Genomic DNA, 144,179 nt, shown 5'->3' on the forward strand with positions numbered 1-144,179 from the left:
CCTCCCCTCCACACCCCCACTATTATTAGGGATTTCTGGACCCAAGGGTAGGTAGGACGACAACCATGTCCAGCTTGAAGCAGCTAGAGGAGCTTGAGACCTTCGCCCATTGTCCTTTACAAGATTACAAAGGGTCTTAATATCTGAGAGGGAGGGATAGTTATTTTTTACGAACCATGGGTATGGACTTGGGGGGGGATGCTGGGGGAGGGAGATACTGGGTCGAGGGGAGTAAAGGGGAAAAAATTGGAACTACTGTAACAACATAATCAATAATATATACTTTAAAAAAATAATAATAATTAGATTCTCATATGCAGTTATATAAGCGTTGATGTCATATTTTGGCAAGTAGCCAGCTTTGTCTATGCATAATATATAAGGGGCAGGAACCCCCTTGGGAGTGAGGCGGTGAGTGGTGAGCAGCAAGGGTTGTGCAGCGAGTGGGGGGAGCATAGTTGGTGGTCCAGCACATAGTCACTGGGGTACACACGTGAATGCTGTAATAATATCTTCAATAAAGGAATGTCAGAGATTCCAACTTTAGTTTGCATATTCTTCCAATTGCCAAACAAAAAGAACCTGCCTTGGTTTCACAACAATACCATTTCCACCGTTAATGGATTTTTGCTTAGCCCTCCTGACTTCAAAATTTGGTAGGTTTTATAGGACTCAATTCATGCTGAGAAATTCTGGGTGCATGTCACTTAATTTCATATGGTTAAGACTACTGTGGCCAAAAAGTATGCCAGAAGCTGTTTTTCAAAAGCATATGATGCTCGGGGACCTAAGTTTTAATTTTCCTCCTGGTGATATCTACAAACTTCACACTACATCTTTTTCTGCCACTGACCTTTTCCAAAATTGTAGGATCTATGGAATTATATCACCTCATCAGTAAGTTTCCTGAACTTCCTACAGAACCCTTTCCTTTGTGTCCTACACAAAATTGACATCTTTTTATGTCAGTTTTGGCATATGATATGGGCCAGGAAATATACTTAGGTATGGAATAAATATGTTCCCTCCAGAATCAAAAGATGCCTACCAAGAACTATGTTCCCTTTTTGGGTCAAGGGATGAAAAATAGATCAATCTGCCTTTTCCTTTGGAAGAAATATCTCAATGTTTACGGTCATTTGACATTTACTGAAATGGCACTTCCTTTAATCCTCAGAAATTTTATATTACACTCATTGTAGCATGTGTATTTTAACAAGTTGCCCAGGTTCTGGTCAACTATTGCTGTTTGCCCAATTAGCATGTCCAAATTATCAATATGATGATTTGTGAGATGGTCCAGATCTCCTGAGATTATAAAAAGAAAGTGGGATTGTTAACCTAGCACTGCAGTAAAACTCTAAATGTTAATTTTTGTCTGTTTTAAGTCAATTCTGTTTATGGTCCTTTTTCCTGGCTTGATGGAAAAAGATTCCATTTTCCATATCAATCCCTACATTTATATACCTGAAACCAAATTAACCTATTCTAGTAAGATTGCCTTCTGACATAACTTCTGTGATTGGGATACTATTTGGTTGAACTTGAGATGTTCAAAGCCATCCTTTGGGACCAAGCTAGCTATTGTGGGAGACATATTGGTTAATTAAGTGATATACAATAGAACCACCACCTTTGCATAATTAATGATTTTAAAAGCAGCACCAATATCCATAATTCACTCCCAAAATGTTGAACTATTTTTTATTTACTATCTCGACCAGGGGTTTGGGGGTTGTGTCAGAGACATCTGTTTGGCTGTACCATTGATGATGTCTCATTTATTTTGTTCCTGGAGACACCATGTTCTATTAATCATCTTTAAAAGTTTCTACTGGTTGGGTCCTCTTGGCTGCCACTCTCATTTTGTTGCTAATTAAAATTATTATAATCTCCTGAATTCTGGCACATACAACACAACACCTGGCCTTTATTTCATTAGGGGGCTTTGCTATCAGCAAGCTAGCTTCTGTGATAACCTTTACCATCAGCCCTGATCCATGGAGAAGAGCAGTCACTAAACATTTTGTGATGCTAGTTATGCTCACACCCAAACACTTCTTAGAGACTTGGAAAAGTGTATTCTTTAGACCTTCTCAAGGAACATAGTCCTCTTTGGTTCTTGTGGCCTCACATAAGTGTTACTGCAGACCAAAATTCCTAGACTACTTAATCCCGTTCTCTATTATGTGCCATAGCAATTCAGGTATTTCGACCTCACTCTGGGGGACTTTTTCCTGGATTTTGCTAGAAATCCTAGCAGAAATTTATATCATCTCTTGGCTTTTTACCAGAATGTTAAATCCTGTCTCCAAGTCAACAACTTCTTCCTGATCCAGTTTTATGGTCCAGCACCTTTGATTGCTACAAGAAGTCAGGGAAGATGCTGAGAGGGCATCTGTTACTTTATGGGAGAGAAAGCTTTGTATTATCTTTCCACAATGGAGGTGTGTAGTTCTCAATAGGAACAAATGAAGAGTCAAAATCTTTAGAGTTACCCACCTAGATTGCCTACACCATGTGACAGCATCCAATTATTATTACTTATCTAGGGCCCTGAATTTGGCATGAGAGCCCTGACTTAACTAAACATTCAACTACCTTTGAAGATTAGCAACTCTGGCTATTAAATACTGGCCTTGATTTTTATCATTTTCTGCTTTTTCACTGCATGAGAAGAAGGTTGCTTCTTTGCCACCAAAGCCACTCTTTTATTCTCACACTTAGCTTTTAATTGTCTGTTAATTTTTCTAGCTTTTTATTATCTACACTTAGGGTAGCAATGAACTTAGTAAAAAAATATTTAATTCCATTATTTTTATATTTATTAACAACTCAGATGACTGAATACTTACACTATTCAGCACACAGCCCTCCACTAGACATGTTCCCAGGTGGCCACAGGTAAAAGTTTTAACAATTGACATATTTGCTTTTGCCAGAAGCTGTCCATGCTCTTCTTGGAACTCAGGATGGGATCTATGGTGCCAGTTGAGGAGTAAGTGACAGTCATTCTATCTGAACCTATGGCCTGCCTTCTCAGATTATTCCTGGTACCAACTGTGCCCATTGAGTTATCTGGAAATAAGATGCTGAGACAAAATTTTTACTGGAGGGTAATACCTATTACAGAAAAAGGGAGTAGGAAAGAAGCAATCAGTCTACCATGTAGAACTGAGAATGTCTCTGTAAGTCGAGTAGAGTGTAGGGCTTTGCTTAGCTTTAATCATTTTGGGCCTGTAAGCCAATGTAAAAACTTGACTTTGGATCAAAGCTAAGGCAGACCTTAAAGGAGCTAATAGCTAGAGGTTATCATATCACCACATTCCTCGCAGCTGAGCAATAACTCTCTTCTTGGAGGATGATCTTCAGACGACATCAACATGTTTGCCAGAATTGTCATAAAATATCTGCTTCTTTATTTTGATTTTTGAATATGTTTATGATTATAACAATAAATTTAGGAATTGGAAGGTTGAAATGTTGTCCTTGTTAGAGATGTTAATCACCCCTCGAGAGGGAAAGGTAGACACATTTATACTGATTAAGTCATTATCTTATTGATTTAGGTATGTGCCTGCTATTACCTTTTCATGTACTATTAAATTCTTGATATCAGTGAGAATGCAGATTTTGAAATGAAAGGATTGAATCCTACAAAGACATCTTACATAAGAGACGTTAATCAAACAGTTTTGGTATTAAAACTAAAAGAAAGGTTTGAAAATGTTTAAATTAGATATATATTACTTTTTTTGAAGAAACCCACAGAAAGAAATAATAATAATTAGACATTTAGAAAAAGTTTTTTTTTGTCTTGACCACTGTAGTTTAGGAAATGTGATAATTTAAGGCTGGACTATTTAAATCTCAACTTTGAATTCTCTGTGAAAAATAGATTTACCCACTAAATGAGTAGTTTATCTTATTTATCTAACTCTTTTAAAGCCTTCTACAATGGTCAACTAATATTTGACAAAGAGGGAAAGAACATCAAATGGAGTGAAAAGAGCCTCTTCAACAAATGGTGTTGGGAGAACTGGACAGGGACATGCAAAAAAATGAAACTAGACCACCAACTTACACCATACACCAGAATAAACTCAAAATGGATCAAAGACTTAAATGTAAGCCGTGATACCATAAAAGTCCTAGAGGAAAACATAGGTAGGAAAATTTCAGATATCTCACGTAGCAACATTTTCACTGATATATCTCCTAAGGCAAGGGAAATAAAGGAAAGAATAAACAAATGGGACTACATCAAACTAAAAAGTTTCTGCTCAGCTAAAGAAAACATCAGCAAGATGAAAAGAAAACCAACCATATGGGAAAATATATTCGCCAATGACATCTCAGACAAGGGATTGACCTCCAAAATATATAAAGAACTCATACGACTCAACACCAAGAAGACAGACAACTCAATTAAAAAATGGGCAAAGGACCTGAACAAACACTTCTCCAAAGAAGACATACAGAGGGCCCATAGACATATGAAAATATGCTCAACATCACTAGCCATCAGAGAGATGCAAATAAAAACCACAATGAGATACCACCTCACACCAGTCAGAAGGGCCATCATCAATAAATCAACAAACAACTTGTGCTGGCGAGGATGTGGAGAAATGGGAACCCTAGTGCACTGCTGGTGGGAATGCAGACTGGTGCAGCCACTATGGAAAACAGTTTGGAATTTCCTCAAAAAACCAAAAATGGAACTGCCTTTTGAACCAGCAATTCCATTGCTAAGATTATATCCGAAAAATCCTGAAACACCAATTCAAAAGAACCTATGCACTCCAATGTTCATAGCAGCACTATTTACAATAGCCAAGTGCTGGAAACAACCTAAATGCCATCTGTAGATGAGTGGATCAAAAAACTGTGGTACATTTACACAATGGAGTTCTATGTAGCAGAAAGAAAGAAGGAACTTCTATCATTTGCAACAACATGGATGGAACTAGAGAGAATTATGCTTAGCGAAATAAGCCAGGCAACGAAAGAAAAATACCTTATGCTGTCACCTATTACACGAAACTAATGAACAACACAAACAAATGAGCAAAATTGAACCAGAGCTACGTAAACAAGAAGTAGACTAACAGTAACAAGGGGGGAGGGGGGAGGGAGAGAAGGGGGTAAGAAGGAGAAGTGTCAAGTCAAAGAAATGTATAAATGACCCACGGACATGGGCAACTAAGTAGGGACTGAATGTGGGGGAAGGGAGGGACAGGGTACAGGGAAGCTAGAGGGGAAAAAAAGTGAGACAACTGTAATGGAAAAACAAACAAAAAATTTTTTTAGTGGGGGAAAATGAAAATATGAAGAATGGAAATGCCAGTTCAGTGAATATTAGGTCAAAGATTTTCCTTCACGTTGTATATTTTTCTCCCTATTTGATCTCTCCAGAGTTTGGCATTCTAAACAAGTAAGTAATGACTTAAGTTTCTTTGCATAGAACTAATAAGACCAGTTGTTAATAGAGGTTCCTTTTTTTTTTTTACCAAGTCTTGGACTGGAATGTCAAGCCTAAAGGAGACATACTTGGGCTCAAGTTGTTACCAAAAAGCCCTGAGGAACTGGGAATGACTTTCAAAGGTAATAAAAGCCCGTGAGATAAAAGGCCTGCTACCATGGTTGGTTGTGCGGTCCACAGCAATCTCTCCAGGGAAGGAACGAAGGTTGTTTTCCTGAAAGATGGCTAGAAGGGACCTTAAGGCACAATGGGAAACCAGAAAGACTTGGAAAGGACAGGTGTGTACAGGCAAGGATGAATGCCAGGTATGTGGCCCAGCTTCTGTGCCCTGAAGAGCAGACTGAGGGTCACCCTAAATGTTCCTTGGGTAAGTTCCAGCAAAGCAGAACTAAAGTTCATCAGTGATCATTTGCTGCTCTTGTTATATTTATGCAAATGAACAGGATAAATTAAAAATGTACTTAATGTAGTCCCTTTAAAGACAAGGAGGGTAATCTTAGGGAGAAAAATCATTATTCAAGGAAAATCACAATGATCAGTAGTAGACTGTAAAGTAGGTCAGCTAACTGTCTTAAAAGTTTCTTCTCATTTAAAATATGGTTTCACTTGAAAATTTTTTTCAAAAAGCCTTCTACAGACACATGATTAATTATGTCACTTGTATTTTCTTCAATATTTATTATACTTGTTAATTAAAGCACGTCCCCAAAGACCTCTGTTTGTCAACCATGTATCATCCTGGCTAGAAGTGACCTACATATATGAAGATAAAGATTTTAATAAAAGTATTGCATGACAGTCATTTTACCAAACTGAATGGGCCATCTCCCTCAAGGCAAGAACATGTACTTGAAGGTGAATGGTTTCACTTAAATGTTGTATAAATAATAGATGTTAATAATATGTATTGATCTTTGTGAGTCTTGTAACTTTAACATAGCACAAAAAAAAGACAATTTTATTATAGGGGTGTTGGGGAAAGTGCTATTTAAGACAAAATCTATTTGAAGAAGGTAGACACTGTAAAATTAACTTCATTTCTACTGAGTCTTTTGATGACTTTGAATATGAAAATCTTGGCTTTGAGTTAAATTTCATAAAAGTGATCTGAGGATAATTTGTAGCTTTCCTGGAAAGAAACTGAGAAGGAAAAGTTGGAGTAGATAAAGAAAAGAATTGTTACTGAACAAAATGGGGTTTAGCGCCTGCCATAGTACACAAGTATAACACAATAATTGGTGGGAGAAGATAAAGGTCTTTATTAAAAGGTTGCCCAATACGAAGGAGCTGAGATCTCCCCAGCTTCAAACAATTCTTTTCTGCAAAACACATAAAGAAACCAGCCACTCCCAGGATCAGAATCAGTGTCCAGACCCTCCATTCCATTCTTATCTGTCCTCCTGGAGCCTCTTTGGGTTTACCTTCATTGGGAACCTCTATGCTTCTTGGACTTGTGTGACTTTTTCTCTACTCAAGCCAGGGAAGTTTTCTGTCATTACTTTTTCAATAAGGTTTTCTATTCCTTGTTTCCCTTCTCCCTCTAGTCTCCCTATTATACAGATATTGTTACATTTCATGTTGTCCTGCTGCTCTCTTAAACTCTCTTCATTCTTTTCAAGTCATTTTTTATTTTGTTGCACTATCTGGGAATTCTTTTCTAGGTTGTCCTCCAGCTCACTAATCTTATCCTCTGTTTCCTCTAGCCTGCTTTTTATTTCTTCTATTCTGTTTTTAAGTTCAGAAATTGTATTCTTCATTTCCTTCTGGTTATTACTGATAATTTCTATATTTTTTTCAGTGCTGGGGTAGTTTGAAGTAAGTTCCTTGTAGCTTCCCTGAAGTTCTTTGTAGTTTCCCTGGAGTTCTCTGTAATTCCCCTGGAGTTAATTGTAGCTTTCTCTGAGTTTGTCTCGTTCATTGAGCTTCCTTATAACCATTCTTTTGACTTCTATGTCTAATAGTATGCTTGCCTGCTTCATTTAGCACTCTTTCTGGAGATCCGTCCTTTCCTTTTTTTAGGGGGAGTTGTTTCTTTGTCTTCCCATTTTAGGTGGCTCTTCTTGTTTGTTTTTGTTTCTTAGATTTGTCTACTTTAATTCCTGCCTTAGTGGTGTGACCTTCTGTAATAGGAGACCTGGGGAATTCAGTGGTGCAGTCTCTTTGAGCTCCTGAACTTGATGTTCTTGGGATGTCCTTTGTGCCATTTGTTTAGGCTGTCTTGTTGTATTTTGGTTTTGGTGGTTGTTGTGCAGCTCTTTTTTTTTTTTTTCTTGTTTAATTTTAATTTTTATTGTTTATGTTATTATAATTGTTTCTGTTTTTTCTCCATTTCTTCATCTCCGCCCAAACCCACACTCTCCCCCTCCCTAAGTCAATTCCCATATTGTTATTCCTGTCCATGGGTTATGCATAAATGTTTATTGATTAATGCCTTCACCATCTTTAATCTCACTCCCTCCCCTCCAGCAGCTGTCAGTCTGTTCCATGAATTTATGCTCTTTTTCTATTTTGTTCATTAGTTTATTGTATTCATTAGAGTCCACATATAATTGAGAACATGTAGTATTTGTCTTTCATTTACTGACTTAATTCACTTAGCATGATATTTTTCAGATCTATTCATGCTGTCACAAAATATAAAGGCCTTTATTTTTGCTGCTGCATAAAATTCTATTGTGTAAATGTACCACAGCTTCTTTATTCACTCATCTACTGGTAAGTACTTAGGCGGTTTCCAGATCTTGACTACTGTAAATAGCATTGCTATGATTATAGCAGTAGTAGACATATTTTTGTGTGTTGGTGTTTCAGGATACTTAGGATATATTCCTAGAAGTGGAATTACTAGGTCAAAAAGGAGTTTCATTTTTAATTTTTTGAAGACATCCCGTATTATTTTCCACAGTGGCTGCACCAGATTGCATTGCCATTAACAGGGCATTAGGGTTCCATTTTCTTCACACCCTTGCTAACACTTGTTTATAGACTTATTGACGATAGCCATTCTAACAGTTGTAATGTGATAGCTAATTGTGGACTTAATTAGCATTTCTCCGATGATCAGTGATGTTGAACACTTTTTCACTGTCTATGAGTCATCTGTGTTCTTTGGAGAAATGTCTATTCAGGTATCTTGCACATTTTTTTTTTATTTTATTAAAGATTTTATTTATTTATTTTTAGAGAAAGGAGAATGGAGGGAGAAACAGAGGGAGAGAAACATCGATCTGTGGTTGCCTCCCACATATCCCCAACTGGGGACCTGGCCTGCAACCCAAGCATGTGCCCTGACTGGGAATGAAACTGGCGACCTTTGGTTCACAGGATGGCAATCAATCCACGGAGCCACATCAGCTAGGGCTGACCTTTTTGATGTATTGCTGCATATTATGTTGAGGATTTTAGCATCTATGTTCATCAGGGATATTAGCCTATAATTTTCTTTCTTTGTTGTGGCTTTATCTGATTTTGTAGTTAGGAAAATACTGACCTCATAAAAATTTCTGGAAGTCTTTCTTCCTCTTGATATTTTTGGAATGGCTTGAAAGGGATCGGTGTTTGTTCTTCCTTGAGTGACAGGTTAAAATTTGCTATGAAGCCATCTGCTCCTGGACTTTGTGTGCTGGGAGTTGTATGATTACTGCTTCAATTTCATTCATTGTTATTGGTCTATTAAGGTTTTTTGCCTCTTCCTGATTCAGTTTCAGAAGATTTTTTAAGTATATTTTATTGATTCTGTTGATACAGTAGTCCCAATTTTTCCCCTTTGCTCCCCTCTGCCCAGTACCTCCCTCCCCCCAGCAATTGCACCCCCATTAGTTTATGTCCATGGGTCATGCATATAAGTTCTTTGGCTTCCCCCTTTCTTATATTATTCTTAACTTCCCCCTGTCTATTTTGTACCAACCAATTATGCTTCTTAATTCAGGCACCATTTCCCCATTTCTCCCCCTTCCCCCTCCCAACTGGTAATCCTCCAAATGATCCCTATACCTATGATTCTGTTCCTATTCTGGTTTGCTTAGTTGGATTTTGTTTTTATTTTTTAGACTCAGTTGTTGATAGTTGTGAGTTTGTTGTCATTTGTGTTGCTCTTTGTTGGAGCCTTCTCTCTGGCTAGTTGTTTGAGAGTCACTCTGCCCAACACATCTTAAAATCTTTTGTGGAGGTGAATTTTCTTCTCTTTATGAATCTGCCCCTTGTTAAAGTTCCATGGGTTTATGTCTCCTTTTCTGGCTGGCTGTCTATGAAGAGATCTAGCTAGATTCTGAGGCTGCTATTCTCTTACTCGTGGGTCTGCCAACCTTTCCCCTTACCGCAGCTATCCACTGTGAGCTGCACTGAGTTGGGTCCCCGCAACTGGTCCTATGGTCCCCTCTAGCCTTCTTTGTTTTTGTTTAGCAGCATTACTATGCTAGCGCACTAGTGTGCACTCCCATAGTCTTTGCCAAGTCTTGAGTCTTGTTTCAGCTCTTCTTCTAAAAAAGTATTGTCATGACTTGCACACTGCAGCACTGGTCTGCATTTTTGTTTAGCAGAGCTTTGTGCACACGCAGACTTGCCAGCCCAAAGGTCCCTTCCAAGTCTCAGCTTCCACCTCAGCTTTCCCCTGTGTGGGCCCCCTCTCTGTGGCTCTGTTGTGCATTTTTTGTTTAGCAGAGCCCTTTTGCGTGCATGCAGGCTTGCTGGCCCGGGGGTCCCTACCAAGTCTTGGTCCCACCTCAGCTTTTTTTCTTAAAGAATCTCAGTTTGGCCCACATGCTTCAGCACCAGTCCCTGGGGGCCCCCTACTCCAAAATTTACACAGTCTCTCACAGTAAGGACTGGCCTCTGTCTTCCCGTGCCTCCAACTGTTTCACCAAACCTTCTCATTGACTCCCTCTCAGATGTCACTGGACAGTGTGCCTATGGCAGGAGCACAGTTTCCGGGCAGATCCCAGCTAATGAGCCAGTCAGCAGCTGCCTCTGTATGGTGCAGCAGAGGCGCTGGGCTGGGCAGCACTGCGACTCTGCTTAGAGAGTGCAGACCATGATTTTTTTACCTCTCCCACTCTATTCCCAAGCTCCTGTCCCTATTTGCCCTATCTGAAGGTCACTCTCACTCACTCTCCACTCTGTGTTTGTACTCCAAGTCCCTCCACAATGGGAACAAGCAGACAAGACTGCTACTCACTCCATCACCATCTTTCTTCCCCACTTAGTTTTAATTCAATTAAACAAGTGTATATGAAGACTGTTCTGGGCACAGTTTCACAGAGTCATGAGGAGGAATGGACAAAGTCAGTCCTCAAAACTAATCTCAGTACTGTAGTCCTCAAAACTAATCTCAGTACTGTAGTGTAATTTAGGACAAATTCTATACACATCAAATGTTAAATGTAAAAAATGGTGGTTCTAATAAACTCTCATTGAAGATCAAAGTAGCTTTTCTAAAGAAATGTAAAATTAGAATTGTGCCAAGTTTCAACTAGAAATAATATGACTAAGCTGTTAAGAAAAGGGACCAAAATCAGAAATGTGTGAACATACTTGATAAATTCTGAGGAAATGGAGGCTGTTAATTCAGATTGGTGATATGTAGCCTACATACTTGAGAGTGTACTGGAAACTGAAAGCTGGGCCCTTTTTGTTGCCAAGTGGAGAAATTTCTACCTAATAACAATAAGAGCTTTTATAAATTTTGAACTCGAGGATAACTTTGTCAGCAAAATAAGTAATACATGGTGGTGAGCATAAAATAAAGAATAAGAGAATTGGGGCATTAATGAATATATAAGAGACATTGGAAAACAGAAAAATTAGAACTAAGCAAAGGTTTTTATTATTTTTTTTCTATTATAATTGCCCCACTTTTCCCCCCATTGCTACTCCCCACCCAGCCCACCCTTTCCCCCACAGTCAATCCCCATCCCGCTGTCCGTGTTCATGGGTCATTTATAGTAGTTCCTTTACTAAACCCTTCCACTACTTACCCCCTTCTCTATCTCTCCCTCCCCCCTGGTAACTGTTACTCTGTTCCTTGTTCAATTTCACTTACTTGTTTGTGTTGTTCATTAGTCTCCTGTATCAGGTGATGTCATATGGTATTTTTCTTTCATTGCTTGGTTTATTTCTCTCTAGTTCCATCCATGTTGTTGCAAATGGCAGGAGTTCCTTCTTCCTTTCTGCTACATAGTATTCCATTTTGTAAATGTACCACAGTTTTTTGATCCACTCATCTACAGATGGGCATTTAGGCTGTTTCCAGCACTTGGCTATTGTAAACAGCGCTGCTTTAAACATAGGGTGCATGGATTTTTTGAATTAGTGTTTCAGGGTTCTTCAGATATAATCCAAGCAGTGGATATAATATTTTATTTACTGTGCTGTTTTCAAAGGTAAAATTCTAAGATAAAAGAATCAGCATCAACTGAAGAGGGAGACATGAAGGAAAAGTAAGTGACAGCTGGGCTCTAAAATGCTCCTAGTAATGTCTAACAAACTTGAAAACTGCTGCATTTCAGCACACTTGAAAACTGCTAAATTTCAGAAACAAATACAGACATAATGTCATTTTCATTTTTAAAATTGTCAAATGAAAAAAAATGACAAGACCCTAAAATTTTACAGATGCCTTTGGATGATGCATACCAGAAAGTTTAAACAATTTAAATATATTGTCCTACTAATTCTCCTTCAAGGACTCTATTTCAATGCAAAAACTCAGAAAAAAATTTCATGCAAAGAGAATAAACACACTGTTAGTTTCAGTCTTAAAGCATTAAAAATAGTTTTAGATGTTTAATAAAAGTAAATCAGTACTTTGAACCCTGAATAATGTTTTCTCTAACCCTTCTTCACCCCAGGGTTTTTCTTTACAATCCCATCTATCTAACCATATTTCAATAAATTCTATTCTATACCACTCTCATACTATAATGGGGGCATATTCTTTTCCCATAAGATTACATGATATGACACTTGAAGACTTTCTAGCATCACAGGTCACAACACAACTACATATATAAGAATACAGGAGAGAAAGTGACAAAGAAAAAAGAAATGAGTATAAAAATAGGATTATGAGGACTTCCGGTCAAGCTGGAGGCATAGGTAAACACGCTTCACCTCGTCACACAACTACAGAAAAAAGTTACAACTAGACTACAAAACATATTACCCATATTCATCCAAAAGTCTACGGAAATTCAACAACAAATGATTTTAAGCCACATTATCCAGATGCGTAGGAGGAGCAGAGACACAGAGGCATGAAGAGGTGGAGAGGTGTGGAGAGGTGGTGAAACAGGCAGTCCCACATTCAAGTGTGATGGATAAAAGTTAGGAGGGATACCTTGGGAGCAAGCAATCCCAGCCCCAGGCCAAATAACCCAGTCCCAGGTTCCAGCATCAAGACTATAAGTCCCCATGACTTCTGGCTATAAGAACCAGTTGAGGTTGGGGCAGCAGAAGTAACTGCAGGATTCACAGGAGACTCCTCTTAAAAGGCCCTCAAAGGTCTCAGGACTTATATAGACCCACCTCCTCTGTGATTTAGCACCAAAGCAACAGCTGAAAGGGCACAAGCAGCATTATGGGAGAAAGTGAAATGACAAGCAAAGTGTGTGCCCAGAGACAGCTTCTCCCCAAGAAAATCTCCAAAGAATAGACAATAGTGTTGTTTCCTCCTGAACCCTCCTCAATACAAATCCACAAAGCAGTGAACTGGTTGTCCCACCCTGGTGATTACCTAGGGCTCCACCCCATATAATTTACAGGTGCCTTTTCTACAATAGACCATGCTACTAAAACAGGGAGTAAATCAGCTCTACATAATACACAGAAACAAACACAGGGAGGCTGCCAAATTGCAGAGACAAAGAAATATGGCCCAAATGAAAGAATAGAACAAAACTCCAGAAAAAGAATTAAACAAAATGGAGATAATGTATCAGATGCAGAGTACAGAACAGTGGTTATCAAGATGCTCAAAGAACTCATTGGGTACTGCAACAGCATAAAAAAGACTGAGGCAGAAATGAAGGTTGTATTAAGTTTAATAAAAAAAAATCTACAGGTAACTAACAGTGGAGGGGATAAAGCTGAGATCATATCAATGATTTGAAAAATACAGAAGAGAAAAACATTCAATCAGAACAGCAAAAAGAAAAAATAATTTTAAAAAAATGAAGATAGAATAAGGAGCCTCTAGGACACCTCCAAATGTAGCAATATCCAAATCTTAAGGATGCCGGAAGGAAAAGAGGAAGACCAAGAAATTGAAAACTTATATGAAAACATAATGAAAGAAAACTTCCTTAATTTGTTGAAGAAAATAGACATACAAGTCCAGGAAGAACAGAGCCCCAAACAAGATGGACCCAAAGAGGACCACATCAAGGCACATCATAATTGAAATGCCAAAGGTTAAACATGAAGAATTTTAAAAGCTGAAAAAAAAAAGATAGTTACCTACAAAGGAGTTTCATAAGACTGCCAGCTGACTTCTCAAAAGAAAGTTTGCAGTATACAAGAGACTGGCAAAAAATATTCAAAGTGATGAAAAGCAAGGACCTACAGCCTAGTTTAATCTATCCAACAAAGCTATCATTTGGTATGAAAGGGCAGATAAAGTGCTTCCCAGAGAAGGTAAGACTAAAGGAGTTCATCATCACCAAGATATTATTATATGAAATGTTAAAGCAAACTATTTAAGTAAAAGAAAATCTAAACTATGAACATTAAAATTGCAACAAATTGACAACTATCAACAACCGAATCTAAAAAGCAAACTAAGAAAACAAGCAAAACAGGAAGAGACACATAAATATGAAAATCATTTGGAGGGTTATATGCTGGGATGGGAAAGGAAAGAATGGGAGAAAAGGTGCAGGAATTAAGTACAGATTGGTAGATACAAGACAGATAGGGAAATGTTAAGAACAGTATAGGAAATGGAGTAGCCAATGAACTTATACACATTACCCAAGGACATGAGCTAAGGGGTGGGAGATTGCTGGAGGGAATGGGGATATTGGGCAGAGGAGGGCAAAGGGAGGAAATTGGGACAACTGTAATAGCATAATCAATACGATATATTTTAAAATATGATTATGATGTATGTGTCTTTCATAATAATTTGAAAACAAACCCCTGCAATTTAAGATCTGCTAATGTGATTTAGGCATTCTTCTGTTTTAAGAAAGGTAATACAAATATTAAATTAAATTATATTATCTATGATCTATTTTCAGAAAGTTCACTGTTTAGTGGACACACAACAAGGTAGGGGATTTCCTGTGGGAGTGGAGTTGGAGGGTGAGGGGAGCAATGGGGAAAAAGGTAGGGCAACTGTAATAGAAAAACAACAAATAAAGTTTTAAAAAGGAAAGCTATAGTATGACAAATCTGTTCCTTTAAACAACAGCTAAAATTTAAATGGAGGATGAAGTTAAACCATAAAATAAGTGATTGTTTAGAATTATGTTTCCCTCCCAAATTTTAACATTGTGCCTCTTTTGTATTAGAAAGATAATAAAAATTGATAATTAAAAAAAAAACATGAGCAGGAACTTAAAAGACAAGTACTTTTCTTAATTGAAGATGGAAACATATTTGCAAGGGGACAAAAACTGGAAAGAGCATTTCATTTAAAGTATTAACAAATAGGTTGGTAAAATCCCATCCCCGGGCCCTTCATGTAGGCTTTGCAGAAGAGGAGGTTGGAGAGGTGAAATATGCCACTATTAGGGATCTATGCCAGGGTAAGGAGTTTAAACTTGATTCTTTTGTCTGAACCAATGCTCTTCACACCGGGTAATATATGTCCTGAAGTACACATCAAGTTACTGGTACAATAATTTGTCTCTAATTTAATATGTACCTATTTACATCTAAATTATCTGACAAATAACTTGCTTTACAATATGCTGTCTATAAAATCATACTATGTAATAATATAAACTGGTGGCAGTGTGAAACTGGAACAGAGTGTGTGTGTGTATATATATATATATGTATATATATATACTAATAATTTGCATATATGACTAATTTAGGAAATATATAGTGGAATTGTCTATATTTCAAATATTTATAGGTTGTAACACAATTCTTATTTTATTATTCTGTTTTGTGGAGAAGTTTTCAAAACAGGTTGTTAATCATGATATAAATTCAGGTCCATTTGAAAAAAAGTTACGCTTAAATTATCATAAACTTGGAGAGGCCAAGTAAAATTAAAATATTAGCTAAAATTTGCATGTCTGAGCATCTTATCATAAGTTAAACCTATTGATATAAATTATTATTTTGGGGCATGACAGGGTCACTAGACATAATTTAATTCACATAGAAAAGGGAAGAAAGATCCACTACAAGGTAAACTACACACACAAAATGATAGCAGCTGTAGATGATGGACTCTAAATTGATTTTCTGATACATATACTTTTCTTTGGGCCAGGTACTCTCTCAGTAATCTCAGCTTCTCAATAAATATCAGTTAACTTAAATTTTCAGTGAAGCTACAACCACATGCAATTGTTATAAGGCACTCTCACTCTCATCACTGATGCCATTGATGAATATCAGGACCATGTGTTACACAAGTTGGGATTGTCACAGTGTAAGTCCATAGCAACAATCCTTTCTCCTTGACTGAAATTAAGTAGAAGAATGTCCAACTTAAAACTCATGATCCCCAAGTCCAAACCAATAAACCATATTAACCTCACTGAAGCATCTAACTCAAATCATAAATGAATTTGTTGTAGGAAAATAACTACTTTAAGTATTTAAATAATAGTCCTAGCTTTAAATACCTTCACATCTTTTCTGTTATGATTCAGAAGATTTTAAAGCACAATCATAATTCCTATACAAGCATCGACACCCACCCTCAATCCATTCACCCTCCATTCTCCAGTCATAAGCAAACAAAATCAATTTGTATTCATTGAGGACCTACTCTGTGCCAGGCTCTATGTTAGCTCATGGACACTCAGTGACCAGTCATAATTCCTACTGTCTTGACATTTACATCATAGCCCCCCAAGCAGATGATAATTAAATAATTAGTTATTTTAGTCACAATTACTACTACTGTGTAATTCAGTGATAATGGGTCTATTTGAAAAATTATAAAAATAAATTTTAGGCATTTTTGGAACTAATGTTTAAGTTTATGTCTAATGGATGAGGAGTTGGCAAGGCAGAAGATAGAAATGGAAAAAAGCTGTGCACTGAGCACTCCAAGCAGAGAATGAACCACCTGTAGTAAAATTGTCCCACATTATAGTTTCCAGGACCAAAGGGCAATTTGAAAATAGGTAAAAGAACATATAAGTAGGGAAGAAGATGGCGGAGGAGTGAGGGGAGGCTGCGCTCTTGGGCTCCCGAAACTCATCTGTGGTTTAGACTAATTGCAGACAGAACATCTCAGTGAGCGGCTAGACACTGGCAAGAGTCGAGCCTTGGCACTGCTGGATTAGAGAAAAACGATGTGGGAGCGACCTGTTTGGTGAGGATAGCAGAGGAAAAGGGGACGAAACAGGATTCCTGACTGGGGCGGCTGCCCGAGCTGAGGCTGGAAGTACACAAAGGCTTTTTGGCAACCACAGGCTACCCCAGAGAGGAGTCGGGAGGAAAACGGATCTCTGCCCGCTGGCAGAGACAGGACTCGACCAGGTGACATTGATGCTGGAAGACGGGGGATAGCGTGCTACTGTACAAGTGAAAACGTAATTTTTCCTCTGTATTTTTCTCTTGTGAACTGAGGAGAGGGGGGAAAAGTTTGTGGGTGATAGGACATCCTTAAGGAGCTCAGGTGCAGAAGTGTCCTTTCCCACTCCCCAACCCTCCCCTTGGGTCACGGGGGCACGCATAGGGAAGTGCCCTCATTCACTGGCCCAGGTGTGCAGGGCTGCGCATCCAGGTGCCCCTCGGACACACGCCAACAGACATAAAATCAGTGACCCAACGGGCGCAGGGAGGGCCCACTGGACATGCAGAAGACTGTGCGCAGTCACCCCTGGCCAGCCCAGTGGGCGCCAGGCCGAAGTACCAGGCCGGAATCCGGAGCACAGAGCACTTGCCCAGGCTCTGTGCGTGTCCGCTCAGGAGGTGCGGGAACGGTGGGTGGCTGCGGCGTGGGAACAGCGGGCAGCAGCGACTCACAGATACTCACATCTACTGAGCACAAGTGTCTGCGGCCCTGCCCTAAGAGGCGAAAGACCAACTCCCAGAACATGGCGCTGCAGGCCTGAGGCTAGCTCCCCAGCCGCTAGGGTGCACACCGGCACGCGAGCTAAAAACAAACAAACAAACAAACAAACAAAAACACCTCGCCGGCTTTCTCAGAGCGTGGCGCGGCAGGCCTGAGCTTAGTTCCCCAACCATCTTGGGCGCGCACCGGTGCTCAAGCCAAAAAAACACCTTGCCAGCTTCCCCAGAGCGCAGCGTGGCCTGCTTTCCCAGAGCGCTGCGTGGCAGACCTGAGGTGGGCTCTTGGCTGCCTTGCATTGTGCCCTGCCGGCCACCTTGCGCACACCGCTGCTGCAAGGAATAGGAATCTCTGACCCATCACATTAGACCAGCTGTGGACGCAGAAAAAGAAGACGACACAAGAAGGCTGAACTGAGTAAAAACATTCCTTTCTTTTGTTTTTTTCTTTTTCCCTTTTTCCTTTTTCTTTTCTTCCTGAAAGAGGAGGGGAGAAGGGAGGAGGGGAAGGAAGGAGGAAAAAACAAACTATATCTCTAATCTGTTTTATATAATCTTTCCTTCTTATCCTTCTTCTTCAATTGTTGCTTATTTGTTTGTGGGCCTAGTTTAGCCTCCCTTTCACTCTAAATAAATAGAATATAACTACTATATAAATCCAATACTATCTAATTCCACTTTCCTATTATATTCTGCACTCTTCCCCCTTTTTTTTCTTCTATAGTTATTAACATACAATGTAAATATTACCTACTGTCTTGCACAGTCTCAACTATTATTAACCTATTATCCTCTCTCTCAAAAATTATATTTTTTCCTTCACTAAAACAACTCTTATCTATTCTTCCTATAGTGTAAAAGCTCTAATCTCTCTACTTTTATATTAATACTGGCTCTTTGGCTGACGATAGCAGGATAGACGGTGGGGGATATTTTTGAGTGTGCGGGTCTCCTGCTGGGGCTGTGTGTTTATGTTTTTAACAGCATCTCCACAAAAGAATTCGAGACAAAGTGGATAGAGTGACTCTCAATCAACAACCCAGAAGGAAGATCCTAACAAAAAAATCTGAACTATAACCAGACAGCACAAACAAACAATATAAAAGGTACCCCAAGAACATCAGACTCAGGAGATCAAAGAGACTGCACCACTGAAACCCCCAGATCTACCATAAAAAATCTCATACCACAAAGGTGGGAAGGCAAAGCACACAAATCCAAATAACAAAAACATACAAGAAGAATCCAACATGGTAAGACGCAGAAACAACCTCTCAATGAAAAGAAAAGAGGAATCCCCAGAAAGAGAGGTAGATGGAATAGACATAGCCCAAATGTCAGACATGGAATTCAAAACTATGGTGGTGAAGAAGCTCAATATGCTCGAAAACCTCAAAAACAACTATGACAACCTCCAAGAAGTTACCAACAGCTCCAAGAAAATTACAGGGAACTTGCAGAGAACTACACCAGCATAAAAAAAGACATAGAAACTATCAACAAGAACCAGGAAGAACTTAAGAATACAATCTCTGAACTGAAAAACACAGTAGAATCAGTCAAAAGCAGACTAAATGAAGCAGAGGATCAGATTAGTGAGTTAGAGGATAAAGTAGGTAATAATTCTCAAATGATACAGCAAAATGAAAAAAGATTGAAAAAATATGAACAGGATGTAAGGGAATTACAGGATAGCATTAAAAAAAATAATATCAAGATCATAGGAATAAGAGAGGGAGAAGAAAAGGAGCATGGAATTGAAAAACTGATAGGAGAAATAGTGACAGAAAATTTTCCGAACCTGATGAGAGAAAAAGTTATGCAGGTCCAAGAAGCACTGAGAGTTCCAATAAAGAGGAAACCCCAAAAACCCACTCCAAGGCACATCATAGTTAAAATGGCAACATTCCAAGACAAAAAGAGAGTCCTAAAAGCAGCAAGAGAAAAACAGCAAATAACTTACAAGGAAGCTCCAATAAGGCTATCGACCGATTTCTCAACAGAAACATTACAAGCCAGAAGGGAATGGTCAAAAATATTTCAAGCAATGAAAAACAAAGGCCTACAACCAAGAATATACTCTACCCAGCAAGGCTCTCATTCAAAATAGAAGGTGAAATAAGGAGTTTCTCAGACAAAGGAAGACTAAAAGAATACATCTCCACCAAACCAGCATTGCAAGAGGTGCTAAAGGGAATATTCTAAGAAAAAGGAAGAGAAAAAAACAAAAAAAAGAGTAGAGGAACAGAGATACAAAAGGGAAATGAATAAATACATGTCAATAATAACCTTAAATGTAAATGGTTTAAATGCTCCAATTAAAAGACATAGGGTAACGGAACGGATAAGAAAACAGGACCCACATATTTGCTGTCTACAAGAAACACACCTCAAAACAAAAGATTTACACAGACTGAAAGCAAAGGGATATAAAAAAAATATTCCAAGCAAATGGACCTGAAAAAAAAGCTGGGGTAGCAGTTCTCATATCAGACAAAAAGGATCTCAAAGCAAGGGCAATTAAAAGAGACAAAGAAGGACATTTCATAATACTTAAAGGAACGATCCATCAAGGAGATATAACACTGATAAACATATATGCACTGAACACAGGAGCACCCAAATACATAAAGCAAATACTAGAAGACCACAAGAAGGATATTAAAAACAACACACTCATAGTAGGGAACTTCAACACTCCATTATCAACAATAGACAGATCATCCAAGCAAAGAAACACCAAAGATATACAGGCATTGAACAACACACTAAACCACATGTACTTAACTGATATATATAGAACTTTTCACCCAAAAGAAGCAAAATATACATTCTTTTCAAAGGCACATGGGACATTTTCAAAGATAGACCACATAATAGGACACAAAACAAGCCTCAACAAACTCAAGAAAATTGAAATTATATCAAGCAACTTTTCAGACCACAATGCCTTGAAACTAAAAATCAACCTCAGGGAAAATAATCAAAGACATCCAAACTCATGGAGAATGAATAACACACTATTAAATAACGAATGAGTTAACAATGACATCAAAGAGGAAATCAAGAAATTTCTAGAAACTAATGACAATGAACACACAACAGCCCAAAACCTATGGGACACAGCAAAAGCAGTCCTAAGAAGGACGTTCATAGCAATACAGGCATATCTGAAAAGACTAGAAGAATCTCAAATAAAAAACCTAAACATAAAGCTACAAGAACTAGAACAACAACAAAGAAAGCCTAGGGCAAAAAGAAGAAAGGAAATCATCAAGAACAAAGCAGAATTAAACGCCATAGAAACTAAATGAACAATCCAAAAAATCAACAAAACTAGGAGCTGGTTCTTTGAAAAAATAAACAAAATTGACAAGCCTCTAGCCAGGCTCATTAAGAAAAAAAGAGAGAAGACCCAACTAAACAAAATCAGAAATGAAAGAGGAGAAATCACGACTGATACCTCAGAAATACAAACAATTATAAGAAATTACTACAAACAACTATATGGCAAGAAATTTGACAACCTAGTAGAAATGGACAGATTTCTAGAAACATATAACCTTCCAAAACTGAATCAAGAAGAAGTAGAAAGTCTCAACAGACCAATAACAAAGAAGGAAATTGAAACAGTAATCAAAAATCTCCCTGCACACAAAAGCCCTGGACCAGATGGCTTCACAGGAGAATTTTACAAAACATTTAGGGAAGAACTAACTCTTATCCTCCTCAAATTATTCCAAAAAATCCAAAAAGAGGGAAAATTCCCAAACTCTTTCTATGAAGCCAGTATTACCCTAATCCCAAAACCAGGTCAAGACACAGCAAAGAAAGAAAACTACAGGCCAATATCACTGATGAACATAGATGCTAAAATCCTCAATAAAATTTTGGCAAACAGGATCCAACAATACATCAAAAAGATCATACACCATGATCAAGTGGGATTTATCCCAGGGATGCAAGGATGGTTTAATATTCGCAGATCAATAAATATAATACATCACCTAAACAAAATGAAAGACAAAAATCACATGATCATATCTATAGATGCAGAAAAAGCATTTGATAAAGTACAACACCCATTTATGTTGAAAACACTCAGCAAAATGGGAATAGAGGGAACATACCTTAACATAATTAAGGCTATATATGAGAAGCCTGAAGCCAAAACCATACTCAATGGACAAAAACTGAAAGCATTCCACCTGAAATCAGGAAGTAGACAAGGCTGTCCACTCTCTCCACTCCTTTTCAACATAGTGTTGGAAGTCCTAGCCACAGCAATCAGACAAGAAAAAGAAATAAAAGGCATCCAAATTGTGAAAGAAGAAGTAAAACTATCACTATTTGCAGATGACATGATAGTATTCCTAGAAAACCCTATAAACTCCACTAAAAGACTACTTGATATAATAAGTGAATACGGCAAAATAGCAGGGTACAAAATAAATATACAGAAATCTAAGGCATTTCTGTACACCAACAATAAAATATCAGAGACAGAGGCAAAAAAGAAAATACCATTTACTATAGCAACAAGAAAAATAAAGTACCTAGGAATAAACTTAACCAAAGAGATAAAAGACCTGTACACTGAAAATTATGCAACATTGAAGAAAGAAATTAAGGAAGATACAAATAAATGGAAGCAAATACCATGTTCTTGGATGGGAAGAATCAACATCATCAAAATGGCCATACTACCCAAAGCAATTTACAGATTCAATGCAATCCCTATTAAAATACCAATGACATATTTCACTGACCTAGAACAAATACTCCAAAAATTCATATGGAACCAAAAAAGACCCCGAATAGCAAAAGCAATCTTGAAACAGAAGAACACAGCAGGAGGAATCACAATACCAGACATCAAACAATACTACAAAGCCACTGTGATCAAAACAATCTGGTACTGGCATAAGAACAGACATATGGATCAGTGGAACAGAATTGAAAGCCCAGAAATAAACCCAGGCCTCTATGGTCAACTAATATTTGATAAAGGAGGAAGGAACATAAAATGGAATGAGAAGAGTCTCTTTAACAAATGGTGCTGGGAGAACTGGACAGGGATGTGCAAAAATATGAAACTAGACCACCAACTTACACCGTACAGGAGAATAAACTCAAGATGGATTAAAAACTTAAATGTAAGCCATGACACCATAAAAGTCCTAGTGGAAAACATAGACAGGAAAACTTCAGATATCCCACGTAACAATATCTTCACGGATACATCTCCTAAGGCAAGAGAAATAAAGGAAAAAATAAATAAATGGAACTACATCAAACTAAAGAGTTTCTGCTCAGCAAAAGAAAACATTAGCAAGATGAAAAGGAAACCAACCATATGGGAAAACATATTTGCCAATGATACCTCAGACAGGGGACTGATCTCCAAAATATATAAAGAGCTTATACAACTCAACATCAAGAAAACAAACAACCCAATTAAAAAATGGGCAAAGGACCTGAACAAACACTTCTCCGAAGAGGACATACAGAAGGTCCATAGGCACATGAAAAAATGCTCAACATCTTTGGCCATCAGAGAGATGCAAGTAAAAACCACAATGAGATACCACCTTACACCTGTCAGAATGGCCATCGTCAACAAATCAACAAACAACAAATGCTGGCAAGGATGTGGAGAAACAGGAACCCTACTGCACTGTTGGTGGGAATGCAGACTGATGCAGCCACTGTGGAAAACAGTATGGAATTACCTCAGAAAACTAAAGATGAAACTGCCTTTTGAACCAGCAATTCCACTGCTAGGACTATACCCGAAAAATCCTAAAACCCTAATTCAAAAAAACCTATGCACCCCTATGTTCATCGCAGCCCTGTTTACAATAGCTAAGTGCTGGAAACAGCCTAAGTGCCCATCTGTAGATGAGTGGATCAAAAAACTGTGGTACATTTACACAATGGAATACTATGTAGTAGAAAGAAAGAAGGAACTCCTGCCATTTGCGACAACATGGATGGAATTAGAGAGAATTATGCTTAGTGAAATAAGCCAGGCAAAGAAAGAAAAATACCATATGATATCACCTAATACAGGAAATTAAAGAGCAACACAAACAAACAAAGTAAATAGGCAAAGACTAGAATAGTAGTCAGTAGGGGGGAGGGGGGAGGGAGAGAAGGGGGATAAGTAAGGGAAGGGTCTAGTCAAGGAACGTGTATGAATGACTCATGGACATGGACAACGGGGAGGGATATAATTGTGGGAAAAGGGATGGGCTGGGAGGGGGGAGCAATGGGGGGAAAATGGGACAACTGTAATTGAATAACCAAAAAATAAAATTTAAAAAAAAAGAACGAAAAAAAAGAAAACATGATCTTAAGAAAAGCAGCTGCCCACTGCTGCACTTATATTTAGAATCAACCTGGGGACAGTGCTGACAGATGGAGCTGAGTTCGGCCTAGTTGAAGGAATGGGAAAAAAAATCTGATGTAATAGTTTTACCCTCTTTCTAGCTAATAGTCTAAAATACCACAGTTATGTATTTCAGAATACACAAGTGTATACAAAACTGAGATTAGAACATTATTGTATACAAAATTGGAAAGTACCATAAATGACCTTTGTAATTGTCATTTGAATGTTTGTGACCAATTAAATAATAATCCTTGAATACAGGTTGTCTTAATAATCTAGTGCTCTTCCCTTACATTTTGCATCTCTACCTGTACGAGTTTTATGGATCATGCTTTTTTTCACAAATCCAATGAACATTTGATTACTTAAGATCCTCCAAAATAAAAAATCTTCAATGGCTTCCCATTCTTTTCAGGATGAAGATTTTGGTTTGTTTCCCTGTTTCCCTTCCCCCCCCATCCAAATCTCTGTTATTGGACCTTATATACTATATACTTCAGCACTTATCATTGTTGAATTTTTCAATTATAAAAAAAAAGAACATATAAGTAAAATTACGTTTTAACCAACTTGAGATATATCATAGTTGTACCAAAAAACTTGAATATTACTTAAATTTCCATTTTCACAATGAAACAATTGCTTGTCAAAAGTTCTTTCTTCTCATCATTAATGCATATGCATTCATGAATACAAATCTGTCTTTTTAAGCTACATGTAATTATACTTTGTATTCTGGCTACTCTTAGTCACATACAGCTTGCGCACATTTCAACAAAGTTTTTTGTTACAGTAATTTGTCAGTGTTAACTTATTCTCTAATGAAAATAATGTATACAAGAACAATAAAGATAATCAAAAATCATTATTTTCATTTTTCGAGATTTGAAAAGAACCTTTTAAATAGATATAAGAATGACACAACTATTATAATTCCTTTGCAGTCTCTTTTACACAAATGAAAGAAGCCCTCTAGGGAATTTCTAAAACATAAGATTATGAAAACATTAGAATTAGGAAATGTTTAAGTAAAAATAAATTAAATACACATAGATTATCAATTTACCAATTATTTTTATAGAATGTTTTAAAATTCATATGTGTGGTGTATCAGTTTTATGAGAGCAAGATAAAACTAAAATAAACAAATCAAAACCTGAGCTTATTTATTCAGTTATCATGAGATAACTATGTGTCATAGAAATATGACAGAGAATGTCACATATTTCAAGATACTTATATGTATTCTTATTTCATACACATTTATAAGTATGCTTATTACAAGATATTTCAGTTTAATAACTCAAAGATTTATTTGATTTATTTTAACTGAAATATATCTTTGAGCTTCAGCAGTCACATGGCTTCACTGATTAACATGGGATAAACAAAATCCTATCTATATCTCCTTATGTATTATTCAGTGACTCATGACAACCATGTAGTGCTAAAGTTGAAGGTGATAAGCTTGTTCTCTAGATTGTTCCATATAATCTAATATTGACAATAGTATCAGGAGATATGAAATGCTAAAAATATGGTGACCAGACTTGCCCTCTACAATCTTAAGTTTACTCAAAAATTATGCTTAACTACATTCCCAAACAAATATTATATGTAAAAAGAAATTTGTACTGTGAATATATGACCTGGTTTACTTACAATTTTCCAAGGTTATACCAGCTACCCTGAGAAATATGATTAATAACTATCTTTCACTCTAAAAATTGTGCTGGTTTGGATGGTGGAACATATTATCATTCAACCTGTAAACTGGGACACAGGAAAATTATATAACTAGGTGACATACCAACTATATGCAGCCTTAAACAACAAAAAAAATGGATAAAAGGAAAGAAGCCCAAAGATCTGAGCACCCAACATGATATATCCCTTAATGAAATTGGCCATACCTACTACCACATTAAATTGAAATGGCCTAAACACTATAATTAAAAAGAAATTGTCATACTGGGCAAAAATTAAGACCAGATTACATGTTGTTTTAGAAAAAAACTAATTTAAATAAAAAGGTAGAAAAGTTTGAAAGTAAAAAGAGAGAAAAAGACATTATACTAACAGCAGTTTTTAAAAGTGTGGTTACATTAGTGTTAGACAAAGTTGATTTTATGATACAAATATTTAAAAGTTTATTTCATAATGACAAGCAAGTTATTCAAGTGACATAACAATCCTAATAATATAAGTTCCTAGTAGCAAAGCTTAAAAATACATGAAACAAAAACTGACAGACCTCCAAGAAGAAACAGACAAATCCACCAATGAGTCATATATTTCAATAACCTATCTCAATAATTGATAGTGCCTTGGACAATATTAACAATCATATTCACCTAATTCATGTTTATAAAACACTTTACCCAATGGCAGCAGAATACATATTTTTTGCAAGTGTACAGGAAAACATATTTTGGTCCATAAAACAAGTCACAAAGATTTTAAAGTATTCAAGTCAAACACAATGGGATTATAACAGAAAGAGTAATATAAAAATACCCAGAATGCCCCCAAACATTTGGAAACTATGATAAATAACACATTTCTAAATAACAAATAGGCCAAAGAAGAAATCTAGTGAGAAATTAGAAAGTCTTTTGAGCTTAAAAAATATAACATATTTACTTACAGCATCATTACAATACAATCAAAGGCCCAGTGCAGTTTTTTTGTTTGCTTGCTTATTTGTTTTAGAAACTGAGAAGCTGATTCTAAAATGATATAAAAATTAAAGAACTTAGAATACCCAAAACAACTATGTGATTTCAAGACTTATTATAAACCTATGGTAATTAATACAGTACGATATTGAAATAGAGATAAACAATTAAATCAACAGAATAAAATAAATTCTAGACAGAGACCCACACATATATAGACAAACGACTTATAAAAAAGGTGTGAAGGCAATTCAGTGAAGAAAGAATAGTCTTTCCAACAAATGGTGCAGGAACGATCGGTACCCATGCAAAAAATATAGACTTCATATTAAGTGTTTTTACCACAATTAAAATAAAAACCTAATGCAAATAGGGAAAATGTGGGGACTTTTCTTTTTACTGAAGAAGAGGTAAATTAAACCTTATTAAAAAATGAGTGGATCAAAAAACTGTGGTACATTTACACAATGGAATACTATGTAGCAGAAAGAAAGAAGGAACTCCTGCCATTTGCAACAACATGGATGGAACTAGAGAGAATTATGCTTAGTGAAATAAGCCAGGCAAAGAAAGAAAAGTACCATATGATATCACCTAATACAGGAAACTAAAGAACAACATAAACAAATGAACTAAATAGGACAAGGAGCAGAATAACAGTCAATAGAAGAGAGAGGGGAAGGAGAGAAGGGGGATAAGTAAGGGAAGGGTTTAGTCAAGGAATGTGTATAAATGACTCATGGACATGGACAATGAGGAGGGATATAATTGTGGGAGAAGGGGTGGGCTGGGTGGGGGGGGTGAGCAATGGGGAATAATGGGACAACTGTAATTGAAAAACCAAAATATAAAATTAAAAAAGAAGTTGCTTTTATGAGCTTTGGGGAAAAATTACTACTTTTTAAACTTGGAAATTTGTAGCCTTTGGATTTAGTTATTATGGGGTTAGTTTTCTGTGATTCAGAGTCTAAAAGAAACTAACTGAGGGTGGGTCCCCAAGACACTCAACACCTCTTCAACCAGAAGAAAGAACTTGTTTTATATAATATATTTAAGATGTTTTTTAATAAAAAGTTTCTGCTACTAAAAATGTATTGGAGATTATTTATTTGATCATAACAATGCAAAATATGTTTCTCATCAATAAATTTGAAATGCAATTTTTTGTTTGTGTTCTAGAGTGTGTGTGTGCAGCTTTTTTCTGATAATGCTAAAATACCACCCATTTGCAGATAGGCACATTTATCTGGCAACATTGACATGAAAACAATAAGTTTCCCTTACTTGCCTCACTTCAAATCATTGTGACTATTTCACTTAGCATAGATCTCACCTATAAGAAGAATCTAATGAACAAAATGAACTAACAAACAAAATAGAACCACAGGCATGGAAACATGGAACAGACTGACAGTGAACCGAGGGGAGGGGAGAGGAGAATAATGGTGGAAAGAAGGGAAGGGACTAGTTAGAGAACATGTAGGAATGACCTACAGACATGGATAACAGTGTGGGAATTGACTACGAGAGCAACTGGTGGGATGAGTGGAGGAGGACAAAGGTGGGAAAAAAAATGATTTTTTAAAAAAGTAACTATTTGATTTGTACCCTAACCACTGTGACTCAGCTGATTGGAGCTTTGTCCCGCAAAGCAAAATGGCACTGGTTCCATTTCAGGTCAGGGCACATGCCTAGGTTGCAGGTTTGGTCCCCAATCCAAGAGGGTGCAAGAGTCAACTGATCGATGTTTCTCACATCAATGATTCTATCCTTCCCTCTCTCTCCCTCCCTTCCCCTCACTCCAAAAACAATTAACATATTCTTGAATGAGGATGAAAAACATAATGTAAGCATCTTCCAAATTTCTAATTTTAATTAATTCTAAATAGCATCGTAAGCCCATTATTAATTCAAACTGACAACACTACAGCATCAAAAATATAAAAATAATTTAAGGTGTACAGATAACTGCATAGCATAATACTGTGAGCTAATTGAGGGCAGAAACAGTAAACGTTTTCATCTTCATATCTCCAGCAGTTGGCATAACATTAGATACAAAGCATACAACATGTTAATAGTTGAGTTATATTCCTAAATAAACATCCAATTTTTATTTTTATTTAGCAAGAAAATATCTATATGAATTCCCATAATAACACACAAGAGTAAAATTTTAAAACACTTTAATATTAAAGTAAAAATGTATTATATGTTGAATCCTTAACTGAGATCCTTTCATAACTTTTTGGATGTTAAAAGTGAAAATCTTTTCATAAGGTAATAATGTATTACAAACTACAATAAATACAAAGGATGGAAGAAATTAATATACACAAACAGCTTTTGTATTAGTACTACCTAAATTTTATTGAGTTTGAGCTACATTGGCATCTTTACAGCTTCTTAATATTTATAACTTAGTAACTGCTCGATTTTTAATATATAAATACATATTTTTCTTTTTCTTTTTAAAGTTAGACTATTTCTTTAAAATAAACTGCAAAATAAAACAGGCGATTTAGTTTTAAAATATATTATATTCCTGACACAGAATAAATCGGGTATTTAATGCAGACATGGCGTGATAACTAATTATGTTAACATGCAACATAAATAATTGAAAAATATGCAGTAGAATGAAACAAAATGTTTAATTCACACAATATTACATAATGCATTGCTGAGGTAACTTTTGGCTTACAATTTGCTTTCTGGACTATAGAACAAAGTACATTAGTGCCATCTCCTGGCAAGTATAATGATCCTGAAGAGGAGGTTTAATTTTGAATCAAGTCCCTTACATATTAAGTAGTTCATATTTATTAATATGATAAATGAAGAGGAGAAGCCCATAATTTCTCTTCCAATGGTAATACTGTAATTATTATTTCTTATATACAGTAATGAGAAACTTCAATTTTTCACCAAATAAAACTTTAGAAATATTTTAGTACTTTGCCTCAACTTACACATGAACATTGTAGCTTTAGTAATATGAATATACACTAAATGCATAGGAACATGCATAAGTTGTCTTATATTATGATATTAACTTTCTTCTGAAGCCAATAAGAAGCAATACCTCATGAAAGCCTTTCTTATTTCATTTTAAAAAATATTTAAATAGAATTGGAGAGAAAGGTATTAGAATCTTTTGCTGGGGATCTGATGTTTCCGATACATAAGTTTTCTCTACCTATTTTTAAAAGAGCATTTTCCAATGGGGAAAAAAAAGCTTTAATAGTTTCTTCAGAAATTCTGTATTTGGGTCTAATTTCTATTGGGATGGTCATTGTTGTGAGTTCTGCTGTCGCTCATGCTCAAAGTTAGCCCATTTCCTCATATTTCTAATTAAATGAAAATATTATACAGACATGCCTTTACCATTTTTCTCCATCTTAAGTTGTGAGTGACTTTTGCTGTTCCTTCATGAAGTTGCTAATCTTTACACCCTTTTTTTAAAGAAATTATATCAAACTATATATTTAGTAAAATATTTCTGCCTAAGTAATTAATTAGGTATGATAAATTTAATAAATTGAGAACTAGAAAATCTTCAGTGCATGTAATGTCCATGAAGATAAAAAGGTTTTTCTATTTGGTTCAAAGTGTATCCTCAGCACCTATAACAATATCTGACATATTGTAGGTGTTCAGTGTATATTTATTTATTTTCTTAATGAAAGACTTAATTGAGCATATTAATTTATTCATCGTCTCGAGAGACGATGGTGTAGCTTCTTAAGAGTCTATCTGCACCGCCGAGAATGGTTGTGCAGTCCGACTCGGGAGTGACACGGTATCTGTCTCCTCCCGTGTTGAATCGACATCTTGCGATGACGCTGGAGTGTCCTCTCCAGTGAAGCTGAAGCTACAGAGCCTGGGCAGGGTGATATGGAGGGTCTGCTGTTGCCCATGCAGCAGACCCCCCCTCTCTTCGCAGCTGAAGGGTCCAAGGGAAAGACGGAGTCAATACAGCTTGGCTTCAGGTGCGCCGCAGGAGTTGCCGGTGTTGACTACAATGTCAAACCGCCTAACCGCCTTAGGGACTCCGGCTCCGGATTTTCTGTCGGGGTTTACTCCCTTAGCCTTTCCCCTGAAGAGGTATGCCGCAAGGCAGTGGAGGTTTTTTGGAATCAGAGTTTTCCTTTATAAATATGAAATAAAAATTAATAAAATTACATTTGATGCTTTTATTTGAACCTCCAGTTACTTCTTATGTCTCAAAATATTTTAAATGGAATATACACACATGAACATTTATTTTTACACAACAATGACTTACATATAAACTCAATATGAGAGTTTGTTTTTGTCCTTCTTCTCTGTCTGCCCACTTCCTCTTAATGATTTTATTTATCCTTAAGGTTTCAATTAATTCCTCCATATGGATAACTCCAAAATCTCTACCTACAGCCATATCTTCTCTTTTCTATGCTTTAGATCAATCTACATGTCAAACTCTCTGCTAATATACCTGGTATATATACCTGGTATAACTGCTAAATGAACCTGTTTTATATACATGTCGATCTAATAATAAACATACTTCAACATATGTCCCCGTAAATATATTTCTTTTTTTTTCCGTATTTCTGTTAATATCAGATCATCTTCCCAGCTAATAAGACTTAGAATTTTAGGAAAAAATATACTTGTATATCTCCTACATTAGGCATGCATTCATGCTTGAGTGCATATACAAAAACACAACACACACTCATACATCCCCTTCCACTCTCAGTCATATGCCCAGTTGAGACACTGATTAATTCTCACCTAGCCGGATTCAGTAATTAGCCTCATGACTGAAAAGCTTCTCATCTCTCCTCACCATTTAGCCTCCTAATTCTTGCTGTCATTTCAATCATCCTAGAGCTGAAGTATCTCTAAGCATCTTAAGCAAAACACAAGCTCAATGTGCTAAGTGAATGAAAGTCTCTGGGCAAATAAGTTGGGGAAAATCTAAATTTTTTCTAATTTAAACAATTTATTTAAATGAAGAGAAAATCACCCAAAACTCACAATTCACTCATTTCTTCCACCCCACCACATCCCCCTCTGTACTTTGTATGTAATGAACTTGAATTTTTTTTTTTTTAGAATCTAAACATAAGTGAGATCATACAGTATGTCTCTCTGTCTGACTTATTTTATTTATCATGATAAACTTGAAGCCCATTCATGTTGTTGGAAATGACAAGATTTCATTCTATTTGTTGCTGAATAACATTTCATTACATATCACAACTTATTTATCCCATTTATCCATCAATGGACAATTAGGTTATTTCCATATCTTGGCTATTGCAAATAATTCCAAAATGAACATGGGGTGCACATATCTTTGAGTTAGTGTTTTCATTTTCTTCTGATAAGTACCCAAAAATGGAATTACTGAATCATATGGTAGTTCTATTTTTAATTTTTTTTTTGAGGAATTTGTCTATTGTTATCCAAAGTAGCTGCCCTAGTTTACAATTTTATTAACAGTGCACAAGGTTCCCCTTTTTTCCACATCCTTGCCAACTTTGTTATTTCTTGTCTTTTTTTATAATAGCTAGTCTCACAAATTGTAAAGTGATGTCTTATTGTAGTTTTAACTTGCATTTCCCTGATGATTAATGGTGCTGAGCATCTTTTCATGTATCTGTTTGCCATCTGTATGTCTTTTTTGGATAAATTTTTATTAAGTCCTTCTGCCTATTTTTAATCAGATTTCTTTTTGTTATTGAGTTGTCTGAATTCTTTGTATATTTTTAATATCAGCCCTTATCAGCTATATAATTTGCAAATATTTTCTCTCATTCAGTGAGTTGCCTTTTCAGTAGGTTGCAGATACTTTTAGTATGATGTAGTTCTACTTATTTTATTTTTGCTTTTGAGACTGGTTGTCAGATTAAAAAATCATTGCCAAGTCTGACATCAAGTTTACTGTTATGTTTTCTACTAGGAGTTTTATGGTTTTAGGTCTTATGTTCAAGTCTTAAATTCAGTTTGAGTTAATTTTTGTGTATGGTGTGAGAAAGTGGTCGTTTGTTCTTCTGCATGTGGTTTTTCAACACCCCTCATTGAAGAGATTATTGTTTTTCTACTGTGTATTCTTGAGTCCTTTGCCATAAATTAATTCACCATATATGCATGGTTTTATTTCTGGACTCTTGATTCTGTTCCATTGATCTATGTTTCTGTTTTTATGCCCCGCTATACTGTTTTATTTTCTATAGCACCAAATTTCAACATTTTTTCATAGCACACATCAACTGACTGTGCAAATTCTATAGCATACCAAAACATGTATTATTTATCAATCTGACGAAAAATAGTTTTGATTGATTTACAAAAAAATAATAATTACCTACCCTTCTTGCTCCAAAGTGACTTTTTAAAAAATCAGATACCTACATTTGTACATAAGGATTTTCGGTACCAAGAATTAACTAATCAGTCACAATCTCATTATGCAACATGACCAATAAGATGCAACTATGTTATATGACCTATATATTTATAGTTTAATGCAGGGCATTCACTCCTGAAGTTATTGTTATGTTAGCTGTTGTCATATTTTTTATTTGACAATCTGAGTACAAAGAGGTCAGTATCCCTGACTAAATAGTCAGGTTTTGCATGTTTTAAAAATTCTTGTGACACACCAGTTGAGAATCACTATTCTATAGCTTTGTAATACAGTTTGAATTCAGGGAGCATGATATTTCCAGCTTTATTCTTTCACAGATTTGCTTTAGATGTTTGGGTGCTTTGGTTGTTCCATACATATTTTAGGAGTATTTGTTCTAGTTCCCTATATTAAAATGTCATTGAAATTTTGATAGTAAGTGCATTGGATCTTTAGATTGTTTGGGGTAGTATGGGCTTTTAACAATATTGATTCTTCCAATTCATAAACACATTTATTCATGTTTTTTTCAATTTCTTTGATTAATGTCTTGTCATTTTCAATATACAAATCTTTCACCTCTTTAGTTAAATGTATTTCTAGATATTTTATTATTTTTTATATCATTGTAAATGGTATTTATTTACTGTATTTCTCTTTCTGATAGTTTGTTATTAGTCCATGAAAATGCAACAGATTTTTTACTATTAACTTTTTTTCCTGCAACTTGGCTGAATTTATTAGCTCTCACATTATTTTTTATAGAGTCTTCAGGGTTTTCTATATGCAATATCATGCCATCTTTAAATACTGAATTTTATTTATTTCCTTCCAATTTAAATGCCTTTAATTTCTTTTTCCTACCTAATTGCTCTTGCAGGGACCCCTTACAATTCTATTTTGATTAAAGTAGCTAGAGTGGGTATCATTTTCTTGTTTATGACCTTAGAGGAAAGACTTTCAGCTTTTCACCACTGAGTATTTTGTTAAATGAGAGTTTGTTACATATGGCCTTTCTTATGTTGAGGTATGTTTCCCCTATGTCCACTTGGTTGAGATCTTTATCATTAATAGATGTTGAATTTTATCAAATATGTTTACTGCTTCTATTAATATGGTTATATATTTTAATCCTTCATTTTCTTAATGTGATGTATCACACTGACTGATTTGCAAATATGAACCATCCTTGCATCTCTGGAATAAATCCCACTTGATCATGGTATATGATCTTTTTAATGTATTATTGACTTCACTTTGTTAATATTTTATTTAGAATTTTTGCCTCTGTGTTCATCAAGGATATGGGTCTGTACTTTTCTTGCAGTTTCTTTGTCTGGTTTTGTTATCAGAGTGATGCTAGCCTCATAAAATGACTTTGGAAGAATTTCTCCTTCTTCTTTTCTTTGGAATAATTTGAAAAAAATTAGTACTAATTCTTCCTTGAATGTTTGGTAGAATTCACCAGTGAAGCCATCTGGCCTTCAACTTTTGTTTTTCGGGGGGAGGATTTTTATTATTACATTTTTTTAAAAGTAAAATTGATATGTTTACTTTATAGCCTTAAATATACTAATGTAAATGTGAGTTCACAACAAGGGAAATACTATGCAGTGTTTTCCTCTCTTTCATGGACTATGAATTTGTTTATATGAGACCATCTCTTCAAGTATCATCCCATAGAAAATGCTTTGGAAACCAAGCACGCCGATGACCGGAGACAGCCAACTGACCTGGAGTCTGCACGATCCTTCCCCATGTGGGAAGGCCACCCTCCCCTCCACACCCCCACTCTTATTAGGGTTTTCTGGACCCAAGGGTAGGTAGGACGATGACCATGTCCAGCTTGAAGCAGCTAGAGGAACTTGAGACCTTCGCCCATTGTCCTTTACAAGATTACAAAGGGTCCTAATATTTGAGAGGGGGGGGATAGTGAATTTCTATGAACCAGGGGTATGGACTTGGGGGGGATTGCTGGGGGAGGGGGGTGGTGGGTGGAGGGGAACAAGGGGGAGAAAATTGGAACTGTTGTAACAATATAATCAATAAAAAACATTATAAAAAAAAAAAAAAAGAAAATGCTTTGGAAAGTACTAACTTAGAGCATCATCATGATAACTTCTCTCTTATGCTCAAAAATGTAATGGTAAAGCGAGCACAAGCTAAAGCTGTGGCATCCACTATGCTAGCCACTGGCCATTTATGATTCTTTAATTTTAAATTAGTAAACATTGAATAAAATTTAAAAATTCAGTTCCTCAATACACGTGTCACATTTCAAGTGTTCAGCAGCCACGTGGGGTTCATGGCTACCATATTGAATAACAGTGCTGTATAGTAAGACTAAATAGGTTTAAGTGTTTGATAATTATTTGACCTGGGACAAGTTTCTAAACTACTCAGGATCCCCATTTCCTTATTTACAAACTGCAGAATATAATACAATCAACTCACAGATTTAAAATGATAATTAAATCAGTAACTAGTACATGTTAAGTGCTCCAAACAGGCACTGACACACAGTAATTATTCTGTCAATGTTAAGTAATCTTATCCATTAGCATCATTAAAATTGTTCTTTATCATCTATAGAATCAAAACCAAACTTTCTAATGTGCTATTCAAATTCTTTCTCATTTGTTCCCCATTTGCTTTTTAACCTCTGTTTCTGCTCCTTTCTTATATGCAGACTGGTTTCTAATCAACCTCACAGGTCCCAACAAATATCTTAGTTTTCAGGCTCTACACCTTTGCTAAAGCACTCTCCTTTGCTGTAATTGCCTTGCCACACCCTATCATCACCACATCTAAATCCTGTTCATATTTAAAATCAAGACAAAATTACATCTTTACTACAAAGTTAGAAATAAACTGTCATGCCCCTGACTCTCAAGACTTGCTCTCTGAATCTGCTTTTGAAAAATTCACTTTTAATAATTATTTGTGTATAAGCCTTATTTATTATACATAAATTATACTATAAATCTCAGCAAATTGTACACCCTATGAAGGTGATCAATGAATATGTCCTAAATAATTGATCAAATCATACTTAAATATAAAGAGTTTAATTTTGCAGTTTAGCCCACACTCCACTATGTGACATATACTATTTGAAATTATACCTTCTATGATTTCCAAGATCTTTTTTTTAAAAATAATTTATTTGTTTGTGTGTTTGTTTGTTCACTTATTTGTAGAGAGAGGGTAAAGGAGAAAGAGAGGGAGAGAAACACCACTGTGTGGTTGCCTCTCACTCGTGCCCCCAACTGGGGACCTGATGTGCAACCTAGTCATGTGCCCTGACTGGAAATAGAACCAGCGACACTTGGTTCGCAGGCCGACACTCAATCCACTGAGCCATAGCAGCCAGGGCAGCCAGGATCTTTGTATAGTCTAAAATTCACTCTTTCAGTAGACATGTAAATGATAAAGAGAAAATTTATTTTCCCAATAAGAAAAAATGAGATAATACATTATTGAATCAATGGAGTATTAAAATCCAACAGAACCATAGCTGTTAATATAAATACATGTTTTAGCTAAAGAAGTTATTTTAAAACCCAATCTTCAACTGTTTGATTTCTAAGTTTGTGTTGAAACACAAATAAAATTAAAAGGAATATTCTTGCCTGATATAAATTATCACTGAAATTTTATCATTGGATGTCTTTTCTGCCTGATTTGAATGCTGATCAAGTGACAGAGAGAAAGGTCAAGAACATGTCCATTCTTAATGAGCAAGAAATGTGATTTCATGAATGTAAAACATATTTTAAAAGGTGAAAACAATAATTAAAGGTGATTCTGGTTATGATTATGTCACATAGCTCAGCAGTATTTATAGACAAAAATTACATTGGATGTGTCAAACACTATATTCAATGTACCAACAACTTTTTTTGCATTGTTAGACCTAATGAATAGGCATTTTCAACCTGTCTTAGAATGTCAATGGAAAAATATTCCAGTTTATAGGAGGGTTTTAAAGATTTCCTAAGGGCAAAGATCAAGCTATAGCTTTACTATGACAGTGACACATAATAAAATATCTATCACTGATTACAAGCATATTAAAAATGGTAATAATTTTTATTGTGTATACATTTCTATTGTTTACAGAAACATTTGTTTAAAGTGTTTGTTACCAGAAAGCTGAACAGTTTAAAAGCATTTAGAGTTTTCATCAACATGTGTATTAAATTCAAAATGGAAATGGGTAAATAACATGATGAAAGATATTCTCTAGAAACAGTATTATCAAAAATAGAAGTATAAGCATTTATTTGAATTAAGGTGAATAATTTCAAAAGCAGATTTATTTGGCAGTACTTTAATTGAACTATTAAGTAATTTACTCCTTAATCACAAATAGTTTAATTAAAAACTACCCTTTACTTTTTCTCCTGTTCTACAAAGACTTACTCTTCCAGGACAGACAGTTCAGCTAGTTGCTAGACATAAAACAACTGATGTTTCTATGGCTTGAGTTGAAATATATACCAAGCTTTTTCCTAAATAAAATTGTAAAGTTAAATTGGCACCCTTCAAGTTTCCTAATGCTCATAGCCTTTTCCCATCAGAAACATCAACATCATAGTGAACACAATCAAAATGTGTTCAAAAATTTTTAGAAAGCCTCTAATCTTTCACTGATTACTTCATATTGGATGAGCTTAATTCAAAAGATTTAAACAAAATACATTTTAGGCAACTTTAATTATGATGAAAGTAAAAGGAGAAAGATATAAATATTATGCATACATGAAATATTAATTTATAGTTATTATAATATAAAACATGTTTAAATATTTGTGGTATATTTTATTCACACAAAAAAGATATAGTGTTGAACATCTATTGATCTATCTTACTTCTTTATCATATCTTAGTGTTTTTAATTATTGCAAGTCATTTTAAAATTATCCCAGAGGAACACTCTCTGATCTCATTTCAATCACTCTCTACCCCAACTAAAAAAATACTATACATTCTGTATTTTCTGTTCCAATGAATGCTTCCATACTTTACCAATTATGTACATATACATGAAAATATTAGTTTTATTTGTTTTTAAATTTTACATAAATGGGCCCTGGCCTGGTAACGCAGTTTAGAGTGTCATCCCAATATGCCAAGATTGCAGGTTTGGTTCCCTATCAAGGTACATGCAAGAAGCAACCAGTAAATGCATAAACAAGTGGAACAACAAACTGATGTTTTTCTCTCTCTCTCTAAAATCAATCAATATACAGTATTCCTTCACTTATCTTGGGTATTACGTTCTACAATACCCCCTCCCCCACAATAGGTGAAAATCCATGAAGTGAGAATCTTACATTTACTTTAGTATTTATATATATTTTAAGGCTTTATAAACCCTTCCCACACACTTATAAACTGTTCCCAGTCCCTTTTAAACCTTTCCCACTCCCTTATTAACCTTTTCCACACTTTTATAAACACTACTTATGTTCTTAAACATATTCTACACTCTTAAACCTACGTAACTTTAACAACATATGTATGCCGTACCACAAAATCCCTCGATATAGTGGAAAATCCGCGATAAATAATTAAATATAATATTTTTTTAAATCCCACAATACAGTGAGGCCGTGATAAATGAACCGCGATATAAAGAGGGATTACAGTATAAAATTTTATATAAATAGCTTTACACTTAAGGCACCCTTCTGCAAAACTTTTTCTGACCATATTAATTTTATTATTATTTTTTGTTTTTGAAACTGCAGTATTTACAGATAAATATATTGTACATTGCATGAAAGCAAAAAGAAGGAGGGGTACATGGTCTTATTTAAGTGCCTGAACATGGCAGAGTAGTAAGAAAGATACAATCATACCCCAACTCTCAAATGTCTTGGTTCTTGAACAATTTGGTTCTCAATCAAGTTGTTCATGGGAAAAAAAAAAATGTCTCAGTCATCTAACAAAACTTCAGATCTCTACTTGCTACCCGACAAACCTTTCATGCTGATGCTTGTAATGATTAGTCATGCATCTCTCAGGCAACAAAGGAGATTTGTTTCAAACAAATCACTTCGTGAACAGTTTTTGGAACAAATTAAGTTTGAGACCCAAAGGTCCACTGTATATATCAGAATGTCTTACCTGACTTTTCATATTCCACACATCCCTTTTTCCATCGCCCCCAAACCATTTCATAATCACTGATTCCCATGAGAAATGGTATGAATGGGATAGTGTTCTACCTGTGAAATATAGTATTAAGATAGAAAAAGCTAAAAATCAATGCTTAAACAGAATGCATTTCTGAAATGCAACATTCCTTTGTAATCTGACTGGAAAAGCTAAATATTAAGTGAAAGAATGTAATCTTCATAATTAGAAGAGGACAATATAACTGTAACATGTGAAAAAAGAGATATTTAGAGGTAAACGTTGGCTTTGCCAATCCATAGAAAAATTAGCATTGCCGTGTCAAATACGCTGTAGCTCTCAAGGTCACTTTATTGTGGCCATTAAATGATGATGCCGTTAAACAGTTGAATGTATTAGGTAACACTTTTGTTCTATTCCATTGATTCTGAGAATATTGAAGGCACCCATGTAGCATGCTTACTGGGAGTGAATTCATTGGTATGATTAAAACAAATATGTAATCTGCTTCCACATTCTTATTTTAAATAAACTAAATTGAAATTTTGATTTTCTACATTAGATTCTTCTGATATTTAATATGTCAGCTTTCTTAAATATAATTATATCTGAGAACACTTCTGAGGTAGAGTTTCTGACCATCAGTAACTGAGAGTTTTTATCCAGTGAAGACTTTAAAAGTGAACAGAACCACATGGACTGATGGGATGAAAAGCCTGCATGTTCTCTTCAACCCAGAAAGGCTTTCATTAAAACCAGGCATAAACCAAGCATGTTCTCCAAGACACAGTTTAAAGATGAATCTACTTTTTAAAAATCTCTCATTCCAAAAGTGAGAATTAATCACATGATTCAGTCGTCGTCGGCAGCCGTCCGTCTCGAGAGACGATGGTGTAGCTTCTCAAGAGTCTATCTGCACCGCCGAGAATGACTGTGCAGTCCGACTCGGGAGTGACACGGTATCCGTCTCCTCCCGTGTTGAATCGACATCTTGTGATGACGCTGGAGTGTCCTCGCCAGTGAAGCTGAAGCTACAGAGCCTGGGCAGGGTGACATGGAGGGTCTGCTGTTGCCCATGCAGCAGATCCCCCCTCTCTTCGCAGCTGAAGGATCCAAGGGAAAGACGGAGTCAATACAGCTTGGCTTCAGGTGCGCCGCAGGAGTTGCCGGTGTTGACCACAACATCAAACCGCCTTAGGGACTCCGGCTCCGGATTTTCTGTCGGGGTTTACTCCCTTAGCCTTTCCCCTGAAGAGGTATGCCGCAAGGCAGCGGAGGTTTTTTGGAGTCAGAGTTTTCCTTCTCTGACATGATTCAGTATAACCTTGGCATTTTATGTACACAACAATATCTCCATTTTACTTGTAACTTACTTAAAACTATACCATATTCAATTTCTTTGGTCCTAACAGTGTTGAAGTATGACTTATGAAAAATACTGATTCCATTAATAGATGTTGAATATATCAGAGAAACTCAAGGTCCTCTACTGGTCTTTGACTCATACAGGATTATAGAGTAACTTAAAATATGTTAGTTTTTCTTTAAAATATGAAGTGTTACAACTCAGAAAGGAAAAAATAAGCACACAATATGAACAGATCACAAATAGGTAATTCATAATACATAAAAGCAATAAAAATGTCTTGTAAAAACATAGATTTTAAAATAGATTAGATTAACTTAATAAGGCATAATTTTTTCAACATATTGACAAAAAAATTTTAAGATATTTAATACCTTATATTTGAGAAAGAGAGGAGAAAAGACTCATATGAGATAGTATTCAGGTAAACTGCTGGTAAAAATGTGAACTGAGTCAATTGTTCTTGAAAGAAATTTGACAATGTATATGGAAAGCTTTAAAATGTACCCATATATAGCTAATAATTCCACTTCATGGAATTTATATAATAAAATAATCAAAGATGTATTTAAAAACTATATGTTCACAATGAACTCCTACACAACAGAAAGAAAAAAGGTACTCCTACTTTTCATGACACCATGGATGGAACTAAAGAGTATTATGCTAAGTGAAATAAGCCATTATAATAAATAATGCTGCAATGAATATATTTCTATGCATACTTCTTTGTAATAAGGTCCAGTTGGTTAAAGGGGTAAGAATATTTAAGAGATTAACACACATTGCCAAATTTCTTTCTAATTATCTTTGAGTGGTCCCATATAAACCTTTACCAGAAGTATATATGAATCTATCTCTCCATGACCTCCTCAGTAGTATTAAAATTATACACCATTATTTGATTCAATAGATTTTAAAAAGTTGTTCACTGCGCTGCTATATTATTTATTCTTTGATTACATTTAGGACAACTTTAACAGAAAAACAATAAAAATAAATTAAAAAATAAAAAACTTTTGTTATATTTGTTGGTAGTATTTATTTCACAATTTATCATTTGTCTTCCTGTTGCCTTTATTTACCTTTGGATTTGTCTTTAGGGATTCTTGTCATTGATCTCTGTGAACTTTATGTATCAAGAATATGACCTTTTGGATGCAAATCAGTTTTATAACTTTGTGTGCTTAGGTCTATATTTTTCTCTTTGAGATACATATGAATAATTATGTTTATAAAATACTTATCTAGATACTTATTCAACTACATTAATTTGTTAAATTGTGAACATTTATGCTGTAGTCCAGAATCTCCTTGGAGAATACACTCATGTGAAAGTAGGGTTCCAGTGAGTCAATAATTTGCTAAGTTTTCCAGTGTCATTTGGTTAATAATAATTTTAAAAACCTTTCTTTTTTATTTCACATATAAGCCTTTCTCCATTCAACATTAATTTACTATATATAATAATCAGTTTCAGGATTATCTGTTTTGTTCAACTATTTTGACTATCCCTGAAACATTTCAACACTGTTTTCAAAATTTTGTTTTTGTAATCTATTTTTAATATATATTAAAGCAAAATTTCTGTCACCACTTTTTAAAGGTTGAATTTTCAAATGGACCATGTCCTGACCATATATGACAAGAAAACTCTAATCAACTACTTCTGCAGCAACCAACCTGGGAAGCCAACCCACAACCTCTACAGCACACAATGGTCAGGGTAGGTCAATGCCTGCCAGTTTCCCATGTCTCTCCCAGAGAGTCAAATAATATGCTCCCCAAGTCAACCACATGAGATGACCCTGTTCTAGTTAGCACGTCTCCACTCCCCATGCCAACCACCTCTGCTCAGTGCATACCTGAAGATGTCCCTTTCTTTTACTCTAAAGTTGTTCCACTCCCCCTGTTTGCTTTTGAGTCTCTGCCAAACGCAAGTGACTGTGGCTGACTTCCTTTCTGTGGCAAATGCTGAATAAATAGCCTCTGTTCGCCTTTGGATTTTTTTCATTTATTTTCAAACCCCTCTTCAAAATTCATCAAATAATAACTTTTGAACCTGTTCTTAGTTTTCTCTTAGAGAGGAATATAAACCTTAAACACCAGTAAGTTCCTAAATGCTGTGTTTTTAGCAATGAAACTATAATTTTCCCTCACAGAATAATGTTTAAGTTAAGAAGCCACCTGGGTCTGAAAGATTTGTTCAGGGATGTTATAATGAATAGTGTCTGAAGCTATGCCAGAGGCATTTTGTGCTTGTATTGAGTATATGTTATTGGATACAGACGAAGTCCCTACTATAATAATTCTGTTTCCATTTAAAATACATAAAATTAGTAAAGACATTTTCTAGTATAGCAAAAGGCCCTATATATAGTCAGTTACTCATATATTACTAACTACAACCTTTAGTAGTCTTTAGTGACACCTTTGAAGAATCAATATTGCTGGAGGTCTAGGAAAATTGGCTATCTTTACAAATATGTCAAAGGCTTGGGCTCAGAATAACAACCTTGGTATTTACTAGGGGAGATTCTGTTTCATGCAATAGAGATGACCTGCTTTGGAGGCAGGGCTGGGATGGGGAAAATAAATAAGGGTCTAAGATGATGCGGTATGAAGGAAAATAAACTTCCTGTCCTCACATAAGCACAAAGAGGAAAAAGAACTCAGGATACCAAGGGTAAAGGCATTCTAAACTAAAGCCCAGGAGATTAATAACTAAGTTGATCATTGGTCAGGTTTTGTTTTGTTTATTTTGAAAATTCAGCTGACCTAAACTATAAAAATAAACATAAATGATCTGTATGACAGTTTTTAGATGGTTTCCTGAGCTAATTCCCATAATCAACTTTTTTTCTGACTTTAATGTTTAGAATGATTCCTACATGTAACTTGGAGTAAAAAGTTGTATAATATGGTTCTGCTGAAACATATAATAAGTCAAATTATATGGTTTAACTATTTATGACAACAAATTATTAATAAAATCAAGTTAAAATTATTGATTTCCTATTCAACAAAAATGTTATAAACCCTAAGACTGTACTAGTTGGTATAGGTTACAAAGTACTTCTTTGAAGAAAATAACTGTGTTATTTATTTTCCTTGCATAGTCTACTTTTTGGGGGAAAGTCACTTAGCAGGGAGCAATGCTAGGGGCTACAGAATCTGGCAACATAATAATTAATGTCAGATTCCATGGGCTTGTGAAGACAGAGATGACTGGAAGATTCAGGGCAAAGTTCAGAGGGAGAAGAGAGCTATGCAGAAAAAGAACCGCAGATATTTACATAGGGATCCCTCTGAATGTTAAGTGAGTACCAACAGGGCATGAATAGTGTGAAACTCCCACAGCTGGACAAGAAAGTCAGGGAGGTTTTAAACTGAACAATTCCCATACATTCTAGCTCTGACTTTTCAGAATGGAGAGCCCTCAGTTATGTTCCAGGACATTCAAAAATTCATCAGAATCCCCGAAAAGACCCAGGACAGATATGTGTGTGTGTGTGTGTGTGTGTGTGTGTGTATTCTCCACACACATACATATGTGTACATGCATATATAGGCATGTGCATTATATGACAATTAGAGATGTTCAATATATATTTGAGATTTAGATATGAATATACCGTATGTGCATGATGTATATATCATATATGTGTGTGGAGAGAAATACTTGGATGAGTGTCACAGATTCCAATCAACAGAGTCCATGGCATTGTGGATCACACAGACTACACTAATCTGGTGGAGAAAAGGGACAGAACAGCCACTCTCTAAATCAGTGAGAGCACTGCAACCCTTACCTGAACAGGTTTTTATTCCTTTCTGGGCGGATCACATCAAACAACGTTACAAATGTCTTTGCTAAGGTTGCTTTAGATGGTTGTTGTTTACAGATAATAAAGAAAAGAATGTTGCACATGCAAGGAAAGGATAAGGATGGGGGATTTGGCCCATCCTGTCCTTAAGACATTTCAGAATAGATCTGAGAAGTTTCTCACCTTGAGCAGAAAAACAACAGATACTTATTTAATGTATAACTTTAAAGTAAGTTTTTCAGCAAAAGCAAGCTTTTAAGCAGTATAGAAACAATGCAGGCCTGATTCCCACGGTAAAGCTGGTCTGTGAGCCTGGCTCCTGTGTGCCATCTCGTGCCTAGGCTGAGCTACATTCATCATTGCCATGCAGACCAGTTCCTTTTAGATGAGTTTCTGAGAAGAACTCTCCTGAGAGGCTAAGTAGAGCTCAGTATTTAACCCTAATGATTATGGAGGACCATTTCTTCTGTTTCCAGATTATTCCTCTTTCTAAGGCATAATTTTAGCTTTTCAAATGTAATTACATTACGCTCAGTACTAATGAAGAGATTTTAAGAATTGTAATGTGCCACATTATTAGTTACTAATTTCATAAAATAAAGTTTTTTAATTGAGTTTATTGGGGTGGCATTGGTTAACAAAACCATACAGATTTCAAGTGTACAACTCAACAAAACATTATATGCGTACTGCATTATGTGCCCATTGTCCAAAGTGAAGTTTCTTTCTGCCACCATCTATTCTCCCTTTGCCCTCCTGTTACAGAAATAGGGGAGTCCAAAAAACCCCAGAGTTTGCAGCTGGGGGGTGGGGAGAAGGAAGCAGCTTTCAGAATGCCTACACAGGCCTGAGGCTGGTGACTAGTGTCTTTCTTATGCAAAATGGCTGTAATGCATCCAAGGCCTCAGGTAGATGGGAGGAGTCTTGGACCAGGGGATGGTATGAAGAAAGCACACAGAGCCTGCGTGAGGTTCTGTGAATGGTCAGAACTGGTTACCGCACCCACTGCATCAGAGGACGTAGTCAGGGGTTTAAAAATAAGCAGCAGAGATTTTAGCCAGGTTGACCATGTGAATTTAACTGGGGGCAGGCTAACCATGCGGATTTAACGGGGCCTGACGATGCAGTTTTAAGACAGGGACGTACCTTGCTGCTTTGAAAAGGAAAGCTCTCCATGTGGATTACAAAGGACTAACTATGCAGTTTACAGGGAGGCTAAGGATCCACGAGGTTCTGGATTAAAAGCTGGTGGGCACCATAACACAGACAAGGTCTCCCCAATCAGAATTAAATGATTGGCAGCTACTGGTAAAGCTGAACTGTGTTTGGAAAGTAGGAAAACGGTATCTCTAAGTTTTGTAAAACTAGCCTGGTTTGGTAGGGGGAGGCAAGGATATGTATTTATGGGTGTTTTAAAGAACATAAGATTTAACAGCAGAAATCCGCAAATAATTAGATCTATGTAACTATTAAATAAACAATTATTTTTCTTTTCACTAAACTCTGGTATTGAGAGTTATAATTCTGGCGGCAGGCAATAGGGCCTCTAATTAAAGAGCCTGTCGGTTCTGTTTATATTGGAGCAGCCCAGGGGTTCTATAACACTCCTACCCCCATGCTTGTCCCTTTTGACAATACTGTTGTCTCTGTGTATATATAATATGTATATATATATATACATATATATATATATATATTATTTTTGCTTGATCCCATCACCTTTTTTCACCCAGCCCCATAACCCCCTTCCCTTGGACACCGCCAGTCTGTTCAGTGTGTCTGTGCTTCTGCTTCTGTTTTGTTTTTTAATTATTTTGTTCATTAGATTCCACATAGTGAGTGAAATCATGTGGCATTTGTCTTTCTCTGACTGACTTACTTCACTTAGCACAATGTTCTCCAGGTCCATCCATACTGTTGCAAAAGTAAAATTTCCTTCTTTTTTAAATTTATTTTTCATTTTTATTTATATTTATTTTCCCCCCTATACCCACCTCCACCTCCCCCAATCCCATTTTCCCTCTAGCAGTCACCATGCTCTTGTCTGTATCTAGGAATTGTTGGTTTTTGTTGCTGTTGTGTGTTTGTTTTGCTTTGTTTTTTGCTTAATAACATTTACCTTTTTCACCCAGCGCTGCAACCCCTGCCCTCTCTGAGAGCTGTCAGTCTTTTCTCCATGAATCTATTTCTATTTTGTTTGTGACTTTTATTTTTTCAGTAGATTCCACATATGAGTAAAATCACATTGTAACAGTGGGAAATTGTAACCCATCCCATCATTCTTTTGACATTGTTTCTCTAAGGGCTAACTCTGACTAATTTGTAGTTTGTAGATCAATAGCATGGTTGCATAAGAATCCTAGGAAGTAACTTCAAAAGACACAGACTCTGACATTTAAACATTTCAGCTCTGGGAGATTTGCTGACCTCTAAATGTGAACTCAGGATGATGTGGAGCCAGGATGACGCACAGCAGACCATCACTTGCCTTATCAGACTGGACTGTACTTGTGTGCATGCAGAGAACTTTCCAATCCTCCTCCCTTGATCTCTTTGTTCTGTTCACCCCTCCTTCCTTATGAAAACATCTGCTTCCATTGAGACGTGGAGACTGGCTTTGAGACATGAGTCTGGTATCTTCAAGGTGTCCAGCACCTGAAATTAAACTACTTTCTTTTCCATCAGAAACGGCCTCTTCAGTATTGGCATTCAAAGCAGCAGTCAGCTAGATCTGCATTCAGTTACAATGATAGTTGTCTTTTTCTGACTAGCTTATTTTACTTAGCAAAATGCCCTCCAGGTCCACCTGTGCTGTCGTACAGAGTAATATTTCCTTTTTATTCCACTGTGTATATGTACTAATGTTTGTTTGTTTGTTTTCAGTCCACTCATTTACTGGTGGGCACTTGGGTTGTTTCCAGATCTTGGTTATTGTAAATAACACTGCAATGAGTATAGGGATGCGTATATTCTTTCAAATTATTTTAGATTTTAACAGCATATGATCATTAAATTTTTATAATTCTTAAATTAGTTGAAAGATGAAGAAGCCATGTCATGACCAATTTTTGTCTGCATGTCAATCAGCCAGACTGATGGATTCTGAAATAGAACTAACCATTTTCTTGATTTTCTCCTAATTAAGTTACTTATTCTCTTAACTCAACTCATCCTTATGAGTATAATCAACCTGTCTTATAAATTATAAGTTCTTCCTCCAATACACCATTGACATTTTAAAGGGCATAATGCAGAAAAACAGTTGTACAAAGTTGCTTTAAAAGTACAAAATAATTTAAAATTAAGTAATTTATTAATAACAATACCATTTATTGAATGTATGCTAAGTGCTGAAAACAATTCTAATTTGTTTGATTCTCATACTAACACTAAAAAGAAGGCACTGTTATTATAATGATACTTTACAAATGAGAAAAACCAAAAGAAGAAAGTTTTAAATAACTTTGATTAAAATAATTTTTGTAAGGTCCTTTTTAAAGCCAAGTAGGAATATTCACTTCATTTTGATTTCTATGTATTTGAAGTATTTATATGGACAGAAAAATCCTCTTGGACTAGAAATTGGTAACTGTTGATTCTGTAACAAGATAGTAGTGATTCCACAATTAATCAGATTTAAAAGTGGAGGCCCCAGCATGGTCGTTTCTTTTATCTGCTTTCTAAAAATTAACTCCAGGCTGTTTTTGTCTTTTAAGAAGCCAGCAGTACATGGGCCCAGCCATCACTCTCTTGGGTACTTTTCGAGCAGACTAACTGCTCTCGTACACTCAGGAAAAGACTGGTTTTCAAAATTTAGTATCACCTCTGCCCCAAGACTAAAAAAAATCAAAATGAATTTATGACAAATAAATGTTTAATAACTTTGAAGAGAAACATTTCCACTAACATCAGTCTGGTCTCTAATCTTTGGCACATTTCCTCATAGATAAATATCAATAAACTATTGAGAAAAATAATTTTGCAAACAATTAAGTAGCTTTTGACAGTTAAAAATTTTAATATACTTGGAAAACTATCCCATGGATTTTATGTTTAAAAGGGCTAAGAATGCTGCATTTATGGATGCTATAAATATTTATTTGTTTTTGTTTTGCCTTTTTATTCCTTGAGATGTAGCATCAACTGTTTGCCTTAACATTGCAGAACAGTGAGCAGATTCAAAATAGGCCCAAATTAGAAGTATTACAGCAAAAAAAATCTGCTTCAGATATAGACTAATTTAAAAGATATTGATCAACAATATGTAGTGAGCTCAATTCTAAGTGTTTTTTAATGTTTCATCTAGGTTGTTTTTGTTTTCTAACTATTCAAAAATAGCAAAACATTTTGTTTAACCTTTGCTATAAAAATAAGATGCAATAAAAATTACCTATTAATAAAGTTTGGATGTTGTCATGGAATTATTCATAATAAAATTTTAGCTGCTATTTAAAATATTTAGCATAAACTATTCTTATACTAAAACAAACGTTGGACAATGATTATCTATATCAGTCACTCAGGCTTCAGGATCCAGTCTTGTTGAAGGAAACCTATAATTCAACCTTCATGACAAGCGTTGTCCAAATCCCAAGATAATTCTGCTGCAGATCACTAGATATATGTTTAAAACAATAGCAAAACAGTTTGTTTATTAGAGTACAAATATGAGTGAAATCATATAGTATTTGTCTTTCTCTGACTGGCTTATTTCACTTATTTCATCCATGCTGTCACAAAAGGTAAGAGTTTCTCCTATTTTAAAGATGAGTGGTAGCCCATTATATAAATGTACCATAGCTATTTTATCCATTCATCTACTGATGGATACTTCAGCTACTTCCATATCTTGGTTATGGTAAATAATACTGCAATGAACATAGGAGTACAAATATTCTCTTGAATTAGTGTTTCAGGTTTCTTGGAATAAATTCCCAGAAGTGGAATTGTTGGGTCATAAGGAATTTCAATTTTTAATTTTTAAGGAAACTTCATACTGTTTTTCACAGTGGCTGCACCAATCTGCCTTCCCACCAACAGTGTCAACGTGTTATTCTTTCTCCACATCCTCGCTATTGTTTCTCCACAATTGTAATTTGTTGACTTATGGATGATAACTATTCTGACAGGTGTGAGGTGATATCTCATTGTGGTTTTATTTGCATCTCTCTGATGATTAGTGATACTGAATATCTTTTCACATGTCTATGACCATCTGTCATGTCTTCTTTGGAGAGCGTCTATTCAGGTCTTTTGCTCATTTTTAATTGGATTTTTTTGGTGTTGAATTTTATAAGTTCTTTATAAATTTTGGATATTAACCCCTTAACAGATGTATCTACAGATATGTTCTCCCGTTCAGTGGGTTGTCTTCATTTTGTTGATAATTTCCTTTATTGTATGTATAAAAATGCAACTGATTTTTGGATATTAATTGTGTATCTTGATACTTTACTGAATTCATTTATCAGTTCTAGTATTTCTTGGTGAAGTTTTTAGGGTTCTTTATGTACTGTATCATGCCATCTGCAAATAATGACAGCTTTACTACTTTCTTTCGCTGGTTCGATCTTCCAGTCAGGGCACATCAGAGAAGGAAAACTCTGACTCCAAAAAACCTCCGCTGCCTTGCGGCATACCTCTTCAGGGGAAAGGCTAAGGGAGTAAACCCCGACAGAAAATCTGGAGCCGGAGTCCCTAAGGCGGTTTGACGTTGTAGTCAACACCGGCAACTCCTGCGGCGCACCTGAAGCCAAGCTGTATTGACTCCGTCTTTCCCTTGGACCCTTCAGCTGCGAAGAGAGGGGGGGTCTGCTGCTTGGGCAACAGCAGACCCTCCATATCACCCTGCCCAGGCTCTGTAGCTTCAGCTTCACTGGAGAGGACACTCCAGCGTCATCACAAGATGTCGATTCAACAGGGGAGGAGACAGATATCGTGTCACTCCCGAGTCGGACTGCACAGCCATTCTCGGCGGTGCAGATAGACTCTTAAGAAGCTACACCATCGTCTCTCGAGACGGACGGCTGCCGACTACTTTCTTTCCAAATTGGATGCCTTTCATTTCTTTTTCTTGTTTGAATTCTGTGGCTAAGACTTCCAGTACTATGTTGAATAATATAAGTGAAAATGGACATCTCTGGGGATGGGAGTTAGCAGGTGGAGGAATCCAACAATAAAAAAATAAGTAAAACATCTCGTGGACATATACAACAATGTGGTAAATGCAAAAGCAGGGAGGGGGTGGCTGAAGGTGGATGACGGTATAAGGGGGGTAAATAGTAATGGAAAAAATACAATAAAAAATAAACTTAAAATTTTTAAAAATTAAAACAATGGCAGAACAAGTCCATAAAATTTTAACAATGTGATATTGCTGACACAGGTGTCAGAGACTAATTTGAATACAGGGAAATGTTTGAGTGGTAGAAATACTTAGGAAAAAGGAAAGACAGATTTATTAGTCAAGTCCTTTCTTTCTCACAGAAATCATGAAAGATGTGGGTTCTCTCATGAGTGCTAATATTTCCAAGTAATACCAACTGCTCATTTCCTTTCTTCTTATTTTGTTCCAAACTGTTTCCAGAGATAGTCAGAAATTAGGATAATATATGTGACATTTGCACATGGCACCTGGAGAATTTTTCTAATATTAAACATTTTACATTACTATTTAAGTTATATAAATGTAAGTCTACAATAACATGTATGAATGTAATAGAGGAACATATATGACTATTTTTCAGATTGGATGAGATTTCCAATTATTCCACATCCTTGTGAAGAATTAGTATTGTGAGTTTTTTTTAATTTTAGCCATTTGCTAATGACTTAGTTTCATTTGTAAAGAGAAAGGTATAAAAGCAAGGATTTTATCTTCAATCCAGAGGCATTCTTTATGCTATACATGATAACCTATATAGCTTGAATTTGTTGCTAGGTAAAATGGTCTTTTTGGTATCTACAGCTCTGACTTTCCTCAGAGCAATTCATAAAAGACAAATAATATTTTATGGATCTGCTCCAAGATGAAATTCTTAAGTAAACACATATTAAATTTGATTTTATAACTACTTTTGAACATATAATAGAAACTTCAACTAAATGCTGGTAAATGAATTAGAATTCATTTAGACACAGTACAAGATTAACTGTTAGAGTTAATTGAAATGATCTCATCTCTTCTCTTCAATGAGGAAATTGTGATTTTTCACATAAAACAAAATTAATTTTTAATTTTCAATATCCACTGTTTTATATAAACTGCTATGTGTTATTAATGATGTTAGCAAAATCTATTAAAAATATAAACGAATCTAAATTTGGCAACTTCTTTTTTAATAAAACACAAGTTATATATTTTTAAGTTAGAGAAAGGTTTTTTAATCAAAAGAAATTTTGCATGATAAGAACAATATTAATTGACTATATTAAGACAACAAAATCAAAAATATTTTGCATGACCATAAAGAAGATGTACATGCAAAGTATGTTGAAACTAATTTCTACAAAGAATATATTGGTGGCATTGTGGATCAAGATTTAGTTTTTAATTAAAGACATAGTTTTAAAAAACTGAGCAATACTCTTAAGTTGTCTGCCATAACCAACTTCCCATTCAGGTTATAAACTGTGGTTCAAGTGGAAACAAATCATAAGTTGGCCAGTGATTGATGATGTGTGGGTTAAAAAGAAAAAAAGTGGCATGGATTAGATCTGTTCTGTCTTTCTTCTCTGATCATCAAAGATTTCAGTTGATTGTGTTGTGTTTAAGTGGTTTCTCCTGTCTGTCCTAAATTGTGGGGCTTCTCTCCAATTATTGTTCAATTGGTTATTCTGGATGATTTATCTGCAATACCAACAGGAATCACGAGAAAGAAGAATAAAGTTGGAGGAATCACAATACATAATATCAAACTATACTACAAGGCCACAGTAAACAAAACAGCCTGGTACTGGAATAAAGACAGACACATAGATAAATGGAACAGAATAGAGAAACAGTCAATGTTTGAAAGAGGAAGGAAGCACATACAGTGAGCTAAAGATAGTTTATTCAATAAATGGTGTTGGGAAAATTAGACAGATACATGTAGAAAAATGAAACTAGACCACCTTTTTACACCACACACAAGAATAAATTCAAAATGGGTCAAAGACTTAAATGTTAGATCCTAAACTTTAAAGATCCTAGAAGAAACCATAAGTAGTGAAATCTCAGATATTGCTCATAGAAAATGCTTATTGGATATATCTCCCTAGGCAAGGGAAATAAGAGAGAAAAGAAACAAATAGGACTACCTCATACTAAAAATTTCTGCACAGCAAAGGGAATCATCAACAAAATAAAAAGACAACCCACAGAATGGGAGAACAGATTCGCTGGTACATATAAGGGGTTAATATTCAAAATTTATAAAGTACTTATAAATCTCAACGCCAAAAAAATGAATAACACAATTAAAAAATGATCAAAGGACCTGAATAGACACTTCTCCAAAGAGGACCTACAGATGACCGATAGATATAAGTAAAGATAGATGCTCAGCAACAATAATTATCAGAGAAACACAAATTAAAACCACAATGTGACACCACCTCACATCTGTCAGAATGGCTACAATCAATAAGTCAACAAATAACAAGTGCTGGTGGGGGTGTGAGAAAGGAACCCTATTGCACTGTTGTTGGGAACACAGATTGGTACAGCCACTGTGGAAAGCAGTATGGAGCTATCTCAAAAAACTTTAAATGGATCTGCCTTTTAACCCAATGATCCTGCTTCTGGGAATATATCCAAAGGAACCCAAAACACTAATTCAAAAGAACACAAGCACTTCTATTTTCTTTTGTGTGTGTGCATATATTTTATTTATTATGCTATTACGGTTGGCCCAACTACTTTTCTCTTTGCTTCCCTCCACTCAGCTCCCCCCTCCCTCCAGGAATCCCAGCCGCCTCAGTCCATGTCCATGGGTCTTATGTATAAGTTCTTCTCTACATCTCTGTCTTTTCTGCACCTTCTTACTATGCTTCTTAATTCCTGCACCATTCACCTCTTTCTCCTTCCTTCCCCCTCCCAGCTGACACCCCTCCACATGTTCCCCCTACCTATGATTCTGTTCCCACTCTGGTCATCTGCTTAGTTTGTTTCTGTTTTTATTTTTTAGCTTCTGTTTTTGATAGTTGTGATTGTGTCATCATTTTAATGTTCAAAGTTTTGATCTTCTTTTTCTTACATAAGTACCTCTAACATTTCATTTAATAATGGATTGGTGATAATAAACTCTTTTAGCTTTACCTTGTCTGGGAAGCACTTTATCTGCCCTTCCATTCTCAATGACAGCTTTGCTAGATAGAGTAATTTTGGTTGTGGGTGCTTACTTCTCATCACTTTGAATACTTCCTGCCAGTCCCTTCATGCCTGCAAAGTTTCTTTTGAGAAATCAGCTGACAGTCTTATAGGTACCCCTTTGAAGGTAAATTCTTTCTTTTCTCTTACTGCTTTCAAGAGTCTCTTTTTACACTTAACCTTTTGCATTTTGATTTTGAGATGTCTTGGTGTGGTCCTCCCTGGGTCTAGATTGTTTAGGACTTCTTGTGCTTCCTGGACTTTTATGTCTATTTCCTTCCTCAAATTAGGGAAGTTTTCTTTCATTATTTTTTCACATAAACTTTCAATTTCTTGCTCTTCCTCTTCTCCTTCTGGCACCCCTATGATTCAGATGTTGGCAGGTTTAAAGTTATCCCAGAGGTTTCTAAGCCCTTCCTCATTTTTCTAAATTCTGTTTCCTCCTTCTGTACACCTCTAGTTTTGTGTGGTTTTTCCTTCCTTTCATTTAATATAGCCTTCATTTCTTCCCTATCATGCTTAACGTTTTTCTGTCAAGTCTGTGAGCATCTTTACCACCAGAAATTTGAACTCTGTCTCTGGTAGGTTTACTATCTCCTCATCACTTAATTCTGTCACTGGAACCTTGATCTGCCCCCACTTTTGGGCTGTACTTCTCTGTCTCCTCATCTTGACAGCTTTCTGTGCTTGCTTCTGTGTTGTGAGTAGAGCTGTGGTACCTGTTAGATTATAAAGGGGTGGAGCCTTGGGTTTTTGTCACTGCTGGTGACTTGTTTCACTGTGTTGTGGTGCTGTATGTGGGGGAAGGGTCTGAGAGAAAACAATACCTCTTGCTCAGCACTCACCTGTTTTCTAGGCATTTCTACCCCTTCCCATACTAAAGAAGCTGTCTCCACTGAGAGACTGGCAGTTTTTTCCTCTGCCCCAACCCCCACTGGTTTTCACAGTCAGAAGCAATAAAGCTTTAGTTTCCCCTGCACTGGAACTGTGTGCTGTGTGGTCTGGTCTGGGCCTGGTTCAGTCTGGTCTGGGGCTGGGATAGCTTCCCTCGTCAAAGATGTATGACTGTGCTTTTCATCACAGCTTCAGTTACTGCGCCGCCACCTGTGCTGCCAGCCATGCTGCATGCTGCTGCCACCAAGCCCCACTGCCACAGCCACTGCTCTGCTCCTTGATTTTTCCATTCTAGCTCCACCGCTTCTACTTTTCTGGCTGAATATTTCTTCTTTATTTATTTACTGAACTTCCCCGTAGTTTTGATTTTCTAGATTTTCTGGGTTTTTGTTGTTGTTGCTGCTGTTTTGTTTTGAAGTGGTTGCAAATTTGTTTGTAGTTGTGATGGAGATGCAGCAATTCTATCTATGCCTCCATCTTGGTGGAGCATCTTGGTATTAGCATCTCTATTTTCATTGAAGTGCTACTGACACTCACCAAGATATGGAAGCAGCCCAAGTGTCCATCAGTAGATGAGTGAATAAAACCACTATGGGACATTTACACAGTGGAATTTTACTTGGCTCTAAAAAAGATTATTTTACCCTTTGCAGCAGTGTGGATGGACCTGGAGAGCATTATGCTAAGTGAAATAAACCAGTCAGAGAAAGACAAATACCGTATGACTTCACTCAAAGCTGCAATCTAATAAACAAAATGAACTGACAAGCAAAACAGAAAGAGACTGATAGATGGAGAGGCAATAACAGCTAGTGGGGGGGGGGGCAAGCTTAATGGGTGGACAGATAGAGCGAAAAGGAGAAAGGACTCATGGATATAAACAATGGTGTGGTGATTGCTGGATGAAGCTGGGTGTAAGGGGACTAAATAGTAATGGAAAAAATACAATAAAGATGAAATTTAAAAAAATTTAGTTTAGAATCATAAAGAAAAACCATAGATGGGATAGATACTTGTGCTGAGATGGTAATGAAGGATCTTGTGCAAGTGAAGGAATCAGAATAAGGTACTAAAGGAAGAGGAAAGACAAACTCACAAAAGTAAATAGAGATGGAAGACTAGGTAGCCTCATGAAGGGATGTGGACGGGGAGCCTTGAGGTCCAAATACTCTCAAGCTCCCTGTTCTAGAGAGATTCAGGTCAACTTCTCTGAGAATTCTATGCGATTTTCTTGTAAAAAAAAAACCTTGGTGCCACAATACTCAGTTCCTCAGCACTTAATTTCTTTCTCTCTAGCAGACAACTCACAGCTATAAGAGAGCAGAATCTTATTTTCATTCATACTCTCAATGCCAAGCACATATTTAATGCTCAAAAATAATTTCAAAAATTTATAAAAATAGATTTAATTTAAAAATCAGACTTCATGTCCTCCCACACTTTCAGCTTCACCAACTGGAGTAGAAGAAGAATAAAATTAGTAACATCATAAGTTAAGGTGGAAGGAGAATTGAACAGACAGAAATTAATTTTGACAGTTCTAGCTTAAGATAGTAATTCTCAAACTTCGGTGAACATCAGAATAATTTGAATGACTTGTTATAGTACCAATTACTGAACTACATCCCCATGTGTCTGAGTCAGTAGCTATTTCCAACAAGTTCCCAGATACTGTTGATGCTTCTGGAGAAGGACCTTATGTGGAAAACCAAAGCCTTAAAGGGGGTGGGAGGTTCGTCAAAGATTGATAAAGAAATAGAGGACACCAGGATAATTATAATGGGATCATAGACTAAGAAACATTTCTCTGTCAGAAAAATTAATTAGGAGTCTGGAATTTTTATATTTACATTGATTGCTGAAGTTTAATTGGTATTACTCCTTTAAGCAAGTAGAGGTAAGATGACCAACAATATGTCTGGATTTGTCTGGAAGAGTCTTGATTTCTCCTATAGTCCAGCATAATAATTAATTGCTATTAAGAATGCCCCTGTTTGGGAGAAACAAGATGGCAGAGGAGTAAGTGGAAGCTACACTAACTTCCTCCTAGAACTAGTCTGGATTTACAATGTAATTTTGGAGAAATCATCTGGAATAACGAACCGAACACCAGCTGGAGAGAAGTCTTATAACCACGGAGAGACAGAAAAGGCCGCTACATCACAACGTGACCGGTAGGGAGTGTGGAGACGTGGAAGGGCTGGCTGGGCTCCCACGGGTGGCAGCTGAAGGGGCTGAGAAACAGCTCAGCAGCCGGGGATTCCCCCTGAGAAGGGCAGGGTCTAAACCCCCAGCTGGGCTTCCCAGCCTACAGCGACAGAGTGGAAAGTAAAATAGTATCAGCTGTGAAAAGCGAAAAGCCACAGGCTTTCTTGCTAGCCGGAGAGAAACAGCAGGAGAAAAAGAGCTCTTAAGTGGATCACATACGAAAATATTTTGGCCACCACTTACCCTGGGCTCAAGCAGAGGGAAGGCAGAGAGGACTGGAGACACTTGGGGAGAATTTGCCACGGTGGCTTTGAGGGGAGAGCTGGAGGAGCAGCTGACTGGGTCCCAGTGCTGACTCATCCCCAGTACTGCGGGTAGACCATTCCCCTCCAAGTGGCGTCAGCCTGAGGGGAAGCAAAAGCCCTGCCTACAGGAATTAAGCTGCCACACCCACAGTCCTTAAGCCTGACAGCTAATCACAGATTGAATAGATTAACAATCAAAGAAGACAGACAACAGCAGTAGATCCCTGGAAGTCTCCAACAGGCTGCCTAGGGCCAGACTGGTACATGATCTGACGCCACCAGAGGCAGATCCAGGAAGTGCAGATCATTCCAAGAAGCACCAACAAACAATAGGAGTCAAAAAAATGGGGAGACAGAGAAACAACCTCCCATCAAAAGGAAAGGTAGAATCCCCAGAAAGAGTGCTAAATGAAATAGAGGGGAGCGAACTATCAGATATGGAATTCAAAACATGGATTATGGAGAAGCTGAATGAGCTCAGCGGAAACTTCAAAGAACTCCAGAAAAACTACAAGGAACTCACAGAAAATTACGTGAGCATGAAAAAGGACATAGAAGCTATCAATAAGAGCCAGGAGGAAATGAAAAATACGATCTCTGAATTGAAGAACACAGTAGAAGGAATTAAAAGCAGGCTAGAGGAAGCAGAAGATCGGATCAGCGAGCTGGAGGACAACCTACACAAAAACTCCCAGACAATGCAACAAAATGAAAAAAGACTGAACAAGACTGAAGAGGTTCTAAGACAGCTGCAGGACAACATGAAACGTAATAATATCCGTATCATAGGAATTCCAGAAGGAGAAGAAGAAGAGCAAGGGATAGAAAACCTCTTTGAAAAACTAATGACAGAAAACTTTCCTAACATGACGAGAGAAAGAGTCACGCAAGTCCAGGAAGCACAGAGGGTCCCAATGAAGATGAACCCCAACAGGCCCACTTCAAGACACATCATAATTAAAATGCCAACATTCAAAGACAAAGAGAGAATCCTAAAAGCAGCAAGAGAGAAACAACTAATAACATACAAGGGAGCTCCAATAAGGCTATCATCAGATTTCTCAGCAGAAACACTACAAGCCAGAAGGGAATGGCAAAAAATATTCCAAGCAATGAAAAACAAAGGCCTACAACCAAGAATACTCTACCCAGCAAGGCTTTCATTCAAAATGGAAGGTGAAATAAGGAGTTTCCAAGACAAAAGAAGGCTAAAAGAATACATCTCCACCAAACCAGCATTGCAAGAGATGCTAAAGGGTCTGCTTTAAGAAGATGAAGAAACAGAGAGACAGAGAGGAACACGAGTACAAAGGGGGAAAATGACAATGAATAAGTACTGAAAGAAAGAAGGAACTTCTACCATTTGCAACAACATGATTGGAACTAGAGAGAATTATGCTTAGCGAAATAAGCCAGGCAACAAAAGAAAATTACCTTATGCTGTCACCTGTTACAGGAAACTAATGAACAACACAAACAAATGAGCAAAATTGAACCAGAGGTATGTAAACAAGGAATAAACTAACAGTAACAAAGGGGGAGATGGGAGGGAGAGAAGGGGTAAGAAGGGGAAGGGTCTAGTCAAAGAACATGTATGAATGACCCATGGACATGGACAACTGGGTGGGGACTGACTGTGGGGGGGGGCAGGGTGCAGGGAAGCAAGAGGGGGAAAAAAAGTGAGACAACTGTAGTGGAAAAACAAACAAACAGAAAATTTTTTAGTGGGGGGGGAATAAAAATATAAAGAATAGAAATGCAAGTTCAGTGAATATTAGAAGGACAAGGATTTTCCTTCCGATAAGACAGTCCTACAGATTTAGAGACTTGTATGTGGGTTATGTTACATAAATTAACATGTGTTTTCTGTTTTCAAAGGGCATAAGCCTACAATCTCATTACCTGAGTGATTATCTGTATGCATAGGCCTCACTTAATCCTGTCTGCATTGCTGCCTCCTGAGACTCAATGGTTTGGCTGAACTAAGTGGCTGGGTTGGTGAAGAACGGGGTGGTCTGTGGGCTTCACTTTAAAACTGGTTTCTCTTTTCTATCCTAATGGCTTGGACAGAAAAAGCCCAGAGGCCTGAGATGGGGGAAACCTAAAATATTTCCCTCAGTCCAAAATAAGTATAATGGGCAAAAGGGTTTTGGACAGGTGAGATGTACCTGGCACACCTTCCTCCAAAGAAGCCCTTCTTTTCCCTAATGTGGGACATTGAAAAATTAATACCTGTCTTTTGTCATCTAGTGGTTACGGATTAAATGATGTCCTTTAACCCTGTTGCCCCCAGAATACAACAAGGATGCCAGCCTGTCAAACCAAGCATGCCGTTGTCCAGAGACAGCCAACCAACCTGGAGTCTGCACGATCCTTCCCCTTGTGGGAAGGCCACCCTCCCCTCCACATCCCCACTCTTATTAGGGATTTCTTGACCCACGGGTAGGTAGGACGACGACCATGTCCAGCTTGAAGCAGCTAGAGGAGCTCGAGACCTTCATCCATTGTCCTTTATAAGATTGTAAAGGGTCTTAAGTCTGAGAGGGAGGAATTGTTATTTTTTATTGTTAAAATATTTAACTAATTAATTAATTAATTTTAAAAAAAGAAGAAGAAGAATATATGAAAGGGTGAGGCGGGAGAGCTTGTATGTATGACCCATGGGCATGGACTTGGAGAGGGGATTGTTGGGGAAGGGGGGTGCTGGGCGGAGGGGAGCAAAGGGGAAAAAAAATTGGAACTATTGTAACAATATAATCAATAAAATATACTTAAAAAAAAAAAAAAAAAAAAAAAAAAGAATGCCCCTGTTTGGACACTAAATTATATGGTCACCTTACTTGTTTAAAATAAACAAACAAACAAACAAACAAATAAATAGATAATGTATAGAAGCTGTGGGGGTGATGCTTTTCAGCCTCCCTAGGCAAGAGAATAAATGAGCTGGTTAAAAGAAGAAACAAAGATCTTTATCTATTTAATGCCCCTTCCAAAAGAGCTTTGAAAAATGTTGAGTAGCAGCCACTTCCTCAGACAGAAAGACAGTCCTCTCAAAACCAGGCTGAGAAAGAAAAAAAAAAAAAGCACCAGTCCTGGGATCAGAATGTTTAATGGCTAGGTTTTCCTTAGCCCAGAACAAATAAATGCATGCAGGACTTTTCAGAATACACAGAAAAAAAAAAAAAAAAATCTGAAGATATTCTGACTCAGGGCAGCAGAGAGAGAATCCAGGAAGAAATTTCTTTTTCTACAACCATATCAGGGAATTTAGATACATGCTATCCATTGACCATACTTTGAACAACACTTCAATAAATGTGGACAAGTTCTGAAGCATTATTCTTCCTAGCAGCAATAATGCTTTAAAATCCTAACCCAAAGGAATAACTTTATAAAAGAAAAATCTAAAAAGCAGCTGACTGTACACAGACGCTACTCTTTTCTATCTAGAGAAGTCCTCAGTACTTCCAAGATCTTATTTCCAACTTTCCATTACTAAAGCAGGAAAGCAGGCTGGGAGGAAGAAAGTCTCTCAGGAGCCAGGCCTTGGAATTAGAGTGTCTTAACTCCCTCATCCTCTTCTTGAAATTAGTAGTTCTCTAGTACAATTAGAAAATCATGGTGGAAGAACCTGTGAATTACTTTCACACAACCCCTCAAGTCCAAGGACACCAGGCATTGTCAATAGGGGTGGGTATATCCAGAGTTGTCATAGGAGGTAAGATAGCACCTTATAATATGAAAGCACCTTGGCTGCCATAATTTGAAATTACATTTATTCAGTGGAATTTACATAATCTTTAACAAAGTTTTCTCTGACTTGATTCCTTTTCTCTCAGTAATATAAAATTTGCATGACTCAATTTTGACAACTGCATAAATACAAATTTTCCACTGAATTTATTATATAGCCATACAGAGCATATCCTTGACATCATTGTACCCTCTTGGCCATACATTGACATTATAATGTTATTTACTATAATATTGCATTGACAGCATCTCAGGAGCACTGTGACAGTATTTTAGTTTTCATCAAAGTGAGCATTAAAAGCACATTTTGACAAAAAAACCTCTTGGAGGAGAAAAAAACCTACCAAATTTCACTTTAACATAACCATTACAGTTTTCAAAAAATAATTTAACTATTTAATAATAGTTAGGTAATTCTGGATCAATGGCAGATGGAGGAAGTGAATTTTACTGAGAAAGGCTTCCTCAAAAAATATAAGAAGAAAAATTTTCTGTCTCAAGAAGCAGGACTGAACCCAGAACTTCCTGCTTTTCTTTTCAAGTACATAGCAATATTATTACCCCCAACACCACCACTTGACAGGTTTTGTCAGATATTTGTATCAGAAATTATAATCCATATTATAATAGGTATTTTGTAAGTGTGCGTTTAAAAATGTTAGTAGAGTTAAGTAACATACTCCATGTCAAAAGTAAAGTGATTTTGCTTTTTGAATTTTAAAGTAGGCGAGCAACCTGTTTAATCCCAGTGATTCATTTTGAACACATTTTTTAGGATTAAATTGTCAATATTTTGCTTTTAGGTTTATTTATCAATTGCCCTCACGTCATATGCTGCTGAGTATTTTTGACAGCAGAGAGAAAGAATAGAAGGAAAAATAATAATGACTAGAGTTCATGGAGTGCCTTCTGTGCAAGAAACACTGTACTAACCAAGCATATTGCAAGCAAAACCTCATTTACTTATAACAAGAATGTTATGAAGAAATGCAATTTTTATTTACACTCTGTAGATGAGGAAGCTGAGGCTTGGAAAAGAGAAACTGCTAAAGGCACATGGCTAGCAAGTGGTGGAGTTGGGATTTGAAAATCTCTGGTTCCAGTGTCTCTTTGAAGAAGAGAAAGGGAAAAAGTGGGGCCAGAACTGTTTGTGGTTGGGAGTGGTTGAGCACATCCATGAATGTTTCCAGCCCAGCTACAATGTTGCCATTTCCTCCCCAGTTGGGAGGCTAGTGGAAGGGAAATATTTCTAACCCACAGCAGATAGATGAAGCAATGAGGGATGCAATGATGATGAATTCAGAGTGGGATTTGCCAGGCCATTTCTGAGAGAGATTGTCTAGGGTAAACATCTGAAGAGCGTATCCAGAACAGACCATCAGAGAGCAAAAGAACACATGTCTCCTACCAGGAGCCTAGTGAATGCCCTAATTGCCAGAAAAATGTGAACAGCAGCAACCAGGTCTCACAAATTGGATTAGAGTCAGTAAATTACATAGATCTCTTTAATGTTCAATTATGGGCAGCCATACTTCACTAATGTCTTAGATGAGATATGGTATTAGTACCAAATTCTTCTTTTCTTACAGTAAGCTAAAATATTTGTCAGTATTTGTCCACAGTAAAATCCTGCCCAGTAACAGGCAGGTTAAGTTCTGAACATTAATAACTTCTTTCCTAAGAATGTCATTTGCCAAGCCTTTAAGGATCGTGTGAACAAATATCTCACCTGAACCTATTTAGGATAACAATTATGTATACTTTTTTCTTATTAAATTATTGAATACTAATATGTAAGCTAATTTCTTCAAAACATTAAATCCACTAATTTATTAATATAGTTGCTATGAGCTTATAACATACCTGAGAATCATACAATCAGCTTTCAGGTTAAATTATTCCAAACATTTACTCACTAGTCATCTACTCCTTAAAGATTCACTCATTTTGATTATTTTTCAATTAGAAGCTTAAAGGGTAGCAGTAAGACAATTTTCAAGGGACCTTTAAAAAAATTAACTTTTTAATTGTGTTCAAATAAGCTCTAGACATGGGGAGTAGGTGATTTTCAATTTAAGAAAATGTGCTACCAATTTTTTGCTTTCAGTTTAGAAAAAAAGTCATTGCTTAAATAATTAACATGAGGATAGCTGCCACTTTGAATCTCTAAATCTATTGTTAAAAATTATTCTTGATGATTTAGCTTTACATTTGATAACAATACAAAATATGTAAAATTCTCTTATATGTGTGTACGTTTATGTGTGTATATTTATACATAAATATATAGAAGAAAGAAAAGATGAAAACATACAAACATATTTGTTTTGGCCAGAAATCTGTGGCTTTAAGAGAATATCTGCTATATTGACAATTCAATCCAAAAACAAAAACAAAAAGTAACACCTACACATACGTGTTTAAAGGTTTTAGATTTGTAAGAACTAAAGCCCTTGTTGATAATCCAAACCATGCCCTCCATCAATTTTTTTCTCATGCTTTTATTATTCTTTTTCATTCCTTGGGTGGCTAATTTTTCTTCTCTAAACAACACTACTGTATCTAAATTTTATTGTGCAAACTATTTTATATGTATATTAGCAATTGACTTCCTAATAAAGATAAGGATGGTCTCACTTGCACCCCCTCATCTTACTCCTCTGTTAACATTAATTACTACTCTGATTGGTCAGCTTTAAAAATTCAAGCAAGATATTAAAATCTGCATTTCTTATAGTACAAACCATAGCTGATATCTTCTGACTTCACATTTGATAAGATGAGGATACCTGTAAGGGTCAGATGAAGATTGATGGATGATAAGAAAAGAAGTTATCTTTCTATGCCAGTACTTGAATTATATTTCCTACTTTATAGGCCCCACAAAAGGGAGGTTTTTATCATAAAATCTGAGGAAATTATCCATTTTTATGGCTTTATCATATCCATAATATCTTTCTAAGCTCTCAGTCATTATATATTCTATCAAATCTGCTATTTATCTCTGGACCACACTTTCAAAAATCTCAACTTCTACTGGGTTTCTTGGTACTTACATTAACTCATTTAACTGTTTCTTAGATGCCTTAGAGTCTTTTTCAATTCTTACATTTTCTGAAGCTCTTTTGAGGAATAATTGACACAATACTGTATATGCAATTAGTTTCTAATTTTGAAATGTTTTAGGTATAGATACTTTAGATTTAAAGAAGAGTTGTAAAATGGTAAAGTGCCCTTACATCCTTTAGCTAGAATCTTCTAATGTTAGCATTGTTCTATGATCAATATTAAGAAATTAATGTTGATACAATAGTATTTACTAAACTGGAGAGTTTATTTGAGTTTCAACAGTTTTCCCTAAAGTGTTCTTTTTCTATTTTAGGATCCAATCCAGTATCCTGCATGGCCTTTAATTGTCATAATTTAACATCAATCTATAATAAGAGTTCCTGAGATTTTCCTTGTCTTTTATGAAGTTGACATCTTTTAAATGTAATTGTCAGGTATTTTGTAGAAAGTTTCTTAGTTTTGAGTTTGCCTGCTATATCTTTAAAATTAGAATAAAGTTGTGGGTTTTTGAGATGAATATCAGAGAGGTGATATGCCCCTTCTCAGTGGACAATTTTATTGTGTCCATAGTGTAGATATGTACTATTACTGGTGGTGATGTCCATCATGTTTTTTTTTTCATTATAAAGTTACTTTTCCCCTGATAAATAATATTTAGTGGAGATACTTTGAGACTATGCAAATATCCTGTTTCTTCTTAAATTTTGCCCACCTGAATTTTTTATTCTTCTCCAGATATATCCTTCACCTTGGTATGTTGGTCCTCTTAGTAATTAAAGTACTTCCCTGTCTCTCAACTAAGGATAGATTTTTCTGGTTGTTTTCTCCAGCTGCTATCTGTTTTCACTAGCATTCTAATAGCAAGTGTTTATTTTCCCTATTCCCACAGCTGAAGGCTCCTGTTCCTAATGAGAGAGGAAAGTGCTCTAATGAAGTTCAATGTTCCTTCCACGGCAGCACTTCTCCCTATCTAGTGTTTCACCATGAGAGAGACTTTTTAGAATTCTTTGATATGATTGACTTCCACGGTTCCGTTCATAGAGATAAAAAATGTAATAGAATGCAGATTTCATTTCTCCTGTGATTCGTTCTCTAGTTCTGATATATCCTTTCATTATTTTTAGGCTCACTCATATTCATTCACTTGTACTCAAATGTCTGTACACATTTAAGAATAAAGAAACAGAAATGTTTATTGCAAGTTCTATCTGTGGAGAGAGACTTGTGGATGGCAAACTCCACTTCAGCATGATCATGAGGGGCACCAGACCATACTTTATACCGATGGAATGCTTCACAGACAAAATGGAATGGGTTTTGTTCCTCATTTATTAGAGGCAGACTTGAGTTGACAACTGTTCTTTATACAGACTTTAATCTCCCATTTTGTACCCCCACAGTATCAGTATTACCTCTCCAGAATTCAGAACCTCTCTGAGGTTCTATTAGGAAGATCAGCTCCCTTTTAATCAACATATCCTTAAATGTATTCTAGGCTGTGACTTTCTTAACACTGTTTTATCTGTTAGCAGTTTTCAATCCACTTTCATTTCAAAAATGTATTTAAATCTATTATCTACTGATTGCTTCCATGTACATTTTATAAAATGTTATCTTCATAATTATCTTTTATCATTTTATGACTTCTTAGAAAAGTGTTAAAAGGGAGTAATTAGTCAGTCATCTTGAACCAAAGCTAAAAATTTTATTTCTGATTTAATTAAAAACATGTATTTTAAAAATAAATTTTAATTATAAATACAGTAATTTGTAGTTGTTTCTCCTCAAATAATAGATTTTAAAAGTTCTTAACTTTTTTCTTTTTGGCCTTATAATAAATAGAGTCATCCAGAAATAGATATATAGTATAATGGACTTTTAAATATAAGATTGGTGCAAAAATAATGTCCTATTTTGAGGTCTATTTTAAAAATGAAAAAGCCCATGATTGTGAAAATATTTATTTGTTAACATAACCTCCTTTGCTTTCTAGAACCTCATTCCATCTGTCAACTAGCTTATAAATGCTACGCTTGTAAAATTCTTTAGGTTTTGAAGTAAAATATGAATCCAACTCATTTTCAACCTCTTCTCTTGATGTCAACCTAACCATCAAAATGGTTCTGTAGTCCCTGAAACAAGTGATAATCAGAAGGAGCAAGGGGCAAATTTAAAAAATACTATCTACAACTTTCTTTTTAAAAAGTTGAACATTAATTTTGCACCAGCCTGATATAAGGCACAACATAAAGTGTACCTTGGTAACAGTTATGTTACTAACACTTTTGTAAATGTGTATAAATACATTGTGGAATAGAATGAAAAGAGCAATGGACTTGGAGTAGATTGTAGATCTACATCCTAATATCTACCTTAACTTATATCTCAGTCTGCACATATCGGGTAATTTGCTATGGTAATAATTTAGGTCATTTTCAATTATAAACTTTATTATTCAGAACCTTTGGTATCTTTATTTTATTTTATTGTATTCAATGATGTTTTGGATCCTTGAAGCCATTAATTCAGCTTCAAGGTCAAAGTTTAATTGGTTAAAGTTTTAATTTTTTTTCATCTAACTTACCTAGCAAACACAAAGTTAACTTTATGAGCATTATGCATTTTCCTCTATAATGGACACTATAACCATAATGCCTTCCACTCCCACAGTTCTTTTCTAAGAAAATTTTCCATGTACATAAACATTTAAGAGGGGATGAGGGACAACTTCAAGTAGTTCATTCCTCTAGAGGCCACATTCTGTACTAAAGAATCATGCCATTACGGAATGAACCAGATAATAGTAATGGCCAAAGGAAAACAAATTTGTAGGTTAGCCAATAATAAGCTTCATGACAGCAACTAGATAATTCATTCAAATTCTTCTCTTATGAATTTAAACATGATCTATAGAAGGAATGAAAATTTGGTAGCAAGAGCTGAAAACACACATATGAGAAGAAATCATGAAATATCAGAGGTTTAGGTAGACCACAAAAAAAATATGATCATGTTAAAATGAAAGACAAGTCAAAACTGAGATAAGTAAAAGTTGTTCATAATAAAAAGTGGAGGCCCTGGCCAGGCACTCAGTTGATTAGAGCATCTTCCCAGTACACTAAGGTTGTGGGTTCAATCTCTGGTCAGGACACAAACAAAAAGCTAGCAATTAATGCATAAATAAGTGGAACAACAAATGGATCTCTCTCTCTCTCTCTCTCTCTCTCTCTCTCTCTCTGTCTCTCTCTCAAATCAATAAATTTCAAAAAATTTAACTGAAGCAAATGATTACAGTAGAAGGAGAAACAAGGAAGAGATATATTTCAGTGACAGTAGATGGAGGATATCTTACTGAATAAGGGTGAAAGTTTAAGTAAATTTTTCTAGATTTTAAACTACTTACATGTCTCTATAATCTCTGGCCTAGCTCTGGATTCCCATTAGACTATATTTGTCCTCATTCTCACGTGCAATATAATCACAATCTTACTATTACTAGCCACCAAAATAATTCAGACCATAGCCCTTTAAGTGTCCAATAGTGTCTTCCTTGTACTCACAAAAAAAGTCAGATATAAACACCAGGGCTTCTTGATATGGTATTCCAAGGGTTCTAGAGACTAGAAGAAAATTGATTCACCAATCTAAAAGCTAAAGAAACAGTAAATATACCTGTGCATTTTCATACTACTATCAAGTATCAAAAGATCCACTCATGATTGACACATCACAGGAGCAATTAGAGTTTACCTAAAGTACAAATTGTGACAGGCCATAACTTCTTCCATTGGTTATCAAAAATCCACCTTACTCTGAGGCATTCTAAAACATACCTGTGCTGAATCAACAGAAATATATAAATCTAGTTAAGATGCTTGGATTTGTCTTGCCTCACAGGAAAATAAGGCAAGATAGGTTTCAGCCTGAGGTCATTGTACATTTAATTCATGACATTTTCATTGTTAGGTTATATCTGATAAAAGTGAATAATCTAAAGTTTCTTACACAGAAGTAATGTAGTATAAGAAAGGAAATATTCAGACTCATAAAGGAAAATGAAAAATAGAAAAAGAACATCTAGTATAATGTTGTAATGTGAAAATATATATAAATATAAAATAACATGACATTTAATGATATTTGGCTTAAACATAAAAGGTTTATCTTTCATATTAATTCAAAACATATTATTAGTGTTGATGATCCTGGGTTATTTATATATCCAAGCCTATCTTACTTTTATACATGAATAATTTACATATTAAAAGTTTTATTAGTCACATGTGAAAATACTAAATATAGTTGTGTTTCACTTCTTTTCTCAATATTCCATATCAATATTCTATATGTGTAATCTATGTAGTTTCAAATGAAAAATCAAAATGAATACAACATTATATTTAGATTTTTCTTTAGGATTCAAGAGTCAATTTTAGTTTCCAAAGAAATTAGTGAGGATTTTTAAAATTATAATTGATTAATAAATAAATCCCATATGTTTCTGTTACAGAAAGAGGGGAGTCCAAAAACAAACCCCAGAGTTTGCGGCTGGGAGATAGGGAGCAGGAAACAGCTTTCAGGATGCCCTTGCATGCCTGGAGCTAGTGGCTGGAAACATTGTTGCAAAGATCTGCTTTACTTCCAAGACTCAGGAAGATGGGAGGGATCTTGGACTGTGGGCTGGTACGGAAGAAGCAGACAGAGCCTACGTAGGGTTCTGTGAATGGTCAGGACGGTTTTGCAACACCCACTGCGTGATAGGATGGAGGGAGAGAGAGGAGGCAGGGAGGAAGAGAGAAGGAGCTGCGGACATTTTGGGCTGGCTCTGGCTCTAGGAGGCTCTCTCTCTCAGGCTCTCTCTGGCCCTCACGCCCTCACTCTCTGGCTCTTGTGGGCTCCCTCCATGTGGCTTGGAGAAGGGGTCTCCAGGCTGCTTAAAGAAGAAGCTCTCGCCAGGCGGTTTTGAGAAGGAGAGGAGATCCGCGCTGTTTACAGGAAGAAGGCAGTTTGCAAGGAGGCTGAGAATCAAGGCGGTCCTGCATTGAGAGCTGGAGGGCACCACAGCACAGAAAGGACCTCCCCAATCAGAACTGAGTGATTGGCAGCTACTGGTAAAGCTGAACTGTGCCTAGGAAGTAGGGAAACGGTGTTTCTGACTTTCCTAAGACTGGCCAGGTCTGGGAGGGGGAGGCAGAACCATGTGTAAATAAACAATTCTTTTTCTTTTCACCAAACTCCGGTATTCAGAGTTACAATTCTGGCGGTGGGCAATCTGGCCCCTAACTAAACAGCCCGTGGGTTCTGTTTCAATCGGAGCAGCCCAGGGGTTCTGTTACATTTCTTCAATAAGATCATGTAGTATATGAACTATCTTTACCTCAACTATTAGTAAGAAAATAAATGCCCTGGTGGGGTGGCTCAGTTGATTGGTGTAGCACAGGAGCCCAGCTCTAGGCAGGTTTACTTTGGATTCAGTGAGACTGAAAAACAGCAGTGGAATGTCGGAAAGGGAATTCATACCAAGTTCCTTCTTGTGGCAGTGGGCAAAAGCAGCAATCAACTCTGCCTTTCAGTCTAGTCTCGTGGTGGCAGCCACGGACAACGGCCAAAGGATCATCTGCCTTCAGTCTGGTGACAGCAGATGAGGACAGGGACAACAGAATCTGCCTTCAGTCTCGTGGCGGTGGATGATGACAAGGGACAAAGCATCCACACTGCCTCATATATATGTTACAGAAACAGAGGAGTCCAAAAACAAACCCCAGAGTTTGCAGCCGGGAGATAGGGAAAAGGAAGCAGCTTTCAGGATGCCTTTGTATGCCTGGGGCTAGTGGCTGGAAACTTTGTTGCACAAAGATCCGCTTTGAAACTTCCAAGGCTCAGGAAGATGGGAGGGGGCTTGGGCTGTGGCATGGTACAAAAGAAGCCTACAGAGCTTGCATAGGGGTCTATGAATGGTCAGAACTGTTTGCAACACCCACTGAGTCAGAGGACTCAGTCAGGGATATATAAGCAGCTGTGGACATTTTAGCTTTCGCACTCCCTCCAGATGGCTTGGAGGAGGGCTTCTCCAGGCTGCTTTAAGGGAGGCCTCCAGGCTGCTTTATGAGGCTCTTGCCATGCGGTTTTGAGAAGGAGAGGAGATCCACACGGTTTGCAGAAAGAAGGCAATTTACAAGGAGGCTGAGAACCCAGGAGGTTCTGCATTGAGAGCTGGAGGGCACCACACACAGCACAGAAAGGACCTCCTTAATCAGAATTGAGTGATTGGCAGCTACTGGTAAAGCTGAACTGTGCCTAGGAAGTAGGGAAATGGTGTTTCTGACTTTCCTAAGACTGGCCAGGTCTGGGAGGGGAAGGCAGAACTATGTGCAAATAAACAATTCTTTTTCTTTTCACTAAACTCTGGTATTGAGAGTTATGGAGCCTTGGCAACCTAATGCCAAGCTCCTGATCTAACTGTCTGCTGAACTTTTCAGTATCACAGAGTCACCTATTAATATGGTGAGGCTATGTTCGTACGGAACAAATTTCTACCTTCTGAAATTCCACTGAGTTCTTTGTTAGATGCTCCTATTGACTTTAAAGCATTGGACTTGAACTAGATGCCCTACTTTGTTTTACACACACACACACACACACACACACACACACTCACTGGGTGTGGGGGAGAGAGGCAAGAAAAAGAAACAGTTAAGTGCAGGCTGTCAGTCCAACAGCTCATTTATGCAGCCCCATGGAGTCCATCTGTCTGTCCTATACACTAAACTGGAGGAGTAAACTCATCAGACCTCTGAACTAACAGGAAAATGGACAGCTGTCATCGCATAGCTCCTCCTGAACTTTAACCAAAGTAAATCATTCCATAGGCTGAAAGCAAAAAAACATAAACATATAGGTGTTTTCTAAAATATGTGCCCTCTATTGAGACTATTCAGTTTGGATAAGGCCTCCAAAAGAGTGACTTCCCATATGTACACACCTCCTTTTTTAACTTCATAATTTTTAATGTGCATTACCTGCAGTAACATTCTGACAGCTCCATACTTTGGATTGACACACATTACTAAGGACAAATGTATCATATTTGGTCTTTGGGTAAATAGTGTTTTAAAATTGCCTAAATATACCATTCTGAGCTGTTTCATTCCACCAGGAAAATATAGGTTTTCTCCTCTCTAAAAAAAAATTAAATAACAAGCCACATTTAAATAAATAACATTATGATGATGACATTAAAAATTCACAATAAGGCCAAAGCCCTCTTTCTCTTTCTGTTTGCATGGCTGCTTAACTCTGAAACCCTGGAACACTCTAGAAAGGCAAGGTGAGTAGTTTTCTTTTGGAGGAGCTGCGGCACAGTGGGAAGAACTCCTCTTTCTCATCCTCTCACCATTCTTTCCTTTGAAGTCAGCCTTAATAGTGGATTCAGTTCCAAAAGGTTGAGAAGAATTTCCTATGACAAATTACAAAATGACCTAGATGTTTCCAGTGCTTAACTGCAGGGTGCTTGCTTCCAAGACCCTTTTAAATCAACCCTCAGTTTCTGCTCTGCCCCAACAGCTGCTCTTGTGTGACTAGGGCACAGGGTCAGGTAAACAGCTGGTCAGACGAAAATGAGCTGGGGGCTGGAACTAAAATAGCAAACATGTCAAGAGCTCTGTGACATTTGTTTGAAAGGGTGTGTGATAAGAGAATAAATATTTTTTTTCCAAACAAATTAGGAATAGTTCTGTCATTTTAAACACACCATGGGTAGGAGACTTGTTTTACTTAGAGTGGAAAATTATGCCAGGGACAAAGCTCACGCAAAGAAACAAACAACAAAAAGTAGCAAGAAGAAGAAACAGTTAAGTGCAGCCTGTCAGTCCAGCAGATCATTCATGCAGCCCCCATGGAGTCCATCTGTCTGTCCTATACACTAAACTGGAGGAGTAAACTCATCAGACCACTGCTATAATAGGAAAATGGATAGCTGTGTCACGTAGCTCCTCCTGAACTTTAACCAGACAAAGTAAATCATCCCATAGGCTGAAAACAACAGTAACAAAGAAAACTACGTGCATTGTTTCTTCTCTCCAAATAAAATCCACACTAAAGGTCCTGTGTGATTCCAAAGTATCTGAGTAGAAATGGAGTGCTCTCTGAAATGTCAAAGATCCCATTATTCTGTAAAGAAAGAAGGTACAACTCAAACTATTCTAATTCCACATGTCAACAGCAAAATACTGTGTGGTTTGCCAGCACTGCGTATCCTCCAAGGGTGGCTGCATGTCTCCTGCGCTGTCCCCTGGAAGGGGGCCCGTTCTGGCCAATCGCACAGGCCCCAAGCACTGTTCTCCTTCTGAAGGACCGAGAGTCTTTCCTTCAAGTTAAGGATGAACATGGAGTGGGGATACACTGCTGGAACCAGGTTTCCTTGTGTGGTTTTAAAATTCAGGTGTGACTTCCATCTTTAAGGAGCTTTAAGACCACCTGGGTTTTGTGTTTTCAGTGCTGTTGGGAAGTCCAACCACAGCGCCCTCTGCCCACATAGAGAATGCACTCTGAATGTCGTTGGTGAGAAGCACTGTCTCCTTTTGGTACCACAGAGTTGACAATAAAGTGGAAAATCTCTCCTGGCTGCTAGGTTTAAATGCCTTTCTTCTTCATAGCACTAGTGGCTTGTCCATACTCAGGGTGATGACAATGTTCTTGTCGTCTTTGGTCTTGACCAGCTTTAGCTCCCGCTGCTCCTATTGGTCCCTTTCCAGTGCTTTGTGGTCAAGGAGACTGACACTGATGCCTGTGTCAACAGCATGTGCAGAGGAATGGCTCCTGCATTGGTCCCTGGCCATGCATGGTGGGGATCAAGAGCACGTGAGTCTTTTTTGCAGTTTTTATTGGTAGCTGGTGCTGACCTAAAGAGAGGTGCCTGTTGCACATAGTGGCTGTCTGGACAGGGGTGGTCTGTGTCATCTGAATGACCTGGCTGGCCGCGCCTACGGTGGCCTAACTCATCTCAGTAATAGGTTCCGCTTTCATTTTTTGGTGATCTCCATTCTCATGCGGCTCTGCCTTATGAGGGACCAGCAAGAGTGCCTGAGTGACCACAGCCTGCCTGGTGACACTTTTCATGTTCACTGGGGCCAGTCCCACCACGCTGCTGATGGACACTGCTGGGACTTGGGGGACCATGTGAACCATCTGCACGACAGGTTACTGGGAGGCAGAGTAGCCATGGGGGCTAAGACAGTGTATGTGAGGGCCCTGATCGTGGGGGTGGGGGTGGGGGGCAGCTGTCCCTGCGCTGCAGTTAAAACAGACTGACTGGAGGGAGCCTCATGCACTTGGCCAACCATACCTCCTGGACGGCTGTGGTGCCCCAGGCTCACAGCTCCAGGTGGGGCGGTGAACGTTCTTTCCTTCCACAGGCTCTCAAGAGTCTGGACACCATTGGGGTGAGCAAGCAGAACTCCAGCGTGACTAAAAGGGGATTGGGCACTTCTAGATGAGAGTGGTCCCAGAGGGTTTCCAAAGCAAGGGACTCCCATAGACCATCTTTTTCTAAAAGCCTGTTCTTTTAATTTGCTCTCAGAGGCAGGATCGTTCCTTTAGAATGACCCTTTGCCTAGTTATTCTTGGGAACATGATATTTTGATGAAATAATGATTCAGAGACTGTCATGTCAAGGTGGCCATAGCCAGGATCCTCACCTCCACATGCATGTATTTTCATTTGCTTTGGTCAACCTTATGTAAAAATAATTTCTTAGTGCATAAGTGTTATGCCATCACACAGCTCAGATTGGCCAGGTGCCACCTTTGTTAACTTCATATATATATACAGGTCCTTGCTATGCAAGAGGTGCAGATGATATGGGCTCCCCAAGTCCTCGCCACAGGACAAGACTAAAAGCAGTTGAATTTGGCTCCCTAAGTCCTTGCCAGCCACCACAGGACAAGAGTGAAGGCAGATGATCCCTTGAACCTCGTGACTTCCCTGTTCTCACTCACCACCTCAAGCATTGTAAAGCAAATCCTGTTGTTCTGGTCCTTGCCCGCAGAAGCGAGATTAAACTGGTATGATTGCCCCTCCAATGCTCCACGGTCGTTTTTCAGTCTCTGGGACTCTAAAGTAGACCTAGCTGGAGTTGAACTCCTGTGCTGATCCAAGAGACAGACTGTGGCAAACTGAATTCTACCAGCCCTTGTCCGCAGTCTTGTAGTATGGATAATTTTTAGTGATGTGCGTATAAGTTCCATTTAGGGTGAGCTGCTTACCAGGAGCCATCAGAATCGCTTGTACTACTAACTGTGTATAGGAATAGGTGTCTTTGAGTCATCCTTTACGCTGTCTCCAACTAAAGCTTCCTTTTCATTTTCTGGCTGTGCGTTGTCAGCAATTATATTGATGTCAGATGGTATCACAGGGCCTATTTTGTACCCTAAAGGGCATGCTCCCAGGAGCTGGATGGGCAGGAGTTTGCAGCACTGGTGGTTCCCCTGGAGGAGAGCAGGGGGCTGATGAGCTGGGACATGGTGTCTGGAATATTGGTGGTCATTGGGGAGATGTATGCCTGCATCTGCTTCACCAGGGACTCGGGCTCCTCCTGCTTTTCCCTCTTCTTGCTTGACAGGGCAGTGGATGTGATGTTTGTGCTCCGGCACCACGCACCACAGTTGCAGCGGTGCCCCGCGCCTCTGGAACACGCAGTCCACGGACACACCATTCTTGCCGAGGCAGCGCAGGTAGAAGTCACCACCCGTGTGGCCCAGAGTGACCCATGCTCAAGTCCACCGACCCCTGCAAGTAGGTGCGGCCGATGGTCACCGAAAGCTTCATCATCAGGTATGTACTCAAACTGGCAGCCCTTGAAATGGGCCATAGCCCAGCCTCCAGGCAGGGACCTTCCGACACGCGGCCGCCAACCCGGCAGTCCACAGGAGGCCCTCCACTGGGTCTGCTCAGCCAGGTGCCTTCTGCCGCTACAGCCACGGGAGCTGAGCCAAGCAAGGCCACCAGCTGGCGCGTGGTGAGCTAAGGCTGTTCACAATTCCTTTTGAAGCGCCTGTTGAGTCCTGAACAGAAGAGAGGGTGCATATGCTAGAGCTGAGCCAGAGCAAAGACTAAAATAAGGATAAAAGATAAACATTTCAAATAAGCATCTTTTTAAAATAACTTCAAAATATCTATACTTCAGATATTAGTTAAAAGGCGAGTAAACTTGTTGTAATTAATAATTTATCACCATATGTAAAACACGATTCTATAAATTTCATTATGAGGTTGTACATCTCAATATTATATACTGAATGCTCTTCCAGAGAAAAGGAAGAGAAACAAATCATTAAGCAATTAAACCAAAAAGAAAAATGCAAAAGGAGTACTAATAATAACTGAAAATATGTATATCTCCTGGAAATTTTATATAAAACAATTTTAAATCTCCATCTATTTCTGGTAAACAACTTTGATTTTAAATTTAAAATCCTGTGTTTATGCCAACAGAACTGACAAGTCCCGGTAAAAGAGGAAATTATATACTTGCCATGCAAGTCCACTTTCAATGTGGCTACAGAAAGATGGCAATACTAAAAACAAGCTACTAAAATTTATATTTGAAGAAAGACATTTAATCTTACAATATTGATTTTGAATACTTGAAAAAGGCACAAATTTTGAAATCTTCAAAAAATGAAAATTCAGGAAAAAATTACTTCTGTTGACATTGGAAATTAAGAAGTTATCATAGAAGAGTTGACTGGTTAAATCTACCATCTGACATTCTACTTTCAAAGTTTAAACAAAAACAGAAAATAAATAAATAGCATAATTGACTGCACACAATTGAATAATCAGATTATTTAATTCTAAACTTAAAAACAGGAGTTAAATATTTAAGTACCTTCTAAATTCTGAAGAATGTAAGGAACCCAAGAGTCTGGTTTTATCCCTACAAAAAGAACAGAAAATGGCAGTCAGAAACCTCAGGAATCATCAGAGGCTGCACTGAAGAAACTGAAAACATACATGACATATTCTCTTGCCCTCCAGTTTATGAGAGAAGTCATGTCGGAGTACTGCAGAAGGTGCTATGACAATGATAACTGTTGAAAACAGTAAATAGTATAAAAATATATTCATTGTAACATTTATGACATACTAAGTGCAAGGATCTATGTTAAAGTGATTTATAAGTATTACCTCACTGAATCCTCTCTGAGATAAGTACTATTATTTTGATGAATACCCCATTTTACTGATGAGGAGTGGGAGGCTTGGGGAGGTTCAGATTACTCACATAGTAAAGGGCAAATGTTACACTGAAACCCAGTTTGATGTTTGAGGCCAGGACTAACAACCATGCCAACCAGAGGGATGCTTAAGAGTCCTGTGTAAGTCCTGTGCAAGTCTAAAGCAGGGGCACTTACCATCAGAAAGATTCAGGAAAGGTTTTCTGCTAAGATGATGTTCCAGAATGTAGGAACAGAGAGCAAGCATGTGAAGGTATGAAATAGTCCCAGAGGTGTCTCATTTCTCATTTCTTATTGCATGAACCATAAAGTGTTGGTGAGCTTAGTGAGGAAGGGACTGGTGAGTCCAGGTGCAGTTTGGATACCAAGAGCCTTTAAAAGGTTTCTAACAGGGAGTAAATAACAGATTTGCATTAAGAGAAATCTGTTCAGTAGTTGTGTGTTAGACCATGGGGAACAATTTGAAGTGGCTGAGACTAAAAGGGTGAGATGAGAGTCAAACTGGGCCAACAATAGAAAACTGTTATTAACTTTTGTGTTTGTAGCCTAACACATAATGTTTGTAGACTAACACATAATAAATGCTAATATGTTAAACTATTACACTTCTCCCTGAGTAACTGAGCCCTTAATCAATATTCTATTAATCTAAGTACTGTGTAATTCTTTCCCCCACTTCCAGTTCACATAACCAAAATTCAGCACATGGATTATGTGATTTTGTTCAAATAAGCAAAATATATTACAGTTCTCATCCATCGTATTTCAAGACAAAGGAAAAAAAAAAAAGAATGGCCACATGCTCAATGCTGCACTCTGTTATCTCAATGCTGGTTCTGCCTCCTCTATAAGAAACAAACCTCATACATTCATATGCACACAGACATTGGATAAATAACTAACAGCATGAAAGTGAGTTGGAAACTGAAAGAGCTAGATAAACACAAATGGTTATACAAAATTCTGCACATTAAATATTTATATTCACTATCTCTATTTCATCATTCAAGTTGTGGCTTAAAAGATTAGCAGAAAAATGAAAAAACTAATGTGTTTAATCAGTATGTGAATATCATAACAGAGGCCCTGAAATTCAAAACACAAATATAAGGTAACAACAGAAGTTCTTCTTTATTGTTGAAATTCTAAACCTGCTTAGAAATTAATAGCATCTCAAGACTCTGTTAAAATTAAAATAAAACTTGTGAAGAAAAACTGTCACTTATGCATGTTTCCTTTCATTTGACAGCCAAGGTTCCATTAGCAACATAAGAATGTTTATGTGAGTGAATTCTTTCCAAATACCTTTGTTTAAAAACAAAAACAAAAAAACAGCTTTGCCTAGAATAACTAAGTATAATTTTTCACTTATGTTTATGTGAAAGAATAAAAAATATTTGATGTTATTAATTTTATAAATATTTCTACCTAAATATATAGATGGGGTTTTCATTGCTTTAACAGAAAAAGGTAACTACCCAAATTATTTAATTTTAGATAAGTGGACATTTTAATGCATATTTTTATTGTTTGTCTTAAAAATTATTATTTATATTTCTTATATGTAAGTCCTTCTTCTAGGGTTCTTTACTATTTTATGTCACAGGATAATAACCATGCCAAAGAAATATCTATTAGTTTAATGTTTTCACATAATTAGCAAGATAGCTTATAATAATAGATAGTTTTCTTTTGAGATAAAACATCAGGCACACTACTAAGGGCAATGCTTATTTAGAGACAAATGCTTAATCCAGCTGGCAATGCCTGGGACAAGATATTCTGAGGGCTGGACTTTTGATTTCCTGACCTTGCCTTTTCATAAAGGAATTGGATATGGTTTTCTTAAGTAAATGCATGCAAAATTTAACATAATACCTATATTGGTGTCTAAAAGGGTCTAAAAGGTGCAAAACAGTAACTTAAAGGATAACTTATTTAATGTAAGCTGAGTGATAATACAAAAAGCACAGTAAAGCCAACTGATTTAGTAAAACATGCCAATTTAAAAGACTGAAATATCTTGAAAATTTATTCAAAGGTTCTTTTGTTACCTGTTTAAAAACTGCATAAGGAATGGTAATGGAAATTTTCCATTTATTTTGCCCCTACTAAACTGCCCAAGATGCTTTATCCCATCTGAGAGCACTTACGTTATAACTATGAGGAGACTATATCTCTCACTTCATTCAGGCTGGGAGCAGACATTTTGCAACAGTTTATAGTGCAAGAAAACTTAAGGTCATAATTACCATAAACACTTTTATAAGGTTTAAGACAACTCATACATATCTGTTTAAATCACAACTTATTCTTTCGCTGTGTTTAACTGTTACTCGCCATGGTTTTGGCAAAATGATGCAAAACGAAGTAATATCATCAATCACAACCCATGACCCATCACTTCAACCTAATTTTATTATGAATATATCTCTGACTAATCAGAAATAATTGCTTAAACAGTTTGAAAATAAGAGCAGTGAGTTAACAATGTACAGTTTATATACAGGATGTATAAATCCAGAGAAATTTCATACATCAGTTAGAACTGAGTCAGATTACATAACCTATTTGTGAAGTCAGAAGACTTATCTTTAGTCACTTAAGTTTAAAGAGTGAAAGAGTGGCTAAGAATATTCTCCCCTTATTATTTTTCAGTATATTGGAGAGAATGAACTTTACAAGAACTGAAAATAATAAATTAGAAACCAGAGTTCATTGACCTTATTTTTCAACTATGCCAATCATATGCTACATGGGTTGAGAGTCATTTCACTACTCTGCATTCCTCTTTATTTAATTGTAAAATATGAACAATGACATCTTACAAGTATGATGGGAAACAAATTTTATTTATATTTTTACCAGATTTTTTTACTGCACAAATTTTGCATAAATTGTTCCTCAAGTAAAAGGGTAAGAAAACAGCTACAGTAGCCATATCATTAAATAGAGCCGATTCCCAAATAATGGACTTCACAAAATTAAAAAGCAACTTCCTCTAAGTCTCATGTGGTACTAGAAATAGCTCATCTCTACTTCTCAAGTTCAGTGTGTTATTGTCAGGGTTCCACTTCATTTCTTGTTGTCTATAATATAAATTTCTTCCCTTCAATTACACAGGTCATAAAGTTTGGAGAGACTTCTTAGATTAATACTCATGGGTTGCCAAATAGGTATTGTTGTCTGAGTAGGGTCTGAGAATAAGTTCAATGTTCACTGACTGCCGTGGCTTTAGTTTTAAGGGAGATGTCAATACTAACAATTATCTGAAGTAGTGTTTTATCTTTTGTGTCTATAAAAATATCTTGATGTACCAATTTGAGCATGAAAAGTAACTTCTATATTTATACCTCCACTATTGCCCCAGGTATGATTTGAAAAGAGGATAAAACAACAACAAAAAAAACCTTAAAATGTTCTGCAAAACTGAGGTATAAATGTGAAGATTTTGAAAATAGCCCAATAGAGAGGAGATAGTGGGAAAGCAAAACTGGGTCTAGAAACATGGTGGGAAGAGAGGGCCATCCAGGGACGAGGTAAGTGAGAAAGACCACATGTTAATAATGGAAGGAGGTTCCTAGGAACAGTGATAAGTGATTTTAAGTTTTTGCCTAGGCTCTCTGTAATCACTAAAATGTCAATGAAATACTGCCAGGTGCAACAATCATGGGATGATTCTGTAGAAAAGTGAAGGAAGAGGATAGTTTCCAGCATGAGGCAAAGCCAGCCAGGGAAAAAAACAACAACAGTGGTGGGTACTAAAGAGTGACAGCTTCAACAAGGGGAATGTCACTGATTGGTGTAGATGAAAGGTAACCTCCACTCCCCATAAACTGGGAATCATCAAAGGTAATGATATGAGGAGCACCAGTGAAATTCCCCAGGTAATCACGATAGATGTCAATATATTCTTTTTGGATTTTAAAATGAAGGTAGCCTGGCACTTTGGGTGTCTTCAGATAAATTGCCAGAAGTGGAATTGTTGAGACATACGATAGTTCTATTTTTAATTTTTTTGAGGAGCTTCCATACTGTTTTCTGTAGTAGCTGAACCAGTCTTCAATCTTTTCATATGTTAATTTGCCATCTCTGTTTCCTCTTCAGAGAAATGTCTATTCAGTTTCTCTGGCCATTTTTTAAATTGAATTGTGTGTTCCTTTTGGTGTTAAATTGTATGACTTCCTTATATATTTTGGATTTTAACCCCTTATCAGATGTATTCTTGGCGAATATCTTCTATCATTCAGTAGGTTGTCTTTTCATTTTGTCCATGGTTTCCTTTGCTGCGCAAAAACTTAGTTTGATGTAATCTCATTTGTCTAATTTTCCTTTTGTTTCCCTTGCCTGAGGAAATACATCAGAAAATAAATATTGCTGTGAGAAATGTCAGGGATTTTACTGCTATGTTTTCTTCTAGAATTTCTATGGTTTTGAGTTTTACCATTTTTTATCTTTTAGTTTACTGCATTCCATCATAGTTGGGAGGTGGGAGGGAACATGCATGCGCACATATTTTAAAAGAACTTAATATATAAGATCTTTATTTTTATCCACATTTGATGCAGAATAAAGTAACAAATTCATTGTAGGATTCTGAATCCTCCCAAAGCATGGTCAGACCTGCATGACGCACTACATGGGATGCTTGAAGATGGAAAGAAATATGATTCTTCCTGGACAGAAACAAGCCCTTTCAGTTTATGCTAAAGCAAGCAGGAGGTGAACAGAGGTCTGGAAGAAGGAATTTCCCAGGTGAGTGTGGGTCAGAGAGCCTAATTTCCTATTTCCCCAGCTATGCCTGTGGTGCCACTGAGCAAATTGTAAATTATGTTACTCTTTGGGACAGAATGTAACAATAGACAAAGTGTTACCTGGATTTGGCTTTAGACAATATATTTCATCCAAGCCCAGCAAATATGGTATAAAATTTTTTGCTTTGGTCAATTCAAAAGTATTTTACACAGAACATCTTGAAATATATGCCCATACAGTTGAAGGTCCTTACTTGATTAGTAATAAAACAGCAGACATAATCAAGAGACTTACAGAACCCATTTATTCATCAGGATATAATACAGCAGATAACTGGTTCACTGCTATAAATCTTACCTCCGACTTGCAAAAGAAGCAACTTTCATATCTAGGTGCTGTTCATAAGAATAAACCCCAACTACCCCCTGAATTTGTCTTCTAAAAACAGACCTGAAAAATCCAACTTATTTGCAGATTGCACACTTGTATCTCATATACCCAAAAAGGGAAAATGTGTAATATTAGTTCCAAGTATGAATTTTGATGATGCCATAAATTTCTATTTGCAAAAGCCTGACATAATAGAATATTACAATCAAACAAAGTCAGTAGTTGACACTGTGGACCAAATGATAGGTACATATAATGTGTACAGGAATACCAGAAGATGGCCTATGGTTATATTCTACACAATTTTGAATATTGCAGGAATAATTGCTCAGACTATTCATATGCTGAACAGCAATGTGAAAGTAAGACGCAGAATATTTATTAGAAATATAATGCAGTTAACTTCCATTTCAAACACAAATTTAAGGAAATTCTAACAATGACATAGATATGGCTCCCTCAACAAGCAGAAAAATAAAAAAATTTGTTAGGTACTATGCATCCAAAACGTATCGCTTATCAAAATATTTGTGCAGTGTTGTGAAAATTAGTTATGCCTTGAGCATAGCAATATGTTTGTGATAACTATTACAGATGTTTTTGCAAAGCCAACAATTGAAGATTCTGATTAATGTTAAAGACATTTTCAGTTGTATTTTTTTTAGCAATATTCATACTTCCATTATTTGAAAAAAGTTTTTATTCTTTATGCTTTCAACTTTCTTTGTTTAATAATTTCTAGATTGTAACTGAAAATAAATATCATGTATTTTATATAATAATATAATAATATAAATGCAAATTTACAGTGTATTTAATTTTTTTTTATTTCATACATACTAGTAATGAATGTATCTCTCGAATACTTGCAACCTATGCTGTAATTTTTTTGACCACCACCTCTGCAAGTGTAGAAAAAAATTGTTTTCACTGTGATGTTAGACATTACAGGTATCCGTCCCTGGGTCAGCAGAGACCTCTGAAGCCTTCCTTGTGACCTGGCTTTTTTCTTCTCCCATCCTGTGGCATTTTTTCTAATAGATATTCAGAACTTTTATAATCTCATAGCTATCCAGGCTTCACTTCCTAAGTTTTAAGAACTTTAATCGAAGTTTAAGTTAAGGGTGCTGTTTGTAGACGTTCAACACCCAATGAAAGCCCAACCTTTATTAAAACTTCTTGAGTGTTGTCTTAAGAAAATGATGCTGGTCACCACCACTTCAGCATCTCCCCTTTATTGGTGCTCAGTTTCCTGGCTTCTTCTTTCCCTTTCTTCCCCCTTTGCTGTCCTTGTGTAATGATTTGATGAGAGAAATCATTGCTGCCTAGCCTCCTCCCCACCCCCCACTCCTGCACTGCATATGAGTTTCACGTTTCATAATTCTCCTAAAAGTGTTTTATGCAGGTTTTTCTCAAAAAATAATAATAACACACACACAAACATGTTCCTACGCCCACCAGTTTTTCCCTCACTCTAGCCCTTTGTCGCCAGCTTTAGTAGAAACAAAAAGAACGTCAGTCAGCAAAACGGAGGGGAAACAAATTGATCATTACCTAAAAAGTTATTATGAGAACAAAATAACAACTATTTAATTAAAATTAATATGGTTAAGAGAAACAAACAAATGAATTTAGCTAATTCACTTTTGGCTAATTGGCCTATAGTCATTTTACTTTAGCCTGTCTCTTCCAAAGTGATCTTAGCAAAAAATTTAATAGAAGCTGTCTGCAGCCAGGTTATGCTTCATTTACAGAATTAAAATTTGTTTTTGCCATTCAGAAATTAGAGTAGACCCTACCTTATCCATGGCGGATAGTTCCAAGACCCTAAGGGGTATGTTCCAAAACACTTATATACACTATGATTTGTCCTATACATGTATACTTATGATAAATTTTAATTCAAAAATTATGTACATTAAAAGATTAACAATAAAAACTAATAATGAAGTAGAATAATTACAACAATATAATTTAATACAAGTTATGTGAATGTGGTTTTTTCTCTCTCTCTTTCTGTCTCTGATGATCTGATAACTGAGCCAGCTACTAAGTGATTAATGGGGGGATGGGCAAGGAGCATATACAGCATGGATCTGCTGGACAAAGGCAGGATTCACATTCTGGGGTGTGGAAGTGGGATATCATGAGATTTTATCATGCTACTCAAATGGCATGCAATTTAAAACTTGAATTTTCCATTTAATATTTCAGACTTTGAATTTGGGTAACTGAAACCATGAGTAGCAAAACTGTGCATAAGGGGAGACTACTGTACCCATAATCATTTACTAAGCTCAGTTTACTTAAATGCTTTTTAATAACCTGTTTCACTGGTCAGCACAATATCTGCTGACTTGTCATTGTATACAACATTCTATTATAGCTATTTGAACATTTAATATATTCATCGTTATTCCCTTATCATTGCCATTCTGATAGATATAAACCATAATAGGGATCTTTGTGAGAGTGCTTCCCCAAAGCAAGTCCTTATAAGCTATGTAAACTATATCAACATAACATGTTCTGGAGTTTCTCTAACTACTTTCATAATAACCAGTGGTTTTTCTTTGTTTCCAGGAGTTACATTTCAAAAGCAAATTTCAAGATTATATTATTTATTATCTTTTTTTAAGTATTACAATTTTTGTATCACATTTCAATTTTTAAATCAAGGTGATAATATTATAAAACACAATTTTCACAATAGTAAAAAAAGTACCCATACCCTTACATTTTAAAAATGATTTTTACATTTGCACCTAAAATAAATAACATAAAAAATACATCAATTAAATAGAAAATTTGCTTTTGAGTGTTTCTAATATTTTAGTAAATACAATTTCAAAGTACAATTTGATGTGTAACAATTTTAACATGAGCATTGTGAGATGTTTACAAGGTTTTTAGTGCAACGTGCTTGCAAGATCTAAAATATCATCAGAGCAGAGGGAGAGAGAGATTCATGTGAGAAAAACATCAATAGGTTGACTGGGGATCGAATCTGCAAACTTTCTGGTTAATGGGATGATGCTCCATCCAGCTCAGCCACCCTGCCAGGGCTCTATGCTTCATTTTTAACACACAGGATGGCGATATTTTTAAGTTTAATGTAAGTTTTAATTTTAATGTCCAAATAAAACAATATAATGTTATTATACATGTTTATGACTTCTATCTACAAAAGACATTGGATTTTTTTAATACTCAATACTCATTCTCTTCTCCTTGATCATTTTAGAATACAACTAGTAAACTACCAGAATTAAAAAGAAGGAAGCTAGTACTACATCCGTCGGCAGCTGTCCGTCTCAAGAGACGATGGTGTAGCTTCTTAAGAGTCTGTCTGCACCGCCGAGAATGGTTGTGCAGTCCGACTCGGGAGTGACACGGTATCTGTCTCCTCCCGTGTTGAATCGACATCTTGCGATGACGCTGGAGTGTCCTCTCCAGTGAAGCTGAAGCTACAGAGCCTGGGCAGGGTGATATGGAGGGTCTGCTGTTGCCCATGCAGCAGACCCCCCCTCTCTTCGCAGCTGAAGGGTCCAAGGGAAAGACGAGTCAATACAGCTTGGCTTCAGGTGCGCCGCAGGAGTTGCCGGTGTTGACTACAACGTCAAACCGCCTTAGGGACTCCGGCTTCGGATTTTCTGTCGGGGTTTACTCCCTTAGCCTTTCCCCTGAAGAGGTATGCCGCAAGGCAGTGGAGGTTTTTTGGAGTACTACATAAAAATGATTTAAATACCTTTGTACTGAATTTGTACTGGGTCTTGGATGGAAAAAGTTGTTCCTAACAGAGGAGCTTAATTCAGTCACTTTTTAAATATATTTCCCAAAAGCAATGGGTGTGCGGACATTAGAAGGTAACACTACCCTGTCCACAGTAACAGAAACAGAGAGACAGTGACGAGATTGTGGTTAGGGCGAGGCATTTATTGAAGACAGATTTGAACTTAGAGGTGTGAGCTTTTGGAAAAGCTACCGTCCAAATATCAATAAGTAGTCCTCAAAAACAAATTAAATCTCTGTTAATGAGAGCAATTTCAGTTAATGGAGTGTTGTTCTACAGATAGACACAAAAGGAAAAGTAAAGGGAAGTGGGCAGGTAGAGCCAGTGTACAAGAATGCCTCATAAAAGAAACTGGGTTATTAAAGAGAGCAGAGGAGACGTAGGTTCCTGTTAAGATGGCAGAGTAGATGGACACTGTGCTCACCTCCTCCCATGACCACATCAAGATTACAACTAAAGGCTAAACAAAAGTCTTATAAATGATATAAATGAAGAAGTCATGTGGAGATTGTTAGGAGGGGCAGAGACACAAAACATGCTGGCCTCACGCCAACATGTGGCGGCTGAGAAACAAGAGCAATATTTCAGCAGCAGAGCTCCCCATGGGGAGTGAGGAGTCCCAGCCCCACACCAGGCTTCCAAGTCCAAAACACCAGTGTCAGGAAGAGGAGCCCACGAAACATTTGGCTGTGAAATCAATGGAGGATTCCATCCATCTGGGTGAGACAGAAGGCTGCTAGAAACCCAGGCATCTTCTTAAAGGGCCCACACACAGACTCGCTTGCTCACAGGCACTCACCCTGGACCTTGGCAAAGGGACAGCAGCTTGGGAGGTGCCAGAGACATACTGGTAGAAACTAAGCTGGTTGGCTTCAGGACAAGAGCTGGAAGGAGAGTTGCCGTGGTTCTTGTGTTAAACCCTCCCTCCCACATGACCAAATCTGAATCTACATTAGTCTGGTGAACTTCACTAGCTCTACCTCGATGACTCCTTAAGACTACACCCACAACAAAGGTCATCAGGCCCCAGGTGGTGGGTGGCTGCCCTTTGTGTACCATGAGACCTTTGCCGAGTGGCCTAAGGCCCTGCACTGGCACCAAGCCTGAATCTGTATTAACCTGGTGAACACCATTCACCCCAGCCTCACCCAATTCCCGTACTGCCCAATGCTCTTCAGGGGCTGTAACTTGCAGGCAGCTAGCAAGCAGCAGCAGGTCTCTGGGTTCCTTGTGCCTTTTGTTGTCCTGCGCCAGGCCTGGTACTGGTGGCAGATGGCCTTGGTTCAAAGCATGACTTCTCTCATGTGCACCCAGGCCCAGCAAAGGCAGCTACCAAACAGGGATCACTTCATAGCTTCTAACAGAGAGTTCCAGACTGGTCACAGACAGTGGTTGACAGTCAAAGACAAATGCTATATGACTTTACTTGTATTTGCAATCTAAAGAACAAAACAAACAAAAAACAGAAGCAAACTCATAAATACACAGAACAAAATAATGGTTGCCAGATGGGAGGGGGTAAAGAACATGGGTGAAAAAGGTGAATGGTTTAAGAAGTACAAACTGACAGTTATAAAGAGTAATGGAGATGTAAATATGCCATAGAGAGTATAGTCAATAATATTGTAATAACTATGTATGGTGCCAGGTGGGTACTAGAATTATCAGAGGGATCACTTTATAAATCATATAAATGTCTAGCCAATTGGCTGTACACCTAAGACTAACATAAAATAATATTGAATGTCAACTGTAATTGAAAAATAAAAAGTAAGTACATAGTTAAAGCAAAGGAAAGGGCCATTAACTGGTGAGAAACGTGTGACCTGAGTCTTGCTTATGCTCATGAGAAAAGTGGAATAGTATTGCATGGTAAAGACAACAAAGAACTTTATCAAACCCATCTTGGAATATAAATATAAAGTTTAAAGCTGAAAAAAAGGATTACGGAAAAAGGTAAATGACTTCAAGTTTCTAGTTACAGGTACACCATACTCAGGGTGCCAAAAGAATTTACTAATGAAATACTATATTGTTACCATCAATTCTCGAGAGCAGTATAGATGCCCCAAAAGGGAATATGAGCAGAAATCTTTTCCATTATCCAAACAGGGGCAATGATAGATTCTGCAGACTAGTGAGTTCAGCATCAAAGATGTGCAAAATGCTAGACTACATTATTGGAGGTGGGACGTGTAAATGTTTAGGAAAAGAATCCAAGATCATCAAGCACCATCTTGTGGTCACTTAATACAAATTGTGTACATTTTATTTTAATTCTTTCTTTGAGAGAGTTCTAGACTAGCAAGTCAAAGAAGTGGAATTCATTCAGAGATGTTACAAACTATGCCTCACAGGCCAAATCAAGCTTGCTAAATTATTTTAATAAAGTATTTTTTAATAAAACCATGCTTACTTATTTATATCTATTTAAGACAATGTGGATTCTCTTTCTCTCACCCCCCCCCCCAACCAACCCCACCCCACTCCCTACACACACACAATTTCTCTTTGGGGAAGCAAGCTATGCTGCTATTAGAAGAGGTTCATGTGCCAGAAACTAAGGAACTAAGTAAGACCTTCTGTTAATATTCAACGAGGAACCCAGGACTCAAAAGATGAGTGAGTAAGCCTTCTTAGAAATTGATTTTCCAACCCTAGTTAAACCTTAAGATAACTGAAGTTCTGGTCAACATTTTTCCTGAAACTTCATAGAAGTCCCTGAGCCAGATCATTCCAGATAATGCTTCTCCCATATTCTTGACCCTCAGAAATTATGTGAGATAATAGATTTTTTGTTTCTTTATTCCAAGCTATTACAGTTAAGTTTTTGTTTCTTGTGAATCATGTTCACCATTCTTACAAATGAATGCAGGGCTGACTCATTTACATTCTCAGCCAGCCTTTCCCCCAAATCACTTAAACATTTGAAGTTTCTGAGAATAAAATGATTTAAGACATAAAAATTTCTCCAGGCCCTTTTTTCTTTAGTTTATTTCCACACTGTCAGCAATTATGTTTTTATAATACAAATTTTGTCCCATCCTATTCCGACTTAAAATCGTTTAATAGTTCTCTTTTGTCTGCAGATGAGAACCTAAACTCGAGACCCCTATCCTGTGTATCACTCACCCTAATAACAATGTTTCCAAGCTCCTGTATGCTTGATTATAAACTCCCTGAGCGTAGGTACATAGTATCATTTATGACACACACAGAAAAGTTGGATGTAGGTGCAATCAAATGGACAAATACTCTAGTCCATTGTTCACACCCAAAGGGTACTGAATAAGGTATTATGCATCATTCTTAAATTTTGTAGTTAGTACCACATGGCTCTGTCTTCAGCCTTTTCCCATTCAACATTTTAATCCCTAGTATTAATAAAGATACACATTTCATCACTTTTGCTCACATAGCCACATCATCGTGAATGCATTGGATAATGAAATCAAAATTCCATAAAAATGTCAACATGTTAATATAACATATACTTCAAGATGAAACTTAATTAGAAAAAATATAAAGTCCTACACTTAGATAAATGATAATTACAATATTTCAAGAGGAAGACTATGATTTAATGACAGGCCTTATAGAAAAGAGTGAGGATTTTCATTAAATATACTTTCTAATTTTTTTTTTGTTTGGTTCATTGTTTTATTTGCCTAGAGGAGACTCCATTACATAGTAAGCATTCAATAAATATTGTTTGAATGAATGAGTCAGGTGTAAGTTACAACTACTACAAAAAGCCATTAAAACTCCAGGTTGCTTTAATAGAAATGGACACACAATAGAACAAGAGAGGTGGCTCTCTTTTCCTTCCTTAGGCAGAGCACAACTGTAATAGAATTATGCCCATTTCTAAACAACATACTTTGAAAGTCATACACACACAAGTTCAGCAGAAAGTTGCCAGAATCATAATGATTCTCAAAAGTCGCAGTAATCTCATAAAACAGAGACTAGTCATCAGGGTCGCTATCTTTAAACATTTTACAAAAAAATGGTATTCATGTAGAAGAGGGGTTTGATTCATTCTAGATAGTGCTAACATAGAGAAATAATAACAAGAAGAAAGATTTTAGTCAACATAAAGGAAAGATTTTCTAGATGTAAGGCCTATACAAAGATGCCAGAAATGTTTTAAAAATTAAAAAGTTTCTGCATTTTGAGGTGTGTAAAGTATAAGATGGATAACCACTAGTCAAATGTTAAGGGGAAGAATAAGAATATTATAATGTATCAAGCTTAAAACCTCAAAGATACTTCAAGTCCTTGCTCTTTTAACAATTTCTAAATAAGATTATATCAAAAGTGAAAAAAAATCTTCTTATGATTCACAAACACCATTAAAAGATAAAGCACACTCAAGGTTCTCAGGAAGATGGCGGAGGAGTGAGGGGAGGCTGCGCTCTCAGGCTCCCGAGACCCATCTGTGGTTTGGACTAATTGCAGACAGAACATCTCAGTGAGCAGCTGGACACTGGCAGGAGTCGAGCCTTGGCACTGCTGGATTAGAGAAAAACCATCTGGGAACAACCTGTTTAGTGAGGATAGTGGAAGAAAAAGGGACGAAATGGGATTCCTGACTGGGGTGACTGCCTGAGCTGCGGCTGGAAGGACACAAAGGCTTTTTGGCGACCACAGGCTTCCCCAGAGAGGAGTCAGGAGGAAAACGGATCTCTGCCCGCTGGCAGAGACGGGACTTGACCAGGTGGCATTGATGCTGGAAGACGGGAGACAGCGTGCTGCTGTACAAGTGAAAACGTAATTTTTCCTTTGTATTTTTCTCTTGTGAACTGCGGAGAGGTGGGGAAAGTTCGGGGGTGATAGGACATTCTTGAGGAGCGCAGGTGCAGAAGTGCGCTCACCCACTCCCCAACCCTCCCCTTGGGTGGCACGGGTGCACACAAGGAAGTGCCCTCATTCACTGGCCCAGGTGCACAGGGCCGCACATCCAGGTGCCCCTCGGACACACCCCAACAGACATAAGATCAGTGCCCCAACGGGTGCAGGGAGGGCCCACTGGACACGCAGAAGACTGTGCACAGTCGCCCCTGGCCAGCTCCGGTGGGTGCCAGGCCAGAGTGCCAGGCCAGAGCGCAGAGCACTTGCTCAGGCTCTGCTTGTGCCCACCCAGGCGGGTTCGGGAAGGCAGGCGGTTGTGGCGCCGGAACAGCAGGCAGCAGCAACTCACAGATGCTCACTTCTACTGAGCACAAGTGTCCGGGGCCCACCCTAAGAGGCGAGAGACCAACTCCCAGAACTCAGCGCTGCAGGCCTGAGGCACACTCTCCAGCAGCTTTGGGCGCACACGGACGTGCAAACGCAAAAGCACCTGGGACCTGCTTCAATAGGCGCCAATCGCCCGCAAGAGACCAACTCCCGGAGTGCGGCGCGGCAGGCCTGAGGTGGGCTCTCGGGCGCCTTGCACACACAGGGGCACCTCAGCTAGCTCCAACGGACACCAAAGGATTGCGCCGTGCCGGCCACCTCGCGCACACTGCTGCTGCAAGGAATAGGAACCTCTGACCTGCCACATTAGGCCAGCTGTGGATGCAGAAAAAGAAGACGACACACAAAGGCTGAACTGAGTAAAAACATTCCTTTTTTTTTCTTTTTCTTTTTTCCTTTTTCTTTTCTTCCTGAAAGAGGAAGGGAGGAGGGAGGAAGGGAAGGAAGGGAAAAAAAAACAAAACAAAACTATATCTCTAATTTGTTTCATACAATCTTTCTTTCTTATCCTTCCTCTTTAACTGTTGTTTATTGGTTTGTGGGTCTAGTTTAGCCTCCCTTTCACTCTAAATAAATAGAATATAACTACTATATAAATCCAATACTATACAATTCCACTTTCCTACTATATTCTGCACTCTTCCCTTTTTTTCTTCTATAGTTATTAACATACAATGTAAATATTACCTACTGTTTTGCACAGTCTCAACATTTATTAATCTATTATCCCCCTCTCAAAAATATTTTTCCTCCCTAAAAACAACTCTAATCTATTCTTCCTATAGTATAAAAGCTCTAATCTCTCTACATTTATATTAATACTGGCTCGTTGGCTGACGATAGCAGGACAGAGGGTGGGGGATACTTTTGAGGGTGCGGGTCTCCTGCCGGGGCTGTGTGTTTATGTTTTTAACAGCATCTCCATAAAAGAACTCAAGACAAAGTGGATAGACTGACTCTCAATCAACTAACCAGAAGGAAGATCCTACCAAAGAGCATCTGAAATATAATCAGACAGTATAAACAAATGATGTAAAGGGTACCCCAAGAACATCAGGCTCAGGAGATCAAAGAGACTGCACCACTGAAACCCCCAAATCTCCCATATAGAATCTCATACCACAAAGGTGGGAAGGCAGAACAGACAAATCCAAATAACAAAAACAAACAAGAAGAATCCAACATGGTAAGACGCAGAAATAACCTCTCAATGAAAAGAAAAGAGGAATCCCCAGAAAGAGAGGTAGATGGACTAGACATAGCCCAAATGTCAGACATGGAATTCAAAACAATAGTAGCGAAGAAGCTCAATATACTCGACAACCTTAAAAACAACTATGACAACCTCCAAGGAAGTTACCAGCAGCTCCAAGAAAATTACAGGGAACTTGCAGAGAACTACACCAGCATAAAAAGAGACATAGAAACTATCAACAAGAACCAGGAAGAAATGAAGAATGCAATCTCTGAACTGAGAAACACAGCAGAATCAGTCAAAAGCAGACTAAATGAAGCAGAGGATCGGATTAGTGAGTTAGAAGATAATGTAGACAAAAATTCTCAGACGATACAGCAAAATGAAAAAAGATTGAAAAAGTATGAAGAAGAGGTAAGGGAATTACAGGATAGCATAAGGAAGAACAATATCAGAGTCATTGGAATTAAAGAGGGATCAGAAGAACAAGGAATAGATAAAGTGATAGGAGAAATAGTGACAGAAAATTTTCCTAAACTGATGAGAGAAAAAGTTATGCAAGTCCAGGAAGCACAGAGAGTTCCAATGAAGAGGAACCCCCCAAAACCCACTCCAAGGCACATCATAGTTAAAATGGCAACATTCCAAGACAAAGAGAGAATCCTAAAAGCAGCAAGAGAAAAACAGCAAATAACTTACAAGGAAGCTCCAATAAGGCTATCAACCGATTTCTCAACAGAAACATTACAAGCCAGAAGGGAATGGTCAAAAATATTTCAAGCAATGAAAAACAAAGGCCTACAACCAAGAATACTCTACCCAGCAAGGCTCTCATTCAAAATGGAAGGTGAAATAAGGAGTTTCTCAAACAAAGGAAGACTAAAAGAATACATTTCCACAAAACCAGCATTGCAAGAGATGCTAAAGGGAATATTCTAAGAAAAAAAAAAAAAAGAGAGAGAGAAAGCAAAAAAAGAGTAGAGGAACAGAAGCACAAAAGGAAATGAATAAATACATGTCAATAATAACCTTAAATGTAAATGGTTTAAATGCTCCAATTAAAAGACATAGGGTAACGGAATGGATAAGAAAACAGGACCCACATATTTGCTGTCTACAAGAAACACACCTCAAAACAAAAGACTTACATAGACTGAAAGCAAAGGGATATAAAAAATATTCCAAGCAAACAGACTTGAAAAAAAAGCTGGGGTAGCAGTTCTCATATCAGACAAAAAGGATTTCAAAGCAAGGGCAATTAAAAGAGACAAAGAAGGACATTTCATAATACTTAAAAAAACGATCCATCAAGAAGATATAACACTGATAAACATATATGCACCCAACATAGGAGCACCCAAATACATAAAGCAAATACTAGAAGACCACGAGAAGGATATTAACAACAACACACTCATAGTAGGGGACTTCAACACTCCATTATCAATAACAGACAGATCATTGAAGCAAAGAAACACCAAGGATATACAGGCATTGAACAACACACTAAACCACATGAACTTAACTGATATATATATATATAGAACTTTTCACCCCAAAGAAGCAAAATATACATTCTTTTCAAAGGCACATGGAACATTTCAAAGATAGACCACATAATAGGACACAAAACAAGCCTCAACAAATTTAAGAAAATTGAAATCATATCAAGCATCTTTTCAGACCACAATGCCTTGAAACTAAAAATCAACCTCAGAGGAAAAAAACAAAAACACCCAAACTCATGGAGAATGAATAACACGCTATTAAATACTGAATTGGTTAACAATGACATCAAAGAGGAAATCGAGAAATTTCTAGAAACTAATGAAAATGAACACACAACAACCCAAAACCTATGGGAAACAGCAAAAGCAGTCCTAAGAGGGAAGTTCAGAGCAATACAGGCATATCTGAAAAGGAAGAAGGAAGGAAATGATCAAGATCAAAGCAGAATTAAATGACATAGAGACTAAAGAAACAATGCAAAAAATCAACAAAACTAGGAGCTGGTTCTTTGAAAAAATAAACAAAATCGACAAACCTTTAGCCAGGCTCATCAAGAAAAAAAGAGAGAACACCCAAATAAACAAAATCAGAAATGAAAGAGGAGAAATCGCAATTGATACCACAGAAATACAAACAAGTGTAAGAAATTACTACAAACAACTGTACGGCAAGTAGTTTGACAACCTAGAAGAAAGGGACAAATTTCTAGAAACATACAACCTTCCAAAACTGAATCAAGAAGAAGTAGAAAGTCTCAACAGGCCAATAACAAAGAAGGAAAATGAAACAGTAATCCAAAGTCTCCCTGCACACAAAAGCCCAGACCAGATGGCTTCACGGGCGAATTTTACAAAACATTTAGGGAAGAACAAACTCCTACACTCCTCAAACTATTCCAAAAAATCCAAGAAGAGGGAAAAATTCCAAACTCTTTTTTATGAAGCCAGTATTACCCTAATCCCAAAACCAGGTCAAGACACAGCAAAGAAAGAAAACTACTGGCCAATATCGCTGATGAACATAGATGCTAAAATCCTCAATAAAATTTTGGCAAACAGGACCCAGCAATACATCAAAAAGATCATACACCATGATCAAGTGGGATTCATCCCAGGGATGCAAGGATGGTTTAATATTTGCAAATCAATAAATATAATACATCACCTAAACAAAATGAAAGACAAAAATCACATGATCATATCAATAGATGCAGAAAAGCATTTGATAAAGTACAACACCCATTTAGGATAAAAACACTCAGCAAAATGGGAATAGAGGGAGCATACCTTAACATAATTAAGGCTATATATGAGAAGCCTGAAGCCAATATCATACTCAATGGACAAAAACTGAAAGCATTCCTCCTGAAATCAGGAACTAGACAAGGCTGTCCACTCTCTCCACTTCTATTCAACATAGTGTTGGAAGTCCTAGCCACAGCAATCAGACAAGAAAAAGAAATAAAAGGCATCCAAATCGGGAAAGAAGAAGTAAAACTATCATTATTTGCAGATGACATGATAGCATACCTAGAAAACCCTATAAACTCCACTAAAAGACTGCTCAATATAATCAGTGAATTTGTCAGAATAGCAGGGTACAAAATAAATATACAGAAATCTAAGGCATTTCTGTACACCAACAATAAAATATCAGAGACAGAGGCAAAAAAGAAAATACCATTTACTATAGCAACAAGAAAAATAAAATACTTAGGAATAAATTTAACCAAAGAGATAAAAGACCTGTACACTGAAAATTATGCAACATTGAAGAAAGAAATTAAGGAAGATACAAATAAATGGAAGCAAATACCATGTTCTTGGATGAGAAGAATCAACATCATCAAAATGGCCATACTACCCAAAGCAATTTACAGATTCAATGCAATCCCTATTAAAATACCAATGACATATTTCACTGACCTAGAACAAATCCTCCAAAAATTCATATGGAACCAAAAAAGACCCCGAATAGCAAAAGCAATCTTGAGACAGAAGAATACAGCAGGAGGAATCACAACACCAGATATCAAAAAATACTACAAAGCCACTGTGATCAAAACAGTCTGGTACTGGCATAAGAACAGACATATAGATCAGTGGAACAGAATTGAAAGCCCAGAAATAAACCCAGGCCTCTATGGCCAACTAATATTTGATAAAGGAGGAAGGAACATAAAATGAAGTGAGAAGAGCCTCTTTAACAAATGGTGCTGGGAGAACTGGACAGGGATGTGCAAAAAAATGAAACTAGACCACCAACTTACACCATACAGGAGAATAAACTCAAGATGGATTAAAGACTTAAATGTAAGCCGTGACACCATAAAAGTCCTAGAGGAAAACATAGGCAGGAAACTTTCAGATATCCCACGTAACAATATGTTCACAGATACATCTCCTAAGGCAAGAGAAATAAAGGAAAAAATAAACAAATGGGACTATATCAAACTAAAGAGTTTCTGCTCACAAAAGAAAACATCAGCAAGATGAAAAGGAAACCAACCATATGGGAAAACATATTTGCCAATGATACCTCAGACAGGGGACTGATCTCCAAAATATATAAAGAGCTTATACGACTCAACACCAAGAAAACAAACAACCCAATTAAAAAATGGGCAAAGGACCTGAACAAACACTTCTCTGAAGAGGACATACAGAAGGTCCATAGACACATGAAAAAATGCTCAACATCATAGGCCATCAGAGAGATGCAAATAAAAACCACAATGAGATACCACCTCACACTGGTCAGAATGGCCATCATCAACAAATCAACAAACAACAAATGCTGGCGAGGATGTGGAGAAACAGGAACCCTATTGCACTGTTGGTGGGAATGCAAACTAGTGCAGCCACTATGGAAAACAGTATGGAATTACCTCAAAAAACTAAAAATGGAACTGCCTTTTGAACCAGCGATTCCACTGCTAGGATTATACCCGAAAAATCCTAAAACCCTAATTCAAAAGAACTTGTGCACCCCTATGTTCATAGCAGCACTGTTTACAATAGCCAAGTGCTGGAAACAACCTAAGTGCCCATCTGTAGATGAGTGGATCAAAAAACTGTGGTACATCTACACAATGGAATACTATGCAGCAGAGAGAAAGAAGGAACTCCTGCCATTTGCGACAACATGGATGGAACTGGAGAGAATTATGCTTAGTGAAATAAGCCAGGCAAAGAAAGAAAAATACCATATGATATCACCTAATACAGGAAACTAAAGAACAACACAAACAAACAAACTAAATAGGACAAAGAGTAGAATAGTAGTCAATAGGAGGGAAAGGGGAGGGAGAGAAAGGGGATATGTAAGGGAAGGGTCTAGTCAAGGAACGTGTATAAATGACTCATGGACATGGACAACGGGGAGGAATATGATTGCGGGAGAAGGGGTGGGCTGGGTAGGGGGGAGCAATGAGGGAAAAATGGGACAACTGTATTTGAAATACCAAAAAAGAAAAGGGAAAAAAAAGAAAAGATAAAGCAGAAAATACAACAAATTCAAGAGTATGAGCCTGGTGTTTATCTGAGGAAATATAATAAACTAAAAAAATGTAGTAGTGCAAGTGTATTTAATATTTTACTTGTTATTTTCTAGAAATGAAGTTATACACTTTAAATAGACAATGAATAAAATATGTAATTCTAATTCAATTAACCAATTAACAATTTATAATAATAAATGGCAACAAAATTATAAGATAATGAAAAGGAGGCTTTAGCAATTAAAGTATTACATAAGCCAATTGTTTTTTAATTTTTTTTATTACAACTCTCACAAGAATGACATATTAGCATTGTCCTCCTGATGAGATAAAAATACATACATCTGTCATGGCTGGTGCAGCTCAGTTGGTTGGAGTGCCATCAGTACTTTGAGAGGTTGCAGGTTCAATTCCTGGTTGGGGCTCATATGAAAGGCCTCTCCCATGGATGTTTCTCTCTTTCTCTCCCTCCTGTCCTCCTTTCCTCTCTCTCTAAAAGAAATGAAAAACTGCCCTACAGTGAGGATAAAAATATAAAAAAGAGTACATACATCTGTTAACCAATGTCACATCAATAAATTTAATAAAAAAGGAATGTACCGTATTTTTTGCTCCATGAGATGCACTCCCTTCCCTGCAAAAAGTGGGGGGAAATGTCTGTGCATCCTACGGAGCAAATATTGCATCACAGACCATGATGTGTATTACCTGACCTGGGGTTCCCAGAAAACTAGAAGAGTACTTGAACCTTAAAGTCTCTCCTCATTTGTTAATGACAGTGATGATGGTTCTTAATACCACTGTTGGCTGCTACTCAGTTTACATGGTTGAAATATTATTCTGTTATATTTTATTAAATATTTAGTACACCATTTGGTTCAGAATAGTTTTTCTTGTTTTCCTCCTCTAAACCTAGGTGTGTTTTACGATCAGGTGTGTTTTATGGAGCAAAAAACACAGTATATATCTGACTGACATTGTGGTAAGAAACAGGGGTAAGGGCTCTCGGAGCTGGCACCAAGTATCCACTGAAGAAGTCTTTATTCACCAAAGAGAGGGTGTTTCCTTGGACTCCATCATCTCTGTTGTACTTGCCCTGAATCCTTCATTCCAGCACCAGTTGAACCAATTTTCTCCTGCCACTCTGGACTCCTTCAAGACCCAGGTCTACTGCCCCATGTGCCACTGGCACAGGCCACCTCTGGGATTAGGTGGCACTCATGCCTTTGGTATGCTGCTGTCCTGCCACCCTCAGGGGCACAATAAGGAGCTGGGGACAGGGATTGACATAGCATTATATTACCGAAAGCAAACAACAGAGGTATCTTAACAAATGGCACGTGGGCATACACCTAACAACCTCACAGAATACATGCTTCCTTTCCAAGTGATACATAATCCCCTAAAGAACAAAGGAATCCCCTAGAGCACTTAAACATGTATGGAATGATTCTTCAGGCCAGGAACAAGGGAAATCAAGTGGATGTTGTTTATTCTCCATGCCCTGCACAAGAAAGGCAGTTAGTGCCTGGGAGCTGGCTGGAACCAGATCTCCACCCTGACTTCTCCCTGCCTTTGAATGGTGTCTGCTTCTGCCTGTTCTGGGCCTTAGATGGCAGAGAGAAAGTGGAAGGGGAGACTTAGGGTAGAGGTGGGGTGGAGATGATGACCTCTAAGACAAAGCAAAAATAGTACAATAATTGAAAAACCAGATTTACTACTATAATATTTTATAACAATAGAAGGTAGCTGGAAGTACTACATGCTAACACAGACAATGGTACACAATCCCAGGGTGAAGAGTCAGTGGGAGAGTGTGGCAGAGGCCATCAGTTTAGACTAAGGGAAGAGCACTTTCAGTGGGCTGTCAAATGGATTAGATCTGCTGTGTCAGCTGTGAACCTTCTTTGATGGTCACACAACAGGTGACAACAGGCCTGGAGACCCCACAGGCCTGCTCTAGGCCCTGCTTGAAGCACACAAACATGTAGGGTACATTCTTGTTTTCATACAACAGCGAGAGGTGCAGAGTGACCTCCAGGGTTTCTGAACCTACAGCATCACAATGAACTCAGAGATAGCTCTGCTGAGGGTTTTGGTGGCCTCACTGGCTCCTTTCCGAAGCTGCACAGAGCTACATGACTGTTGAACAAGGTCCAACAGCCTCTTGATGAACATGGCAGTAACCCAAAACCATGCTCATTGATTAAATAAGGTCCTTAAATTAATTAAAGGAAGTACTTCAATCAAATTGAAGAGTGCAAATTACTAGGCAATGAGCACAGAACCAAGTGCTCTGGTGAGGTCTGCCCAGCATGAAGTTGAGCCTTAACAATTGTGGAGAGCACAAACTGAAGCCATGCGTTGAGCATGCACAGTGCAGCAATGACTAGAGAAATAATATAACCCCTCAGCATGCACAGTACAGTGTGGCAAACAACATAGGTATGTCTATCAGAGCTGACATAACACAACATGTGTTTATTAGAGTTGATGTGCCTATTAAGGCTGAGGAAACCAACATGTGCTTATCCAAAACAAACAAACAAAAGACATGTTTATGAGAAATTTTGCAAGATAAGCATGACTTTACAACCAAAAGAAGCATAAAAGCAGAGGACTTCAGACCATGGATGACCCATCCTATGGGTGAGTCACTTTGAGACATCCTGCATGCTCTGCCTCAGGAGAGAAAGTGCTTCACTGTGACCCTGTCCTTCTGACTCTGCCTTACAAGACATTGACTGTTCCCTGTTGCCTCCCAGACCCAGACCTGATCTACACTCTTGGGACTTAGGTTCATTATTCCCCAAATTCTCTTGCATGATGTTAGTACTGATTCTGAGTGATTATTATTATATGTTAGTATGGACTTGGAATTAATCTGCATAAATAAAAGCTGAGTGAATGGCATAGCCACCTGTGTTCACTCCCTGTTATTCCTCGGTGTGGGCATTACCTGTAGGGATGGTAGCCATATAGGTGGCCTGGTGCTTTCAGTTCTGAAGGCCTGGGTCACACGACCAAATCAGAGACCAAAGGCTGACTTATAGGAAAGACTATATCACAAAACATATGCTCACTACAACAATAAATATTCAACTCCTGATATTTTTAGCTATAACAAAAATACCTTTTACTGCTCGATATGATATTGATAAAGACAAGAAGCTATGTAAATAGTGCCATGAGCTTCCTATATATTACTTCTGGAAATATGTGGGGTAAATATCAGTCAGTAATATGTGGGAGGCAAATATTATTATTCCCATTCACAGATAAGAAATGTGAAACTCAGATTGAATGATCCATTGCCAAGGTGAAAAAAAAATTAGTCTAGACTTAACCTCAATCTACTCTGCTGCTCTTTTCATTGCACCATGCTACCTTTCTGTATGGTTTTCATGATCTTTATTTATAGCATAATTTTCAACAAATAAAATTACTATGTAGAAACATAGAGTTAGAGTATGAAATAGTTTAAACATATAACCTTATTTTTTAAATCCTCCTGTGTACTTTTTAAAGTACCTGAACAGAAAGTTTTGGGCTTGTTTAGTACTTACAAACAAGGTTTTTTTTCTTTCAATATGTTAGAAAAGAAACTACCTTTAATTCAAACTGACAGGTGATTTTTCTTAAGGGCTTGGAATGATGAAAGTAGCTAACACTCTTGAGACTGTAAACAAAATAAAAATTATGTGTATGAACCAAAAATTATGAACTGTGGATTCAAAATTTATTAGCATAAACCTAAAAGCTATTTAAAAGATTGAAAATGATAGTTTTCACAAGCTTTCAGTTCCTTTCTAGCATGGAATTGACAAGTCCATTAGAGCCATAATCTATGTCTATAAAGAGAGGTAAAGCAGGATCCCGCCTAACAAACTGGCTGATGCCTGGGAAGCAAGAGGAGGGTCCTGAACTAGAGAACCAGAAAAACTCAGTATGTATAATTTATGCACCACACAACGGTCCTAGAAAAATCTATTTTTTGTAAGCTCAGAGACATGTAGGTGCATCTACAGTTATTTATTTTTCTAATTGTTGTGGTATATTGTAGATTGATGTCACAAAATTCATTTGACCATATTTCCCCTGAATTCACTGAAATTTCTGTACCCAGTTCTGGTCCAGCTTTTGAATAAATTAGGTAAAAACCTGTCGTTTACACCTGCTAAATATCTTTCAAGACTGGGGCCCCCTAGTGACTATCAGGTGACTATCATGGCTTTGCAAAAGATGATTAGGTTGTAACACATTCAGCTACAATGAGTAAACCTCTCACCTTCCCAGACAATGACACTCTCCATGGTGATCCAGAGATCTGGCATTTATATAATCATAAGATACATAACTTGCAACAACCACAACCATCCAATGTATTATGAAATATTATAAAATTCTGGAAAAAACATTTGACTTGAAATCAGAATATGGAATCTGGAATCTATTACTTAGTGTGGTAAAGTCACTTGACTTGGTAAAGTCCCTGTGGGTCTGGGTTTTGTTCACTGTTAGACATGAAAACAATATCTACTTCAAAATCATTGTAATAATAAATTTAAACAAATCATGTAAAAACAAAGCATCCAAAATGTCTGAATTTTCTAGCTAGAAAATTGTCCCAACTAAGGTTGTTGACTTTAAGTCCTCAGAGTTACAACTAAATGGTAGATGTTCATGGAGCAAAAAGTATTATCCATGGAAGTAAGAGCCAATATGATAACAGAAGGTGGCAAAATCTCTACTGAGAAAATTAAATGTTGCTACTAACAGAACTTTACATATTAAAAATACTAAGAAAAAAATCACAGAAGTATTATATTATCACCTAGATGTTTTTTTAAAGCATGGAAAATTTATTTTCAAAATTCCACATTTTATATATTATCAGTGAGAAATAAAAACTCAAAATCCATAGTAATCAACAACGTAAATGTAGACTTACATCTGCAGGTCATAGAGAACAGAAATTTGATTAGAAAATATACTTCCTTACTCTTTTCCTTCCCCTTTGCCTTACAATTTGCTTATTAATATCTCTTAGCATAATTAATTATTGATGGATATGTAATGGTATAAATCAGATCTAATTTTTGATAATGAATTTACTACACATTTAAAATACAAAAACAAAATGTTCTTGATATAAAGAGGTGTTTGCTTTATCTTTTTAAGAAGAGATAAGATTTCTCACAATTATGCCACTTAAGAAAACTGGTGAAAAAAGTTTGGTGACTCTAGTCAATCTGTTCTAAATTCACAAATCTCCTGTGCAACAAGATGATAAAGACTTAATAAGTATGTGAACCCAGGGTTGCTATTATTAGATACATAGTTATTTATTTTTGTATTTCTATAACATTGTTAAGAAAGAAATTTTTTTTTTCTATGTGAAAACCTACATTGGACCATTCTGAGTCCACTTCTATCAATCCTCAGAGAAGTTATGGCTCTTAAGAGTGGCCTATTTAATGGGGCTAAGAAGGGTAGTAAAAACCTTCATGTGTGAAATTTAAATAATGGAAGAACTTACTCAGAAATCTTTTAGGGCACTCACATGTTTATAAAATGAATACGTTAGCAATAGAAGGAGACATTTTCTCATTATTAATGCAACTATTTTTCTCCTAAGGAATAAGTGATAAAGTTTCTGAAAACTTCCAGGTCACTAAAAAGACATAGAGCAAGCTAGTTGCTTACTTGAGTTCAAATTAAAAAGAAGCCAGCTAAAGTTTCCAGATGTACACACTTTTTGAAATTGGCAAGAGGGACGAGAGCCTAAAGTCCTAAGTTAACATTCAATAAACAAAGCTGTGAAATAGTATCCATTACAAACTCTGCTGCATCATCAACATGTTCTTTTTGACTAATAGCCTACCCCTCCAGGGCCCCAGTGTATTAAACATGCAGAACGAAGTAAATTACCATTAACTCACCTGAACTGATGTTTTTCTTCAAACTTGAAAATAATTTCTGCTTTCCTCCCTTAAGAAGTTTGATAGTACTTTTGTTTACTAATGCTACAGGTAGAATTACATCTATTACTTACCTATCAATTAGTACAAAAAAGGCTATACAAACTGTTAACACTTAACTTTGACATTTACTCTCAATATATGGTCACTTTACTTTAGCATCTACTCACCATAAATAATAATTGTCCATCTTTCTATTTTTTTAGCATGTGTTATTTTATAATGAATATCTAAACAGTCTACTTCTCATTCAATGCTATTAGTTATTCATTTTCTGTGCTTACTTCATGCACTGTGCTTTGTTTTCAAGTTTTGGTGCATATTTTTCTATTGAAAATTGGTAAAATATCAATAAGAGGCATGCAATCACAGTTTTCTTGTATTCAGGAGAACTTAAATGCTTGTTGTAATTTACTTTCAATGAACCTTTCTTTTAGTTTGAATGTTCATTTTATTATTACTCTCCACATAATAACTTTTACATTATATTTTACCCCTATTAAAATATTTATTAAGGGCATTAATTTGGAACTATGTTCCATCCCTATCAAAGCTCTGTTAGGTATGTTGATAAGTGGTGCTCCATATCTTTTCTTAAGTTTCAAAGAAACATCTAACCCCTCAGCATGAAGTGTTTTCTTTCTCCCATGTGAGAAACACTCATAATAAAACACCAGGACACTGGACTTCAGCAGCAAAGCAAGGCATTTATTCTCGATTTTGCAGAACAGGTGAGCAGCCAAAGACAAGCACACCGAAGTGGAAAAAGCAAACTGGTTTTATCCTAACACGAGTAGTCCCTCCCTGCATTACTCCATTAACTGGGTACTCCAGAGTTTACATTCTAGGGCAATTGTCTAAGGATGATAGGTCTGTTTCTACCTAGTTCTCCCTTGAAGATTCCCTAATTTGTTTGCTGAGTTGTCTAGCTACATTTCCCATTCCCCTGTGTTTGGTTATGAATATCTCCCTTCCTTTGATCTCAGAGACATTTGTGATGAGCTGTGGAATGTCAATTCCTTACTTGTATACAAATATTCTTTCTTTGTTTTACTGTTGACTAAGAGACTAACTCTCTGATTCATGATTCAATTACAGTTGGCCTTAGCTGTTAATTATTTCCTACTGGTTTGAGAATCTCCAGCTTCTTTGTTCCCTACATCCTAGAAATCAGAATTTTGAAGACATAGTTTTTTTTTTTCTTTTTTTTTAGTTTCCCAGGTAGTCTCCTTCAGAGGTGTGTTCTATATAGCAGTTGCATGTTATTTTGCCTAATAAAATGTAACATAACAGAGCAAATCACAAGCATATGCAATTAGAACAGTTATCAAATGTAAGATATTTTCTAAATACGTGAAACTCAGCTCTAAAAAATTGATATTCTTTAAATAACAGAAACTAATTTTTTTTGGTAATGTGGCAAGGCTGGGGCATGGGTGTGGGACAGGATGACCAAGAAGTCTGCCAATCTTAACCAGCTTGGAGAACCTAGTTGTCCAAATATAACTGGACACAATACTTTTTCTATATTTTCCTAAGAAGCACTTCCTGTAACATTTATACTTTTCAATTTCTGAAAATATGGAAAAGGATTATTATCATACTAATAACCTTAAGGGTGGTAAAGAGAGCATAATGAGTGATGTTTTGTACCTTATCCTCTGGCCTGGCAAGCTGGTAAGCAGCCCCTGAGCAGCAGTGCAAGGGCTGCTACTAGGTGGCTTGCCACACTTCCACACATTTGGCTGGCAGGGAGATAACTAGTCCAAATGGACAGCAGGCAGCATGCACTTCCTGTTTGCATTAGTTCCTTTTGTCCATCTCAAGTCCATAGGGTGATGAAGAGGCAGGCCCAGGTAGATATTGCACACACAGTGACTCTGTGTCACAGCTGAGAACATTGAACTGGGGAAATGTTCAATTTGCTGTCCTCCTTCCACCCAGTTGCAGATATGTATATAAATCCAACAACCTGCAGCTTCAGGTCTATCCAAGGCCTAAAATCATCCTGCCTGACTAGGTTTAGTAGTATTTCCCTGGTTAGATTTTAAATGTATTTTCCTGCCCTAATTCAACTATGCCTAAAGGAAACCTCCGAATAACTTTAATCAAAAGGTTAAAATAAGCTATTGTATGTAAATTACCCACATATGTAAGAATCCTATTATCCTCTTTAACACCAATACATTTTTTTCCTCCTTTTCATGACAGTTTTGCCTTCTCAAATTTGACGCCCTGCAGTTTCCCCTGTAAAGCAAAGCAAAACAAACAAACAAACAAACAAAAGCCCTGAAGGCCTACCTACTCCCAAGTCCATTTGGCTGGTACCTTGTGTCTTATTTCACTCCTACAAACTCCACAGACTGACTTCCCAATCTCTGCTAGCTGGAATCCTATTATAAATCAGATACCTCCCAAGTTCAAAACACCATCACATAGCTGACTATAGCCAACACTTCTTTCTCCCAAGATGCCTCTTACCACTCTACAGCCTTGGTAGAAATATAGTAGAAATTCCAAGACTTGCCTTATATGCTTCATGGAGAAAGGTCCTTGATCTGGGATCTGAAGATAAGATAATGTATGGAGAGATGGAAGGAAGGAGAGGCTGGCTGTCTAGGTGAACTCAGCAAAGAGATTGAAGGCTCAAAGGCATGAATGACCATAGCAGTTTCATAGGACTCTCACGCCCTTTTCTAAGTTCTTCGTCTTCTCTGTCTTGAAATGAGTGATTTCCAGGGGGGTGGGTACTCACTCTGAAGAGGAGTGTTTCATGATTTGTAGAAGATGGGTACTTTGAAAAAGCACATCTGTCAAAGACCCCAATTAAAACTATGGGTTGAGATTATTTATAAAGTTATTCAATAAATAAAAATATAAAGTTAGAATATTTCATTTCTAATGTCAAGAAGGAGTACCTCAATTGTTTAGCAAGAGTGGCACTCCACAAGTCAGAGGAGAACGTCATTGGCTCTTTTTTAAGAAACTGCTATGTGTTAGACAGTTTGTTAGGCTCTTTACATTGTTATTTTAATCATCTCCCAGAACAAGTCAGGAAGTGGATATTTTCACCCTCATTTTACAGATAGGAAACCAAGTCTCTATAAGATTATACCCAAGAAGTGAAACTTGGATTCACAGTTCTGCCTAATGTACTTTCAAATTGCTAATGCTTTTTCTACGAGTCTTTTTTTTTTTTTTTTTTGTATTAGCTCTTCGTTTGAGATATTATTCTTCTGTTTGGCATATATGAATATACTTATGATATATGTATCAATAGATATAGATAAGTAGATACAAATTAATTTACTACTCATATTTTAAAAAGCAGGTAAGTGATCTGTAATCTAAAGTACAGCAGATTTCAAATCATTGATTCCTTCTTACCTAATATCTAGTGGGACATCTTTTTATTATCCTTAATGATAACTAGAATTTCCAAAACAGTCTCATAACATCATTTAAAAATGCTTATTAAATTTCATTGTTTATCACCTATTGTTTTGTTTTTACTACATCTTGTTTGTTTTACATGGGTTATTTGATATCACTCACTATAACACAGATCCTTAGGGGGAATGTTCTTCTCTCTAAAAGTTTCTGCTTCACACTGTGGTTTCCATGAGTGTATCAGAGTAAAAAAAGGCAGTGCCTGAACACAGTTTAATTTCAGAAAACACCTGGAAAAGAAATGAGATAACCAGCATTAAATTTCTCCAAGACAATTTCTTCTGAAAACAAGATACGTTTCTTTACTTCCCTAGGCACAGCTGCGACCATTCTTGAAGTACATATTTTTGTCTTTTAGAGACACTGAAATGGGACTGCCACCTCTCAAAACACCCACAGCCACAAGCTACCACTTAGGCAATTTTTCTTTTTACCACTTAGTTGTATTTTCTTTCCACCTCCTTCATAAATGTCTTCTCCTACACTGTTTTCTCTACACATCCTCTTATGTTTATTTCCCAAAGCCTCTACTATCACCTACCCTTATAAGCTCCAGGTAATAAATAATTTAATTCTGCTCAAATTTCCATTTAGTTCTCTAATCTCCATTAATATGTTCTGCTTTAAGACAACCAGGAAATCACATGTCCTTCCTTTCCACATATTTTGTGAATAATGGCATTTTGGTTGATCACTTCAGTGACCTGGCTTCCCACTTCTAAATCTCTCTAAATGCTGGGGCTTATGCTTACTCTTATATTTTAAACATGTGCAGCATCTCTATAAATGCAATGACTGCTTTCTCTTCCTGTTAAATTTTGAATCAAATTTCTTACCTCTTTTTTATGTTTTTATAGGAACATCTACCAAAATTTAGCCCTCTTGCATTTAGGCATCTTTCTGTTTTTCATATTATTTTGCATTACTGTTATAGCTATATTATAAAGCTCCAATTATTATTTCCTTTCAGAAAAATATATAATCCTGGCTAATTTAACATTGCTATTCAATTTCCCTAACATCATTTTCCTTGTTTCAGGAAAAATATTTTCTAATATAGCTTAAAAATAAAATTTCCATATTCTAAATACAATGTGATTTTGAAATATATGCCCCTACTCTGTGGCTTGTCATTTCATTTACTTAAATGTTCTTTCAGAGCAATGATTTTTAATTGAAACATGTACATGAATGTTTATATCAGCACTGTTTAAAATTACCCCAAATTGGAAAAACCCCAAATATACTTGTTTTTCAGTGAGTGATTTAATAAACTGTGGAATTCTATTCATCAATAAAAATGAATGAACTACTGCCATACAAAACAACTTGAACCTCAAAGGCATTTTGTTGAATGAGAGAAATAAGTCTCAAATAGTTATATACCGTATGATTTCATTAATACGACATTCTGGAATAAAATATTCGAATGGGAAAAAATTAGTGGTTGCCACGAGTTAAGGATAGGGGACAGGGTCTGATTAAGAGTCGAGAACAGGGAATCATCTGCCATGTTGCAATTGTTCTATATCAAGGTGAGATGATAGTTAAAAAAGCTATGCATGTGTTGAAACTAACAAAACTCTAGACCAAAAGCAGTGAATATTGCTGAATGTAATTTTTTAAATAGATTAAAATACTAAAAGTTGACAGGAAAACAACTGACTCTACTCACCATTCAGCCATGCTTCATAGTTTTCTCCATATGGTAATAAGCCTCAAGTAAAAATTCACCACTCTGCATACCAGCTAAACACTTTATACTGACAATTACACCTATGCTTAAATTAATTATCAGAAGTTGTTCCAACTGAAAAACAAATGTTCATAATCATTATCATAGTCATAAAATCACAATCATAGAATAATATGCAGATTAGAAACAATATGACAGTTTGACTTAGGGTGGTATCCACACGAATCATCCTGTTCTTTTTCTCTAAAGCCTTTTAAGCTTCCACTGGCCAAACTTCAGCTGTGTATCTTTTACTCACTTCTCTTACTCAGCCTTTTTTGTCTGGATTTATTGTCATTTCCTATGTACAGATTCCATGTACAGAAGTAACATATGTATATATTACTTCTTTCTACTAAACTGCAAATCCATTAGACAATAAGTTATATCTTAAATTCATTTTGTAGCTCCCACATTACCTAAATTAAAGCTGAGCACACCAAGAAAGTTCAGTAAATACTTGCCATTTAATTATTTATTGTGTATTTCTTCACTCACTAGATAATCCAAGGCACTTCTAGACCCTGGGTATCCTCAGAACATAGGTTGGTGGTCTCTTTTCTTTTTAACTTAGTGTTTGTTTTTGCATTTTTCCATTATGTAAACTCAAATGCACATCTCAGATCTTTTACATCTTTTAATCATTTTATTTAATTTTTCTTAAACAAGAGAAAGAGATACAACTAAAATCAATGACTAGAGTGGTGGTCTGTCTTTATCAATAAACAATGATTTTTGTCAAATATTTTTGAATCATTTAGGTATCTAGCATTGATGAACACCTGAAAACGGTTAAGAAATTAATAAATTGTCTTGTACTGATCATCCAGTTTACAACTAATTTGTGTGTTTAACTAATGGTAGTATCAGAAGAAAAGGATGCTGGAAGAGAAAAATAGTTGCCATTGAACTTAAAACAAGATCATAGAAAAGTCAGGAATTATATAATAGATATTTGCAGCTGGACTTTATTGCGAAAGGTAAAATTTCCAGCAAGGAACATGGAAGTCTGGAATCAATGCTGTCTAATATAGTAGTCACTAACAATATGTGAATATTTAAATTAATTAAAATTAAACATAGTTTAAAAATAAGTCCCCCATTTATACTAGCCATATGTTAAGCACTCAGTAGCCACAGTGCAGAATTTCTATATGAGCACTGCTAGATGGTAGGCATGAAATAGCATAAATGGGATCCAAGATGGCAGACGAGTAAGTGGAAGCTACACTAACCTCCTCCCAGGACCAGTCTGGGTTTACAACTTAATTTTGGAGAAATCATCTGGAATAACAAACAGAACACTAGCTGGAAAGAAGTCTTATAACCACGGAGAGACAGAAAAGGCCGCTACATCACAACTTGACCGGTAGGGAGTGCAGAGACGCGGAAGGGCTGGCTGGGCTCACATGGGTGGCAGCTGAAGGGACTGAGAAACAACTCAGCAGCTGGGGATTCCCCTTGAGAAGGGCAGGGTCTAAACCCCCAGCTGGGCTTCCCAGCCTACAGCAACAGAGTGGAAAGTAAAATAGTATCAGCTGTGAAACGCGAAAAGCCACAGGCTTTCTTGCTAGCCGGAGAGAAACAGCTAGAGAAAAAGAACTGTTAAGTGGATCACATACGAAAATATTTTGGCCACCACTTACCCTGGGCTCAAGCAGAGGGAAGGCAGAGAGGACTGGAGACACTTGGGGAGAGTTTGGCACGGTGGCTTTGAGGGGAGAACTGGAGGAGCAGCCGAGTGGGTCCCAGTGCTGACTCATCCCCAGTACTGCGGGTAGACCATTCCCCTCCAAGTGGCGTCAGCCTGAGGGGAAGAAAAGCCCTGCCTACAGGAATTAAGCTGCCACACCCATGGTCCTTAAGCCTGACAGCTAATCACAGATTGAATAGATTAACAATTAAAGAAGACAGACAACAGCAGTAAATCCCTGGAAGCCTCCAACAGGCTGCCTAGGGCCAGACTGGTACATGATCTGACACCACCAGAGGCAGATCCAGGAAGTGCAGATCATTCCAAGAATCACCAACAAACAATAGGAGTCACAAAAATGGGGAGACAGAGAAACAACCCCCCATCGAAAGGAAAGGTAGAGTCCCCAGAAAGAGTGCTAAATGAAATAGAGGGGAGCCAACTATCAGATATGGAATTGAAAGCATGTATTATGGAGAAGCTCAATGAGCTCAGTGGAAACTACAAAGAACTCCAGAAAAACTACAGTGAACTCCAGAAGAACTATAAGGAACTTACTGAGAAATATACCAGCATCAAAAAGGACATGGAACCTATCAATAAGAGCCAGGAGGAAATGAAGAATACAATCTCTGAATTGAAGAACACAGTAGAAGGAATTAAAAGCAGGCTAGAGGAAGCAGAAGATCGGATCAGCGAGCTGGAGGACAACGTACACAAAAACTCCCAGACAATGCAACAAAATGAAAAAAGACTGAACAAGACTGAAGAGGTTCTAAGACAGCTGCAGGACAACATGAAACGTAATAATATCCGTATCATAGGAATTCCAGAAGGAGAAGAAGAAGAGCAAGGGATAGAAAACCTATTTGAAAAACTAATGACAGAAAACTTCCCTCACATGAGGAGAGAAAGAGTCACGCAAGTCCAGGAAGCACAGAGGGCCCCAATGAAGATGAACCTCAACAGGCCCACCTCAAGACACATCATAATTAAAATGGCAACATTCAAAGACAAAGAGAGGATCCTAAAAGCAGCAAGAGAGAAACAACTAATAACATACAAGGGAGCTCCAATAAGGCTATCATCAGATTTCTCAGCAGAAACACTACAAGCCAGAAGGGAATGGCAAAAAATATTCCAACCAATGAAAAACAAAGGCCTACAACCTAGAATACTATACCCAGCAAAGCTCTCATTCAAAATGGAGGGTGAAATAAGGAGCTTCCAAGACAAAAGAAGGCTAAAAGAATACATCTCCACCAAACCAGCATTGCAAGAGATGCTAAAGGGTCTGCTCTAAGAAGATAAAGAAACAGAGAGAGACAGAGAAGAACACAAGTACAAAGGGGGAAAATGACAATGAATAAGTACTTATCGGTAATAACCTTAAATGTAAATGGATTAAATGCTCCAATTAAAAGACATAGGGTAGCTGAATGGATTAGAAAGAATGACCCACATATATGCTGTCTACAAGAGACCCACCTTAGAACAAAAGATCTACACAGACTGAAAGTAAAGGGATGGAAAAAAGTATTTCAAGCAAATGGACATGAAAAAAAAAGCCGGGGTAGCAATACTTATATCAGACAAAACAGATTTCACAGCAAAGTCCATAAAAAGAGACAAAGAAGGGCATTTCATAATACTTAAGGGAAAAATCCATCAAGAAGATATAACCCTTATAAATATATATGCACCCAACTTAGGAGCACCCAAATATATAAGGAAAATTTTGAAAGACTCCAAAAAAGATATAGACAGCAACACACTCATCGTAGGGGACTTTAACACCCCATTGTCAACAATGGATAGATCTTTGAAGCAAAGAAACACCAAGGATATTGAGGCACTGAACAACACTCTAGATCAAATGGACTTAGTTGATATATATAGAAGTTTTCATCCCAAAGAAGCAAAATATACATACTTCTCAAGTGCACATGGAACATTTTCAAAGACAGACCACATGGTAGGACACAAAACAAGCCTTAACAAATTCAAGAAAATTGAAATTATATCAAGCATCTTCTCAGATCACAATGCCTTAAAATTGGAAATCAACCTCAAGGAAAAAACTCAAAAACATTCAAACTCATGGAGAATGAATAACATGCTATTAAATAATGAATGGGTTAACAATGACATCAAGGAAGAAATCAAAAAGTTTCTGGAAACTAATGATAATGAACACACAACAACCCAAAACCTATGGGATACAGCGAAAGCAGTCCTAAGAGGAAAGTTCATAGCAATACAGGCCTACCTAAAAAAGCTAGAAGAATCTCTAATAAAAAATTTAACCCTACACCTACAAGAACTAGAGGAAGAACAACAAGCAATGCCCAGATCAAGTAGAAAAAAGGAAATCATCAAAATCAGGGCAGAATTAAATGACATAGAGTCTAAACTAACAATTCAAAAGATCAACAATAGTAGGAGCTGGTTCTTTGAAAAGATAAACAAAATTGACAAGCCTTTAACCAGGCTCATCAAGAAAAAAAGAGATAAGACCCAAATAAATAAAATCAGAAATGAAAGAGGAGAAATCACAACTGATACCACAGAAATACAAAAGATTATAAGAAATTATTACGAACAACTGTATGGCAAGAAATTTGACAACCTAGAGGAAATGGACAAATTCCTGGAAGCCTATAGTCTTCCCAAACTGAATCAAGAAGAAGCAGAAAGTCTGAATAGACCAATAACAGCTAGTGAAATCGAAGCAGTAATCAAAAAACTCCCCGCACACAAAAGCCCTGGACCGGATGGCTTCACAAGTGAATTCTACAAAACATTTAGGAAAGAACTAACTCCTATCCTCCTCAGACTATTCCAAAAGATACAAGAAGAGGGAAGACTGCCAAACTCATTCTATGAAGCCAGTATTACCCTAATTCCAAAACCAGGTCAAGACACAACAAAGAAAGAAAACTACAGGCCAATATCGCTGATGAACATAGATGCTAAAATCCTCAACAAAATATTGGCAAACCGGATCCAGCAACACATTAGAAAGATCATACACCACGATCAAGTAGGATTCATCCCAGGGATGCAAGGATGGTTTAATATTCGCAAATCAATAAACGTAATACACCACATAAACAAAATGAAAGACAAAAACCACATGATAATATCAATAGATGCAGAAAAAGCATTTGATAAAGTACAACACCCCTTTATGATAAAAACTCTCAGCAAAATGGGAATAGAGGGAACATACCTCAACATAATAAAGGCCATATATGAGAAACCTGAAGCCAACATCATACTCAATGGGCAAAAACTGAGAGCATTCCCCCTGAGATCAGGAACAAGACAAGGATGTCCGCTCTCTCCACTCCTATTCAACATAGTCTTGGAAGTTCTAGACACCGCAATCAGACAAGAAAGAGAAATAAAAGGCATCCAAATTGGAAAAGAGGAAGTAAAACTGCTATTATTTGCAGATGACATGATAGTGTACATAGAAAACCCTATAGACTCCACAAAAAAACTACTCGACCTAATAAGTGAATTTGGCAAAATAGCAGGATACAAAGTCAATATTAAGAAATCAAAGGCATTTTTATACACCAACAATAAGAACTCAGAGATAGAAACTGAAAGAAATATTCAATTTACCATAGCAACAAGAAAAATAAAATGCCTAGGAATAAACTTAACCAAGGAGGTAAAAGACCTGTAAACAGAAAACTGCATAACACTGAAGAAAGAAATTAAAGAAGATACAAATAAATGGAAGCATATACCATGCTCATGGATGGGAAGAATCAACATCATTAAAATGTCCATACTACTCAAAGCAATTTAGATTCAATGCAATCCCTATTAAAATACCAGCAACATATTTCACAGACCTAGAAAAAATACTTCAAAAATTTATATGGAACCAAAAAAGAGCCCGAATAGCCACAGCAATTTTGAGGAAGAACACAGTAGGAGGAATCACAATACCCGATATCAAACTATACTACAAGGCCACGGTAATCAAAACAGTCTGGTACTGGCATAAAAACAGACATATAGATCAATGGAACAGAATGGAGAGCCCAGAAATAAACCCAGGTTCATATGGTCAACTAATATTTGACAAAGGGGGAAAGAACATCAAATGGAATGAAAAGAGCCTCTTCAACAAATGGTGTTGGGAGAACTGGACAGGGACATGCAAAAAAATGAAACTAGACCACCAACTTACACCATACACCAGAATAGACTCCAAATGGATCAAAGACTTAAATGTAAGCCGTGATACCATAAAAGTCCTAGAGGAAAAAATAGGCAGGAAAATTTCAGATATCCCACGTAGCAACATTTTCACTGATATATCTCCTAAGGCAAGGGAAATAAAGGAAAGATAAACAAATGGGACTACCTCAAACTAAAAAGTTTCTGCTCAGCTAAAGAAAACATCAGCAAGATGAAAAGGAAACCAACCATATGGGAAAATATATTCGCCAATGACATCTCAGACAAGGGATTGATCTCCAAAATATATAAAGAACTCATACGACTCAACACCAAGAAGACAGACAACCCAATTAAAAAATGGGCAAAGGACCTGAACAAACACTTCTCCAAAGAAGACATACAGAGGGCCCATAGACATATGAAAATATGCTCAACATCACTAGTCATCAGAGAGATGCAAATAAAAACCACAATGAGATACCACCTCACACCAGTCAGAATGGCCATAATCAATAAATCAACAAACAGCTTGTGCTGGAGAGGATGCGGAGAAACGGGAACCCTGGTGCATTGCTGGTGGGAATGCAGACTGGTACAGCCTCTATGGAAAACAGTTTGGAATTTCCTCATATAACTAAAAATGGAACTGCCTTTTGAACCAGCAATTCCATTGCTAGGATTATATCCGAAAAATCCTCAAACACCAATTCAAAAGAACCTATGCACTCCAATGTTCATAGCAGCACTATTTACAATAGCCAAGTGCTGGAAACAACCTAAATGTCCATCTGTAGATGAGTGGATGAAAAAACTGTGGTACATTTACACAATGGAGTTCTATGTAGCAGAAAGAAAGAAGGAACTTCTACCATTTGCAACAACATGGATGGAACTAGAGAGAATTATGCTTAGCGAAATAAACCAGGCAACGAAAGAAAAATACGTTATGCTGTCACCTATTACAGGAAACTAATGAACAACACAAACAAATGAGCAAAATTGAACCAGAGCTATGTAAACAAGAAGTAGACTAACAGTAACAAGGGGGAGGGGTGGGAGGGAGAGAAGGGGGTAAGAAAGGGAAGTGTCAAGTCAAAGAACATGTATAAATGACCCACGGACATGGACAACTGAGTGGGGACTGAACGTGGGGGAAGGGAGGGGCAGGGTGCAGGGAAGCAAGAGGGGGAATAAAGTGAGACAACTGTAATGGAAAAACAAACAAAAATTTTTTTTTAGTGGGGGAAAAATGAAAATATGGAAATGCCAGTTCAGTGAATATTATGACAAAGATTTTCCTTCACGTTGTATATTTTTCTCCCTATTTGATCTCTCCAGAGTTTGGCATTCTAAACAAGTAAGTAATGACTTAAGTTTCTTTGCATTGAACTAATAAGACCAGTTGTTAATAGAGGTTCCATTTTTTTTTACCAAGTCTTTGACTGAAATGTCAAACCTAAAGGAGACATACTTGGGCTCAGGTTGTTACCAAAAAACCCTGAGGAACTGGGAATGACTTTCAAAGGTAATAAAAGCCCACGAGATAAAAGGCCTGCTACCATGGTTGGTTGTGCGGGTCCGCAGCAATCTCCCCAGGGAAGGAACAAAGGTTGTTTTCCTGAAAGATGGCTAGAAGGGACCTTAAGGCACAATGGAAAACCAGAAAGACCTGGAAAGGATAGGTGTGTACAGGCAAGGATGAATGCCGGGTATGTTGCCCAGCTTCTGTGCCCTGAAGAGCAGACTGAGGGTCACCCTAAATGTTCCTTGGGTAAGTTCCAGCAAAGCAGAACTAAAGATCATAAGTGATCATTTGCTGCTCTTGTTATGTTTATGCAAATGAACAGGATAAATTTAAAATGGACTTAATGTAGTCCCTTTAAAGACAAGGAGGGTAATCTTAGGGAGAAAAATCATTATTCAAGGAAAATCACAATGATCAGTAGTAGACTATAAAGTAGGGCAGCTAACCATCTTAAAAGTTTCTTCTCATTTAAAATATGGTTTCACTTGAAAATTAAACCATGTCTGTGATATCACCAAAAGAGATTCAAGTTGCAGGCAAGTACAATGTCAAGTGCCTTGCAACTGGATGTCTTCCCAATAAGACAGTCTTACAGATTTGGAGACTTGTTTTTTGGTTATGTTACATAAATTAACGTGTTTTCTGTTTTCAAAGGGCATAAGCCTATGACTGCATTACCTGAGGGATTGTCTGTACGCATAAGCCTCACTTAATCCTCTCTGCAGCGCTGCCTCCTGAGACTCAATGGTTTGGCTGAACTAAATGGCTGGGTTGGGGAAGAATGGGGTGGTCTGTGGGCTTCACTTTAAAACTGGTTTCTCTTTTCTATCTTAATGGCTTGGACTGAAAGGGCCCAGAGGTCTGAGAGGGGGGAAACATAAACTATTTCCCTCAGCCCAAATTAAGTATGATAGGCAAAAGGGTTTTGTATAGGCGAGATGTGCCTAGCACACCTTCCTCCAAAGAAGCCCTTTTTTTTTTTTTTTTTCCCTAATGTGGAACATTGAAAAATTAATCCCTGCCTTTTGTCATCTAGTAGTTATGGATCGAATGATGTCTTTTAACCCTTTTCACCAAATCTGTTGCCCCCAGAACACAACAAGGATGCCAGCCTGTTAAACCAAGCACGCCGTTGTCCGCGGACAGCCAACCGACCTGGAGTCTGCACGATCCTTCCCCATGTGGGAAGACCACCCTCCCCTCCACACCCCCACTATTATTAGGGATTTCTGGACCCAAGGGTAGGTAGGACGACGACCATGTCCAGCTTGAAGCAGCTAGAGGAGCTTGAGATCTTCGCCCATTGTCCTTTACAAGCTTACAAAGGGTCTTAATATCTGAGAGGGAGGGATAGTTATTTTTTACAAACCATGGGTATGGACTTGGTGGGGGGGATTGCTGGGGGAGGGAGATGCTGGGTCGAGGGGAGTAAAGGGGAGAAAATTGGAACTATTGTAACAATATAATCAATAAAGAAAAGTTGGGGGGAAAAAAAGAAATTGCATAAATGAAGAAACGTTCTTTGGAGTAAATCTGTAATTTAACTTATAAAGTAAGTTTAAAATTTCTTTTTTTTAAGTATATGTTATTGATTATGCTACTACAGTTGTTCCAATTTTTTCCCCTTTTCTCCCCTCTGCCTGGTATCTCCCTTCCCTCCAGCAATTATCCCCCTCCCTTAGTTCATGTCCACAGTCATGCATATGGCCCTTGACTTCTCCTTGTACTTTACTATTCGTAACATATCTGTCTATTTTGTATCTACCAGTCATGCTTCTTGATCCCTGTACCTTTTCCCTCATTCTCACCCTTCCCCTTTCCCATTGGTAACCCTCCATATGATCTTCATATCCATGGTTCTGTTCCTGTTCTAGCTGTTCACTTAGTTTGTTTTTGTTTTTATAGATTTATTTGTTAATAGTTGTTAGTTTGTTGCCATTTACTGTTAATAGATTTTATATTCTTCTTTTTCTTAAATGTGTCCCTTTCACATAATAAGGGCATGGTGATGATGAACTCCTTTCGCTTTATCTTGTCTGGGAAGAACTTTATCTGCCCTTCCATTCTAAATGATAGCTTTGCTGAATAGAATAATCTTGGTTGTAGGTCCCTGCTTTTCATCACATTGCCAGTCCCTTCTTGCCTGCAAAGTTCCTTTTGAGAAATCAGCTGACAGTTTTATGGGAACTCCTTTGTAAGTAACTCTCTTATTTTCTCTTGCTGTTTTTAAGATTCTCTCTTTATCTTGAAACTTTAGCATTTTAATTATGGTCCTCTTTTTATCTAGCTTGCTTCGGATTCTCTGCATTTCCTGGGTTTGTATGTCTCTTTCACTTGCCAAATTAGAGAAGTTTACTTTCATTATTTTTTCAAATAAGTTTTCAATTTCTTGCTCTTCCTCCTCTCCTTTTGACACCTCTATGATTTGGATGTTGGCATGTTTAAAGTTGTCCTAGAAGTCCCTAAGTTTCTCCTTGCTTTTTCAATTCTTGTTTGTTCATTATGTACTCTTTGACTGTTTATTTTTTTTCTTATGTTCCAAATCATTGATTTGAACCCCGGCTTCCTTCCCTGCACCATTGTTTTCATGTGGATTTTTCTTCACTTCACTTAGTATAGTCTTCACTTCTTCTCTTATACATTAGTTGTACTCAATCATTTATGTGAACAGTTATCACCAGTGTTTTGAACTCTACATCTGTTTTGGTGGCTATCTCCTCCTTAGTTCTCCCTCTAAAGCTTTGATCTGCTCCCTTTTTTGGGTTATACTTCTCTGTTGACAGCCTCCTGTGTTTGCCTCTATGCATTAGGTAGAGCTGTCGCATCTGTTATGCTGTAAGGGGTGGAGTCTTAGGTATTTGACAGTGCAGGGCGACCTGTTTCACCACCTTGTGGTACTGTATGTGGGGGAGGGGTAAGAAAGGGAATAATGCTGCTTGCTGGACACTTGCCCCTTTTCCAGTATCTTCATCTGCTTCCTGTATGTGACTGGCACCCCTCTCTAGCTGTTGTCCTGGTGATGGTTCCCAGAGTAGGTGGGTTTGTGTATGTTCTAGGACCCTGGGGGCCCTCAAACCAAACTATTCTGAAAGACTAGCAGTTTATTCTGCTGCCCCAACCCCCACTGGTTTTCAGAAGCAAAGAGGCTTTATTTGACCAACACTGGAATCGTGAGCTGCATGGTCTGGCCTAAAATTTCTTAAACTTGAAATTGTGTTAAGTAAATTTTGGTTAACTGAATAATAATTGTACTAAAAATTGTGCCAAAGTACTAAAACCAAAAATAGCTTTCATATACCCTAAACATGACTAAAATATTTTCAAGAAAAAGAATATTAAAATTTCAAAAGTTTTCAAGACTTCTAGGACTTTTTGCTAATATAAAAATGTAAATCTCCTTAATTATATAAAAATGCCTTATTTCAATGTAAACAAGGAGAGCTAAAAGTCACAGAAGGAATCACACATTTTTATTTTGGTTAAAAATAATATTTTGCTACTCTGAGATTATAACTTATCTGTAAGTTAAATTCTTCTTCATTTATATAGTGGATTTTTCATGTCAGAAATTAAAATATGAATACAGTATTCCCTCATTTATTGCAGGTATTATGTTCTAGACGTCCACACGAAGTAGGAACCTTACATTTATTCTACACTCTTAAAGCTACGTAACTTTAACAACATACATATGCAGTACCGCAAAATCCCGCAATATAGCAAAAAATCCGAGATAAATAATTAAATATAATATTTTTTAAAATCCCGCAATACTCTGAGGTTGTGATAAGTGAACCGCAATATAGAGAGGGACTACTGTGTGTAAATGGCAAATTCAGACATTCACTATATGTGAACCTTAAGTAATGCGGCATATTCTTGAATGTTTGATTATTTCACTTTCTATAAAAATGGCTTTGCTAAAGAAATTGATTTCCCCAATTGACAACTGATCGCCAAAGTCATATTTAATCCTAAAATTTTAAATCTAGTTCAAGCTCTTTTTTGATAGTTATGAATTTATTACCATTTTAATGTTCATAGTTTTGATCTTTTTCTTAAATAAGACCCTTTGATATTTCATATAATAATGGCTTGTGGATGATGTACTCCTTTAGCTTTACTTTGTCTGAGAAGCACTTTATCTGTCCTTTCATACTAAATGATAGCTTTGCTGGATAGAGTAATCTAAGTTGTAGATCCTTGCTCTTCAATACTTTGAATAATTTCTGCCAGTTCCTTCTAGCCTGCAAAGTTTCTTTTGAAAAATCAGCTGACAGTCCTATGGAAACTCTTTTGTAGGTAACTCTCTGCTTTTCTCTTGCTGCTTTTAAGACTCTCTCTTTGGCTTTAACTTTTGGCATTTCAATTATGATTTTCCTAATGTGGTCTTCTTTGTGTCCATCTAATATGGGACTCTCTGTGTTTCCAGGACTTGTATGTCTATTTCCTTCACCAAATTAGGGAAGTTTTCTTTCATTATTATTTCAACTAAGTTTTCATTTTCTTGATCTTCTTCTTCTCCTTCTGGTACCCCTATGATTCAGATGTTGGTATATTTGAAGTATGTCCTAGAGGCTCCTTATTCTATGCTCATTTTTTTCAATTCTTTTTTCTTCTTGCTGTTCTGATTGAATTTTTTTTTTCCTTCCATATTGTCCAAATCACTGATTTATTCTTGGCTTCATTCACTTCATTGTTGGTTCCCTATAAAGTTTTCTTTATTTCACTTAGAGTAACCTTTTTTTCTGCCTGGGTGTTTTTCATGCTGTTGATGCTAATAATCAGTGTCTTGAACTCTGCATCTGATAGATTGATCTTCATTTTTGTATAGTTCTTTTTCTTAAGTTCTGTTCTGTTACTTCATCTGAGCCATAGCTCTTTGTCTCCTCATTTTGGCAGCCTCTCTGTATTTGTTTCTATATATTAGATAGAGTTGCTTTGACTCCCTGTCATAGTAGTGTGGCCTATTGTAAAAAAGTTCAGAGCCTTAGGCAATTGCCAGGGCAGGGCAACCCGTGCGAACCAGGTTGATGGAGTTTCTGATATGGGGTCACTACTCTGTGGCTCTGTGTTAGGGAGGGCTCAGAAAGGGGACAATGCTACTGCCTGGTCTCTGGAGTTTTTTCTGGGAGGAAGCTGTCCCCCAGCACTTACGCTGATGCCAGACACTTCAATTTCTCCATGCATTCTACTGGTGTCCTTCCAGCTGCTGCCCCAGTGCTGAAGCTCAGAGGAGGGAGTCTCTTGAGTCCTAAATCTATTGCAGGCCCTTTACAAGGAGACTCCTGAGAATCCCACAGTTTCTTCTACCACCACAACCCCCACTGGTTTTTACAGCCAGAAGTTATGGGAACGTCTTTTCCTGGCAGTGAAACCCTGGGCTGGGTGGTCTGGTGTAGGCTGGGATCCATCATTCCTAAGGTATCCCTCACAATTTTTATCCACCATACATGGGTGTAGAACCCCCGTTCCACATCTCTAGGACGCTGTGCCTCTCCACACATTATATCTCCACCTCTCTTGCCTGTCTGGATCAATGTGACTTCTTTATATTCTTGGTTGTTAGACTTCCATACAGCTCGATTTTCTGATGTTTCTGGATGCTATTTTTTTTTTTTTTTTTTTTTTTTTTTGTAGTCTAGTTGTAATTTTTCTGTGGTTGTGTGAGAAGGCAAGCCATGTTTACCTATGCTTTCATCCTGACCAAAAGTCAATAGTTCAAGCATTTTAAGAAAAATAAACGTTATAGATTTTTAGAATATCTACTGTTTAACCCCAAATAGATGCAACTATTTACAAATGTATTTTATCAATCTGTTTATTAAAGTAATCCACTGAGATTTTTTTTTGGAATCATATTACCATTAAAGGTAACTGCATATATTTGGAAACAAAATGTTCTTTTTTTAATAATTTCTTAATTTACATGTTTAACTTTATTCTAAAAAATGAATCTTTCCAATCACACCTCCCCAAAAATGAGTTTTTATTCTAGCAGCTTATGAAAAGAGAATAAGTATGAAGGCAGCTGACCAAGATAAGACCATGTAGTGTATCATCTTAATGAAAAATAGAAAGTATTTGTCCAGATATGGCAAGCTGCACAGTTCCGAGAAAACTGGTGGCTACCTTTAATATGGATTTTTTTTCCAAATGTGGGTCTTGACATAGCTATGCTTTTCCTGTTGAGAATGATGATGGTAACCAAAGGGAACAGATATTTAAAGCATAATGTTGAAAATAAGAGCTAGATGTTTACATTACAAACTTGTAGAAAAATAAAGTCAGAAAATAGATGCTGATAACAACTATATATATATATTTCAGTTTATCCTCTCTATATAAAATTACTTCTCAAGTAGCATAATTTTAAAAGGCTTATGGTCTACGTTATCTGTTAAATAGCCATTACTTCTGTCAACTATAAGGAATTACCTTTATTTTGAAAATCTAGCATTTACTTTTGATTTGTTCTTAGGATTTCCATCTCTGCTTACATTGCCCATTTGTTCTTGTATGCTTTCTGCTTTATCCATTAGAGTTCCTAGCATATTAATCCTAGTTATTTTAAATTTCTGGTCTGATAATTCTAACATTTGTGTCATATTGTTTTGATACTTGCTATGTTGCTTAAAATGTTTTATTTGCAATTTGGTATACCTTATAATTTTTTCTTGATAACTGTATAGGATGTACCAGGTAAAAAGTAAAGCTATAAAAAGGCCTTTAGTAATGTGATGATAAGTTGTGTTGGGAAAGTGGAAGCAGTCTATGGTCTTATGATTATTATTCAGTCTTTTAACGAGCCTGCGCTACTGAGCTGTGGACATCAGAAGTGTTTTAGTTTTTGTATCCCCCAACCATTAGGTGAAACAAGATGACTAGAGGGGCTGTAGTTGGGTATTTCCCTTCTCTCTGGTTAGTTAGCTCATATAATATCCCAGCAGGTTTGGCTCACTTTAGCTGGTTTCTCCTGAGGGCAGGCCTTGTTAAGAAGGACAGAGTGTTCTGGAATATTTCAACAGGGTTCTTTTTTGCCTCCCTCTGCCAGAAGCATGAGGGCATTTTCTCCAGTATATTATAGGAACCTCCTGAACCTCTGGGTGGTAAGTCTCATAATATTGTGGGGGTCCCCACGGAGTTTTTAACTCTCAGACTTGTCTGTCAGTTTGGTGGGTTATCCTACTGGTTCCTGTGGCAGTTTCTGCTTGTGAATCTCTGCTCTGATAAGCCATGAATTCTTGAATTCACTTGTCTCTCCAACTTGGGGAGCAGAGGTTTGCCCGGTGTTCTCCCCTTTCTTCAGGACCCAAGAAGTATTGTGGTCTTTTCAGTGTGTTCAGCTTTTTACTTGTTAGGACAGTGGAGACTTCTAAGCTCCTTAGGTGTCAAACCAGAAACTGGAAGTCAGCAGTTTATTCTTGATATGTGAAAAACTGGAACTTCCCAGATATCCATTAAAAGGAAAATAGATCAACAAAATATGGTATATTAAATGATTGAATATTCAAAAAGAAAAGGAAAAAAGTTATAACATATGCATAACATTGATGAAACTCAAAACAGTATGGTGAGAGAGAGAAGCTTTACTCAAAAGAAGTTAGTTGATAGAATAAAGAAAATAGACTCTGGAAAATAATACAGTTTTAAACCTTTAAAACAAGAAAAGGACTTCTAGATTTATGGGTCAGAAGAAAAAAAAATCAAAATGGAAAGGTTTTTGAAAACAGTTTTGTTGTTCTATGTAAAAACTTAAAGAACTTTGACACAGAAATGATTGCTCAAAATTCCTTGAATGAGCTTACATGAGAAATGCTCGGTTCCTGCTTCCTCATCATCACTGCCACCATCAATCACAGCTCATTACATTGGCATGCAGAGCACAGGTTTAATTTTTGCTGCTTCTGTTAGAAGGGGTTTTCCAGTGGGGAGGGGGGGGGGTTTAAATTTGAGTTTGCTTATCTTTTGAAAAAAAATCTTTGGGAAAATAACTTGAGCACTTTTTTATAGTATGAATTCTAGGAATTTCTTATAAAGAAATTATTATTATTAGCAAATTAAATTGTTGAATATACAGTTTATTTTCTTAAAAAACAAAAATTCTCTTTTGATACAAGTTTTAAAGTATTATATTTTGAGGAAATCTGATTTGTTTTTATTTAAAACGAACTACTTCAAAACGTTAGCATTTTGAGTTTTACTGCAATTTTTAGCTCCCTTTTTTTCTGGAGTTGGGGTACTGAAACACTAAATACCCTTTCTTTAATTTTTGTTCTTTAAGCTAAACTCCACTATTGATTTGAATTCTTATTCTCAGATATAATAATAAATTTATATGTGAACAGAGTCACATAAAAATATACAAGTATAGACTACATTTGTATGTTTTTCTGTTTAATCTAAAGGTTGTCCTTTTAAAAAATCCTCCCCCAAGGTTTATATCTGTAGAGCTAAGAGAAATCACTGTAATATAGAACATCATCAATGATATTTTCCAATCCTAAATGACTCCTCATACAAACAAAAGAAAGAAAAAAGAATACAAAATGTTCAGTATATGTTGTGCATATTAATAACATATCCAAAAATAAATTAAACTATGGGTTATCCTAGAACTTTAGTTCTCAGCTGAAGGTGATCTTTGCCCTATGAGACTTTTGGTAATGTGCAAAAACCTTTTTTATTGTCATGCTTGTGGGGAGGGCATGCTTACTGATATATGGTGGGTAGAAGCCAAGGATACCAGACATCCTACAATACCTAAGACGGTCTCTTAAAAAATAAAAAAAAATACCTGGCCCAAAGTGTCAGTAGTGTAGCAATTGAGAAACCTTGTCCTAGAAAAAGAAGTCAAATTCCAAAGCCCATGTAACTTCTTAGAGTCAATAAAACAATTGAGGAAGATGGCAACATACAAGTACATAAAAATCCACCAATTCAAATTGTACCAGTTCAAGTTTCCACTAACAGTATACAGGTATTTCTTATTCCTCCATATCTTGTTGTCTATTGCCTTTTTGATAATAGACATTCTAAAATGTGTCAGGTGATATCATTGTTGTTTTGATTTGCACTTTTTTGATGATTAATGTTATCAAGTCTTCAATATACCTATTGATTATTTTTATATCTCCATTTGAAATATGTCTATTCAGTTCCTTTGTCCATTTTTTAAAATTTGGTTATTTGGTTATGCTATTGACTTGCATGTTTTCCTTATATATTTTAGATATTAACCCCTTCTCAAATGTGTAGTTTGCATATATTTTCTCCCATTCCATAAATTACCTTTTCATTTTGCTGATAATTTCCTTTGCTGAGCAGATGCTTTTTAGCTTGAGATAGTCACACTTGTTTATTATTGCTTTTGTTGCTTATGCTTTGATGCCAGACCCAAAAATATCATTGCCATCACCAATGTCAAGAAGCTTATCCCCTTTGTTTCTTCTAGGGTTTTTACAGTTTTACTTTTATGTTCAAATCTTTAATCTATTGTTAGTTGGGTTTTGTATATGGAGTGAGATAGGGTGCTAATTTCATTATTCTGCATGTGAATATATAGTTTACTCAGCACATTTTATTGAAGAGACTATCCTTTCCCCCTTGTGTGTTCTTATTGCCTCTGTCAAAATTTCATTGACAATATATGTGTGGGATTCCTGGCTGGTTTGGCTCAGTGGATTGAGCGTCGGCCTGCGAGCTAAGTGTCGCTGGTTCGATCTTCCAGTCAGGGCACATCAGAGAAGGAAAACTCTGACTCCAAAAAACCTCCGCTGCCTTGCGGCATACCTCTTCAGGGGAAAGGCTAAGGGAGTAAACCCCGACAGAAAATCCGGAGCCGGAGTCCCTAAGGCGGTTTGACGTTGTAGTCAACACTGGCAACTCCTGCAGCGCACCTGAACCCAAGCTGTATTGACTCCGTCTTTCCCTTGGACCCTTCAGCTGCGAAGAGAGGGGGGGTCTGCTGCATGGGCAACAGCAGACCCTCCATATCACCCTGCCCAGGCTCTGTAGCTTCAGCTTCACTGGAGAGGACACTCCAGCGTCATCGCAAGATGTCAATTCAACACGGGAGGAGACAGATACCGTGTCACTCCCGAGTCGGACTGCACAACCATTCTCGGCGGTGCAGATAGACTCTTAAGAAGCTACACCATCGTCTCTCGAGACGGACGGCTGCCAACGGAATATGTGTGGGATTATTTCTAGGCCCTCTATTCTGTTCCATTGATATACCTGTCTGTATTTATGCCAATATTATGCAATTTTCTTCACTATAACTTTGTAATATAGTTTTCAATCAGGACTCATTATATTTTACACTCCATATAAACAAATCTAGAATTGTGTTTTCAAATGCAAATCAATGACTAATGATAAAATTCAAACAAGATGCAAAGCAAACACAGTCAAGAGTCATGGGGGAGGATAGCAATGGGAGGAGAGGTGTGGGGTGCAACATGGGAAGAGGAGTCGCTGAGCCAAAGAAAGAGTGGTTTTAATGACTTTTTACATGACTCTGTAGCCATTTTTTGAGGACCTCGGATATAACCTGGATTGAACACCAAGTAAACAATTAGGGAATATCCTCAGCATTTTTCAAAAGCATATCTAGTAGATATGATTTCATAGGTATCACTAGATAAAGGCTTCACTTGGAAATATCTTTGAGCAGATGCATACACTGAAACTTAGAATATGGACCATAAGCAACCACATAACAACTGCTGTGACCTGAGGTTAGAAAAATAAGAGGAATGTATTTCTTACTGTATTTTTTCCATTACTGTTTAGTTCTCTTACACCCGCCTCACCCCACAATCACCACAATGCCTTTTGACCCAGCAATCTCACTTCTAGGAATATATCCAAAGGAACCCAAATTCAAAAGAACATGAGCACCTCTATGTTTACGGCAGCATTATTTACAATGGCCAAGATACAGATGCAGCCCAAGTTTCCATCAGTAGATGAATGGATAAAACAACTATGGGACATTTACACAATGGAATACTATTTGGCTATAAAAAAAGAAGAAAGTGTTACCTTTTGCAACAGTATGGATAGACCTGGAGAACATTATGCTAAGTGAAATAAGCCTATCAGAGAAAGACAAATACCATATGATTTCACTCATATATGGAATCTAATGAAGAAAAAAAAAGAGCTAACAAGCAAAATAGAGACAGACTCATAGATAGAGAGCATGAAGAAAGCTAGGGGGGAGGGAGCTAAGGATGGAGGGATTGAGCAATAAAGAAAAAGAACTCGTGGACATGGACAAAAAAGAGGCATTAAACTTGGGGAAGAATGAAGATGACTGGTGCACCTGGCTACACTGGCTAAAATTTTAACCAAATTCTAATAAAATTACTTGAAGGAAATTAGTAGCAAAACTCCTTGTAATAGGAATCATTGGTAAGATCAAGGAATCTCAGTCCATACACTCAACAATGTAAGAATTATATAAAATTTTATGTAAACTATTTACAACTCAGAGTCTCTGTTGACCATGCTGTTAAGAAATCTAATCCAATTACACTTGGGGCTCCTTCCTCACTGCAAGGTTGTGCAGCGGTTCAGGTAGGCAAACCTTAGTCATTAGCAATCCATCTGTACTGACAATCACCTCCCCAGCTTGCCTGCTCCTCTGGCCTATGCTGCAATCATGCCACACTTGGGACATGGAACCTTTAGGGACTATGAGAACCCTGATTGTAAGAGCTTACTGCCTCTCTGCAATGCCAATATTTTTTTAAAATTAACAATTTCTGAACCCACAGATATCTTTCCCCTTCCCAATCTCTAGGAAATTTCCCATCTCTGTATGCTCAATAGCCTTCTCTCTCCAGTAATTCCTCATCAAAAGCATTATCCTCTTTGGGTCCAGTGTTTTCTACACCATTTATTGAAAAGACTATCCATCTTTGCTTTTGTTAAAGAAAAACCTTTGAGTTGTGGTCCTTTTGCTTTCAGTCTTCCCCAGTTCCTGAGGCAAGACATCACCAACCCTAGCAACCTATTTAAAATGGAGAGAAAGGAAAACTATAAAGAGAACACATGCTCAAATTAATATTTTAGTAGGTTGTCTTTTTACACAGTTTATTCATTTATAACTTCAGTATATGAGCTATAACTTCAGTGTATGAGCTCCACCAGGTGGTGAATGCAGGTATAATCTCATTAATATTCAAATCTGTGTTCAATTACCCAGCAGATAGACTATGGGAAGTTCAGTCTTTGTCATAGAACCCCAATAATGTGTGTGCTCTTACTAACAAATCAGAACAAATTTCACTGTCCCACAATAGTGATAACTGAGCTCACAGCAGAATCTGGAGTTCCACTGTCATCTTCTTTATTCCCACTCTACAGAAACTGTTGCCAAGTGAAGCTGGAAATATGCTACATCAAAGTTGACAAAGGTAGCACTACCTTTGAGATCACTGTGACTGGCTAATAAGTAGGATATCTATATTATTGCTCCTGAGATATAAAAAGAATGAATCTTCTGTGTTGCATTCATTTGAGGTAGAAAAAGTATCCTGTAGCTTGAGATATAAAATATTTTGATATAGCCTTTCCACTGGTCACCATAGCAAACCAAGTTGGGATTTCAAAGCTCAGGATAGAATAGTTGTGTGGAGAGGCACTGCCCTGCTATATAGAGCCATTGCATGGCAGACAACTTCCTGAACCAACAACACTGCAGCAATGTTGCAGCAAAGATTTTCAAAGGAATGAGGTGAGTAGTAAAATTGCCAAAACTCAGCTATGTAGTTGTAAGTAGAACCTATACTTTCCTGCTAACTGAGGATCTATTATTTGATCACCAGACTCCATTTTTTCTCTGCAAACTAGCATTTATTGGAGCCTTCTTAACCATCAAATTGTCTGACTCCCATTGAGGAACAGAGGTGAAGACATTCTTTTCCTGGGTTTCGTAACCTCTGTATACATTAGAGGTACAAAGGAATATGTGGTTCAGAAGTTGCTGAACCACAGCAGAAGTTCAAAATTAAAGAACCTGTCTGAATATTGTTAAATCAATAAGACTTAACACAAAGGCTCTAATTGGTGTCCAAAGTAGAAAATAATTCATATAAGAAGTAGCCATTACAGAAGTCTATTTTAGTAAAGTTTACTTTTGCCAGAGTTTGCCACTTGACTTGGCACACATTCATTCTTAGCCCATCTTTGTGCCCTGCTTCATAAGCCAAGATGTTGTACCTTTTGGACTATGTCATGCCAAGTGGCTCCCATTTGTATTCAGACAATTGAAATCATCAGTAACTTGGAGGTGCTAGGGAAAGAGATTTTTACGTTGCTCATCTCCTATCTCCTTTAAGAAGTGTTTCTTGGCCATTTCTGTCCTGCACTCCTTTTCTAGAGACTCTGGCTCTCACTGGGCTAGTAAAGGTGTCTCTGTAATTGTTAGTTTCTAAAGTCCTCAACTTCTTTGTTGATTTCCTTAATCTTGCCATAATTCCTTAAATTCTATATTCATGAAAGTCTTATAGCATCTGAGTTTTGTTCTATTCTTTCTGGGGCTCTGATTTTTATGACAGTCTACATGTTACCCATATTTATCACTCTACTCATGTTATAATTTAGTCTTCTCAAGCTAGATAGTAGATGAAATTCTCCATAAACAGCACTTATCAGAATAGGACCAATCAGGGAGGTGCCTCACTGCCACCCACCACTAAACATTACAGTAGCTATAGTTTAGCAATTAAAGCATTAGCTTTTAATATTACTAAGATAACTTGGGACTATGAATAACAAAATCTGCTCAAGACTTTCTACAATACAGAATGTTCACTGAAACAATAAGTTATACTAGTCTTAGCACTAGATCATTTTGCATGAATAGTTATTTCTACTGCTGATGTGTTTGTCATATCACTGTGTTCTTTTCAATATGTAACAGGGCTGGAGATTTATTAGACAGTTTACAGCACCAACAGGTTATGCTGGGTTCAGCAGTGTTGACAAACAAAAAGAAATATTATGTGAGGGGAAAAAATCTAAGTATATTTCTCACTATTTAAATTTGTTCATGGAAGTCATATTTACAGATAAACTCATGTTCACAGATAAGTGAACAGTGAATGTGTTTGCAATGTGCTACTGAATCCCTACCCAGTGCAGAGAAGATGGGAATCATGTTTTCATAAATAAAAAGTGATGGGCCACAACATCGCCCTCCTCTTTAACTCCCCTCCAATGAGTGTATGTGTGCTGGGGCAAGGCTTTGCTTCACACTGAGTAGAGAATTGAATATTAGTAGAATTTTTTGACAGTTTGTGGATGAATGTTTCAGCAGAGAACACAAAGGACATGTTCACTCTAAATTCAGCAGGTTTAATTTGATGTGGCCAGTTAATTATAAATATAGTGTTGGCAAAGTAAATCAAGTACAAGAGAACCATACTATAAGGAACCCATATACTATTTAATATTTAATCATGCTCTGCTCAGTGCAGAGTTTGGCATGGCCATGTTACACCAGGAAAGTTATACAACTCCTTTGGTATGGAATCCAAACTTAAAATAAGTAAATGGAGCCTACTTAAAATAACTGGATATGTTATTAAATTATTTGTATACATCTTTGATATTTTATAGACAGTATAATCTTTGGAGTAAAAGGGAAAGTGTTGAGACATGATTCCTTGAAGCACCTAAATTTATCTTGAGTATCCTGCATGAGTCAAATTCATAGTAAATTCTGAGAGATTGCTCAAATAAATGATTGTCTTACCTCCACTGATATAGGATTTTTTTTCCCCACTTACATGTTATTATACAGGAGTGGGAAAGAGTAAGTTTACAGTTATGAGTACACAAAACAGAATCTATTTATTCTGATATTATTTACTTATTAATTATCATATTACTTATTATAAACAACTATAAACCTACTTTTTTCCACACCTGTATGCAAGTTCTTTAGCAAGACATTTGCCTCATTAGCTAAGTTAGCAACTACAAGTACAAGGCGAAGCAAAAGTAGATGTACAGTTGTTCACATAGAAAATAATACAATAATTAATAAATAATAATACAAGAATAAACTCTGTGTTCTTCCTACTCATAACTATACACCTATTTTTGCTCTACCCTGTACATTTAAAAGATATCAGCCATCTCAAGTAGAAAATATAGTTAGTAGCATCCCCATCTTCCTATCACTGACAGCCTCAGTTCCCATGCCCTCCCTCTGCCCACCTGCAGCTGCCTGGGAGATGATGATATTTTGAGCTGGGAGTTCCCCACATGTAGTTGCCTGGGAGATAGTAGTGTGTGTCAAACTGAGCTCTATTTGGCCTTGATCATCCCATGGTACTTGCAGCTGTGAGATAACCAAATGGCCACTAAACTCAATAGTTCCTTTTTTTCTTCCGCCTATAAAGCAACCCCCTCCTTCCCTAGGAGTTCGGAACTGGAGCCACCCATGGCACGGCTCCTTCCCTGCTTGCTGATTCTTCCAATAAACTTCTTTTTTTCCTGCTCTCTGCATCTTCATGGACTTCTGAGCAACTCCATTCTTACATTATGGTGCTGAAACCCAGGATTGGATCACTGGCTCAAACAAGTCTCCCAAGTCTGACTCAGGCCCTGGGCTGACCCCAATCCTCAAACTCGGAGTCTCTCAGACAGCTCAAGGTTCCCCTCTGGCTTGCTGACCCCATCCATCTCCTTTTTCCTCCAACCCCTTCCCCAACTGCCATTTACTCCCAATCAACACCGGTTCTTGGATTCATAGGTGAGTCTTTGCTTTTGTCTCCCCCAGTGATTCTATTTCCTGTTCTATCTGAGACCATCCCAGGCAGTCCAGCCCTAAATCTGAGTGCTCAGTTAGAACCACTCTCAGAGTCTCCTGACTCCTTGGGTCAATCTGGACCCACTCTCCAGGACCTGACTACTCCTGGGGATGCCTAGGAAGAATCAGCACCTCTACTCTAGGCCTTAGGCCCTGCACTCTCTGGTTGAAATGGGGACACTTGTCTTGGCAGATTGCGGAGCCGGGAAGGTTGGCTTGGATTCGCCCTCCTCCTCCTCCTTGGACTCACATAAATCCTAACCATTGCCATGGGAATCGGCCAGTCCTTCCCACCCAAAGATACCCTTCTTCGGTGTTTAGTCTGTAATCTCAAATCTCTCTAACTAAATGGAGAAGTCAAGGCCCGTCGACTTACCTTTCTGTCCACTGTCACATGGCCCCAATATCCTCTAACTAACCGGAGTCAGTGGCCGAAAAATGGCACACTTGACTTCAGAGTTCTCACAGACCTCGATAACTTTCTCCAGCAGTCGGGTAAGTGGTCAGAACTTCCCTATGCTCAGGATTTCTGGACTCTTCGGACCAAACATGCTCTCTGAAAACAGATCACTACCCACCAAATTCTGCTTATCCAGAAAAAGCCACCTTCCTCTCGATCTTCTGCACCCCCACTAGCCCCTTCTCCTTCTTCCTTGTATAAAAAATGCTCACATTAAAACATCAGGACACAGAATGTTAGCAGTAACTGAGGTAGTTGTTTATTCACAGATCTACTGCTTTGGGCACAGCCAAAAACCAATTCAAAGATGCGTGCCAAAAAAAAATGAAGCTGGCTGCTTTTATCCTAACATGAGTAAAGTCCCACCTTTCCTCACTCTCCCTTCTTCTCCTTCTCCATTTTTCTATGCTGAATACTCCAGAGTTACAATGTAACGCAATTAACTAAATTAACTAAGGGTGATCTGGTTATAAGTTTATCTCCAGCTCTTCTTTAAAATTTCCCTATCTTGTTTTCTGGGTTATCTAGCTACATTTTCCCATTTCCCAGAGTTTAGTAATGAATGTCTCCACCCCATGCCTCAGATTTCAGATATTCTTTGTTCTCAGAAGCATTTATGCTGAGCTGCGGAATGCCCCTTTTCTGATGCTAATATTGTTAACTCTGGCTCAAAACCCTTTAATTACATTTGCCCTTTACTGCTAATTCTTTTCTACTGGTTTAGGAGTCACCAGTTTCCTTTTCTCTTACATTTGGACACCTTCGATCCTGCTGACCACCCACCTCCCAACGACCCTTCACCGGACGCCCCCTTGCCCCCTTCAGAACTCCAGTCACCAGACTCCTTACATTCCCCAGGCCCCCAAGACCCCAGACCTTCTCCACCCCATACCTGATCCCACGTACCCACCCCTACTTCCTCTTCCACAGCTCCTTCCTACTCCAGTCAGCCTTGCCCTTCTGGTCTTTATTCCCTCTGCAAGGTCGCTGGTAGAGACAGTGTCATGTAAGTATATGACTTACCAGGATGTCACCACTATCCTTATTTCTACCACAACCCCCAAAGAGAAAAATTGTATCTGGGCGGCTGCCGTGGCTTATGCCGATGAGTTACGTGCAAACAGACCCACAGACACTGACTATTCTGTTGGGTCAGTGGCAGTCCCTGCAACCTCCCTAATTGGGACTATCAGATGAATTTCCCTAACCTTCGCAAAATGTCCCATTTCCCTGCGTGTCTCCTTGCTGGAATGCTCAAATCAGGCTTTAAAGTTGTCAACTATGATAAAACTCTTAAAATTACCCAGGGTCCTAGTAAAAATCCAGCCACCTTCTTAACAAGGCTCACAGAATCCGTCCAAAAATACACCAATCTAGACCCCACTTTACCTGAGGGACGCCTTTTCTTACACACCCACTTTATTAGTCAATTGGCCCCAGACATTCGAAGAAAGCTCCAAAAGTTAGAGGCGGGCCCCGAGACCCCCCAAAGTAAATTTATTCGTTGCCTTCCGAGTATACAACAACCAGCAAGAGGAAGAGGAAAATAAAAAGAAAGAAAGAAGAAAGAAGAAAGAAAGAAAGAAAGAAAGAAAGAAAGAAAGAAAGAAAGAAAGAAAGAAAGAAAGAAAGAAAGAAAGAAAGAAAAGGAAAGAAAAAAGAAGCAACAGAAACAGGAAGATAGGCGCTACCTTTTGCTGGCTAATGACCTGGGAAACTCCTCCAAGGGGCAAAATAAGCCTAAGGGCAAAACCTCCACCATCAGGCAGCCTCTGGGCCCCTGTTTCTGGTGCTGTCAGGAGGGACATTGAGCAAAGCTCTGTCCAAATTGCTGCTTACCTCCTCTGGGTCCCTGCCCTCTGTCAAAAGACAGGTCACTGGAAGGTTGACTGTCCAACAGCTTCTAACCAGGGGACCAGACTGCCTACCCCGACAGCAGATCTGGATGTGGGCCTCTCAGTCCCAGGCCTCCTCGGACTTTCCACTGCCTGATGGGGCCTGGGTTCAGGAGGCCCGCCTCTCACCACAACAGCTGCAGAACCCAGGGTAAACATATTGGTGGCAGGTAAGCTTGTCTCCTTTATCCTTAATATGGAAGCTACGTATTCTGTCCTGCCTGAATTTTCAGGGCTCCTAACTCCCTCTGCTATATCAGTTGTAGGAATAGATGGCAAGGTGACCCAACCCCTAAGTACCCCTCCCCTAACCTATCTCATTAGACATCAGGCATTCACCCACTCCTTTCTAGTACTGCCCAGTCCCACTTCTTGGACGTGATATTCTAACCAAACTGCACACATCTATACCTCTTGTTTGTTTTGACTCCATGCCCTCACCAGACAATCCCACCCCTCTCATTCTTCTTCTAATTTTAGAGGAGTATCTTCACACTGTCCCAGACACTCCCTTGCCATCCTGGCTAATAGCAGTCAATCCCAATGTCTGGGACACAAACAGTCCTTCCTTCACCTCCCACCACGCTCCAGTCTCTGTAACCTTAAAAGATGCCTCCCATATCTCCAACAAACCTCAATACCCATTAACCCCCTCGGCCTTAAGTGGTCTGAAGCTTATTATAGACCACCAGCTGGGAGCAGGTCTGCTTTGACCTGCCGCCTCTCCCACCAATTTCCCCATCCTAGCAGTAAAAAAAAACAACCAATGAGTCTCACCGTCTTGTCCAAAATCTCTGTGCAATCAATGAGGCCACCATCTCTATCAACCCCATGTTTCTAACCCTTATTCCCTCTTGTCTTGTCGCACATCCCACCTCAAACCTCCCACTTTACCGTCCTAGGCCTCAAAGATGCCTTCTTCACTATCCCACTCTCCCCGGCCTCCCAAGACCTCTTTGCCTTCACCTGGACTGATCCAACCACAAAAAATAACCTAACAACTGATATGGATGGTCCTGCCTCAAGGGTTTCAAGATAGCCCCACTCCTTCAGTCAAGTCCTAGCAGCCGACTTATAGCAGCATGACCTTTCCCCAAGTGTCCTCCTACAGTACGTGGATGATCTCCTCTGTAGTCCATCTGAGAACTGTTCTCATCTCCATACTGCCCAACTCCTAAACATTCTGCTAGTTGGGGATACCACGTATCACAAAACAAAGGCCAGTTCTCTCAAACTCAGGTCACATATCTCGGACTCTCCATCACCTCCACTCATAAACACCTAACTCCAGAAAGACAGGACCTAATAACTGCCTTCCCCCTGTCCCATACTAAACAAGAACTCCTATCATTTTTAGGTCTCTCCTATTTTTCAAAACTTCAATACCTAATTTTAAATCCCTGGCCAAACCTTTATATAAGGCAACAGCTAGAGACTTGTCTGAACCCCTAGAAAACCCTCAAGCCCCCCTTAAGCCTTTTACCACACCCAAACTTAGCCCTTTCAAACCCAAATAAACCTTTCCTCCTATACACAAACACAAAAGATGGCTTTGCTCTCAGGTTGTTAGCACAGCAATATGGACCAGACCAATGGGTTATAGCCTATTTTTCCAAACCACTTGATTTCCCCTTCCTAGGGTAGCCAACCTGCCTCCACGCCTTAGCAGCAGCAGCAATTCTCAGTCAAGAAACCCTTAAGTTAGTTCCATTTGCCCAGGTTGGTTCCCTTTGCCCAGGTAACAGACCACTTCTCTCATACTATTTCCGGTCTACTAACCCACCAGGCCAATGCTGCAACCTCCCCATCCCAAGATCAGTTCTTACATGCCCAACTGCTTCAAAATTCTCAAATCTGCCTACATAAATCATCTCTCCCCCTCAACCCTGCCTCATTATTTTCCCTCCCCTAGTCCTACACCCATACCCATGACTGCACTCAACATCTCTCCCCCTTTTTACACCCCTTCCCCAACATACAAGACATCCCTCTACACAGGCGGAATTCTGGTTTATAGGTGGAAGTTCCTACAAGACCGGCCCAAAGAGAGCAGAATATGCCATCATTATCCTCGCCTCCATCATTGAATCAGGACACTTGCACTCCAGTACCTCTTCCCAACAGGCAGAACTTGTTGCCCTAATGTGGGCCTTGGTCCTTCCAAAAAAACTGTCAGGTCAATATATATACACTGACTCCAAATATGCCTATCACATCACACATTCACACATATTAATTTAGGAAAAAAGGGGAATATCTCACCTCTAAACACTCTCCCATTATCAACAAACATCTCATTCTCAAACTTCTTCAAGCAGTTCAGCTCCCAACAAAAGCAGCGGTTATTCACTGCAAGGGACATCAAGCCAGGACAGATCTCATAGCTCTCAGAAATCAAAAAGCAGACACCAAGGCAAAACAAAACAAAACAAAAACAAACTCATATCTCTTTCATCCTCCTTACAATGCCTACCAAGGCACCCCCTTATGCAGAAAAAAAAGACGCACCCTAGTTAAGCTTAAAACAACCCAACAAAATAAATCGTTTCATCTACATAACAAAATAATTCTCCCCAATAATCATGTTCAACATATCCTCAACTAACTCATAACCAATTTCACATAAGTGCAAGACCACTACATGCTTTATTATCCCAAACAATACCTCACGCTTGCATGTTAACCCAGGTAAAAAATATCCCATATTGGATGCATTTCTCCCGTATCAAACTTGCTCCTCAGGTACCTGAATCTCCTCTAACCTCAGATCCTGAACCCACCATCACCCAGCTCGTTCCCATCCAGGAAGAGACACAAGTAACGCCACCCATGTATTCCTGCACCCCCACTGAAAACCTGACAGTAAAAATCACCCAAGCCCAACCCTCCTCTAAATGAGCCTTCCATGGACCCTAGTCTTTACTCATCTCATCTCGCAAAAATTTTTATTATATGAAAATTTCCCCTAGACTATCTTTCAGTTTTTAGAATGTGTCTCAGATGTCCAGCTGCAAGGCACTCTCGGTGACTATACGCCTGACGAAATGTACTTTTACATTTTCATCCTAGTTCTATCCCTCACTGACTTACTCGAATCACTGTAACCATGCTGACTCCCCTCACGATTACAGTTATCGCCCTTCTAACCTTCGCCAGCTCATATTGACATCCTCTAACTCCCACAATACAGTGAATAACATGCTTAACCAAGAAAACCAACTGCTGAACCTGCCCCCACCCCTCCCACCACCCAGATATTAAGGTAACCGCCTTCCCACCAAATCTCACCACCTTATATAACCTTACTGCTCACTTTCTTCCATCCCCCTACTACACAGGTTCAGCAGACTTCCCTGGAGCGGCATAGCCAGTAGCTGCCATCACTTATATTATAGGTCCTGCCGCTCTCTGCACCCTCTTCAGACCTGTCAATGGCACCCACACTCAGCCTCGCTCCTTAGGTGTATTCAACCCTTCCCTTCTCTGCAACCACACCCTAGACGTAGCCTTCATACACTATAAAGGCCAACCAAAAGTTCCTACCCATCCTTACATATTAGCCCAACTTCACAATCATACCAACACTTCAGATATTCCTGGCTACCCCTACAAGGATCATAGATTTTCAATTTAACCAACATAGCCAACATTTCTTCACAAAATACTCCATAATGTTTAGTGGCAGTCAATAAAAAACAAAACTTACTTGCATCTCCCTGATGGCTAATACCATTTTACACCAGTCAGAATGGCCATCATCAACAAATCAACAAGCAACAAGTGCTGGTGAGGATGTGGAGAAACGGGAACCCTACTGCACTGTTGGTGGGAATGCAGACTGGTGCAGCCACTATGGAGAACAGTATGGAATTACCTCAAAAGACTAAAAATGGAACTGCCTTTTGAACCAATGACTCCACTACTAGGATTATACCCGAAGAATCTTGAAACACCAATTCAAAAGAACTTATGCACCCCTATGTTCATTGCAGCACTGTTTACAATAGCTAAGTGCTGGAAACAACCTAAGTGCCCATCTGTAGATGAGTGGATCAAAAACTGTGGTACATTTACACAATGGAATACTATGTAGCAGAAAGAAAGAAGGAACTCCTGCCATTTGCAACAACATGGATGGAACTAGAGAGAATTATGCTTAGTGAAATAAGCCAGGCAAAGAAAGAAAAATACCATATGATATCACCTAATACAGGAAACTAAAGAACAACACAAACAAAGGAACTAAATAGAACAAAGAGCAGAATAGCAGTCAATAGGGGAGAGGGGAGAGGGAGAGAAGGGGGATAAGTAAGGGAAGTAAGTAAGTAAGATAAGTAAGGGAAGGGTTTAATTAAAGAGCCTGTATGAAAGACTCATGGACATGGACAACGGGGAGGGATATGATTGTGGGAGAGGGGGTGGGTTGGGTGGGGGAGAGAAATTGGGGGAAAAGGGGACAACTGTAATTGAAAAACCAAAATAAAAAAATTAAAAAAAAAATTACAAAAAAAAACAAGAAAAAACAAAACTTACCCTAGTTGCATTGCCATCACCAAAGCAAAATATAGCACTGCTATTTCCCTTCAAGGGATGGGATATCACTTCCTATGTGGTACACAAGCATACCTAATAATTCTGCCTAACTAGACTAGCACCTGCATAATAGCTGCTTTAATACTAGTTGCCTCTATACTAAGCCCACAGCAAATAGCCACTTCCAAGGCAATCCCCAACCTTGACTCCTTCCTCAAGACCTCCCTCTTGTCCCACCTCCGACACAAATGAGACCGGCCATAGTCTGAGGTTGGCAGACATGCATACAGCAACCCTATCCTTGAACAACTGGGAATGGGGCACTCCATATATAGAGGTTTCTTCTGGTTCGTAGTAATACCCCAATTTAAAAAATCAGTACTAAATCTCTTTATCCCTTCAAGAAAATTAGAACGCCACTCTCCAAGCGCTAGAAAGACAACAAGAATCCCTGAACAGCCTAGCAGACATAGTTTTCCAGAACAGGAGGGCCCTAGACATCCTCACAGCCGAAGCAGGGGAAACCTGTGCCATGCTAAATGGAACTTGCTGTTTTTACATGAAAAATACAGGCATAATAAAAGAAAATTTACAAGTACTTAAAAAACACATTGACATTATTGCCCAAGCTAGAGAATGGGCATATAGAGAATCCTGGTTCAGAATCTTCTTGTCATACTTCTCCTCTCCCTTCAAAGTGATCCTAGTGCCTCTCATAACCCCGCTGCTTCTTCTCCTATTATTCCTCGTGCTTGGCCCTTGCTTCCTCAAACTGCTAATTAACTTTATTCAAAAAAATGGTCCAATCCATGACAGCCTCTACCATCCATAATATACTCTTATTCATATCTTTCAGATATCAACCCATGGCAAGAGATGACCCCAGAGCCAGCAGTCAACCCCCTTCCATTGCCCTAACTCAACAGGAAGTCATTGTAGAAGAGAGAATCGACAACCCCTCTCCCAACCGGTCTCTGCCACACAAAACCTCTCTGCCACCCCAAAAAACACACACTACCTTTCACCTCCTTTTATTAAAATAAAAAGGTTAGAATGTCAGGCTCAGTTTCCATTCCCCCTCCCCCGCCCACCTGCAGCTGCCTGGGAGATAGCAGGGTGCATCAAACCAAGCTGCGTTTGGCCTTGATCAGCCTGTCATACTTGCAGCTGCAAGGTAACCAAATGGCCATTAAACTCAATAGTTCCTTTTTCTCTCCCCCTATAAAGCAACCCCCTCCTCCCCTAGGAGTTTGGAGCTGGAGCCACCCACAGCATGGCTCCCTCCCTGCTTGCTGATTCTCCCAATAAACTTTTTTTTCCTGCTCACCGCATCTTAATGGCCTTCTGAGAAACTCTGTTCTTACAATTACAATACATAAAATTTATAGAAAATAAATGACTCTGCGTTAAAGATATTTAGCTAGTCCTTGAAGAGCACAAAAGTAAAAGCTGAAATAAAATATAATTTGAGAGTTAAAAAAAACCATTTTGTAATCTAGATACATAGTTTAAGAATTTATTTTTACAGATGAAAAAGCTAATATAAGTCATTATTTACTCTCTTTTGTGTATCAGATTATATATTATAGTGTTTGACACTCTAAGGGACACTGAAATATAAAGCACCACCACTCAAAATGCTGTCCTCTCAGAGAAAGATATGTTTATATATTCCCACAAAAATGATTAAATATCAGACATTATCTGACTACGATATGATAGCATATTGCTGTGAGATAATACCTTACTTTAGGTTTTAAGCCATGCAATTGTTTCTTTGATTCAGAATTGATAGTCCCTCTCCCCCTGCACACTTTGCAGAGTGCCAAAACCTTTCCAGCACTGCCAATCTCTCCTGAAGTCTGTCCTCTATTCTTAGTGAAAATATGCCCCCTCATGAGAGCCTCTGCTTTCCCAAATTCCCAGCTCAAAGATCTTAGAGCAATATTTTGTTCAAGTTAGGTGAGACTGTGACAATACAGAACATTTCTACCCTGAGCATGAACTTCCAAAAGGTAAAGAGAAAAAATTTCCTTTCACCTTCTTGTTTATTCCCATTTTATTTTCACTAATTTCCTATAGCTGACAACTGCTAGCTAGGTATTATTGAAAAATTATATTTAACACTCTTCTAACAAGACCTTAAATTTATAAATTAAATTTATTTTTAAAATTTTATTTTCTAATGAATACCAATAAATTTTAAAAATGAATAAGGCACTTGTTGTAGAAGATTTTACATATATATTACCTAACTTAAATTAATTCTCACACCATACCATACTGTAGCTGAAACTGAATCTTGAATAGGTTTGGAAATTTTACCATGGTCTCAGAGCTCAAAAATGGCAGAGCATGAATCCAAATCAAGTCTCTGAATAGAAAACCTAGGATTGTTTCCACAACTCATAGAGTTGGGTTTTAGTTTTTATCCTATTAGCCTGGGGGATAGAGACTGACAGTTATGGCAAAGCCTGAAGGTGGCTTTCTTCATGGCCTCCCTGAAGGCTGATGTACAACAGGCACCATGAAAAAATGACAACATGAAATATAAATATATTCAGAACAAGATAGCCTAGTGGTTCTTAGGAATAAAGTTAACAACTCTGAATATATGTGAGTCTACAGTTGTAGAAATAACACAGAAGGCTCTAGACATTTTTAAAATCCTCACCCGATGACATGACATGTTTATCGATTTGCGAGAGAGAGATAGGAACATCAATGTGAGAAAGAAACATTGATGGGTTGCCTTCCTTTTGTGCTCTGACCCAGTAGAGACCGAACTTACAACCTAGGAATGTGCCCTGACCAGGAGTTGACCCAGCAACATTTTGGTGTATAGAATGACACTAACCAACTGAGCCACATAGCCAGAGGTAGGCTTTTTATTTTTTTAAAACTGGAATATAAGTAGCCAACAAATACTGGACAACTGAAAGCAATAGGAAGTGATTAGTCTCACCTACGGTGTTACCTCAGGCTTAAAATAACCCCAGAGTAAGTTTCAAATCCTAGAGGAAAGCAACAAGAGAACACTTAGTGCCTAAGATACACAACAGTGATCAAAGTTTATTGTATGCTTAGAAGGCTAATATTTCCCAATAACATAAATTTTATTAGAAAATTAATGGTAATAGAAGGAAGAAAAAATGGCGGAGGAGTGAGTGGAGGCTGTGCTTGCTTGCTCCTGAGACTGGTCTGGAGTTTCGGCTAATTGTGGAGAAAGCATCTCAGTTATCAGCAGAATACCAGCTGGAGTTGGACCTTGTGGCTGCTGAGGGAAAAGGAGGCCACCTCAGAGAGACCTGTCTGGTGAGGATCGTGGAGGAGACCTGGGAGAGACCCGAGTACTGGCTGGCTTGGCTCCCCGGGCATCAGCTGGCTGAGCAGAGGGATTTTTCAGTGCCCCAATGGTTCCCCCTGAGAGGAGTTGGGGGTGGCGTCTAGCTCTGGAGGGCAAAGAGCAGTGTTTTGTGTGTGTGTGTGTGTGTGTGTGTGTGTGTATTTCTATTTATTTTTTGGCTGTTTTGTTTTTTGTTTGTTTTTTGCTCACTGGGGAGAAACAGCTGGAGACAGGGTAAGATTCTTGAGGTGAGCGCATGCCGGAACTCATAAAGTGACCACTTGCCTGCGCTGCGGGTGCAGGAGCGCAATTGAACCTGCTTGCCCTGGACTGTGGCTGAGAGAGGAAGTGAACTAGAGACACTTGGAAAAAATTTGGGCGCTGATTCCAGAGATAGTACTGGGGGATCAGCAGACGGGATCCCAGTGCAGACTTATCCCCAGTGCTACAGGAGACACCAGGGGAGAACCCAGAAAGAGAAGAAAGTGGCAAAATCCATATACTACGGAGACCAATTTCACTAAGATCTTCTACAGGCGTTTTCTCCTGCATATCCTTTCAACAATCATTTTTTTGTCCTCACAGTCTATGCATTATAAATAACTAGTCTTTATATTATAGTATATTTCAAATCTCATATTTTGCTTCTCCCTTTTCTCAATTTTACCATCTGAATTTATTTTCTTATTTTTGTTTAAAATTCTATCTTCTCTCTTTCTATGACACATTTCCTATCTACACTCGTTATTTCTCACCTCTCCAGCCTTTCCATACCATTTCTCTTGTCATCAGTCACCCCATATTCTTTTTCCCATCATAAAATACACTTATTCTCTCTCCACCTTGATTAATCAGTGCCCATTGAGTGGGAGAGGGAGATAGTGGTGACATTCCTGCAACTTTATTCATATATCTTCACTATTCTGGTATTTCACACCTCAAGTCTTATCGTCTCCCTCTCCTACTCTATTTGTACCTTCCTCCAGCCCTTTCCTTCTTTCATTTTAACTTTGAATTTTTCCTTGTCTTAACCTGGTTTTCATTTCTCACTCGTATTCCTTCTCCCTCTATCATCTCAAAATCACTTCTCTTTCCTCCAGACATCTCTTAAGCTTCTCTCTCTCTCTCTTTTTTAACTGCTTACTTCCATTCCACCTATACTAATCTTAGCTCATAGGTTATTGACAGTGCTGTGGTGAAACTTTTTCTCTAATCTTGTACCTTTTTTTTTCTTCTCATTCACCTACCTTATTTTGTGTGTGTGTGTGTTTGTGTGTGTTTGTTCTCATATATATATATATACATATATATATACACACACACACATATACATATATACACATACATATATATAACAACTTCTGTTTAAACTTAATACTACATGTTTCCCCTCTATTAATTCATTCTGCCTTCTTCCATCCCTTTTTTATATATGATATAAATTTTATTTTGTCTCATTGCCTTGTCCCTACTCCTTACTATTATATATTATAGCTCCCTCCCCTCCCCTCTTAAAAATCACTTCTATTTTAGTTATTAAAATCTTATTTGTTTTTTCTTCCCTATAATAGTCATAATTTCTATACATCCTTATTAATACTGGCTCATTTGCAATTGATACGGTGATGGGGGGGGATCTTTGTGAGTGTGGGATTCTTGCCTGGACTTGTGGCTCTGTTTTAGCAGCAGCTCAACAACTGTTTACAAGACAAAGTGGGAAGAGTTACTTTCATCAGGTAGCTGGAGGGAAGGACCCTCCAAAGAGCAACACAACAACAAGAAAACCAAAATTCCACCAGACACCCCAACTAAAAGGCATAAAGGGCATCCCAAGAGCATCAAGTTCAGAATCAAGGGGTCTGCATCACTGAATGCCAGAGAACTCCGACCACAGCAAGTCACTACACAAAAGCAGGAAGTCAAAGCAGATCAATCTAAGAAGCAGAAACAAACAAGAAGAGCCACATAAAATGGGGAGACAAAGAAACAACAGCAAATCGAAAAGAAAGGAGGAATTCCCAGAAAGGAGGAATTCCCAGAAAGATAGATGAAATAGAAGCAATAAGACTACCTGACATGGAATTCAAAAGAATGGTTATAAGGGAGCTCAATGAACTCAACAAACTCAGAGAAAATCACAGTGGACTCCAGGGGAACTATCAAGAACTCCAGGGAAACTACAAGGAACTTACTGAGAACTATACCAGCATTAAACAGGACATAGAAACTATCAATAAGAGCCAGGAAGAAATGAAGAAAACAATTTCTGAACTGAAGAACACAGTAAAAGGAATCAAAAGCAGACTAATAAAGCAGAGGATCGGATCAGTGAGCTACAGGACAACATAAAAAAAATTCCCAGACAGTGCAACAAAATAAAAAGTGACTCAAAAAGAATGAAGAGATTTTAAGAGAGCTGAAGGACAACATGAAATGTAATAATATCCATATCATAGTGATACCAGAAGGAGAAGAAGAAGAGAAAGGGATATAAAATCTGATTGAAAAAGTAATGACAGAAAACTTCCCAAACATGAGAAGAAAAAAAATTCCACAAGTTCAGGAACCACAGAGAGTCCAAATGAAGATGAGCCCAAGGAGACCCACTCCAAAGTACACCATAATTAGAATGTCAACATTCAAAGCCAAAGAGATAATACTAAAGGCAGCAAAAGAAAGATAGTAAATAAAATACAAGGGAGTTCTGATAAGACTATCAGCTGATTACTCAACAAAAACACTACAGTTAGAAAGGAATGGCAAAAATATTTCAAGCAATGAAAAACAAAGAACTACAACCAAGAATACTATACCCAGCAAAGCTCTCTT

This window comes from Furipterus horrens, unplaced genomic scaffold (genome assembly GCF_987537825.1).
Source record: "Furipterus horrens unplaced genomic scaffold, mFurHor1.1.pri manual_scaffold_9, whole genome shotgun sequence".
Lineage (NCBI taxonomy): Eukaryota > Metazoa > Chordata > Mammalia > Chiroptera > Furipteridae > Furipterus > Furipterus horrens.